Here is a 143,317-nt window from a genome sequence, read left to right on the forward strand (position 1 = left end):
CGAGTGACGGGGGGAAGAGGTGGCGAAGGGCAGGGTGGGGAGAGATGGAAGAAGCCCTGTGCACACTTCTGGTCCTTCAGCGGAAGCAGGCACCAGCCAGGGGAAGGAGACGCTTTACCCTGCAGTGAAATTCCGAGTTTGATTATTGGGTTGGATGTTGTAATTACACAAATGGGACTAACAGAGACCGGAGAGGGTTTGCGCTTAGGGCAGAAGCTATCCAAGACTTCCTTCATGAGGCACTGATGCACCCAGTTTGATGGGCCAGTAGGAGACAAGAATAAATGTCTTCCTTCTTTGCCCTCCCTTCTTCGTGAAGCCTGTCTTATTTAATCACAGGCTCAGCCATAGATCACCTTCTTTGCTATGGAGCAGATCACGCTAGAGAAGAATGCCAAGATCTTGCCAATCCTCTTCCTGTAAGAGTGGCACTGCGTGCTTCCCGTGAGTGGTGTAGCAGGAGTCCAGGGAAGCGCTCTGCTCGTGCAGATTATGGAAAGAAATTTGACATGACCACATTCCCAGAGGGGTACTTATGTGTACATCCCACACAGTCAAAGGATTCAAAGGGATGGAGTAGGGCTTGCAATATCTGAAGGGGGGGAAGTGTCCCGAAGAGCCCTGAGCCTTATTTTCTCACGGTCAATCCGAGCGGAGCCTTACCAGCTAAAAATCTGTGCCATGGAGTCTCCCCGTCCTTGGGAGAGGACAGGCAGTAAGGCTCACTGCTATGAATAGGAGACTGTCACAGCAAGTTTATGGTGTGAGCTGTGGCCAAAGTTCCGACCGTTCTTAGAGATCACAACTTGACCTATGGAGAACGGATTTACCTTGTGCCGGGGTCTCAATCTGGTGAACAGGGTCAATGACCCAACTTGAAAGCATGCTTCTGGTTGAAAAAAAAAGAAACTACAGGGCTTCCCTGGTGGCGCAGTGGTTAAGAGTCCGCCTGCCGATGCAGGGGACACGGGTTTGTGCCCCGGTCCGGGAAGATCCCACATGCTGTGGAGAGGCTGGGCCCGTGAGCCATGGCCGCTGAGCCTGTGCGTCCGGAGCCTGTGCTCCGCAGCGGGAGAGGCCACAGCAGAGAGAGGCCCGTGTACCGCAAAAAAAAAAAAAAAAAAGAAGCTACAAATCAGAGACTTGTTTTCCACTGTGGCTTTTAAGTTCAAAGATGACTCCAGCAGAAGGGGCTCCAGAGATGTTGAGTAATGAGCCCCAAGGTCAAAGGAGGCACGTTTGAGACAGAGCCATCATTTGTAAAGTGCTGCATGTATAATCCACGAACGACCAAAAGTTCATTGGAAGGGTAATTTGTTGAACATAGAGGCAAAATCGCATCCTTTCTGGAAGGTATACACACAGAGAAGCCCTTGGTAAGTTCACCCAGCAAGTCTTGAATGAGAGCCAACAAAGCCTGTCCTTACTGAACGCTGACATTTCTCTAATGAGAAAAGCCGCCCTCCAAACTAGAATGGCCTTGGACGTGATCCCTGCCTGGCAAGGAGGCACCCGTGCCATTGTCCAAACAGAATGCAGTGTGTTCCTACTGATGAGACTGTTAATGTATCATCTTTATTGAGTCACATGAGGGCACAAGTGAAGCCCCTGAGTGATCCGACCCCCCTACCTGGGGACCTAGTAAATCAGTGGTTCCGATCATAGGTTCTTGGTAGAAAAAGTTGGTCATTGATTTGGGGAATCATTGTCTTAACCTGCGTTTTCTCTTGCATGTGACTGTATTGTTGCTGTGACATCTGCCACCAATGCAGCCAGGGAGCTACCAAAGGAGCCACCTCCGTGCTAGCGAAAGCCCTCGCTGACCGCCAGGGCGCGTTGCGCGAGCCGCGAGCCTGTGACATCGCGAGAGCGGGTCACGGGGCTTGAGAGTTGGACCTAAGAACTAGACCCAGCCAGTTGGGGGCTCCCCACCTACTCCGCTGTCCGTGGTATGTGTGTTCTGCTTGGCTTCCCCACTCCCAGAAGCCTCCCCAAGGATACAGCCTTGAGTAGAAATTGACACCATCTGGATGCTAGACAGGACCGAACCCACTGAAGGCCTCTGTATAAAGGTTGACGATTCTGGCAGACACGGGTGGAGAGCTATTCTCCTCGTGGCCGCTCAGGACAAGCCTTGTAAGTTCCTTGCTTATTAAACCTGCCGGCTGCCCACCTGGAGTGGTCTGCCTCACCGTCGGTTTCAGATGACACCTGGGACGATCCCGAGGACGTTGCAAACCAACTTATATTTTTAAACATCAGTCTCATCTATATTTATAAACAAATATAAAAAATGGAATATCCAAGGCAATTGTTCTCAAAGTTCTCTCTTCTTGTTAAAAAGCATCTCGATTATCCAAAACTCTTCCTAGATTGGGTTGCATTCTCTGAGATTTGCAATCAGCAAGTTGCCATGTTGCAGAATAGGACTTTGTAGGTATTCCCTTTCCACACTGTTGACGTTTAACCTGCCTTCTCACTCTTGGTCCTCTTTACCGTATGTTCCCTGATTGTTTTTTCTTACATAAGTGAACATCTTCTATACTTATTTTATAATTCACACACTATTCCTTTTTTGCTTCTTTTCTGTCCCTTCAAGGAACGCTGAAAGGCCCGGAGGGCAAGGATCTTTACCTTGCTATTGCCTAAAACGGTGCTTGGCACATAACAGGCTCGCAAGAAACACTGAATGAAAATTCTATCTCATTTGATATTTTGCTCTTGTTTGTTTAGAATCGGATTGCTGTATTTGCCTCTACTTCTGCTTTCAGCCTCTCAAGTTTCGTGTTTTAGATTTGGCTCTCCTTTGCAATCCACTCCAAACAATATTTATTTTTGATCGGAAATCTTTGATGTATTTATCGTAGTTATAATTTATGATCTATTTGGATGCATTTGTACTATTTTATTTTTTGCTTTCCACTTGTCCAACCTGTTTCATAGTTTTTCTTTCTTCTTTGTGCCTTAAGTTGGATTATTTGGTTCTTCTTTTCACATTCTATTTTGTTTTCTACTCAGTTGGAAATTATATACACTCTTCCTAATTTTCTTAGTGGCCACAGCACATATTCTTTTTTCAAAATTTTTAAATTTTTTATACCATTTTTAAGGGTTACATGCCATTTACAGTAATTACAAAATATTGGCTATATTCCTCATACAACACATATTCTTAACAAAGTCTAAAAGGAATCTATATTTTAACCTTCCTCTTATACAACAAATTACTATAGAACATTTAAACTCCGTTCCCACCTTCCACCCCATCTATGCATTATTGTTGTGTATTTTTTTCCTTTTTAAGCCCTAGAAGTTATTACCATTATCTTCTCTCCCTTTCTTTGTCTTTCCTTCCTTCTTTCTTTCCTTCCTTCCTTCCTTCCTTTCTTCTTTCTTTTCAACCTCTGATTTACTATCTGATTACTTTCCTCTTGCCTCAAGCACACTCTTTACAAATTCTCTTAGTGAGGTTGTGCTGGCGGCAAGAACTCTCAGTCTTTGTTGTCAATGTGGTTTTGAGAAGCAGACTTTAAATTCTCCAGGGCTGGTGAAATATCCTCAGAGTGACAGCTAGCTGCTGTGCTCCACTTGCCCACCTTCACTTAGTTCCGCGTCTGAGAAAGGTTATTTTCTTGCCTGCTCACCTGTGCTTTTAAGAAAATGTGTGTAATATTTTTCAGTATTGTTAGTTGATTTCAGTGGGAGGATTAGTAATCTAGATATCTGAAAGAGAAGTTGATTTTTATGTTCGGTTAGTCTTTTCCTGGTTTTGTTTCCTGTGTGTATGGCTCCCTGTGGGGTTATTTTTGCTGTTTATCGTTGTCTCTTTCAACTGTCTCTCATATCGCAGTTTTTCGTCAAACAGCAGCTCTCCCTGACTGCCTCTTCGTAGTTTGGAATACATCATTAGAAAACCTGGAAGTTCCACGTCTGAGTGAGGGTGCCGACTGCAGGCTTCACCTGAGGTGACCGCAGGACAGGCTGTTATGTAGAGGGAATGCAAAATGCCAGAATGCAGAGGATTTTCTCTGGAGATGCTCTAACCTCTAGGGGAGATTCCTTCAATTACCCACTCGGGAAGAGAGACCTTGAAGTGTGAGGTTCTGAATGAGGGGGAAGTGAGGAGATGACTGGATCATGTGTCTCATACTCACTTCTTCCACGAATGCCCTGCTTTCAGCCCTACAGCCCCATCCCCTTGGAGTGGAAATTTCTGAAGCCCACCTCCCCGAGGTGCTTCCGTCAACATCCGCGGGCACCTCAGGACAGCCTCTCTGGGGCCATGTTAGCCGTGGGTGTTCTGCTCCGATGCGTCCTTCCAGAAATCTGTTGAAACCTCTTGTCTCTGATACTTATACTCCTAATTGTCTATGGCATCCTGGTTTTTATTAGGGTTTGCAGAAAGAGAACGTCTGTGGTCGATAACTGATCTCAGTTCATTATCCAGAAAGCTTGGCATATGGCCAGTTTGCTATCTGGATGCTGAAATCCCTGATCTCCTGTTAAATAGAAGTAAAATGTAATGAGAGAGAATGAGCAACATTTACATATATATATTTACACAGAATTATTTGTGGCCATTTACAACTTGGAAATAGAGAAATTCTAAGACAAATTTCAAGTTGCTATTACTTCCAAATGGGCAATGATAAAAAATTGACTTGTTAAGTTTTCTTTATAAAGTTTAGGCTTTTAAAGTGTAGTGGAATAACTGAGGACATGGAAAGGAGACGTGAACCATAGGCCAGAGCCCCTCTGCAAGGCAAGGGGCTGGCACCCCTCGGCAAACCGAGGGCGGGCGAGTAAGCCAGGACTGCAGGCAGTCCTGGAGACTTTGGGCACTGATGCATGAAATGACCTCAGTATAATCAGAACACAAGGAAACGTCCTTGTGCTGCTTCAGTATAATCAGAATGATGGGAACACACGGAGATGTCCTTGTGCCGCTTCTGAGCTCAAGGACGCGTAGCACGGCATGTCTTCAAGAAAGCCCACTGTTGCTTGTATAAGCGATAGAAGCATATGTTGCTGCTTTGGCATTTCTGGAATGTTAAGAAAACAAGTCTTAAGATGTAAACATAGATAATGCGTAAATAAAAGCTACCACAGCAGGACAGACGGCGCTGTTTTGCCTGAGCGAGAGGCAGCCCTCTGCTGCTGTGCTTCGGCACAGTTCATCTCGAGTGATGAGGTTGCTTTCGGAAACCCTGTCATAAGATAAACTGCAACATTTGGCGCCCGAACAGGCACCTGAAGGTAAGTAATCGCGTGATGGCGGGACCGAAGGGGAAATTGGTCCGCTCAGAGCGAAACCTTCGGCAACAGTAGAGTAACTGAAAGGGGGAATTCCCATTCAGTAGAATTTCAATACATTAAACTCCTGAAACAGTTATTACGGAGTTCAGGAGTGAACGTGAAACCAGAATCTTTTGATGAATTGATGAATTGTTTGCGCTGGTACGTAAATATTGTTACTGGTTTCAACCTACTAGTCATAACCAGTTGAGTTTAAAAGTTTGGAAACAGGTTATGCGAACCTTAAGAAGAGCTCATCAGCATGGAGACCTTATATCTGTCCGTGTTTGGTGTAAATTAATTTCCCTTGCCCTGGAACCATTACAATCTGAAACTGAAAGTAAATATAGGCGCGTCCTCAGCGTCCGAATCCTGCTCGCGATCACTCTGCTGCTTTTCGTACTCTGCCCCGTGAGTCTCCTATAGAGGACCTTCCTCCCCTCCTCCTCCCCTTGTGTCTGAGACAGGAGAGGATTTTTCGGATTCCAGTGATGAAGGGGCTTTTTCTGATGATGATAAAGGTTAGGAGCAAGCTAGCAAACAAAATGAAATGCCACTTTCTCAACAGAATGAGATTTCTGATATACTTTCAAAGTTGGAAAATTTGATGGCTAAATTGGAAGAAAATAAAAACAATGCTACTGAACCCCAACATGTAACTAAAACAGGGAAAGATTATGCTGGGCTTGGATATCCAAATTTAGGATAGGGGCCACTGCTCGAAAATTTGCATTACCATTAGAATGGTTGAAGGATACCCCTATATGGACAGAGCAGTGGCCCTTAACTCAAGAAAAATTACAAGCATTACACCAATTAGTACAAGAACAATTAATAGCAGGACATATTGAAGTATCCACTAGCCCTTGGAATTCACCTGTTTTTATAATCAAGAAAAAATCAGGAAAATGGAGAATGTTGACAGATTTACGAAAAATTAATGAGATTATTCAACCAATGGGGGCATTACAACCTGGAATTCCACCTGCTGCAATGCTCCCTCGCAATTGGGAACTTATGATTATAGATTTGAAAGACTGTTTTTTACTATACCATTACAACCTCAAGATTGTGAAAGATTTGCATTTACTGTACCAGCCTTAAATCAAGAACATGCAGCTCAGAGATTTCAATGGAAAGTTCTCCCTCAGGGGATGTTAAATAGTCCAACTATGTGCCAATTTTTTGTTAATCAGCCTTTGGAGGAATTACTCACATGTATCCTGAGGCACGTAGTCTCCATTATATGGATGACATTCTATTTGCTCATCCCCATCAGCAAACATTACAGCAGATGTTACAACAAGCAGAGTTGAAATTTAAAGAATGGGGTTTACAGATAGCTCCTGAAAAAATTCAAAAATGTGCTCCCCGGCAATTGCTTGGACAAATTGTAACTAATACTCAGATTATTCCTCAGAAAGTACAAATTAGACGAGATTCTCTTGTAACATTAAATGATTTTCAAAAATTACTAGGAGATATTAATTGGTTACATCCTAGCCTAGGAATTCCTACTTATAAGTTACAAAATTTATTTCATACCTTGGAAGGCGATCCAGCATTGAATAGTCACCGTGGTCTTTCTCCCCAGGCGGAACAAGAACTTAAATGGATAGAAAAACATATACATGATGCACAATTGGATCGGATTGAATCTCTGGATCATTTATGACTTATTGTATTTCACACTCCTCATTCCCCTACTGGATTACTACAACAACACAGTAATCTCATAAATTGGATATTTTTAGCTCATAAAGCTCAAAAAACATTACAATCTTATGTACAAAAAATAGCTGATGTTATTATTAAAGGTAGGTTACGATTAAGACAATTATGTGGTCAGGACCCCCATAAACTTATAATCCCTTTTTCAAACAAAAAAATACAAACTCTTTTTCAGCTGGAGGATAACTGGCAAATGGCCTGTGCTCATTATATAGACAAAATACATAATCTTTATCCTTCTGATAAACGTTTACAATTTTTAAAAAAAGACTAATCAGATTTTGACAAAAATAGTTCAATCAGATCCTGTTATAGGACCAACCTTTTTTACTGATGCCAATAAAACAGGAAGAGCAGGATATGCTAACAGTCATGATCAAAAGGTATTATAATCTCCATATGTTTCAGTTCAAAAAGCAGAACTATTTGCTGTAATACTATTGTTACAAGATTATCCAATTGCTCTTCATATAATTACAGACTCACAGTATGTGGAATTTACAGTTAAAAATATTGAGACCGCTTTTATCCCAAATGATGGATCAGAACTGCACTCCTTATTTTTGCAACTACAACAGATACTTAGACTACGTACGGCACCACTTTATATTACTCATACTCGTGCTCATACTCATTTACCCGGCCCATTGGTAGCTGGAAATGATTTTATTGATACTTTAGTGGGTACTGTACAATTAGCTACAGCAGAACATCACAGATATCATACTAATGCCAGAGGATTGAAAAATAAATTTAATCTTACATGGAAACAAGCAAAAATTATTCTCCGTACATGCCCGCAATGTGCTGCCATTAATCAACCTTGTTTGAATATTGGAGTTAACCCTAAAGGCTTATCTGCTAATGCTATCTGACAAATGGATGTAACTCAATATCCTGGTTTTGGAAAGTTAAAATATATTCATCATTCTGTAGATACCTACTCTCATTTCTCATGGGCACCTCCATTATCTCCTGAAAAAGCTGATGCTGTAATAACTCATTTATTAGAAGCTTTTGCTGTTATGGAAATTCCCGACAACATAAAAACCGATAATGCTTCTACATATCTTTCTCAAAAATGTCAAACCTTTTTTGCAACACATAATATACAGCATGTTACAGGCATCCCAGGAAACAGTACGGGACAAGCAGCAGTTTTCAGCTTTATTGAATTTTAATTCGCATAAAATAAAATTCATGCATTTTTTTTCAGTAGATTCAATAATCAGTTAAACAATATTTCTAAGCTTGGTATTGACGTATATATGTGAGCTTATATATGAGCCTGTAATGAGCTTATATATGTGTATACACATTGCAACGAGTATTCATTTTATTTACTTATTATTTAGTTATTTATTTACTTATTTTTACCTTTTGATCCCTTTCACCCACTTCTCCCACTTCCACCTTCAGCCCCCGCCTCTCGCAACCACCATGCTGTTCTCTGTATCTATGAGCCTGGCTTTTAGTTTGTCTAGATTCCACATATAAATGAGTTTGTACACTATTTGTCTTTCTGTCTGATTTATTTCACTTAGCCTAATGCCCTGAGATCTATCCATGCTGTCACAAATGGCATGATTTTCTTCTTTCTTGTGGCTGAATACTATTTGTGTGTGTGTGTATCTCCTTTATTCTTCCAACCATCAGTGGACACGTAGGTTGTCTCCATATCTTAACTATTGTAAATAATGCTGCAATGAACATTGGGGTGCAGATATCTCTACTAGTTAGTGTTTTCATTTTCTTTGGATAAATACCCAGACGTGAGATGGCTGGATCGTATGAAGTTCTATTTTTAATTTTTTTGAGGAACCTCCATTTGGTTTTCCACAGTGGCTGCACCAATTTATATTCCTACCGACATGCATGAGGTTCCCTTTTCTCCACATCCTCACAACACTTGTTATTTCTTGGCTTTTTGATGTAGTCATCCTAACAGGTGTGAGTTCATATCTCATTGTGTTTTCTTTTAATTGGAGTATAGTTAGTGGACACTATTATATAAGTTACAGGTGTACAATATAGTGATTCACAATATGTAAAGGTTATACTCCATTTATAGTTATTATAAAATACTGGCTATAGTCCCTGTTTTGTACAATATATCCTTATATCTCATTTTATACCTACTAGTTTGTACCTTTTAGTCCCCTACCTCTATATTGCCCCTCTCCCCACTGGTAACCACTAGTTTGTTCTCTGTATCTGTGAGTCTGCTTCTTTTTTGTTCTATTCACTAGTTTGTTGTAGTTTTTAGAGTCCACATATAAGTGATATTACACAGTATTTGTCTTTCTCTCTCTGACTTATTTCACTTGCATAATACCCTCCAAGTCCATCCATGTTCTTGCAAATGGCAAATTTTCTTTCTTTTTATGGCTCAGTAGTATTGCGTTGTGTCTATATATATACCACATTTTCTTAATCCATTCATCTGTTGATGGACACTTAGGTAGCGTTCACGTCTCGACAATTGTAGATAATGCTGCCGTGAACATCGGGGTGCATGTATCTTTTCAAATTAGTGCTTTTGTTTTTGTTTTGTTTTTTCAGATATATACCCAGGAGTGGAATTGTGGGGTCACATGGTACTTCTATTTTTAGCGTTGAGGGGCCTCCATACTGTTTTCCACAATGGCTGCACCAAGTTACGTACAGGAGGGGTCCCTTTTCCCCACATCTTCACCAACTTCTGTAATTTGTGTTCTTTTTGATGATAGCCATTCTGACAGGTGTGAGGTGATCTCTCATTGTGGTTTTGATTTGCATTTCCCTGGTGATTAATGATGTTGACTATCTTAATGATGTTGGCTATCTGTTTGTCTGCTTTGGGAAACTGTGTATTCAGGTCTTCTGCCTGTTTTTAAATCAAGTTGTTTGTTTTTGATGTTGAGTTGTATGAGCTGCTTCTATATTTTGAACATTAGCCCCTTATGTGTCATATCATTTGCAAATATTTTCTCCCATTCTCTAGGTTGTGTTTTTGTTTTGTTGATGGTTTCCTTTGCTGTGCAAAAGCTTTGAAGTTTAATTAGGTCCCATTTGCTTACTTTTGCTTTTATACTATGTCCTCTGCTTTAGGAGACAGATGCAAAAAAATATAGCTGCGATTTCTGTCAAGAGGGTTCTGCTTATGTCTTCCTCTAGGGATTATATGATATCCAGTCTTACATTTAGGTCTTTAACACAATTTGAGTTTCTTTTTGGATATGGTGTTGGAAAATGTCCTTATGTCACTCTTTCACATGTAGCTGTTTAATTTTCCCAGCACCACTTATTGAAGAGAACGTCTTTTCCCCATTGTATATTCTTGCCTCCTTTGACCATATGTGCATGGGTTTATTTCTGGGCTCTCTGTTCTGTTTCATTAATCTATGTGTCTGTTTTTGTGCCAATACCATATTGTTTTCATTACTGTAGCTTTTTAAATAGTATAGTTTGAAGTCAGGGAGTGTAATTCCTCCAGAACTGTCTTTCTCAAGATTGTTTTGGCTGGACTTCCCTGGTGGTGCAGTGGTTAAGAATCCGCCTGCCAAGGCAGGGGACATGGGGCGTAGCGCCCGCTTGCTGCAACTAGAGAAAGCCCGCACGCAGCAACAAAGACCCAATGCAGCCAAAAATAAATAAAGAGAAATAAATAAAGGAATTTTAAAAAAAGATTGTTTCCACTTCTCTGGGTCTTTTGTGTTTCCATACACATTTTAAAATTATTTGTTCTAGGGACTTCCCTGGTGGCCCAGTGGTTGGGAATCCGCCTGCCAATGCAGGGGACACGGGTTCGAGCCCTGGTCTGGGAGGATCCCATATGCCATGGAGCAGCTGAGCCCGTGCGCCACGACTGCTGAGCCTGCACTCTAGAGCCCACGAACCACAACTACTGAAGCCTGCACACCTAGAGCCTGTGCTCCGCAGCAGGAGAGGCCACCGCGTTGAGAGGCCCGCACACCGCCACGAAGAGTAGCCCTGGCTCACAGCCACTGGAGAAGGCCCGCATGCAGCAATGAAGACCCAACACAGCCAAAAATAAACAAATAAAAAAAAAAAATTATTTGTTCTAGTTCTGTAAAAAATGCCGTTGACATTTTGATAGGGATTGCATTGAATCTGTAGATTGCCTTGGGTAGTACGGTCATTTTAACAATCTTAATTCTTCCAATCCAAGAACACAGTATTATCTTCCATTCTGTTTGTGTCATCTTTAATTTCTTTCATCAGTGTCTTATAGTTTTCAGAGTACAGGTATTTTATCTCCTTACGTAGGTTTATTCCTAGGTAGTTCATTCTTTTTGATGCAATGGTAAATGGGATTGTGTTCTCAATTTCTCTTTTTGATAGTTCATTGCTAGTGTATAGAAATGCAACAGATTTCTGTGTATTAGTTTTGTATCCTGCAATTTTACTGAATTCATTGATGAGCTCTAATAGTTTTCTGGTGGCGTCTTTAAGATTTTCTATGTATGGTATCATGTCATCTGCAAACAGTGACAGTTTTACTTCTTCCTGTCTGATTTGGATTCCTTTTATTTCTTTTTCTTCTCTGATTCCTGTGGCTAGGACTTCCAAAATTATGTTGAATAAAAGTGGTGAAGGTGGGCATCTTTGTCTTGTTCCTGATCGTAGAGGAAATGCTTTCAGCTTTTCACTGTTGAGTATGATGTTAGCTGTGGGTTTGTCATATATGGCCTTCATTTTGTTGAAGTATGTTTCCTCTATGTCCACTTTCTGGAGACTTTTTATTACGAATGGATGTTGAATTTTATCAAAAGCTTTTTCTGCATCTATTGAGATGATCGTATGATTTGTATTCTTCAGTTTGTTAATGTGGTATAACACACTGATTGATTTGCAGATGTTGAAAAATTCTTGCATCCTGGGATAAATCCCACTTGATCATGGTGTATGATCCTTTTAATGTATTGTTAGATTTGGTTTGCTAATATTTTGTTGAGGATTTTTGCATCTGTTTTCATCAGTGATATTGGCCTGTGGTTTTCTGTTTTGTGATATCTTTGTCTGGTTTTGGTATCAGGGTGATGCTGGCCTCATAGAATGAGTTTGGGGGTGTTCCTCCCTCTGCAGTTTTTTGAAACAGTTGAGAAGGAGAGCTGTTAACTCTTTCATAAACGTTTGGTAGAATTCACTTGTGAAGCTGTCTGGTCCTGGACTTTTGTTTGTTGGGAGTCGTTTAATAACTCCTTCAGTTTCATTACTGGTTATTGGTCTGTTCATATTTTCTGTTTCTTCCTGGTTCAGTCTTTGGAGATTGTACCTTTCTAAGAATTTTTCCATTTCTTCTCTGTTGTTCATTTTATTGGCATATATTGTTGTTCATAGTAGTCTCTTATAATCCTTTGTAACCTTTTATATTTCTGTGGTGTCAGTTGTAACTTCTCCTTTTTCATGTCTGATTTTATTGATTTGGGCCCTCTCCCTATTTTCTTGATGATTCTGGCTAAAGGTTTATCAATTTTTTTTATCTTTTCAAAGAACCATTGTTTAGTTTCATTGATCTACTCTATAGTTTTTTAAGTCTATTTTATTTATTTCTGCTCTAATATTTATGATTTCTTTTCTTCTCCTAACTTTACGTCTTGTTTATTCTTCTTTCTTTAATTCCCTTAGTTGTGAGGTGAACTTGTTTATTTGTGATTTTTCTTGTTTCCTAAGGTGAGCTTGCATCATTATAAACTTCCCTCTTAGAACTGCTTTTGCTGTGTCTCATAGGTTTGGGATTGCCATATTTTCATTTTCATTTGTCTCTAGGTATTCTTTTCATTTCCTCTTTGATTTCTTCAGTGATCTATTGGTTTTTAGTAGACTATCATTTAGCCTCCACGTATTTGAGTTTTTTAGTTTCTTTTCTTGTAGTTGATTTCTAGTCTCATAGCATTGTGGTCAGAAATGATGCTTGATATGATTTCAGTTTTCTTAAATTTACCAGGGCTTGTTTTGTGGCCTAGCATGTGATCTAACCTAGGGAATGTTCCATGTGCACTTGAAAAGAATGTGTATTCTGTGGCTTTTGGATGGAACGCTTTCTATATGTCATTGAGTTCATCTGGTCTAATGTGTCATTTAAGGCCAGTGTTTCCTCATTGATTTTCTGTCTGGATGACTTGTCCATTGATATAAGTGGGGGATTAAAGTCCCCTACTATTATTGTGTTACTATCAATTTCTTCCTTTATGTCATTAATATTTGCTTCATGTATTTAGGTGCTACTGTGTTGGGTCCATGTATATTTACAATAATTTTTCTTCTTCTTGGATCAATCCCTTGATCATTATGTATTGTCCTTCTTTGTCTCTTGTAAGAGTCTTTAAAGTCTATTTAAGCTGATATAAGTATTGCCACTCTGACTTTCTGTTGATTTCCCTTTGTGTGGAATGACTTTTTCCATCCCCTCACTTTCTTTTCTTTTTTTTTAATTGGTGTATAGTTGTTTTACAATGTTGTGTTAGTTTCTACAGTACAGCAAAGTGGAGTTCCCTGTGCTATACAGCAGGTTCTTATTTGTTATCTATTTTATACATATTAGTGTATATATGTCAATCCCAATCTCCCAATTCATGCCCCCCTCTCCCGCTTTCGCCCCTGAGTTTACATACATTTGTTCTCTACATCCGTGTCTCCATCTCTGCCTTGCAAACCAGTTCATCAGTACCATTTTTCTAGATCCCACATATATGCCTTAATATACGAAATTTGTTTTACTCTTTCTGACTTACTTCACTCTGTATGACAGTCTCTAGGTCCATCCACGTCTCTACAAATGACACAATTTCGTTCCTTTTTATGGCTGAATAATATTCCATTGCATATATGTACCACATCTTCTTTATCCATTCGTTTGTCGATGGACATTTGGGTTGCTTCCGTGACCTGGCTATTGTAAATAGTGTTGCAATGTATATTGGGGTGCATGTGTCTTATTGAATTATGGTTTCTCAGGGTATATGCCCAGTAGTGGGATTGCTGGGTCATATGGTAATTCTATTTGTAGTTTTTTAGGGAACCTCCATACTGTTCTCCATAGTGACTGTATCAATTTACATTCCCACCAACAGTGCAAGAGGTTTCCCTTTTCTCCACACTCTCTCCAGCATTTATTGTTTGTACATTTTCTGATGATGCCCATTCTAACTGGTCTGAGGTGATACCTCATTGTGATTTTGATTTGCATTTCTCTGATAATTAGTGATGTTGAGCAGCTTTTCATGTGCCTCTTGGCCACTTGTATGTCTTCTTTGGAGAAAGACATTAAGGTCTTTAGGTCTTTATTTAGGTCTTCTGCCCATTTTTGAATTTGGTTTGTTGATATTGAGCTTCATGAGCCATTTATATATTTTGGAGATTAATCCTTTGCCCATTGTGTCATTTGCAAATATTTTCTCCCATTCTGAGAGTTGTCTTTTTGTCTTGTTTATAGTTTCCTTTGCTGTGCAAAAGCTTTTAAGTTTCATTAGGTCCCCTTTCTTTATTATTGTTTTTATTTCCATTAGTCTAGGAGGTGGCTCAAAAAAGATCTTGCTGTGATTTACGTCAAAGAGTGTTCTTCCTACGTTTTCTTCTAAGAGTTTTATAGTGTCTGGCCTTACATTTAGGTCTTTAATCCATTTTGAGTTTATTTTTGTGTATGGTGTTAGGGAGTGTTCTAATTTCATTGTTTTACATGTAGCTGTCCAGTTTTCCCAGCACCACTTATTGAAGAGACTGTCTTTTCTCCATTGTATATCCTTGCCCCCTTTGTCATAGATTAGTTGAGCACAGGTGTGTGGGTTTATCTCTGGGCTTTCTATCCTGTTCCATTGATCTATATTTCTGTTTTGTGCCAGTACCATGTGGTCTTGTTTCTTGTAGCTTTATAGTCTGAAGTCTGATGTCAGGGAGTCAGATTCCTCCAGCTCCGTTTTTTCTTTTTTTTTCCCCTCAAGATTACTTTGACTCTTCGGGTTCTTTTGTGTTTCCATACAAATTTTAAGATTTTTGGTTCTAGTTCTGTAAAAAATGCCGTTGGTAATTTGATTGGGATTGCATTGAATACATAGATTGCTTTGGGTAGTATAGTCATTTTCACAATATTGATTCTTCCAATCCAAGAACATGGTATATCTCTCCATCTGTGTTGTCTTTCACTTCTTTCATCGGTGTCTTATTGCTCTCTAAGTAGAGGTCTTTTACCTCCTTAAGTAGGTTTACTCCTCAATATTTTATACTTTTTGTTGCAGTGGTGAATGGGATTGTCTCCTTGATTTGTCTTTCTGATCTTTTGTTTTTAGTGTATAGGAATGCAGGAGATTTCTGTGTATTAATTTTGAATCCTCAAACTTTACCAGATTCATTGATGAGCTCTAGTAGTTTTCAGGTGGCACCTTTAGGATATTCTATGTATAGTATCACGTCATCTGCCAACAGTGACAGTTTTACTTCTTTTCCAATTTGTATTCCTTTTCTTTCTTTTTCTTCTCTGATTGTATTGGCTAGGACTTCCAAAACTATGTAGAATAATAGTGGCAAGGGTGGACATCCTTGTCTTGTGCCTGATCTGAGAGGAAATGCTTTCAATTTTTCAACATTGAAAATGATGTTTGCTGTGGGTTTGTTGTATATGGCCTTTATTGTGTTGAGGTAGGTTCCCTCTCTGCCCACTTTCTGGAGAGTTTTTATCATAAATGGATGTTGAATTTTCTCAAAAGCTTTTTCCGCACTTATTGAGTTGATCATATGGTTTTTATTCTTCAGTTTGTCAGTGTGGTGTATCACATTGATTTATTTGTGGATATGGAAAAATCCTTGCATCCTGAGGGATATCCCACTTGATCATGGTGTATAATGCTTTCAATCTATTGTTAGCTTTGGTTTGCTAATATTTTGTTGAGGATTTTTGCCTCTATTTTCATCAGTGATATTGGCCTGTAGTTTTCTGTTTTGTGATATCTTTGTCTGGTTTTGGTATCAGGGCGATGGTGGCCTTGTAGAATGAGTTTGGGGGTGTTCCTCCCTCTGCAATTTTTTGGAAGAGCTTGAGAAGGATAGGTGTTAGCTTTTCTCTAAATGTTTGATAGAGTTCACCTGTGAAGCCATCTGGTCCTGCACTTTTATTTGTTGGAAGATTTTAAATCACAGTTTCAATTTCATTACTTGTGATTGGTCTGTTCATATTTTCTATTTCTTCCTGGTTCAGTCTTGGAAGGTTATAGCTTTCTAAGAATTTGTCCATTTCTTCCAGGTTGTCCATTTTATTGGCATAGAGTTGCTTATAATAATCTCTTATGATGCTTTGTATTTCTGCGGTGTCTGTTGTAACTTCTCCTTTTTCATTTCTAATTTTATTGATTTGAGTCCTCTCCCTCTTTTCTTGATGAATCTGGCTACAGTTTTATAAATTTTGTTTATCTTCTCAAAGACCAGGTTTTAGTTTCATTGATCTTTGCTACTGTTTTCTTTCTTTCTGTTTCATTTATTTCTGCTCTGATCTTTATGGTTTCCTTCCTTCAACTAACGTTGGGTTTTGTTTGTTCTTCTTTCTGTAGTCCCTTTAGGTGTAAGGTTAGATTGTTTATTTGATATTTTTCTTGTTTCTTGAAGTAGGACTGTATTGCTAGAAACTTCCTTCTTAGAACTGCTTTTGCTGAATCCCATAGGTTTTGGATTGTCATGTTTGCATTGTCATTTGTCTCTAGGTATTTTTTCATTTCCTCTTTGTTTTCTTCAGTGATCTCTTGGTTATTTAGTAGCATACTGTTTAGTTTCCATGTGTTTGTGTTTTTTATGTTTCTTTTTTCCCTGTAATTTATTTCTCATTTCATAGTGTTGTGGTCAGAAAGGATGCTTGACACAGTTTCAGTTTTCTTAAATTTACTGAGACTTCATATGTGACCCAAGATGTGATCTATCCTGGAGAATGTTCCATGTGCATTTGAGAAGAAAGTGTAATCTGCTGTTTTCTGATGGAATGTCCTAGAAATGTCAATTAAATCTATCTGGTCTATTTTGTCATTTAAAGCTTGTGTTTCCTTATTAATTTTCTGTTTGGGTGATCTGTCCATTGGTGTAAGTGGGGTGTTAAAGTCCCCCACTATTATTGTGTTACTGTCGATTTTCTCTTTTATAGCTGTTAGCATTTGCCTTATGTATTGAGGTGCTCCTATGTTGGGTGCATATATATTTATAATTGTTATATCTTCTTCTTGGATTGATCCCTTGATCATTGTGTAGTGTCCTTCCTTGTCTCTTGTAACAGTCTTTATTTCAAAGTCTATTTTATCTGATATGAGTATTGCTACTCTAGCTTTCTTTTGATTTCCATTTGCATGGAGTATCTTTTTCCATCCCCTCACTTTCAGTCTGTATGTGTCCCTAGGTCTGAAGTGGGTCTCTTGTAGACAGCATATATAGGGGTCTTGTTTTTGTATCCATTCATCCAGTCTGTGTCTTTTGGTTGGAGCATTTAATCCATTCATATTTAAGGTAATTATCAATATGTATGTTCCTATTACCATTTTCTTAATTGTTTTGGGTTTGTTTTTGTAGGTCCTCTCCTTCTCTTGTGTTTCCCACTTAGAGAAGTTCCTTTAGCATTTGCTATAGAGCTGGTTTGGTGGTGCTGAATTCTCTTAGCTTTTGCTTGTCTGTAAAGCTTCTGATTTCTCCTTCAAATCTGAATGAGATCCTCGCTGGGTAGAGTATTCTTGGTTGTAGGTTCTTCCCTTTCATCACTTTATATATATCATGCCACTCCCTTCTGGCTTGCAGAGTTTCTGCTGACAAATCAGCTGTTAACCTTATGGGAGTTCCCTTGTGTGTTGTCATCTTTCCCTTGTTGCTTTTAATAATTTTTCTTTGTCTTTAATTTTTGTCAGTTTGGTGACTAAGTGTCTCTGAGTGTTTCTCCTTGTGTTCATCCTGCCTGGGACTCTCTGTGCTTCCTGGACTTGGCTAGCTATTTCCTCTCCCATGTTAAGGAACTTTTCAATGATAATCTTCAAATATTTTCTCAGATCCTTTCTCTGTGTCTTCTCCTTCCGGGACCCCTATAATGTGAATGTTGGCATGTTTAATGTTGTCCCAGAGGTCTCTTAGGCCGTCTTCATTTCTTTCCTTTCTTTGTTCTTTATTCTGTTCCGCAGCAGTGATTTCCACCATTCTGTCTTCCAGGTCATTTATCCGTTCTTCTGCCTCAGTTATTCTGCTACTGATTCCTTCTAGTGTACTTTTCATTTCAGTTAATGTATTGTTCATCTCTGTTTGTTTGTTCTTTAATTCTCCTATGTCTTTGTTAAACATTTCTTGCATCTTCTCGATCTTTGCCTCCATTCTTTTTCCGAGGTCCTGGATCATCTTCACTATCATTATTCTGAATTCTTTTTCTGGAAGGTTGCCTATCTCCACTTCATTTAGTTGTTTTCCTGGGGTTTTATCTTGTTCCTTCATCTGGGACATAGTCCTCTGCCTCTTCATCTTGTCTGTATTTCTGTGAATGTGGTTTTTGTTCCACAGGCTGGCGGATTGTAGTTCTTCTTGCTTCTGTTGTCTGCCCTTTGGTGGATGAATCTATCTAAGAGGCTTGTGCAAGCTTCCTGATGGGAGGGACTCCATCCCCTCACTTTCAGTTGGTGTGTGTCCTTATATCTGACATGAGTCTCTTGTAGACAGTATATATATGGGTCTTATTTTTGTATCCATTCAGCCACTCTGTGTCTTTTGATGGGAGCATTGAGTGCATTTACATTTTAGGTAATTATTGATATGTATGTTCTGACTGCCATTTTTTTAATTGTTTGTGTGTTGTTTTTGTAGGTGTTTTTATAAATTTCTTTTTCTTTTGTCTCTTCTCTTGTGATCTGATTATGATCTTTAGTGTTATGTTTGGATTCCTTTTTCTTTTTTCTCTTTTCCTTTTTCCGTGTGTGTGTGTGTGGGGGGGGTGTGTATCTATAATAGATATTTGGTTTGTGGTTACCATGAGGTGTATATATATATATATATATATATATATATATATATATATACACATATATATATATGATTGTTTTAAGTTGCTGATCTCTTAATTTCCAATGCATTTTTAAATCCCTGCTTTTGCACTCTCCTCCTCTCATTACTGTTTTTGACATCATATTTGACATCTAATTGCTTTGTGTGTCCCTTAAGTGCTTACTGTGGATATAAATTATTTTACCGCTCTTCTCTTTTAACCTTCCCACAAGCTTCGTGTGTAGATGATTTCCCACCTTTATGTTTGCCTTTACCAATGAGCATTTTCTGTTTCGTAATTTTCTGGTTTCCAGTGGTGGCTTTTCCTTTTTCTCCTAGAGAAGTTCCTTTAACATGTGTTATAAAGCTGGTTTGGTGGTGCTGAACTCTTTTCCCTTTTCGTGTCTGTAAAGCTTTTGATCTCTCCATTAAATCTGAACCAGAACCTTGCTGTGAGATCCTTTGTAGGTTTTTCTGGCCCCGTTGGCTGCCAGGCCCTGGCTTGTGCTCTGGCTGCTGGCCTGCTGCTGGGTGGGGCTGGCATTCGGTGCAGCTGGCTGTGGGACCTGTGGTGCTCCAGGGCTGGTGCTGGCCCACTGGTGGGTGGGCCCAGGTTTGGGGTGGCTGCCTGAGTGTGCAGGGCTGGTGCCAGTTTCCTGGTGAGTGGCATTGAGTCCTCTCATGGCTGGCTGTTTGGCTTGCGAGGCTCTGGGACTGGTGCCAATTGGCTGGTGGGCAGGTAAGCCCCTGGCAGGAATAGGCTAGAGGGAAGACTCTAAGAATGGAGAAGACTCCATTCTATGACAGGTGTCCTTGTCATAGAGTAAACTCCCCAAAACAGCTGCTGCCAGAGTCTACGTCGCTAGGGGAGTCCTCCTTGCCTCCTGCCTCTCTGGGAGGCTCTCCAGGATCAGCCAGTGAGTCTGCCCCAGGCTCCTTTGAAATTACTGCTTCTATGCTGGGTCTCAGAGCATGGAGATTTTGTCCGTGCCCTTTAAGAATGGGGTCTCTGTTTCCCACAGCCTTCTTGCTCTCCCACGTGCAAGCCCCTCTGGCCGTAAAAGTCAGATATTTTGGGGACTCGTCATTCTGGTGCAGGATCCCCCAGGCTGGGGAGCCTGAAGTGGGGCCCAGACCCCTTGCTCCTTGGGGAGAACCTTTGTAATTGTAATTATCTTCCCATTTATGTGTCACCTACCTAGGTGTGTGGGCCTTGACTATACCTCTTCCTGTCTGTCTTGTGGTTCCTTCTTTATATCTTTAGTTGTGAGAAATCTTTTCTACTAGTTTTTAGGTCATAATTGCTTTCTAAATAGCTGTAATTTTGGTGTGCCCATAGGAAGAGGTGAGCTCAGGGTTTTCCTACTCCACCATCTTGGCCACACTCTGAGTGGCAACTCTCTGGTTTTGACCCAGTGGTTTTTTCTCAAACTTCACAGCATGACCCATATTTCTTCCCTCCCTATAGAGTCTTTGCATGGTCTGATATGGTAGCAACTAGGCAGATGTGACTATTTAACTTTAAATTAATCAAAATGGAATAAAATTAAAAATTCAATCACACTCATCACATTTCATGAGCTCAATAGCCCATGTGGCTCAGGGCTACCAAACGGAGTCACACAAAACAATCTCATCATTGCAGGAAGTTCTGGTGCTGCTAGGTGATAAGGTGGGCAGGTCTCTTGCATGAGCAAGTTTGGACAGCTCCTCCCCTCACTTCCTCTCTCCTCTTGCTTCTTGATAGCTTAGTGTCACCTCCTGGTTTAGCATTGCTTTCAAAGTCAGAGGAGGGAGCAGGACCCAGAATTTTTTTAGGTAAGGGAATAGGGGTGTTTGTGGGGGTGGGAAGAGAGGGAGGGAAATGTGTGATTTGGTGGAGGGGGGACTTCTCTTCTGGATCTATAGCTTAAAACTCCCTGCAAACTTGCTCTCAGAATATATTTCTCATTGGTTCCTGCTTCCCGTCTTTGCTGATTTTAGGCAGTAATCTGTTTTGAAGGCTGAGCTCTACAAATTGATAACTCTTTCAGCAGTCACTGCTCAGAGGATACTTGTATGAAAAAATGATTGTTTTCACCATTGATAGAATTTATAAGTAAAGTTGAAGCTTTCACGGTTTGTGTTGGCTGAGCAGACAGAATTAGCTGTGTGGGGAGCTGGTGGTGAAAAGAGCACTAGGAGATGTAAGAGGCGCAGTCAGCAGCCCCGTGTCACAAAGCCAGCACACGGTCAGGATCCAAGACTCTCTTACCTAGTTAATGATCTGCTCAGAGCTGCCCCTTTGGACCTTCCTCCTCGGAACAGTCCCGCCGTGGACTTCACCCAGAGTTGGGGAAGGGGAACTTTTAGGAGATAGGAGGAGGGAAATGCCAGCCCATGTTACTATCTACAGTTCAGGAGAATCTGGGTGCTTCTTCCTTAGGCAGTAGGAGGAGAATTCAGCCATCCAGTGTCAGTATGGAGAGAAGTTCAGACCTCTGGTTTTACATCAGATTTAGGAGAAAGAGAACAGCATTAAAGAATGCTGAAGAGAAAGTCCACAGACTGAATGGAAACACCATTCTTAATGGTGTTTAAGAAACACCCCAAACCTTTTGTTTTCCTAGTTCTGGTATCTTACTCCTTCTCCTGAAATCAATCACCAACATCAACTATGTGACCAAAGCTGATTTTTTAAAAATTCTGTGATTTCTCCTCCCAGTTTACAAGAAGCTGTTTCCTACTTCCTATTCCTAATCCACTTTCAGAGGAAGTGCCTGTCTTTCTAACAGTGTTTGAAATTTGTATTTGTTGGCTTCCTATCAGACACGCTTTCTTTAACAACTAGCATTTCAGCCTGTCCTACTTAAAATCTGATCTGCTAAGAGTTCTTCAAATGGCTTTCTCCGTTGCCCAACGTTAGTAGGTAGCAATGAAAGAAAACCTTTAAAACGTATTACCGTGTTTCAAGGATGCTAGGTGTTGTTAATAAGGAAAGGATAGGGGACTTCCCTGGCGGCACAGTGGTTAAGCATCTGCCTGCCAATGCAGGGGACACAGGTTCAATCATCGGTCCGGGAAGATCCCACATGCCATGGAGCAACTAAGCCCGTGTGTCACCACTACAAGACCTGAGCTCTAGAGCCCATGAGCCACAACTACTGAGCCCACGTGCCACAACTACCGCAGCACACGTGCCTAGAGCCTGTGCTCCGCAACAAGCGAAGCCCCTGCAGTGAGAAGCCCACGCACTGCAATGAAGAGTAGCCCCCGCTCGCCGCAACTAGAGAAAGCCCCCGCACAGCGATGAAGATCCAATGCAGCCAAAAAATAAATTAATTAAGTTTTTAAAAAATAAGGAAAGGATAATCTTTTTCACAAGCCGGATTAGGCTGGACGTAAAGCTCAATCAGAGAGAAGGCAAGAATCAGGGGGATTTGTTTTAATCAATTCATTTATTTAACAAATACTTATTGAGATCCATGCTTTGTCCAACATTGTGCTTGTCCCTAGGGAATAACGGGGCAGACAAGACACAGACGGTTCACCATCACAAAGCTTACAGTCTACGAGGAGACAGTAAAAAAATCAGACGAACAACTTCCTATTGTGGTACGTATTCTGTAGAAACCCTTGGAGTGTGGCTAGCACAAACTCCACACCAGAGCTAACTTGTTGGTTGGTGATGGGGATGGAGAAGCCCTCTCTGGAGAAATAACAGAACACTGTGGCCTCAGGGCTGAGCAGAAATGAGCTGGGCATTGGATGGGTGTGGGAGTGCTCCAGGGAGGGGGAAATATTCCCCAAAGGTCTAGGAGCTGGAGGGAGCTTAGAGGATTCATGGGACATTGAGGAGACCAGTATGGCTCAAGTCTTTTGAAAGAGAGAGAGAGAGTAATTGATCATGCAGGGCCTTTTGGACCATTCCAAGGGTTTTCAACTATTTGAACAATAAAAAGCAAAAGGAATCCATTAGGGAATTTAAGCAAGGAAAAAAAATCAAATTTCAGTTTTAAAAAGCTGTCTGATTATTGAGTGGAGAAGGGATTGAAGATGCAGTATCAGTTGGGAGCCTATTACCTTTACAGTCAAATGACAGTGGGTTGGATTAACATGGAGATGCGGAGAAATGGAGAGTTTTGCATTTTTGGAAGTAAAATCAATAGGATTTGGTGACAGACCGATGAGCAAGTGAGGAAGGAAGTGTTGTGGATGTGACCCCAAGATTCTGCATGAGCCATTTGGGGGTGCCGTTTACTGAAATGGGGACCAGGCTGGGGATGGAGGTCAAGGGCTCCATTTTGTCTGAGTTCTCTGTGAGATGCCCATAAAGTTGCCAACTGGACAAGTTGAATGGGGATTTGACAGTTTGGAACTCTGAGAAGGGTCTAGGCTGCAGGCTACGTACAAATGGCATTCAAAGCAATAATTCACTGAATAGAGTGGGCGAGGGCACCCAGAACCAGTGCCGAGGAAGGCCCTGAAGCACTTACATTTGTGTAAAGAAAAATGAACAATCTGAAAGTGAGACTGAAAACAGAGAATGGAGAAGTATTGGGAAATAGAGGAAGAGAAATCGAGTAGCAAGCAAGTTTATGAAAAGAAAAAGAAACTGTTGGTTACATGAGGTTGACATTTCCAGTTTCCAGTTACTCTCCATTTACCTGAAATGACATAGTTGTTTTTCTTTATTTCCAGGAATTCAAACTACAATGGCAGCCCTTTACCCCAGCAACTCCAGGACCAGCCATGGTGAGAGGCTGCTCGGGGTTAGACCGGCCAGGCTTGGGGGAGGAGGGCTGGGTCTCTCCTGTCCCGTCAGTCAGCCCCCCTCTGCACAAGAGCAAAACATTTTCAACCACATTTCTTATTTTCCCTTCGTTTACTCTGCTCTCTCATTTCTCTCGACCCTCTACGCCTTCTTCTTGTGATGTAGCTAAACAGCTAAGAGGAAGAGAGTTAGAATATCCTGATTGATCCGGACTTGGTGAGGTTTCTTAGGTGCTACTTCCTACAGCGTGGACACACCAGAACAGTGGGCTGTAGCCTCCCTGATTGTTTCTCTGCCCCTCTCTTCAGCCCAAGAGAGGATTGGGAAGGAGGAACGTGGATGTAATTAATTCCTCATTCAGTTCCTTAAATTCCCTGCTGCTGGTGGCCTCACTATAACCAACAAATTCAACAGACTGATCAATCCATTCCTCACATAACCCTGCCTCTGCTCCCTTATCCATAGACATTGATTATATCGTTTGAGCTTCTGCTGGTTTAGCAAACCACCCCACAATTTAGGAGCCTAAAACATCAACCGTTTAGCTGGCTCTTGGTTTTCTGGGTCAGTTGGGCAGTCTTTGGGTCTGGATCAACTTGGCTAATCTCAGCCAGACTCACTCATGCATGTGTGGTAGGCTGGTGGTTCAGGATGCAACTGGATAATCTTGGGTAGCCTCATGGACATGTCTGGTAGTCAGCAAGCTCTTGGGCAGACCAGGGGGACAGGGATAACAGGCCCTTGTGTCCCTCATCTAGTAGGCTAGTCCAGGGCAGTCGTAAGGTTCCGAAAAGCAGAAAGAGAAGGCAAACTACAGTAAGTCAGCACTTTTGGAGTCTCTGCCTGATCATGTTTTCACGATCTTACCGTCCAAAGCAAGTCACGTGGCCTAGTCAGATTCAAGGGTTGGAGAAACGGACCCAGCCTCTTGATGAGAGTAGCTGCAAATCCACATTCCCAAGAGGCATGAGTACAGAGAGGGAATAATTCATGGCTGTGTCTGCCACCTATCGTAGATCGCCGTCCATTTGCTGTCAACACTGGCCAATTGTTGCAGTGTTGGCACTGGCCCTTGGGGCCTTTTTATCTCGCCAGCCATGATTTTCCTATGTCCTGTCTCTAAGGTCAACCAATGCCCTCAGGATATCCCTAGGTTGGAATCTTCCATTGTGATGCTAACTACATAATAGTCTGAACTCCCATCCACATTTTTCCGTAGGTAATCTTAGCCATCCGTATCCAGTGTTCTCAGCTTTGGGAAATTTACTTCCTTCACCCCAGGATTCTGGTTATCAAATGTGAGAAACTCTGCCTTAGGGATCCAGGGATCAGCAGAAGCTTCACCATAAAGTGTGTGGGAGATGCGGATGAACTACAGATTTTGTGGAAGCCAGAGTGGGAGGTTCTGCGATTTCCCTCTTCTGTTTGATTGATATTTTTAAAAGATTATTCCACTTTACGGAATAGACTGAAAGGGCCAAAGCGGAAGTAGAGAGACCAGTTAGCAGACCACTGAGGCATGGACGGGGATGTAACTTGGGCTAGTATGATGATCTTCAAAATAGAGAGAAGCGAACGGATTTGGAGCCAAGAGAACCTGGTGATGGGTTGGATATGGAAAGAAGCGGAAAGAGAGGAGTCAAGGGTGATGCCTAGATTTTTAGCCTGAGGAACTGGGTGACTGGGGATGATAGCTCTGAAAACGAATTGGAGTTTGTAACAGTGTCTATAAGGGTGTAAGCGGGATAATGTATGGATTGTCTCAAAGCAGAAATAGGTAGTTATAACACAGGATTCCTCACGCAGGAATCAGTCTTAATTCAAGGGCCGGCTGGCAGGGTCTGTCTTCTCGGGAAAACAGCCTCTCAAACGTGATTGCCATTTCTCTTCCCGCCGGTCCTGGGTCTATGCCTAACAAATCGGGCAGACTTTGACTTTATAGACACGTTAAAGAGATATGCAGAGACCTGCTGAATACAAACACGGAAAGAGCTATCAGATGACTTGGTATGTTACTTAAGGTTTCAGTTGCTGTGCTCTGCTGCTCTGATTATTAACTTCGAACTTTCCTAGGAAGTAAAATACGCAAGTCAATTTTGTGTTACTTCCTATGTTATCTTATGAAGAACAGCTACCAGTAGCAGCTCAGAGTTCTCTTCTTAACCATTTTGTTTCCTCCTCTGTGGGCCACTTACCTACACAAGGTCACAGTAAGAAGCTCAGGGGGGATGCTGAAAAGTACCTGGGCAGTCCCCAAAGACTGCAAGAGGAACACGAGCCCAGAGGGCTTTCTAGAGACATCCCTTGAGTGCGGAGGACCCTAGCAGGCAACAGAGAAGGGCACCAGTGGGCAGGAGCCTTGCAGGGGAGACGGTTGAAGTTCCTTCTAACACTACGGCTTTTGTTTCCTGTTGTGCCAGGGCTTGGAAACCAAGACCCCAGAGATTCACAACTGAGACTCGTCTTAGTGGGTAAGACTGGGGCAGGAAAAAGTGCAACAGGAAACAGCATCCTCGGAAAGAAAGTGTTTCCTTCGGGCTTTTCTGCAGTATCCATCACCAGGTCCTGTAAGAAAGGAGACAGCACCTGGAACGGGAGGGAAGTCGTCGTTGTGGATACGCCAGGCATCTTTGACACAGAGGTACAGGATGCTGACACTTGCAAGGAGATTGCTCGCTGCATGGCCCTGACCTCCCCAGGGCCTCATGCTCTCCTCCTCGTCATCCCACTGGGCCGGTACACGCCGGAAGAGCAGAGAGCCACGGAAAAGGTCCTGGAAATGTTTGGAGAGAGAGCTAGGAAACACATGATTCTCTTATTCACCCGGAAAGATGCCTTGGAAGGCACCGATTTCCGTGATTACTTAAAGGAAGCTCCAGAAGTCATTCGAGAGCTGATGGACAAGTTCGGAGACCGCTACTGTGTGTTCAACAACAGGGCGATGGGAGCTGAGCAGGAGGACCAGAGGCAGCAGCTGCTGGTCCTGGTTCAGCGCGTGGTCGCAGAGCGCAAAGGCAGGTGCTTCACGAACAACATGTATCAAAAGGTCGAGGAGGAGATTCAGAAACAAATCCTAGTGATACAAGAAAATTACAGAGCAGAGCTAGCGAGACAGAAAGCGCAGATAAGACAGGAGTACGAAGAGAAAATCAGAATGCTGGAGGATGAACTAGAACAGCAAAAGCAAGAGATGCAAATGAGGAGGCAGTTGGCAGAAAGGGAGGCTTTCTGTGCTGCAAGGCAGCAAAATGCCAGACACGAAGTTGAGAATCAGAGCGGGATACTTGAATTCATCTTAGGCCTGTTTAAGGTGGTTTCTTTTGTTTTCTCTCTGTTTAAGAATTAAACATTAAGATCCAACTTCATGAAAATGTGTCTATACTTCCTGCATATTTTCAGCTGGCCCTGCCCCATGTAAGTCAGAGCATTCTCGTTTTTCTGTCTCTCAGACTCTCAGGACTAAGGAGAGTAAAGCTCACTGCTGGGAATTGGTATATGTCGATTGATTTAACAGGGGAGGGACAAACTCTCAATCTGTGAAACTCCAAAGCACAATGTATTGATGCTCCCTAATTGTGAATTCTTTCTCAGAGACACAGAGAGAAGGAATGCAGGAGACCAAAGAAAATGACCCCAAGCTTTCTCTGTTTATCCCTAGTAAATGTTTCTCCTCTAGATTCTTTCTAGATTGGTAGGTAATCTCCCCCTGTGGTTTCGTCTCACTTATTTTACCCTCAGAATCACAGTGATCGTCTTAACCTTATAGTTTATGAGAAAGATCAATTCTTTGCATTAGTTAAGCTTATAGATGGAGATGTTTATAGAATTCTTTGTAGATGAACGGAAATTTGTTTACTTACAATTTTACAGAAGGACTCAATTGTTCCTTATCGTCTGCCCATTGACGAGCAGAGTTGTCTGGAAGGTAGATCTTTCAGAACTCAACTATGTGAAATGCGAGAAAGAGTGAAAGAGATTCAACAGATAAGAGAACAATGTTTGGTATATTCAGATGTATCTGTAGAAACTCTTTGACCAACACCAACCAATCTGCTGAATAACCAGTTCTCTCCTTTTCTTGGGAAACTAACTGCTGTCCCACCCAGTTGAATTGTTTGCTTATTGTTATTATAATAAAACTTTTCTGTTCTCTCATATTTGTACAAAATGGAATCTTTTTTTGGAAAATACTACCACTATTTCTTCTAACAGCACAGGGATGAATTATAGTCTTTTGTAAAAGTTCAAGATGCTTTTGGACGTAGGCTTGGTCTACCCTCTAGACTTCTCCCTTTCTCCTTTTCCCTGGAAGGTTTCAGCCACATTCTCAACACCTCTGACAGTCAGAGACTACATTGCCCTTGGTCTCATTCATTATGTGTTGATAGAAATTACACGTGACCTACGTTTCTGAGACCTTTGTGGCTTTCCTGATGCAACAATTCTTTTTAATATATGGATAAAAATAGCTAAGTTCCTATCCCTTTTCTACTCTTCTACTGAATACTCTTCACCTAATAATTTCTAGGCTTCCCCAAAGCACTTTTCCATGTTCTACCAACGTGTTCTGGTGGTCATATGTGACCTATGCCAACTCTCCTTGCTCTGTCACCTTAAAATCGTCTTCTCCATGTCCTAACCCATTTTGCTCAAACTAGGGCATATGTCTCTCCATGATTTCCCCCAAACACAAGGAGTTTAGACTGTACACTTAATAAAAATCAGCAAAGGCTCACGCATATGAGAAGCACCGTGCAAAGAAGCACATGACTCCTTTAGAGGTAGTCGCTCTGAGTAGAGAGATTTGGATTCACTCTGCAGAAGGTGGGTGATCTCTGTCTCTACTGTTTTCATCATTGGCGTTGTAGTCAAAATTCTGAGATATGAATTTAATGTGCTATTGTATTACAACCTTCTATTAACAAATATTTAACCAAAGAACCACATACACCTCCCAAGAAAAAGTAAATACAGGCTTAATACGAAGAAAATTCTAACGTCAGTGGTTATTTTCTGTGTAAAGGCATTCAATTATTCTTACCCTTGCCTCCGAGTTAATGCTGTAGATGAGACAAAGAAAAAGGTTTTGCTCTTGACTAGCAGTTAGGAAATCAGAAGCCCGTGTGACATATCCCGAGAGCAGCTTTGCCAATTTGCCTCCCAGGGCAGAAGGCAGACAGATGAATGAAACTGTGCATTGTGACTAATACAATAGAAGAATGAAGCATGTTCTCTTCTCTCACGGCTTTTGGGAGTTCATACCCATTCATCTATTTATTAACATTCACTGGTTGCTTGTACTTGGTGGTAGGTTTTATACGAGACACTGAGAATCTAGAGATAAGTAAAACAAAGTCCCTTTTGAGACTGGCTTCATTCACTTAGCGTAATGATCTTGAGAATCATTCAAGCTGTGTGTACCAAGAACTTGTTCTCCTTTATTGCTGACTACTATTCCATCTTACGGATGTCCCACAGTGTATCACTTCTCCTTTACTTATTCTTATGCCCCTAATTGATTGCTCTTGTCAAATTGCATTTGCTAAAACCTCCATTATAATGTTGATTAGTAGTGGGTGGGTATACTTGCTTTCTTCCTGGATACGCCCTCCGTGTTTCCCAATTAGGTAAGTGAGATAGCTGCTGAGCTACAGTAGTACATGTATTTGTGTGTGTGTGTGCACACGCGTGTGTGTGTGTGTAATCATGTTAAACAAGTATCCCCCAATCACTATTTTCTTGAGGGTTTTTATCATGAATGGCTGTTGAATTTCATTAAAGGCTTTTAAAAAATCATCCATGAGAATTATCATGGTGAATGATATGAACAGATTTCCCAATATTGAACCAATTTTTCATTTCTGTTTTCTATCCCTCTTGGTCAGGATGTATCACATGCTTGATGTGTTGGCACCTGTTTGCTAATATTTTATTTAGTATTTTTGTGTTGATATTCACAAGAGATATGGCTCTATAGTTTTATCTTTTTGTACCATCATTATCAGACTTAGGTATCAATGTTATATTTGTTTTCAAAAAGCAATTCGGAAATTTCTCATCGTTTTCAATGCTCTGCAACAATTTAAAGAGCACTGAAACTATCTGGACTTAGAAGGTTTGGAAGAATTTCCATGCGTAACAGTCTGTCCCTGGTGCTTACTTTGTGGTGTGGTTCCTTAATAGCTTTCTCTAATTCTTCCATGCACACTGGTCTATCTTCTCTCTCTAGGGACTTCCCTTGCAGTCCAGTGGTTGAGATTTCACGTTCCAATGCAAAGGGTGCAGGTTTGATCCCTGGTTGGGGAGCTAAGATCCCACATGCCTTGGGGCCAAAAAACCAAAACATAAAACAGAAGCAATATTGTAACAAATTTAGTAAAGACTTTTAAAATGGTCCACATCAAAAAACCTTTTAAAAATATTTTTAAAAATAAATTTGTCTCTAATGGAGATAAGTTTGGTAATCTGCATTTCCCTAGGAAATTATCCATTTCTTCTAGGTTTTCAAATTTATTTGCAAAAAGGTTCTAAATTTTAAAATTGTCTTCAATTTCAATGGTTGTTCCTCTTGTCATTTTGGAAGTTTTATTTGTGCCCTTTTCTCTTTTTCTCCTGAACAAGTTAATGAGTAGTTTGTTAATTTTAAATTTTTTCAATAAACCAGGATTTTGATTTATTAATTAGGTGTATTTTTTTCTCCACTACATTAATTTTTGTCTTTCATACTTGTACTTTCTTTTGGTTTACCTTATTGTACTTCTTCTAGCTTTTTTGGAAGTGAGAATTTAATTCATTTTCTTCTTTTTTTTAGTTGAAGAAGTTTTTGGCGCAATGCTTTTTACTCCGATCACTTCTTTTTTTTTTTTTTTTTTTTTTTTTTTCTGTACGTGGGCCTCTCACTGCTGTGGCCTCTCCCGTTGTGGAGCACAGCCTCCAGACGCGCAGGCTCAGCGGCCATGGCTCACGGGCCCAGCCACTCCGCGGCATGTGGGATCTTCCCAGACCGGGGCACGAACCCGCGTCCCCTGCATCGGCAGGCGGACTCTCAACCACTGCGCCACCAGGGAAGCCCCTCTGATCACTTCTTTAAATGAAGCCTATAGCTTCTGACATTTAGTATTTTTATTAGTATGATCTGTAAGAAATTCTAAAGCCTCAGTTTGTATTTTTCTTTTCAACAAGAGTTGTTTAATACAAGGTGTTTTCATTTCTCGATGGAAGGACTTTTTTCCAAATGTAATTTCTGGTTTTATCTCATCATGATCAGAAAGTGTTGTTTTTATTATTTCTACTTCATGGAACTCACTGATGTTTGCTAACGTATATTAATATATGATCAATATTTGTGAATGTTCCATGTGCGTTTGAAAAAGTGCGTATTCTCTGATATTACGCAAAAAGAGTGTATTTTCCATAAATCCAAGAGAGCTACTTTGTTCATTATGTTTATTCTTCTATCTCCTTACTTATTTTTTGTCTACTTGATTTGTCTTTTCTGACAAGTTTATATTAAAGTCATATTATTAGGACCTGTTAGTCCATATCTCCTTGCATTTTCTGTACTTTTTGCTTCATATACACAATGGCTATGCTATGTAGTGCGTACATTTTCTTAGGCATTATGTCTCTGATATAGGATTTGTGAGAAAGGATAATGAGATACGGAAATTTTAACTCTATTTTTAATTCCTCTTGAGACAATAGTTGCATTTGCAGAAAAAATGCTTTGAGCGAGCTTGTGGAAATGAGTCCTCTGAGAATATAAGTCAGTTGCTTCTTGTGGAACAATTTGGAATTCACTGGAAACAGCCTACGAGGCAAAACTAAACATATACTACATTTAGGACACAAATAGAAAATGTACCTGTTTAATTTGTCTATAATTTTATACTCTTTCCTAGATCCCATCCATTACTTCTAGGGAAAATATATAACTAAATGTTTACTCTTGTTTAAAAACCAGTCCAATCGGATCTGCTAAAGAGCCGTGTTCAGTCCCCATTTAGGTGACTTAGAGACTCCTTGCAACCATCGTATTTCTTTCCTTCAGTGGGGGATGGGTTTCTTCTGTGACATCGTGATCTGCGGAGAAAGATGGGGTCTCCAAGCCTCAGTCCCTGTCTCCTCTACTTGTTGGGTGACATCCCATGTCTGTCAAGCCTCTGCAGCCCTGCTGGTCCCCAACAAGAAAGTCCACAAGCTGGTGTAAAGTCACCAAGTGAATGAATTTCTCACTCCAGGCAGTGCCCTTTGGGGGTCTCCTGGCTGACTTCACCACAGCTCCTGATGGTCTAAAATCTCTGTGGCTGGTCCGGCAGTGACGCTCATTCAGCCCTGGAATGTAAGCTGGAGGCTATGTCTGGTTGCATGGAAGAGAACTTCACCAAAGCAGCTTAACAAAGGGTTCAATTGTGATACAAGGCGTTTACGGCTGGTAAGTCCAGAGCCCATGTAACTACCCAAAGAACTTGATTTTTTTCTCCACCATTACTTGCAAGTAACTTTTGTCCTCAAAGTGGTAAGACGGCTGCTTCACCTTCAGCCTCATGTCTGAATTGCGGGTGGAAAGAACACAGACACAAGAAGGAGGACAGAATGCCACATCTATTACAGAAGCAAAGGCTACCCAGAAATGTCCACAGAGCTTCTGCTACTACCTCGTGGTCATATGGTTACCCCCAGCTGCAAGAAACACTGTGCAATTCAGTATTTCACACGGGTACGTTGCAGTTATAAGCAAAATTGTAGTTTTGTTAGTGAACAGGAGGGGTAAATGCTAGTAAGCAGATGACTAGCAGCACGTGCCAGAGGCAGCTGGGGCGAGTTTGCTCTACACCTGGCTCTAGAGCGACCTCACTCCCACCCTCGTGGTGAATTCCTTTGCCAATTCCCAACCAGACTTTCCTATAATCCTAAACTCTTGTTCATTCTACATACAAACCAAGAAAGAGAATACAACGTCAGAACTTGAGTCTGGTTCCAAAAGGACAGAGGCTTGTAACATACTAAATATCCTACAGATAAACTTTGGATAAACTACGAAGAATCAAATGCTAGAAAGTACCGGGGAGCAGCCAAACCAGATAGAAACGGAAAGTGTTTCCATCCTTGAGACGAGGACCACATAGGGTGACATCCAGGTTTAAAGGCTTTTCTCAGAGGGTGTTCCCCAGATCCTAGCTCAAGAAGTGACCGGAACTTAACTATCTAATATACCTCTTGTTTCCTGAACTTGGAGACACAAAATTTAGGACACATATCTGATGGCTTGATTCCTCTGCCTTCCTGTTTCCTTTCCCCTATAAGAGGAGCTGTTCTCATCTCTTATCAGCTGGACTTCTACCGTGTAAAATGTTATCGCTTAGTGCCTAAACCTTTTCATGCAAATTGGAAAAGTGATAGAATACAGACCATCCATTCTAGAGAAAACACCCAGCTTGACAAGGTTGTCATCTTTCGACAAAATTCTATTAGTATTTTTAAAAATATTAAAATCTGATTATTCAGGTTTTTTCCTGTATTTTGTGGAGCATTAGCATGCATCAGAGTCGCCCGGAAGACTTGCTAACGTACAAAGTTTCTGAGTCAGTGGACCTGAGAATCTGCATTCCTAACAAGTTCCCTGGCATTGCCGATCTCGCTGCTCCAGGAATATACTTTGAGAGTGATTACACTGGAGCAAATATCCTGTGCTTGAATAAAAAGGGAAAGTCACTTCAATAATTTTCAAGGCATTTCCCCTGCTCCAAATGTTACCAGCTAGAGCCAGGGAGCCAAAGACCCTTCTCCCCTCCAGGATTCTGCAGGAAAACTATACACACAAAGAACTGAATCAAATAAAGCTAAATACCATCTTGTTACCAGAATTCTAGGACTCCCTGGTAAAGATGAAGTGGAGACCAGAGCAGGGATGAAAAACCTAAGTTAGGAGTCTTCCTTCTTTTCCCTGAAATGGAAGAGAGCTAGTTTCACATAATGGGGCCACCTGACAACCAAAGAGTCATAGTCTGAGAAGGTGAAACCCAAAAAGCAAGACTCCTCTGGACCACCAGAAAGAGGACTTTTTTGGTCTGCTTATAGGATGAAACAAGGAACCAAAAGTGTTGGTCATATCTGATCACAGCAGGTCAAAAGGTTGAGAGGGCCGTTTGTTTCCTGTTTCTGAAAAATGAAACTCATAGCAGGAAGTGGTCTAATGGGTCTAATGGCTCTCCTAACATTCTTAACATCCCCAAACAGGTCAATCCCTCTGCCTTTCGTGAGAGGGAGACCGTTTATGAAGTGTCACTCCAGAGTTTCTCCCTCCTGGGTTCTGGAGGGATTAGCACTTCCTCGTTCCAAGCTAGAGGGAAGGCAGTCGACTTGATGTAATAACGCCCACTGCTGCCTGTGGGACCCGCCCCATGAGTTTCAAAATCACTAGGAAAGATACCAAAGCGTACAAGAAGCTCAGTATCCGTGGTTATTGTGGAAACCAGCTAAAGAAGTGAATTTTGAGTCTTCATGAAATTGAGTCAAATAGAGAACAGTAGTACATGACTGAGAAAGTAGAGGGAAGCATAAAGAAGTGAGCTCAGGAAATTCCCAGAAAGAACAAGAAAGATTTGGGGCTGTCCGTGCTGTGGAAATGTAGCTTGAGCCAAGTTTCACCAACTCTTCAAGGGGTAGGGTGAAAAAATATTTAGTGAGGGCCTCATGTATGCCAGCAAGTTGGTACAAAGGAGTGAACAGGAAGAGTTAGCTGCCACTCACTACTGAGGGAGTACATGTTGAAATGAAAATTCAAGATAATATTTTAATACTTTGTCCCAGGCATACCCAGCATCAAATAGGTGTAACTCCTATTCGATGTCGTGGATGAGCTAGGAAAGCTTTCCCTAAGGTCAGATGTAAGGTGAATCCTTCCATCTGAATTATTCAGCTGTGCTGAATGCTGTAAACGTGGCACCATTGATTCTTCCTGGGTCCTCTGCATCTCAGGGAAGGAGCCTGGGCCAACGTTCCTTATCATCCCTTTCCCTACAGGTCCGGGTTACAGTCTGCCAATGAGAAGCACTCCCACAAGATTTGGAACTTGCTGGAGAAGGAGCACATGGTAACCATTGCAAATAGACTACGGGAGACGGCGGTGTGTTTCACAGCTCATAGCTGCTGAAAATCACCCAGGTCAGCACACCACCTCGCTCCCCAGGCCAGGGCAAGCCTTTCATTCCTTGGACTAAAAGTTCATCCAACTTTTAGCATTGACATATATACACTACCAAATGTAAAATAGATAGCTAGTGGGAAGCTGCTGCACAGCACAGGGAGATCAGCTCTGTGCTTTGTGACCACCTAGAGGGGTGGGATACGGAGGGAGGGAGGGAGACGCAAGAGGGCGGGGATATGGGGATATATGTATACATGTAGCTGATTCACTTTGTTGTACAGCAGAAACTAACCCAACATTGTAAAACAGTTATACTCCAATAAAGATGAAAAGAAGAAAAGAAAAAGAAAGATGTGGATGAAAGTCATACACTCGCCAATCTACTCTATCTAAAGGCAACTTAAAAAAGTTTTTTTTTTACCATTTTAGAAGGAAAAACAAAAAGTTCATCCTACTTTTAGTACCTAGATTGGCTTCAGTTTTCCTAATCGAATACTCTGTATAAGTGGAGAGGGATGAAATGTTACTGGAAACAGTCAAGGCAAAATAAAGCAGGATCCAGAAGTGGAGAAGAGCATATGGTCCAGGAATTCTGGGGCGCAGAGTACAAGTGTGAGACTGGAGATGACTGCATGTGCTTCCATCATGAGCAATTTGTGCCAAGTATCTATTAAAATTCTCCTCTGACAGGTTTGAAAGATGTAAAAATATCTATACCCCTAATTTGATTTTTTTTTTTTTTTTTTTTTTTTGCCCTGACTTTACATCTTTTCCTAGACGTGGGACGACTTTAAGACATACTCAAAGTATCATTCGGATCATGTCTTATGTCACACTTCTCATATAGCTCTAAAGAAAGAGACTTGTAATTTTTCAAACCTTAAATCAATTCATCTTTGATATTATTTTAAAAGTCTTGCCTTCTCTGGGCAATTGTTTGGTGCTTTGATGGAAGGTCTTTCGTGTTTTGCATACTTTAGAATTTTTAGTCTTTTCTTTAAAAATTTGCAGTAAAACTTTCCATAGGGCTTCCCTGGTGGCGCAGTGGTTGACACTCCGCCTGCCGATGCAGGGGACACGTGTTCGTGCCCCGGTCCGGGAAGATCCCACATGCCGCGGAGCAGCTGGGCCCGTGAGCCATGGCCGCTGAGCCTGTGCGTCCGGAGCCTGTGCTCCGCAATGGGAGAGGCCACAACAGTGAGAGGCCCGCGTAACGCAAAACAAACAAACAAACAAACAAACAAAACAACTTTCCATAACCAAAGTAATAAGTTGTTTTCACCATCTCTCCAACTAAAAGTGTTTTTCTTTTTCATGCAGTAATCCAAACTGTTTTACACCTGGCCCAAGTTATAAGCTCAGAGCCTATTAAAAGTTGTCTAGAGGTTTTTGTTGGACATTTAATTCTGCCTTCAGTTGTCAAGTCTGTTTTTGATGGTTGAGAGGAAACATTTTATCAAATCGTGTATGTGTTTGCTGAAAAGGTCTCTAACAGCTTTTTTTTTTCTTTTTTGGTTTTGCTACACGGCAGCAAATTGCAGTTGCCACTGTGAATGTTATAACACATCTTCCAGCCTCTTTCTCTCTCCTGTTCCAGTTTTACGACCTGCTTAGTCATCTCCATTCATTCTGCATCAATATCATGCCTTCATTTTAAAGTTTAAATATTGTCCATACTTATTTTTAAATTAAGATTTAACTCAACCCCATTATAAATAAAATAATAAACCGTATTTAAATTTAATGGTCATTATCTACTACAATGTAGACAGGTATCACGATAACTCATGCTGTCTACACAAAGTATTCGAATAAAAGTATTACATCACTGCATTAGGAAGATTGTTCAAAGGGAATCAATCTTCTGACATTGACTAGATCAATGATGTACATATGTTTTCATACTAGAAACAATAAATGTGGCCAAAATTTACATTGCAATACAGCAACAATATGTGATACAACAGTTAGAGTGAAGTGTATTTCTACCCAAACAACAAAGCTGTGTTTCATGGTAAAATAGTTTACAGTGTTTCAGTGTTTAAATTTAAATTAAAACAAATTATCATGAAATAAAAGTTAAAATTCAATTTCTCAGGTACACCAGCTACATTTCAAGTGCTCAATAACCACATATGGCTGGTGGCTACCATATTGGATATTACAATTTCTAGAAAATACTCAAATATTTGGAAATTAAACACATACACCTAAATAATCCATGAGTGAAAAAAGAGATCACAAAGAATATGCAAAATGTTATAAACTGAGTGATAGTGAAAACAGAACACACAAAAATTTGGGAGATGTAGATAAACATGTGTAGAGGGAAATTTTATTGCTTTCTATCCTTATGTTAGAAAAGGAGAATGTTTAATAGTTTACAGGATATTGTCGATAGTATGTTGTAGGGACTCTGGGTATTATTATGGTCTTCTGAATAGTACTGTGTTCGCTCTAGCAGGCACTTAAATTCCTGGCAGATCCCTTTGAACTTGGGAAGGCTTGGCTGTCGACGTCATTAGCGAGGGGCTATTCCAATCTTGCTCTTTTAGGGCAAGTCCCTTAGTCCTGATGTGATTTCACTCCCGTTGGTATTTCAGTGGAATACGTGGTGGACCGGAATCTCAAATTTTGTCTTTGCTGCTGAGGGCAACTGTTGAAATCTCTAACTAGCTCTTTCAGCCTTCCAGAAAAAGTTTCCCCTGGACCCTTCAGAGACTGCCATTCATGGGTCAGCCAAAGACTTGAAGGGAGTTTATATGAAGAATTTCTAATGCTCCCACCCAACCCCCTGTGTGGCTCCTTTTGGGAGTTCTCCATCAATTTCTACCCTCTCTGGCTGCCCCCAAACTCAATCCTCTTACTCTCAGGTCACTGTGAATTTCTGCTTGAGCGATATCCCTGGCTCAGCAAGATGGGGAAGTGCTCTCGGGGGGGAAAAGCCACATAAAAGTGGCAGCTCGGGCTTCCCTGGTGGCGCAGTCACCAGGGAAGAGAGTCCGCCTGCCGATGCAGGGGACGCAGGTTCGTGCCCCGGTCCGGGAAGATCCCACATGCCGCGGAGCGGCTGGGCCCGTGAGCCATGGCCGCTGAGCCTGCGCGTCCGGAGCCTGTGCTCCGCAACGGGAGAGGTCACAACAGTGAGAGGCCCGCGTACCGCAAAAAAAAAAAAAAAAAAAAAAAAAAGTAGCAGTTGCATGGCCCCTTATGTTAACTGTCAAGTTCCTTATAGTGTCTCCCTGTATTTGGTCACTTTTCCGTATCTTCTAACAGTTGTTTAGAAATTCTCATTATTTTGAATTTTCTACATAGTGTATGAATGTCATTACGGGAGGATTGGGAGCTGGAAGCCTTCCCTGGGGTTTTTAGCCGCTGCTTTGACCCACCAAGGAGGAAGCAACCCACGTGCTCACTGGGCACTTCGGATTCTCCAGATCTGTGTTTTTCATGCTTTGCTCCAGTGTAGAGATATTTTTTGAGAATAATGAATTCCAAAGTTCACTATCTTCACAGCCTTGGCCAAGACAACCCTCTCTCCTCCCCCTGCCCCCACCCTCACCCACACCACTTCTTTCCTATTGGTACACAGACCATGGAGTTTCCAGAACATACCGACACATGCCTTCCCCGTTCTCTGATGCTGAGGGAGTGATGGCATGAAGCAACATCTATCCCTCCTTCTGAAAAGTCGTGGGAGGTATTTTCCCTGATTTTTAGCAATAAAGGAGAGAAAACCCCATATTCGATATAATTTTAAACAATTCCTTTAGAATTTTTAATGAATGACATGTTTTGAGTGGCGCGTCATTTAGAGTCACTGGATGGGTGTCATTTGGTCAGGTGCTTGTATTTTCCATTATGAAATCAATCAAGCCAGCAGAGTTCAAACAAAAGTACCTAAATTAAAGAAATGTATCTTCTTCTCCTGAAGGAAATGCAAATGATTTTAGCTTTTACTTCAATAGCTCTGAAGTCATGAGTCTATTCTCTTAGAAACATGATGGCCTTAATTCACTTATCCTGGAGGCATTTACCAATTCTCTCAACTTTTTTTGTTTTAGGTTTTTAATGTAACTGAAAGATTTTCTTTTAATATTGTGTAAATTTAAGGTGTGCAGGGTGTATGGCTGCTGTAACAATATTCATCACACCACATTCTTAGAGTACAATGTTACTGTCTACATTCAGTATACTGTACCTTAGATCTCTATGGCTTATTTCGTGCTTGTTACAAGTTTGGACCCTTAAATACCACCAGTCTTATCCCCTGTGCCCCTACCTCCTGGTAACCACCGTTCTACTCTTTCTTTAAACAGGTTTGACATTTTAGATTCCACATATAAGTGATATATATTACACAGTACTTGTCTTTCTCTAACTTATCTTACTTCCAATCCTCCCAAATTTAATACATAAATGTAAGACAATTCCAACTGGGATCCCAACAAGATTCTTTTATGAAAATTAAACAAAGTGATTTTAACTTTCACACAGAAGAATAAATGCCTGAAAATAACAAAGGAAATACAAAAATGGAGACTGGGGAGGAAATCAGTGTGTCACATTATAATCAAAGCCACTCTAATCAAATCCATGTTTTATTCATGCAGGAGTAGAAAAGTCAGAAGACAAGATCAGAATCGAAAATCCTGACAGAGATCTTAGGGAATATGAAAAATTAACATATGATAAACGTTGCGTTCCAGTTCAGCGGGACGCGGATCACCTGCTTAATAAATGATCTGGCACAAAGGCTATCGTAAGCATACACCAAAATAAGTCTCGTTCTGCCTCGAGACACTTGTCTGAATCTTTTAGCAAAAGAAATGCTTAAGCTTTCTTAGGCGTCCGCTGCGTCTGGAGAAGACGACAGCCGCGTGTTGCAGGGCTCTCCCCATCAGCCCGGCAGGCTGTTCCCTAGGACGTCTTACATCATTCACCTGCTTCTTTGCTTTGCAGCTTCCCTTTCTTCTCTGCCTCCTCCCATTCTGTGCACCAAAATACCTTGCTGGGGACCCACCTACACACCAAGACACACCCCACCCACACTTTCTCCCCATTCTCAAGGGAGAAGGGAAACAGTTGCAGGTGAAGCAGAGGCAGGGCTGAACATCGCCTCTGTTCTCTACAGCCGGACGGCAGGCATCACAAGGGGCAGTAACAGGTGTGTGACCTCCCTAGTCCGAGTCTGCCTCAAGGAAGTGCTCCTCTCTGCCCAAGCCCACTTGGCACCTCCGGGGGCCTCCATGTCCTGCAGCCAGGTCTAGGCTCCATTTCTTGACCAGACCTGGCCCCCTGGATACCCCCACCCCGCTCTGCTCATCATCCCACCAAGAGGTTCCCACGGGGCTCCTTTGCTGCGATTGGGTGGCCTCTTTCAAGAGTGAATAAAAGGGCTGCACCTTCTACCCCTCCCGTTTCTACTTGCTTTCTCCTCCCCAGCCCAGTGCCTGTCCTGCCCCACATGGCACAGGGCCTTAAAAGTCATCATGCCTGCCCCCTTAGCGGGCAAGGACACAGCCCAAGAGATGCAGAGGCACCTGGTCGACATCCCACACTGATTTGCTACATCGACGTTTAAGCGGTGACTCCAGTGGCCAGGATGCTGTGGGAGTTACATGGGCGAATGAGGCACGGGCCTGCCCGCAGGAAGCTGTGGTCCTATCGGTGTTCTATTGCAGACTCGGAATGCCAAGGAGACGTGAGGATGGAGGGGCACAGAGGAGGGAGGGCCCGCGTGTTCTGGAAGGTGTGATGAAGGACCTGCGAACTCAGGAGCCCGCACACTGCTCGCCACCCCAGACCCTGCCCTGGACACTGGGAGGGTCAGTGACCTGTGGGACGGAGAGAGCAAGTGAGGGGTTGGAAGGCAGACTCCGGGGCCGAGGGAGGCTGGCAGGAAGCAGCCGTGGCTGCGTGGAATCCAGCGCGTCTCAGATGGGCGGCCTCCCCAGGAGCTGTGTGTCAGTGCGCCCAGATTCCTTCCGGATGCGACACAGTCCCTGCCACCAGGACTCCTCGCTGCGCCCTTCCTCGGAGCCCTGGCCCTGGGGGACCTGCCCCGCCGGCTCTCGCTGGAGCAAAACGTAGCACGGGGACTGACGGTAAGCCTGGTGGCTGTAATAACGGCCTTCGTGTTCCCACAGGATGGCTTCGATTTGTTCCATGAGCTCCTTCAGCTGGGCGTCCTGCTCCGCCCCCTGCGCCCTGTTGTTGAAGCCACAGTGTCGCCGCTCACACAGGACGTCCAGACTGGCAAGCTCCCGGTTGTCGGTCTCTCGCAGGTACTCCTCCAGGGTGCCGCCGCCCAGGTCTTCCTTCCGCGTGAACACCAGGATGGTGTGGGCCAGGATGCCCGCCCCGAAGAGCTCCTGGAGGCGCCTGACCCCCTCCCGATCCTCCTCGGTGAAGCGGCCCAGCTGCGTCACCAGGAGCACCGCATGGGGCCCCGGCGAGGAGGCGGCAATGGCTCCGCAGGGGCCCTGAGCGGTCCCTCGCGGCGCCGCCCCCGGGGACAGGATGTCGGGGGTGTCGATGACCTCGAGCTCCTTCCCCGCCCACGCTCGGCGCCCCCGCTGGAAGGCCTTGGTCACGGGCCCGGCGCTGACCTTGGACTCGAACACTCTCCGGCCGAGGATGCTGTTTCCTGTTGCGCTTTTCCCGCTTCCGGATTTTCCCACCAGGATAAGCCTCAGCCTCTGCGGGGTCCCTTCATCCTCCCTCAGCCCTGGAAGCATCAAGAGAAGGTGGGAGACCGGGGTTAGAACCCATCCACCCACTCTAGCCTCACCAGGGGCAGAATGTCCGGGGGGCGGGGATCAGGAGCAGGGAAGACCGGCGTCAGCATCTGAGACGTGCCCTAGACTCACATTCTTTCCTTCCCTCTCTCTTTTTGTAACTTTCAGAAAAAAATTATGGTAGAATATACGTAGCATGAAGTTTACCATTTTTAGGTGTAGCATTAAGTACCTTCATATTGTTGTGCGATCATCACCACTATGCAGCCCAAGAATTTTCCATCTTCCCAAACTGAAGCCCTGTCCCCGTTAAGCGCTAACGCCCCATTGCTCCCTCCCGCTAACGCCCGATAGTCCTGTTCTTTCCGTCTCTGTGTGTTTGACTCTTCTACGGACCTCATGTAAGTGGAGTCAGGCAATGTTTGCTCTACTGTGTCTGGCTTATTTCACCTAGCATAATGTTTTCAAGGTCCATCGACGTTGTCGCATGTGTCAGAACTTCCCTCCTTTTTAAGGCTGAATAATATTCCACTGTAGGTGTAGACCACATTGTGTTTATTCATATGTGTATATATATATATATATGGACTTTGGGGTTGTTTCCACCTTTTTGCTATTGTCAATATGCTGCCATGAGCCTTGATGCACATATGTTCAACATCTGTTTCCATTCTTTGGGCTATATTCCCAGAGGTGGAATTGCTGGATGATGTGGTAGAAAAGCTACATTTTATGTTTAGGTTTTGAAACTTCTTCTCAGGGTCACCTTTGTGGGAATCATCCCATCATGACCTGGGACCCTGAGCTTCCTCAAGTACCTCTGATTGGAGACCCTTCTCAGGAAGAGTGGTGAAATTGAAAGCACACAGCCTCTGTGTCGGTCCTCTCCCTGACGTGATCGACCACGTCACATTACCTTTAGTTTTCCCAGCGAGGAGTGTTGTGAGGGTGGGTTCTTTTCAGCCTGAGCCCCAGCTCCACAGCACAGCTGCACACTGGGGTCACATTCTTAAGCTACATCCTTGGAGCTGGGGCTGGACATTCTCACCCAGCAGAACGTTCAGAGCCATCAGCTGAGAGAAGCTTTGTCATGCCAATCTAATACTTAGAAACCCAATGTCCAGATGTTTTAGAAACGACCGGAGCTGGAGGGCAGGAAGGGAATTCCCTTCTCGTGGGCTCCCAGGAGCCAGAGCACATAGAGGAGCGCCCAACCCCAGCCGGCTTCCAAGTCTGTTCCACATTGAAGACATTGATGTGTCTCTGTGACAGAGCCCCGGCCTCCTGAAAGTAGGATTGGCACCGCCTCCTTCCAAATCTCCCAGCAACGCGTTTCTGCTGCCTTTCTCCCTTGGCTGCCTGACCCTCCGACCAGTTTTGACTGGATGATATTGGCTCCCTCCAGCTTCCCTCAGGTGGCTTGAAAGGAATTTGAGTGAATGGGTGGGAGTTTCACAGAAGCAGGGAAGGTGCAGTGTTCATCTCCACCCTCCAATGCGAAGCTGGAGGGAGACAGGGGTCTCCTGTCTGGGCAAGCCTGGAGGCGCCCACGTCATTGGACTTTAAAGCCAGATTTTTAAAGTAATGCTTAACCTCGATTGCTGCAAAAAAAGGGAAATCAGGTGTCAGCACTTGTATTGTAATTTTCCTGTGCAGCTTATTAATATGGCTTTCTCTCAATGGCTCAGGTCACTGAAGTTCATATAGTAAAAAAAAATCAGTCCTGTTGAAATGCATGGTGAATTGCAAATCAATTCTTCTGGCCAGGAAAGTGGATGGATTTCCGGCATTCCTATATCCCTAAGTTCTGTGTCCTCAGGCTAGACGGTGAAGTTGAGCCCATGAAAGTGAAGCCCTGACCCTGATGCAACAGCTTTCGTGGGGAGGGAGCCCCTTGGGAAGGCGGAGCCCGGTCCTGGGGGCACCTGAGTGCATCCTGCTTGTTCACTAGTGCTTTGCAGTCCTCGTGACCCTGAGAGCTCTCACACTCGAGCCAGCGAGATGCCCACACGGAGGCCGGGGGCGAGCACATCCTTCCTGAGACCCAGTGAAGGGGCGGCTGGCGCTGTGCGTCACCCCCTCGGCCCACTGCGCCCATCAGGGGCCTTTCCCTCCTATCTGGCCGTGTTGAAGAGAGCCGGGTGGGCAAATCTCTGACAGGAGGAGCTCCTGCTGCCTCTCCCAGCGCGCCCCCTGCACCTACGGGTCCCCCGGCCATGCCTCTCTAAGTTTATGTCTGCTGGAAAGATGTTTTACCTCCTGACCCGTCTTGTGTAGGATCCTGAGACAGCCCTTCCTCGCGATTCTCCGGGAGAATGAGTTCATAATATTCTTCTTCCTCCTGAAAAAAGAATCATATGTCTCACTGACTTTTCCACCGAGTTTTAAGAGGCACCTGACTTGTGCCTTTCTCTTGCCAAAAGGAAGTTGTTTGCATTGGTTTGGGGGGGAGAGACGGAGTGAGGGGGAGTCTAAGACACCTTCTACATCCTTTAGGGACCCTGTTTCCTCCTTTCTCCCCCCTGCACTGTGGTCTCCATTTTGGGGTGATTCTGTGATGGAGAGAAAGGATCAGGGATGCATCCTGACAGATACTGTCCTGGGAGCAGTGGCCAGCGTGCCTGGGGGACGTGAGCAGGAAGTTGCTGGAGGGGCTGGTGAGGGGCTCTTGGGGCCAGATGATCTGTGGGGAGAGCCCAGCAGCAAGGGCCGCAGAGGCCAAGAGCTGGACGGTGAGGAGGGCGGCAGACTCGGACAGGCTCCCTCTCCACGTCGGGCCCAGTCCCGGTCCTGCTGGGGGCCCAGGGGACTCGGCGCTCCTCCCCAGGCCAGCAGCTAGGTGGTCGCACCGCCTGGGCCTCAATGTCCCTGGAGGTGTGAGTGCTGGGCCACAACTACATGTTCGTGACATCTCTTCCCTGTAGAAGATTCCAGCACATTTTTTGACCTTCTGTAGAGCGATTCCTAGTCCTCTTTGCGAAGGAGGGCCGTGTCACCCACCCAGGAACTCGCGTCATCCTGAGGAGAGAGCAGCGTATCCTGCCTTCAATCCGTTCCACCCTGCAGACCAACACGGTTCCCTGTTTCAGGGGCCCATCATGTTGTAGCTGCTTGGTAGTCTCTGTGGGATGGGGAGGGAACCGTGTGGCCCCATGACTGTTTTTCTGGAATGTGTAGGACACTCAGAGACAATCACAGTCAGATGACATTCTCCAGATGGAGGCTCTGAGTTGAGGGGATGGTAACTCCGGGGGAACGTCCACAGACATAGCTTTCCCGTCGCCACAGCATCCCCGGGGGGCTAAGGCTCTCTGCTCACCTGGCCCACCGCCTCAGTCCTCGCCAGATCCCAGGGGCTGGCCGGGGACCTGCGGGGCTGTGGCTGCAGGACTGGGGGTTCAGTGATGTCAGCTCTAACGTGCCAGCTGAGAGTGGACCCAGCCCAGGAGGTTTGGTGACTTTCCAGGGAGAGTGACCAGGCCAGGTGAACATCTTCACCCAGACCTGTTCAGCCGCATTCTTGTGAGGACACAGGCTTTTACCTCTCAAAGGGGCCCCCTGTCTTTGCAAAGTGGAGATCCCTCAATCTCTTTGTCCTTGGCGCCCTTACATCACTGGTGGAAGCGGAAGCAGCACTTCACCCAGGAAACCTCCTTCCTCCTCTAGACAGAAGGGTGGTGAGAAGAAGATACAGGCCGGGCCGGGACCAGGGCAGGTGGGTGAGGCAGACCCTGCACTCCACCCTCGCGCCCAGACAGCGCGTCTGCCCGGCCCCTGGCCGCCTCAGCCTACACCCTGCCCAACAGGCATCACATGTGTGCCACGTGCCACAGTGTTTGTCTCCAACACGGAGCAGACACGTCACCTTTGTGAGGTTTCTCAGGAAGACAGTGAAACTCACAGAAGCGTCCTGCCCAGGAGTAAGCAGTGAGTTCCAGGCAGAGCACAAAGGGTCCAAGGTTCTCCCGACTCTCAGCCCTGGCTCCTCTCATTGTACCTCGGACATGCGTGCGCGCACACACACACACACACACACACACACACACTACTTACACACATACACTCACAAAAGTACGAACACACACAAACATAGCACACACGCCTACACAACACACATGAACATATATGTTCACAAACACAACACACAAACACATACACAAACACGAACGTAAGACACAAACACCACTCACACACATATACTCACAAACGTATAAACATACCTACCACACACACACAAACATAACACACACAGAAAACACACATATACTCACCTACACACAAAGAGACATATACAAAAACACACTACCCACACCATCCCCACTACACACTCTCAAAGATGACACACACACAAACACAAGTACACATCACACACAGACACAGTCCCCACACACTCGGACTTACCGCCCCGCTGCCCGCTGGGCAGGACGAATGGCCGTGTTCTGTGTCTCCCGGGGTCGGAGGCACTCGTGAATTCTTTGTTTCCCTTTCGAGAGCTGCCACATTGCAGGGTGAATGGAGAAGGTAAAAGAAGGTGTCCCGGGCGTATGAATAGATAGAGGACATAGCTTATAGTTTTTCAGCAAAATGTGATCTGAAAGCTCAGCTCAAAAACTGCCCTTGAAAGTGCAGCCGTGAGCTGTGAGATGAGGGAAGAGGAAGTGGTAGGAACACCCAGGAGGGGCCCTCATGACTCAGAAAGCTCTGCCGGCTGCACTTCCTCTGCAGCCGTGATAACAGCCACAGGAAAAACAACACGCGTATTATGATTTTTATTCTGCACTAGCACAACTAGAACTCAGAGACTTAAAGGAAAGCAGCAGATCTCTCAGAAAATGTTGCGCCGGGGGAATGATTTTTACGGATTTCCTCCCTTTTTTGAGAATTACCCACTTCCTGCAGACATCTTCTGTCCTCCGGGTCATGACAGATATTCATTGTCTCTCTTTCTCCCCCAGGCTCCTCCTTCGGCCACTCCACTGGCTGTCCAGGGTCTCCAGCTTGCTGACCCTACATCTTGGGACTCATCAGCTCCATAATCCCATGGACCAGGAGCCACACGAGCCAATTCTTTATAAGTCTTTCTACATGCGTGTGTGTATATACACACACACACACACGCACGGCATGCATACACGCACACACACACATATGCACACACACGCCCACACACACATTCTGCGTCTGAAAATTCCCAAATCTGTGTCACATCTGAGTCTGGTCCTAGTGTTTGCTTTGTGTGTTTTCTCCTGCCTTGCAGCACGCCCTGTAATGTTGCTGAAAGCCAGACATGATATGTCAGATATTAGGAACTGAGGTGAATAGGCCTATGGTGTGAGGTTTGACGTTGATCTGGCTACGAGCTGTGTTTAATGTTTGTTGTAGCTGCTAGAGGCTTCAGTTTCCTCTAGTGCCCTTGTGTTGTCTCCCCCATTGTCTGTGGCTTTCCCTGAAACCCCTTCTTAGAGCTTGTGCCTTGCTGTTCTCTCAGCTTTAATTCACCGTTTTCATACTGGACTCCTGCTAATGTGGGGTAGGGAGTGAAGGAGAGGAAGCATCACGTTGGGATTGAATCTCACTCTTAAAGTGGGTCTGTGTTTTTTGACAGCGGTCCCCAACCTTTTGGCAACAGGAACCGGTGTCATGGAAGCCAATTTTTGCACGGACAGGGAGGGATGGGGTGATGGTTCATGCAGTAATGCCATTGGATGGGGGAATGGTTCAGGTGGTAATGCCATTGGATGGGGGGATGGTTCAGGCGGTAATGCCATTGGATGGGGGGATGGTTCAGGCGGTAATGCCATTGGATGGGGGGATGGTTCAGGCGGTAATGCCATTGGATGGGGGGATGGTTCCGGCGGTAATGCCATTGGATGGGGGATGGTTCAGGCGGTAATGCCATTGGATGGGGGGATGGTTCAGGCGGTAATGCCATTGGATGGGGGGGATGGTTCAGGCGGTAATGCCATTGGATGGGGGGATGGTTCAGGCGGTAATGCCATTGGATGGGGGGATGGTTCAGGCGGTAATGCCATTGGATGGGGGGGATGGTTCAGGCGGTAATGCCATTGGATGGGGGGATGGTTCAGGCGGTAATGCCATTGGATGGGGGGATGGTTCAGGCGGTAATGCCATTGGATGGGGGGATGGTTCAGGCGGTAATGCCATTGGATGGGGGGATGGTTCCGGCGGTAATGCAAGCGATGGGGAGCCATGGGGAGCAGCAGGTGAAGCTTCGCTCGCTCGCCCACTGCTCACCTCCTGCTGTGCCACCCGGTTCCTAACAGGCTGTGGACCAGGACCGGTCCATCACCCGGGGGTTGAGAACCCCTGCTTTGGGGTGCCAACAACATTCTGTGTCTTTAGCTGAGTGCTTGTTACTTGGATGTGTTCAGTTTGTGACAACTGACAATTTAGTGAGCTGTAAACATATATGAGCTCTTTCCTCTATTAATACTACACTACGGGGACTTTCCTGGTGGTCCAGTGGTAAAGAATCCACTTTCCAATGCGGGGGACGCGGGTTCCATCTCTGGTCGGGGAACTAAGATCCCACATGCTGCAGGACAACTAAGCCGGTGCACCACAACTACTGAGCTCGCGCACCACACGAGAGAGCCTGCATGCCGCAAACTACAGGGCCCATGTGCCCTGGAGCCCGCGCGCTACAACTAGAGGGAGAAAACCCGCACGCCACAACTAGAGAGAAGCCCGCACTGCAACTAGAGAGAAGTCCAAGCAGATTGCGCACTGTAATGAAAAGATCCCGCATGCCACAACAAAGATCCTGAGTGCCGCAACTAAGACCTGATGCAGCAGCACCCCCCCCAAAAAATAAGGAAAATAAATAAATAAATATTTTAAAAATATACTATACTGCACAAAAACTTAAAATTGAAAACAAAAAGGAGAAAGTGACTAATGAACACACACAAGATCATAGATCAGAAAATGCAAGTGTATGCAACACGCCTGGAAGGAACGCTATCGTGAAAATGTCAGTACATCCTTCCTAGGTTTACTGATGCATCTAATTCAATGCCGATTTTTTTAAAGGTCCTTGTAATTTTCTTTTTTTATACTGGTTAGGGAAGTTGGTTCTAAAGTACAGATGAAAATACACCTGTAAGTAAAGCCAGCTTCCAGAAGGACTAAAACAATCTCATACGATGGAGTCACCGGGAAATGCCCCGAGCCCTACGTTCCACAACCTGGGTGCCCCCGATGCTAAGCCAGGACCCCTTCTCCCCAATTCTTCCCCGCTTCCCTCCCAACTCAGAGAGGAAGATTACACTGTGTGCTTCGATGGGAATCACTGGCTGAGTTCACCAGGAGCGGATTCTGAGATGAAAATGTGCAGGCGTGAAATTCATTCAGGAGCGCTCTTGGGATCAAAACCTGTGGGGGAGTGAAGGAAGAAGGACTGGGCAGAAGGAGACACTGGGCTGCGATGAGTCACAGCAGAGGCCTCGGTCAACCTTACCAGGAGCTGGAGCTACGATGGCGGCACAGAGCTGTCCCAAACTGGGGCCTTTATACCTCTACATCGACCAGTCAGGAGATGTGACTGCCCTGGGATGGCGGGACGATCTTGCAGGAGCTGAATCTCTTCAGCGGACAGTAATCCTGAGGGAATGCCTCAAGGTTATGGGGAGTGGGTCAGCGGTGAGTTACCCTCCATCAACACTCCTATCAGCTGGGAGGCTGGGGGCTCCAGTCCTGAAATGGCGGTGGGGGTGGATCTCAGTAGCAGACCAGAGCATATACTAATACTGAGGAGCAAAATTTGGGCTCCTCAGTATTTGGGCTCCTCACCAAAATGTCCACTGCTGTAAACATATATGAGCTCTTTCCTCTATTAATACTACACTACGGGGACTTTCCTGGTGGTCCAGTGGTAAAGAATCCACTTTCCAATGCAGGGGACGCGGATTCCATCTCTGGTCGGGGAACTAAGATCCCACATGCCGCGGGACAACTAAGCCGGTGCACCACAACTACTGAGCTCGTGCACCACACGAGAGAGCCTGCATGCCGCAAACTACAGGGCCCATGTGCCCTGGAGCCCGCGTGCTACAACTAGAGGGAGAAAACCCGCACGCCACAACTAGAGAGAGGGTGTGGAGAAAAGGGAACCCTCCTACCTTGTTCATGGTAATCTAAATTGGTGCAGCCACTATGGAAAACAATATGGAGTTTCCATAAAAAACTAAAAATGGGGTTACCATATGATTCTGCAATCCCACTCCTGGGCATATATCTGGAAAAGATGAAAACTCTAATTTGAAAAGATTCATGCACCCCAATGTTTATAACAGCACGATTTACAATAACCAAGACATGGAAGCAACCTAAATGTTCACCAACAGATGAATGATAAAGACGATGTGGTGTATAGATAGATAGATAGATAGATAGATAGATAGATAGATAGATAGATAGATAGATATACACAGTGGAATATTACTCAACCATAAAAAAGAATGAAATAATGCCATTTGCAGCAGCGTGGATGGACCTAGAGATTATCATATTAAGTGAAGTAAGTCACAGAAAGATGAATATTATGTGATACCAATTACATGTGGAATCTAAAATACAATTGAACTTATTTACAAAATGGATATAGACTCACAGGCAAAGAAAACAGGGTTACCAGAGGGGATGAGGGGAGGCATAAATTAGGAGTTTGGGATTAGCAGGTGCCAACTACTACATAAAAAATAGATAAACAACAAGGACCTACTGTATAGCACAGGGAACTCTATTCAGTATCTTATAACAACCTATAATGGAAGAGAATCTGAAAATCTGATATATACATCAATTTGGTATACACCTGAAACTAACACAACATTGTAAATCAGCTGTAGTTGTGTTTTTAAAAATTGGGGCCATTTCACAGGGTTTTCTGGAGCCAACACTAAAATCCAAAGCAATGACTAAGATTTTGGGAATCTCAGTAGTACAGCAGGTGCATGGAGGTAAAGGTTTCAGCTAGGCAACCCTGAAGCACCAATCAAATTACCAGGCAACACTTTCTTTTTCTGTTTCAATACAAAATATTGTCTTCATCGGCTGCACCCGATCCAAGCTTCTGTGGTCAGAGATTTCAGAAGGAGCAAACACACTTTTCTTTAACTGAAAGCAAATACCAGTTCAGATAGTTTTCTTGGAGAGAACTTGAGATCTCATCAATTTTGCAAGAGAATGTGACTGGCCAAGAAGAGGGCCAATGGAGCTTGTGAGTGGGCTGGGGAGAGAGAGGGGCGAGAGGAAAGAGCAATAGATAGGGGGCCTGAGTGAGAGTGGAAGGGTTGTAGGAGGAGAAGCTCAGAGATTTATTTGTGTGATGTCCATACATATCATATTTAATAGGACAGACCTTTTTTTTTCTATGCTTACAAAAGTTTTAGTTGTTATAAGAATTCTTTATGATATAATGTTAGGTATAAAAATCAGGATATAAAATCATTAATATATTACCATTGAAAAAACAAGGCACACGAAAAAAGGAAAGATGTTCATATTAAATAGCCTCTAATTTGGGAGTAGAACTATATATAATTTTTATTCTCTTCTCAAACTGCTCTCTATTTTACTGAGTTTTCAACAATGTGCCCCGATTTTAATGACAAACATTTATTGCAAAATGTAGACAAAAGGTTAGTGTTTTTATAAAATTTAACACTTAAAAGTTTTTTTCTGGCATGATATATGGAAAATTCTGACTCTGAAGCAAAGGTGCCCAAACTACCCTCCAAGGGCTATATAGAGCCTGCTGCCTGTTTGTAAATAAAGATTCAGTGTAACATTGCTACCTCACCCATCTACTAGTTTACTATGATCTGGGGCTGCTTTTGTGTTCCAACACGAGAGCTGAGTGATTGTGACTGCAAAGTCTAAAATATTTACTGCTGGTAAAAATGTTTACATATTCCCACTTCACATGGTAATATATATATGTATATTGAGGTGCATGAGCTGCTTGTATATTTTGGAGATTAATCCTTTGTCAGTTTCTTTGTTTGCAAATATTTTCTCCCATTCTTAGGGTTGTCTTTTCATCTTATTTATGGTTTACTTTGCTGGGCAAAAGCTTTTAATTAGGGCCCATTTATTTATTTTTGTTTTTATTTTCTTTACTCTAGGAGCTGGGTCAAAAAGGATCTTACTGCGACTTATGTCAAAGAGTGCTCTGCATACGTTTTCTTCTAAGAGTTTTATAGTGTCTGGCCTTACATTTAGGTCTTTAATCCATTTTGAGTTGATTTTTGTGTATGGTGTTAAGAAGTGTTCTAATTTCATTTTTTTACATGTAGCTGTCCAGTTTTCCCAGCACCACTTATTGAAGAGGGTGTCTTTTCTCCAGCATATATTCTTGCCTCCTTTGTCAAAGATAAGGTGACCATAGGTGCATGGGTATATCTCTGGGCTTTCTATCCTGTTTCATTGACCTATATTTCTGTTTCTGTGCCAGTACCATACTGTCTTGATTACTGTAGCTTTGTAGTATTGTCTGAAGTCAGGGAGCCTGATTCCTCCAGCTCCGTTTTTCTTTCTCAAGATTGCTTTGGCTATTCGGGGTCTTTTGTGTTTCCATACAAATTATGAAATTTTTCGTTCTAGTTCTGTGAAAAATGCCATTGGTAGTTTGATAGGGACTTCATTGAATCTGTAGATTGTGTTGCGTAGTATAGTTGTTTTCAGAATGTTGATTCTTCCAATCCAAGAACATGGGATATCTCTCCATCTGTTTGTGTCATCTTTGATTTCTTTCATCAGTGTCTTATAGTTTTCTGCACATGTGTCTTTTGCCTCCTTAGGTAGGTTTATTCTCTTAGGTATTTTATTCTTTTTGTTGCAATGGTCAATGGGATTATTTCCTTGATTTCTCTTTCTGTTCTTTCATTGTTAGCGTATAGGAATCTTTGTTCTACCATCTCCTCTTGGTAGTTTGTTTTCATTTTTGAGTTTGTGTTCTTATGATAGTGTTTCATAGTGTAAAGCACTTGTGGGAATGTTCTCTACTTTGGGTTACATTCTACTGTGATTGGATTCCATTTTATGTGTCATATACATGTGTGCATGTGTACGTGTGTATAGATGCACACACACATTTTGACTAACTTCTTCCTTTTTCATTTTTTCAGTGGCATTTGCCCAGTTGATGCATTGGGTTTTTTGGGGTTTTTTTTTCATCTTGATAACTTTCTCTTTTCTATTATATAGTATTGTGATCTGTTGGCCTCTTGGCCCTATGGTTCTATAGCCATTGCTATAACTACTACATCATGGTTTTAGATTTTTTTAATTTTATTTTTTTATGATAAGAACATTTAAGGTGAAATCTAACCATAAAAAGGTCTAGAGGTGTCTCAAAAGGTTAAACATAAACATACTATATGATCCAGCAATTCTACTTCTGGGCATTGATCCAAAAAGTTGAAATCAGGATCTTGAAGCAATATTAGCACTTGCATGTTTATTGCAGCACTCTTCCCAATAGCCAAGATGTGGAAACAACCTGAATGTCCATCAACAGATGAGTGCCTAAAAAATTGTGGTATCTATATACAGTGGAATATTATTCAGCCTTAGAAAAGAGGAAAGTCATATGCCATATGAGACAATATGGATGAAATGTGAGGACATTATGCTAAGTGGAGTGAGCCAGTCACAGAAAGACAAATACTGTATAATTCCGTGTATATGCAAAATAGTCAAAGTCATAGACTCAGTGAGTGGAATGGTGGTTGCCAGAGGCTGGGGGATGCGTAATGTATTGTACACTTACAATTTTGTTAGGAGGGGCTGACCTTGTCTTAATAGTGCACTTTTTCAGGCTCGCAGACTTTGAGAACAAACTTATGGTTACTGCAGGGAAGGGTGGGGGAAAGGGATATTCAGGGAGTTGGGGATCAACATGTCCACACTGCTATATTTAAAATGGATAACCGACAAGGACCTACCGTATACCACAGGGAACTCTGGTCAATGTTCTGTGGCAGCCTGGATGGGAGGGAAGTTTGGAGGAGAGTGGATACGTGTATATGTATGGCTGAGTCCTTTACTGTGCACCTGAAACTATCACAACACTGTTAATCGGCTATACTCCAATATAAAATAAAAAGTTAAAAAAAATAGTGCACTTTTTAGTCGGTGGCTGTTGTGATAGTTTTACCTGGAAACCTGTCATTTTCCTTTACTAGGTAGTTAGTGTTCCCAAGGCAGACCTTCAGACCTGGAAGGCAATTTAGAGAGTATTCCATTAAATCTACTCTAACTCCCTTTACTCACTGAAAAAGAATCAAATTCCGGAGTACTGGTGACTCTCCAAAAGATTCAAATTCCAGAGAACTGGTGGCTCTCCAAGGCTCGTGGAGGTGGACAAGGAAAGATTAGAACCTTGCCCACTGAACTCTCATCTGGATTCATCCAACACTTCACAAGAAGGAGGCTGTGTCCCTCCAGGTGCAAGGTGTGGGGTGCAGGAGGGGTGCTATAGGGAGACGATTAGCTACTCTGAAGAAAGAATATAACCTGTAAATCCAGCTGAATCTCTAAGTTGCAACGTGTCTCTCAGTCACTCAGTTAAGTTTCTTTCCCGGGTTTTCCTATATTTCAATGCACTTTGTAGCACTACCTTTTTATTGAGTGGCTGCCATGCTCTAGGCAACGTAAGAGATCTTTATAGAGATTTCTATCCTACGAAAGCCTCATGGCAACCCTGCAAGATTGGCTTTATTGTCCCTTTTCATAGCAGAAAGAACTGAACCTCAGGGAGCTGAAGGAATTTTCTAGAAGTGGTGGATCTGGACTCACAGTGTAAGTTGGTTCTTTTCTGAAGCACATGCCTTTTTCACTTTGCAGCCTTTCTTTCACCTGGAGGTCCTCTAGATCTTCCAAGAACCACTGGAGAAACATTTTTAAATGTTTTTTTTTTCCCCTGACTATGACTCCCACCTTTGGCTTCCCAAGGTGGAAGAGAGAGAAAAACGATCTGTGAAATGTGAACCCTCCTCCTTGCCTTCCCTAATGACAGGCTTGCTAACAGTTTACCATTTGGGAAAGAGTGTGGACTATTTTCCCCTGATCCGCCTCTGACCTGATGTAAAGTGTAGAATGATGGGTCCGAGAAGGAACAAGAAGAGGCCGTAGTGTGCAGCGGTTAAGAGTGAGCATGGTAGTCAGACAGCCTTTGACTCAAATTCCTGTTCAGCCCAGTACTTTTTAGCACCATGACCTTGGGCAAGTTTCTCAGTACTTTTGAACCACAGTTTCCTTACCTACAACATTAGAAAAATAATACTACCTTCACCCTAGAATATTTATAAGTAGTAAATATTCCTATGAAACATGCATATCAGAGTGTCTGGAATATAGTATATACTCAGTAGTGGTTGCAAAGGCATACATACATCTTAAACCTTTTGCTATAGAACATTTCAGACATTTACAGAAGAATAGTATAATAAACACCCATATATCTATCACCAAGTTTTGACAAATATCAACTCCTGACCATTCATGTTTCCCGTATATCCCAACCTACTTCCCATCCCAACCCTGGATTATTTTGAAGCAAATACTAGACATTGTATCATTTTACCTGTAAATATTTTAGTATGCATATCTAAAACAGAAAGATGATTTTTTAAAAATATAACCACAGGGCTTCCCTGGTGGCGCAGTGGTTGAGAGTCCGCCTGCCGATGCAGGGGACATGGGTTCGCGCCCCGGTCCGGGAAGATCCCACATGCCGCGGAGCGGCTAGGCCCGTGAGCCATGACCACTGAGCCGGCGCGTCCGGAGCCTGTGCTCCGCAACGGGAGAGGCCACAACAGTGAGAGGCCCACGTACCACAAAAAAAAAACAAAAACAAAAAAAAACAAAAAAACATAACCACAGTATCAAAGATACTATAAATCTTGAATTTTATCAAATATCCTCTCATTAAAGTTTAGATTTCAAGGATTATCTCATAATTTATTTACAGTTTAGTTTGCTTGAATCAGGATGGAAAAAGAAAAAAAAAGGTCCTATAAGATGATCCCAGGTCATTTCATGCCTTTCCTGCCTCAGACTTTGAATCAGTCATTTCTCCAAGAATCCCTGGTTTCTTTGAGTAGAAACTGGTCCTGAAGACTATAATCTGGTTGGTCTAATTAGCCCATTACAGACATTCTTCATTTCTGTTACATCGCTTTTTGTTTGTTTTGTTTTGTTTTGTTTTGTTTTGCTCACGGGCCCAGCCGCTCCGCAGCATGTGGGATCTTCCCGGACCAGGGCACAAACCCGTGTCCCCTGCATCGGCAGGTAGACCCTCAACCACTGCGCCACCAGGGAAGCCCTGTTACATCGCTTTTGATCTCAAGCATTTACTTTTGGTTCTTTCTTAGGATTTCCATGTCTCTGCTTACATGGCTCATCTGTTCTTACATTATAGTCCGTGCATATTCATCTTAGTTGTTTTAAATTCCTGGTTTAATAATACCAAGATTTCTGCGTGGACAAAACAATCTTGCCTGCCATTTCTATAAACATGAATGTTGCCCATCAAGCCATCAGCATTGCAGCCCCTGGACAGTGGGCCCTGAGGGGAATTCAGAACAGAGGAAAGCAGGATACTTGCCCTTAGATAGCTAAGATGAATATCAAAGGAATGGTTTCAGTGAGCCCAGACTCTTGCATCTTCCCGGACATAGAATAGCTACATCACTAACTTGAGATGTCTGGTTTTTGTGTGACTAGCAATAACCTTTTGACGTTTGACTACATATTTGTTTTGTTTTGTTTTCAACAAAAACTCCTATATCTCCAGGCTCCTCCACTACCTCTTTGGAACAGTCCCTCAGAACTATCTGAGAGGCTGTCTCCCCGGCTATAGTCCTCAGTAATTCCTCAAACGAAACAGAATTCTCAACTTTTAGGCTGTGCACCTTTGTTCAGTCGACACCTACCATGTCTGGTTCTGATGCTTGCTCTGTCTCTTCAAATTATGTTTTTTGCTCTTTAGTACACCTTGTAACTTTTCTTGTTAGCTGGACATGAAAAAGAACTGCTGTAAAGAAGCCTTTAGTAATGGGGTGACGGGGTGGGGGAGGAGAAGTATTCTATAGTCCTATGATTATATCTCAGTTCTAGTGAGACTTTGCCTCTGGACTGTGGACCTCACAAGTGTTTTTCAGTTTTTTTCTCCCGACTTAGGTGGGACAGTAGGGTTCCAGTGGTCTGGAGGTGGGTATTTCCCTTTTCTGACATGAAAGGCTTAGCGCTGACTGTAGTTGTAGAGTTTTCTTCCTCCAGGTTAGTGAGGCTCTGATAAAACCCCTGCAGGTTAGGCTCTGGTTAACTGGTTTCCCCTGAGGGCAGGCCTTCTTGAGAAGAACAAGATGCTCTGCTCTATTTCAAAATGGTTCCTTTGCCCCTCCCCCTGCAGGAAGCCACAGGGGATTTTTCCCCCCGATATTTACTGTGAGAACCTGGTGGAGCTCTTAGAAGTGAAACTCACAGAAGTGTGGTGACGCCCCCCATGACTGGGTCCCCCTGGAGTTTTAACTCCAGGCTGACCATCGAGTAATTCGTCAATCACAGTTCGGGGCTTCCTGCCCAGCACTGCTGCCCATGGTGAGTCTGGGCTCTGCAAAGGCAGGACTCCCTGCATTTGCCTGTCTGTTCTCCAGTCTTGGGGGCAGCAGTTTGCCCTGTGTCCTCAAAGGATCTCTTAAGGATTTAAGAAGAGTTGCTTTTTCAGTCTGTTCAACTTTTCACTTATTCTTAGGATGGAGTAGTGACTTCCAAGCTCCTGACATGTAACTGGAATCTGGAAGTCAAATTTATCAATTGGATTCCATATTGCATCTGTATTTTGTTGTTGTCTAAAACTACAAAGAATTGGGGCTTCCCTGGTGGCGCAGTGGTTAAGAATCCGCCTGCCAATGCAGGAGACACAGGTTCGAGCCCTGGTCTGGGAAGATCCCACATGCCGTGGAGCAGCTAAGCCCATGAGCCACAATTACTGAAGCCCGTCCACCCTAGAGCCCGTGCTCCACAACAGGAGAGGCCGCCACGATGAGAGGCCTGCGCACCACAGCGAAGAGTAGCCCCCGCTCGCCGCAACTAGAGAGAGCCCACACGCAGCAACGAAGACCCAACGCAACCAAAAGTAAATAAACAAAATAAAATAAATTAAAAAAAAAAACCTACAAAGAATTAACTTATTTTCCTGGTAATTGTGAAATCGCTGAGTAATGAAAACATAATAAGGAACCAAATATATAAGTCCAGTGACAAAGCTTGAAGTGAAAAGAGAAAATGGTTACAAATTAACCTGTACTTGGAGTCCTAAGGCCTTATTACTCCCTTCTAATGCAATACGTTAAAAATAATTCTAAGTTGCACTCAATATATTGGATACGTAGGTACAACTCTTATCATTTTTGATAATGATTTAATTTGCCTTAGTTAACTATTTCTAGCTGATAAATATGATCATTGAAAAACCTGATTGCTATGAACGTGTTTACAGAGCAGATATGCATCTGGACTTTGAGTTCAATTTAGAAAAGTTTTCCTCACTCTCGGGTTTTGAAAGAATTTTTCTGTTTTCTTCTAATAGTTCATAGTTTACTATTTTAACAACTATCTGATGCATTTGGAATACTTCTTGGGTTGGTATGAGGAATGAATCCAATTTTAACACTTTTTCAATAGATTATTCAGTTATTTCAATACTTCTCATTATAAAGTCCATCTGCTCTCCCCTGATATGGGACGTTGCCTTTGTTATACACTAAATTTCCCTATGCCAATGAGTGTTTCTCTAGATTTTCTGATTTTCCCACTGGTCTTTCTATTCATGCACCAATACTCTAAGGGGCTTTACAATATTGTGTACTATCTGGCCTTCCCTGTTGTTCTTTTTCTAATTCTCATTCCTATAATTACTTCTTCTCTTTGCATGGACTGATTTCTCAAATACCATGAGAAAGTGAGTTGAAGATGGTTTTAGTTTTAGTGAGAAAGTATTTCCCCACTGTAAGTTGCTGGCTTTCAGGATGAGAAGAGAAATAGACAAGAAAGTATGTGTCAATTCATATTTCACAGAATGTTTTTACTGAGAATGGCTATTGGTGAGTTATGTTAATAATTTTCCTCTTAATGAACATCCCCCCGCTCTCTAGTTTTCTAGAGTAAATCCCACTTGGTTATACTGTAACCCTTTTAAGAATGTTTCAGATTCTGCTTTTGCTAATATTTTTTTAGGATTTTGTATTGATATTCATAAATGTGATTCATCTGTAGTTTCTGGTAGAATCTTTGTGAGATTTGCAGCTCAAAGTTACATTCACTTAGAAAGAATTTGAAGGTTTACCTTATTTCCCTATATTCTGGGATAATTTAAGTAAAATTGGGATTCTCTGATCGCTGCAGGCTTAATAGAATTCTGCTGTGAAGCCACCTGGGACTTGATAATGTTTTGCGGGGAGCACCTCGACTGCTTTCTCTGTCCATTCTTCCATGATCACTGGTCTACTTCAACTTTATGTCTCTAACGGAGTCAATATTTATAAGCTCTATTTACCTACAATAGATGTACGTAATTTAAAATTTAAGACATTAGCCAATCTATTTTCTCAGCCGATGCAGGATTGTCGTCTAAAATATCAAGCCAGATAACCATCAACCCACTTGAAACACTTTATGTTACTATGGGCCATAAGGGACCCGTTATTGTTTCTAAATAGTAGAGTATTTTTAGAAGAAGAACATCAAATTTATCTTCCATTCTCTGTGCAGTGTAAGAAAATCAGATTAATTTAGCTCTGTGTGGCATACACAAATTTCAGGACAGTTTTCACATGTCTCACCAAAGTGTTGTTTTCCTTCCGTGCCGAGAGTCCCTGCAGTGGGACTGTTTTGCTGTCTCCTCCATCCACACTTTCTTTCTGTTGGTGTCCAGATTGTTAGTGCTTTTTTTAAAAAAAATATTTATTTATTTGTTTGTTTTATTTTTGGCTGCATCGGGCCTTCATTGTGGCACAAGGGATCTTTGCTGCGGCATGCGGACTTCTCTCTAGTTGTGGAGAGCACATGGGATCAGTAGTTGTGGCACGCAGGCTTAGTTGCCTCTCGGCATGTGGGATCTTAGTTCCCAGACGGGGATCGAGCCTGTGTCCCCTGCATTGGAAGGCGGATTCTTAACAACTGGACAACCAGGGAAGTCCCTGTTAGTGCTTTTTAATGAGCATTCTTGCATAGGATAGGGTGCTAACTGCTTCCACTGGGATTCCACAGATTCGGTATCTTAAACAAACTTGGACCTGTTCTGCAACAAAATGTATATTATTTTGTTAAATGGAAAAAAACAGTTTAAAAACAACCCAGATTTTAACATGGCAAATGCTGCTTTCATCACAGCAACACAAGAGGGCAATGCGATGGGAATTCGAATAGTAAGTAGAAGATATCAGGGAGAGTAGCCTACGTAAAGTACAACTTCACCTGACTTGGAAAAGTTGGAATGATGTATATATACAGGAGAGTAAGAAATAAGGAAGGGCATTTGTTCGTTCCTTTGTGATCCGTAGCTGAGTTGCCTGCAATCCACAGCCTCTGATGCGGACACAGCCTCTGATGCGGACACAGCCTCTGATGTGGACATGGCTGATGCCCAGGACAATGCTCTGAGGATCCTGCTTGTCGGGAAGACGGGAAGTGGGAGAAGTGTGACGGCAAACACCATCTTCGGGGGAAAAAGTGTTCGACTCTAGGATTTCTGCCAAAGCTGTTAGCAAAACTTGTCAGGAAGCATCCGGGAAATGGAAAGGGAGAGACCTTCTCGGTGTTGACACCCCAGGGCTCTTCGACACCAAGGAGAACCTGAGCACCACCTGCATGGAAATCAGCCGCTGTGTCCTCGCCTCCCGCCCCGGGCCTCACGCCAGCGTCTTGGTCGTGCAGCTGGGCCGCTTCACGGAGGAAGAGCAGAAAACCGTGGCGTTGATCAAGGCTCTGTTTGGGGAACCAGCCATGAAGCACATGATCATCTTTTTCACTCGCAAAGAGGAACTGGAGGACCGCGGCCTAAGCGACTTTGTGCGGGGTGCGGACGTAAAGTTACGAAGCATCATTTAGGAGTGTGGAGACCGCTGCTGTACCTTCAGTAACAGGAGTACAGACCGGGCTGAGAAGGAAGCTCAGGTGCGGGAGCTGGTGGAGCTGATAGAGAAGATGGTGCAGAACAACCAGGGGGCTTACTTTTCCGACGCCATATACAAGGACACAGAGGAAAAGCTGAGAAAGTGGGAGGAAGTCTTGAAGAAAATCTACACTGATCAGAAATAGAAATCCAAAAGTGGAAGAGGAGTGTGCTCAGGCATGCAGGAAAAAGAGAGAAAAATTAAATTACTAAAGATGGAATACAAAGAAAAACTAAGAAATATTAGGGAGGAGGCCCAAAACAATACTTTTAGCCATAAACATGATGGAGATATGAATTTGCTTTTAAAGGTATTTCATTTGTTCAGGAAGTAACTATTTTTTCGCAATTTACTATGGTTAGTGGAGCATCTCTCCAGCTCACTCCCAAGCACTCTCCATGCCTGCCCCTCCCCACAAACACCAAGAAATTCAAGAAATTACAAAATTGCTAAGTTTGAGCCCTTGTTCACTGGGCATGGTTTTAAGACTCAAATGGAAGGAATTTGAAGGCCGAAAGGCATCCTGTACTGAGTGTTGACACTACCTGTGAAGCACATTACACGGGCCCCTTGTGAGCATTTCGTAACTGTCAGTAAATTATCCAGTTACCCCAGTGGCATTGTTCTCTGGTTTCCGAGAGACGAGTTGATAAGTGTTCGTTGTTTCAAGCCACTAAGTTTTGGGGTAATTGGTTACACGGCAGTGGATAACTAGTACAAGATGTATGTTTGTTTATGCATATATAGAAAATATGTCTTTACATACTGGCCACTGCACTTGCCGCTGGGGAAAGAATTTCAGATTCTGGGGATCAGGGTGGGAGGAGACTTACTTTTTACTATAGATCCTTTGATCTATTTCAGTATATTGTTCATTCAACAAACGAACAAAGAGACAAATAATAACATTTGTAATATCCTCCAATAAACAATAATTCCAAAGGCCCATTTCAAAAAACAATTGCCCGAGTCTCCTATTTTTCTCCGCTTTCCTTTTCTAGGTGCCAACTTAAAATTCTCCTGCCTATAAATTCAAACAGCTCTGTGTCAGAAATGTTCCAGTTCCCCCTGCAGATCCACTCTCTTCCCTTTTCGGTCCTTCTTTGGCCGGGGACCACCTCACTGGGCTCCATTGTTCTCTGTCTGTCTCTCAGGCCCCACCAGTGGGGCGGCCAGCAGAGGATCTGTGGGAGCTAGAGAACTAGATGCGGGAATTTGTCTCCTGGATCCCTCTCTAGCTGGTCCAATCTGAGCAGATGCCACCTCCAACCCAAGGTCCAGCCACAGGCATCAGGGGCTCTCAGATCTGACCAGTAAAATATACCCGTGTAGGAGTGTTGTCACGCCAAGCCTGTGGTGTATCTGCAGTAAAACTTTTGACTGTTCTCTGGGGTCACAGCTTGACCTGGGAATGAATTTTAGGTTTCAAAAATGCCCCAGTCTGGTGATTAGGGTCAATGGTAAAGCTGTAAGAGGTAGCCATAAAATAAACAGACTAATTCTCTTTTGGCCCCCCTCACTCTAAGGTGCGTGCTACCAGAAGAGTTCCAGATGTATTGTGAGAAGGGGAAAGAGGGTTAGATCGCGTGCCTTAGCTCAAAGGGGGCAGATTTGAGTGTTGGTAATAATCTGACAAAACAACACAAAACCTTGTTAAAATAAAGTAATTGTTGAATATGGATGCATAGTCTCTGGTATGTTTCCTAACACATTGGTCTTGTTTACAGTGGCCTATATTCCTAAAACATTTTAAAGGAATCAAATATTTAAAGGATACAGTTTGGGAAATAGCAAGAAAGTATTTCTTCCCATGGGATTAATAATGTCATTATTTTCTTTCTTTTTTTTAATTTAATTAATTAATTTATTTATGGCTGTGTTGGGTCTTCGTTTCTGTGCAGGGGCTTTCTCTAGTTGTGGCAAGCAGGGTCCACTCTTCATCGCCGTGCACAGGCCTCTCACTATCACTGCCTCTCTTGTTCTCTGTGGAGCACAGGCTCCAGACTCGAAGGCTCAGTAATTGTGGCTCACGGGCCCAGTTGCTCCGTGGCATGTGGGATCTTCCCAGACCAGGGCTCGAACCCGTGTCCCCTGCATTGGCAGGCAGATTCTCAACCACTGCACCACCAGGGAAGCCCACCATTATTTTCTTTGTTACCTGAAATTCTATAGTTTATTTATCTATCTTTTTTTATTATCCCTTCATCTATATTTTCAAATTTATTGGCATAAATTTATTCATGGAATTCTCTTAAAATTTTTAAAATCTCCTTTGAATATATAGTTACAATCTTTTTTTTAATGCTTAGTATTTTTATTGTGTTCACTCTTTTTTTGATTTTGATCCATATTAGCAGAACTTTATTAGTCACTCAAAGAATCAGCTTTAGTTTTTAAATTTTGATATGCTCATTTGTGCTCATTTATATTTCAATAATTTCTGTTCCTTTCTTTATTATCTCCTTTCTTCTGTGTTCTTTGGTTTTACTCTGCTCTCCTTTTTAATTATTTTGCTTTTTATTTTCAAGTATACATATTTAAGATTATGAATTTCCCTCTAAATACTGCTGTAGCTTAGTCCAAAAGTTTTGATTGTTTCATTGTTATTCAGTTCTCAAAATAGTTTCATTCATTAGGGGAATTACAAACTACTCTGCTCTGATTTCTGATAAAACATGAATTCCTTGAATTCAGATGTACCTTTAAAATTTCAGTGAGAAGTTTATAAATTAGGAGAAGACCTAGATGTAGTTCAAGGATATACACAGTGTGGGAAGGGGTGGAGGCCCTGGTTTATTCACACAACACTGACTTGAACTTCACAGCTGTTCTAACTGGGGTGCTTTCCCTTCAGCCCCTCCTGCAGGGCCAGGGCAGGGTGATGTGCAGAAAGGAAGGGAAGGGGGATTCAAGTCTGAGATTCTCAGAGCCGCCAGCAGGGCCCTGCTCCCTGAAGAGCTATCAGCTGCCTTTTCACCTCACCCGCCCGTCCCATGTAATACAGGCCAGCTTCCTGCTGTTCTCCTCCCCTAGCCCTTGAGCTCTGTTCCATGCATCCTGGGTCCTTACATGTATTGCCGCTTTATTTTATCCTGTATTTATGTCCTGTGGGTGAGACTCATCCGCCTCCCTAGACTGAGGTCTTCTCTTACAAACACCACTGCACAGAGCTGAACACACAGAAGGTGCCTGGTGAAGAGCTGTATGAAGGAATGCGATAAAATGGGATGAAATGGAAACGGGAGGGATAGGGTGGCATGGACAGAGCCAGTCCTGTCTCTGAGCAGAGGCATGACTTTACACTGACTACTGCAGGAAGCACCTTGCTCATGAGGACTGTTTTGTGCTGACACCATGGCCTCAGTGTCCCTTATGAGATATAAACTTGCCCACAAAGAGTAGCCACGGGCAAAATATTGTAAGGTGAGAAATGCTGGTCTTGAGCGTGGATCCTGTTCTCTGGGCTGCCCCACTGCACCCACGCCCCATCCCTCCCACCTTACAGTCTAACCAGGACCCCTTGCCCGCCACACAGTCCCCCGGGCCTCCTCCCCTCTGACGGCGCCAGGTCCCCAGGACTTCCTGAACTGAGGTTCGAATAATGTATTAAGGTCCGTTCTTGGCCTCAACATCCAAGTTGCTCTGATCAAAGCCTCAGGACCTCCAGACCAGGCTCCCTCTCTCTTCCAGAGCCATCTCGTTCTAGAAAGGCTACCTCAGGTGCCCTAACAATGGTTTCCACGCCCTCTCTCTTTGGGAACCAGGACACCAAAAGACAGCTTGTGAGCTCTGGGTTTTCAGGGGTAAAGATTGGGAGATGAAGTGTTGGCATCAGGAACAGAAGTGCAGAAAGGAGGATGAAAAGATAAGCCAGATGTTCTAGAGAGTTCTCCCACAGCTGTTCCTGGTCACAAGCCAAGGTATGGGAGTTCTCATCACAAGCCATGGAACACATTCTACAACGTCCCATTCCATGATCAGTAGTATTCTATCTATTTCCTAAAAATTTCTTCTAATTTGGATTGCTTTCTCCAGGCTTTGGAATCCCCAGATTACCATGTTGGAGAAGATGGTGATGAAGGCAAAGAATATCGACAGTTTTATATCAATATCAACTGTCACCATCATCATCTTTACCACTTTTCTAGTTATCCTTCTCCATGAAGCAATTTATATTTTTGAAAATTCTCTTATCTCCACTGTTTTAATCGTTCTTCCAAGATCCCTGTGATGCGGTCCAATTAGATTTTACAATTTCTGTTAAAATATTAGGAACCTGGGGCTTCCCTGGTGGCGCAGTGGTTGAGAGTCCGCCTGCCGATGCAGGGGACACAGGTTCGTGCCCCGGTCCGGGAAGATCCCACATGCCGCGGAGCGGCTGAGCCCGTGAGCCATGGCCGCTGAGCCTGCGCGTCCGGAGCCTTGCTCCGCAACGGGAGAGGCCACGGCAGTGAGAGGCCCGCGTACCACAAAAATATATATATATATATTAGGAACCTGAGGTTCGAATGATGTATTAAGGTCAACAGTTTGTTATGGAGTCGATGTCTAGTCCAGGCTTCTCTTTTACATATGTTCTCCTTCATTCTCCAGAAAACAACGAGTACTCTAAATAATATTTGCAACAAGACATTATAGCCAGGAACCAAAGTGATATTGACAAGCTAGCATCCTGCACTAAAACCAGCTGAATAATTATTTTAAAAATTCTTAAATGATAACTCTTCCAAAAATAAATTTAGAAGAACAGACTGGAGTGTTAAAAATAGGATATTTTCACTGTATATTAACCTGGACATTTTCTGTGAGCTAACACGGAAGACGAACCAATGATGCTAAAAAGCTTTCATCAAAAATAAGCCCCTTTAACCCAGACTTTATTATCAGAAGTCCAGATCCGACAGGAAATAATACTGCCAACGGTTTGACTTGAGCTGCCAACACATAGAAACACGTGGCCAATTCAGGGACTAGGTCTTGGATGGTATTGACAATTTGGAGTATTCAGGGGAGTGTAGCAAAGAATATTTTTAAAGTGTATAAAATAACTATACAGAAAATAATGAAGGAACTGAATAAGAGTTTCCAGAAGAAGATACTTGGCAAGGAGGCGGATCTGAAGAAATTTGCGGGCTGTTGATGCGTAAAGCAGAAAACAGACAAAAGGGCTCATATTTCAGGATTTCTCCACCAAAAGGAGAATCTAAATAAGGTGTTCAAAAATGGAAGAGGGTACCATCAGCAAGAGAAGGTTACAGTTGAACGGAGACCTTGTAAAGTTTGATGATTTTAACCATGTGTAAAACGAGGTTAGGTCTTGCGTAAGAGAGTAATGTAAATGAATGCTAATATGTTTCTCATTTTATAGTTGATAATTCTGATTTCAGTCTAGCAGTAAGTCATCTATAGCATTAAGACAATATATGCAGGATTTGAGAGCCAAACTCTTTGATCTGCCCCCTTCACCCTCAAAAGTAACTCTTCTGCAAATATGCTCCAGTGCTTACATTTTTAACTCTTAGGAATCCCTTGCTTAGGGTTTCATTAATTATGACTCCACAAACCCCTGGTTTAGCACATGTGAAATATCTACTAATACAAGATACATGGTTGTAGGGAACGGAGCACGGGTGTCAGGGGGAGAAAGGAACGGGCCTGAGAGAAATGAGTGCACACGAGAAGGTCAGGTTCGGATCTCTGTTCCAAGTGATAGGAGAGCCGTCTCGCTCACGTGACCCTCAGGAGACCTTATGAAGACATCGCCCCCTCCAGTCAAGCTTGATGTGCAGGCTTGAAGGGTGAGCGGTGAGGTGCTGAATGGGGAAAATTGCACCCCATAGCCCCACCTGGCTACGAAGGATTCTGTTGTCTGGTCTTCTGGTGACATTTACCCATTTTTGCACTGTGTTATCTCATGAGGCTCAAATGAGAAATGGAAAGGACTGTTAACATTTTTAAATGGTTAAACAAGGACAAGAATAAAAACAAACACATACTAAAGGAACAGTTATTGCCCAAAGCGCCAGTAAACAATATCACCCAGAAACGTGGCCGACAGATTCCTTCACTAACTCCTAGCATGGACAACTGACGGTGAACATGTACCAAACTATGGCCACCTGTTCAGGGATCGCTTGTCTCTGAACCAGCCCTGCAGAGTGACAACTGCGTTCCGACCGGCTCTCTGAGGATCGAGTCAGCTTTGATGGGTTTGTGAGCTGGGGACCGTGCTCCTGGGTGAGCGGGGGTGTCAGGCTCACTGGATATGGTCAGAAGTGTTGGGGAGTTCTAATGTCACAGGCCTTAGATCATTGGCCACAACCCTAATTTTAACCATAAACAAATGAGGCTCAGAGGCCTTATGAGTCTTGCCCATAAACCACAGTGGCAGCCTGATGCCCACAGTCTGCCTCTTCTGACCTCAACCCATGTTCTTTTCACTCTACTTGTGTATTAACAGGAGACACAAGTCCTGAGGTGACAATGGGAAAGTCCAACACTGAGGGGGTTCACGGGGAAAACCAGCAACGCCGAGCTGACGGGAAAGTCCTAAAGCCACTCACAGGTATAATGAGTACTGTGGTGACACTCAGAGAGGGAAGGTCTAGTGTATTAGTAGGAAGAGGCAGAGACGATTTTAGGGAAAGGCTAGAAAAAAGCCCTTATATATCTTAATGCAGTAGAACAAGGGCTTTTAGAGTTAATACACTCCCTTTGTTAACCCCAGTATAGTTCTCCAGGTAGGAATTCAAGTTCCTGTCATTGTGTGTGTGTGTCTCACTGCCAGCGGGTCACATTTATAGGAAAGGGGGCCTTGCAACCATCTCTAACCACCCTAGCTTAACAGTCTACCTGCTGCCTGAAATGTCCTCCATCTCTAGGAAAAGGAAATCATGGCCCAGTGTCCAGAATAAATTACCCTTTGAAGCAAATTCCTCCACAGAGGTACTAATCCTTAGAAAGGGTAAGACCTGAGAGCAGAAGAGGCTGGGAACAGACTGGGGGCTGAGCGCCACAGTAGTGGTGTGTGTGTGTGTGTGTGTGTGTGTGTGTGTGTGTGTGTGTGTGTGTATGTGGGGTGTGTGTGTGTGTTTGTGTGTGTGTATGTGGGGGGTGTGTGTGTGTGTGTACTTCGGTTGCAGCACTCTCTAAGGAGCAGCCTGGGCAGTGTCTAGAATGGCCTTTCCAGAAAAGCTAGTGCCTCTGCTCTACTCTTTGTGACCCTCAGACTCATCAGTTCTGGAATCTGTCAAGACTGGAAACCAGGATTGAAGGGAGGTGTGTTCTCCTAAGACTGGGTACTTCAGACTCCCTGATGTAGTGGGGTAAGGAACTGCGGTCAGGAGTGTTAAAAAAGACATTGTGAACCTAAATGTCCATCAACAGATGAATGGATAAAAAAGATGTGGTACCTATATACAATGGAATTCCATGTAGCCATAAAATAAAGAATGAAATAATGCCATTTGCAGCAACATGATGGACCTAGAGATTAGCATACTAAGTGAGGTAAACAAGACAGAGAAAGACAAATATACGATATTATGTATATGTAGAATCTAAAAAAATACAAATAAGCTTATTTACAAAACAGATACAGACTCACAGCCATGGAAAACAAACATGGTTACCAAAGGGGAAAGCGGGGAGGGATAACTTGGGAGTTTGGAATGAACAGATAGACACGACTATATATAAAATAGATAACCAACAAGGACCTACTGTATAGCACAGGAGACTATATTCAGTAGCTTGTAATAACCTATAATGGAAAAGAATCTGAAAAAGAATATATGTGTATGTATAACTGAATCACTTTGCTGTACACCTGAAAACTAAGACAACATTGTAAATCAACTATACTTCAGTTAAAAAAATAAAAAGACATTGTGCGAGAAAGAAGGAGAGGAAGTGAAAGAGACTGATACTGGGTAACACAGGGTTGGGAGGAGTACGGAAAAAAAGAGGGAGGGAGAGGGAAATGGGAGTTCACGTAGATAGAAGGTAACTTCCCTCTTGTCCCAGTTTCACTTCCTTAATTTAATCTCCATGTACCAAATCCAGATTATGCAACTCAGCTTTCTCATGTATCTGTTGCTCAAGAGACCCCCCACTATAGGTCACAGTTCATACTTCTTGGCCTGGAATCGACAGATTTACATCAGGCTTCAAACTTTCTTCGCAGCCCCATCTCCTTCTATTCTGCTACCTTATAAAGGACACAGCCGTAGGCTTGGGGTCCTGAAAGTTCCCTTCCCCGCTCTGGCCCCAAACTCATTCTCTAAGTAACGTTGTTCAAGTTATTCAATTTTCTGAATCTTATTTTTACTTCTTTAGATATGGAGATAATAATCTTTACTTCCCAGTGTGGCTGTGAAGTATTAAATGAGAAGAGGATATGAAACACAGTGTTCAGCCAGAAGTAATCACATGGTAGCGTAGTTCGCGCCACCACGTAGCGCAGTTCACCTGTGCACTTTTCCCCACCCATGCAATGCTTACTTCTACCTTCAAACCATCGTTCATGCCATTTCCTCCCACTTGTCTGTTTGTCTCTCCACGTATCCCGTCCTCCCATCCTTTAGAGAAAACCTCCTCTCTGCCCTCCTACACAGCAACTTGAGATCACTGGGCTCCTCTTTTCCACAGGTATCAGTCCTTGTCTTCTCATCAATATACGAGGACGCCTGCAGAGATGAAGCCACATTGGTTTCTTCTTTTTTCCCTTACATCGTCCTCTGACGCATGACAGGCACATCAGAGACATCTGACTCTACTTACTGGTTATGTACATGGCCACCGACTCTGATCCCCAGAGTCATGGAAACTACCCCCAGCAGCTACTTTGCAGAATTACTGTGTACGAGGCCAGAGCTGCTCAACGTGCGGGCCAGGAAGCAGCAGCAGCAGCGTGAATTGGAAACTCGTTAGAAATGCAAAGTCTTGGGCTCCCTCCCCAACTTACTGAACCAGAAACTCTGGGAGTCCAGCAATCTGCGCTTTTTCAAACCCTCCAAGTGAGTCTGATGCAAGGTAAAATCCGAGAGCCACTGGGCTGAGGCATTTTCTGTAGAAGGTCTTTCCCCTCGGATTAAATCAGCTAACGGGAGACCATAAGCGGGATAGACAAAGCACATCTGAAACGTAAAGGTTTGGGGTGCGAAAGTCAGCATTGGACCCTCTCATCTGAGATGAACCTAAAAGAAAGAAAATGTAGAAGTGCTTTGGGCAATCAGGAAATGTCCTAGATGTCCTATGTAGGGAGAAAGCCAGAAAGTTAAGGTGCCTCAGACATAACCCCCCTACTTCTGTTTATAGTTGGGTAGAGGGCACATGATGGTAACCCCACTTCAACAGTACAGATGATGACAATGCCCTAGGGCAGCAGTCCTCAAAATGAGGTCCTTGGGCTAGTAGCTTTAGTATCACCTGGGAACTCGCTAGAACTCCCACTTTTCAGGCTCCACCCAAATCCTACTAATTCAGAAACTCCAGGGATGTTGCCCTGTGCTTTCCCACGTTCTTCATACGACTCCGATGCCGGCTAAGGCTTGGAAACCACGGTGCTAGGTGCTGGGGCTACCTGCTTTACATATATTTTTCCATTTAATTCTGACAATCCTATCAGTAGTTTAAGTTTTTTCCCATTTGAAGATGAAGGAAATTAGAGTCAGATTTGCCTAAGGACACATAGCTGGTTAATGGCCAAACAGGAATTGAAACGGTCAGATTCCAAAACCCCATTGAGTATACGGAGGATGTCTTTTGGTCATCGGTGGTCACTGATGGGTAACTAAAAATGACGGAGAGGTTTGGGGGGACATGTGGAAGACAGGAAGTTAGAACTAGAGCAAATAGAGCCATCTCTACAATTTCAATGGATAATATTTGTAGTGGAATAACTGAGGACATGGAAAGGGGACGTGACCCATAGGCCAGAGCCCCTCTGCAAGGCAAGGGGCTGGCACCCCTCAGCAAACCGAGGGCGGGCGAGTAAGCCAGGACTGCAGGCAGTCCTGGAGACTTTGGGCACTGATGCATGAAATGACCTCAGTATAATCAGAACACAAGGAAACGTCCTTGTGCTGCTTCAGTATAATCAGAATGATGGGAACACACGGAGATGTCCTTGTGCCGCTTCTGAGCTCAAGGACGCGTAGCACGGCATGTCTTCAAGAAAGCCCACTGTTGCTTGTATAAGCGATAGAAGCCTATGTTGCTGCTTTGGCATTTCTGGAATGTTAAGAAAACAAGTCTTAAGATGTAAACATAGATAATGCGTAAATAAAAGCTACCACAGCAGGACAGACGGCGCTGTTCTGCCTGAGCGAGAGGCAGCCCTCTACTGCTGTGCCTCGGCACAGTTCAGCTCGAGTGATGAGGTTGCTTTCGGAAACCCTGTCATAAGATAAACTGCAACAATATTCAAACCCAGGACCTGGCAGCATGTTAGATCTGAGGTGCCCATCTCTTTTAAAATATCCTACACGTCTGAGAGCAATGGGTCATAGGCTACACTAACCGAACCTTCCAGCCTGTACCTGGTGTTTGAGGACCTGAAGCTTTACCTCTTCACTTGAACTACTTCAAGCCCCTTGGGCATCCTTCTAAGTCTCTCCCTGTGTGCTGTTTTCTCGGCCTAAGCAAAGAGCTTTACTCAGAAGAGAGGAGCGACAGTTCAGGAATGGTGGGCTGCAGCTGAGGCATGGCAGAGGGGATTTCAAATCCATTGGATTTGAATCCATTCGATTTCGAATCCATTCTTCACGTAACTCACAATCGGGGCCGTGGCACTACAACCCCAAGTCAATGTCAGAGTGAGTTTCCATTGTTTTGCAAGAAAACATTCAGGATCCAAACTTGACAAATGCCTGCTTCAATCTCCAGCCTCATTTCTACACAATCTGACTTCCTGCCTCTAGGTTCTAGCCATCCTTGCCTTCCTTAATACCTGAGAGTTCCGTGCTGTCACTTGCCTTGGAATATGCTGCTACTTATTCCTGGAAACACCTCCAATCCCTTTCCTCACTCCCTTTTCAAGTTCAGCTCAAACAATTTTACTTTTTCTCAGAAGTCTTTCCCAGCTACCCCCCTCCCATTAGTTTAGTTTATCCTTTATACATTCCCAGTGGCACCCTGGCATTTTCCTTCATAACATTCACTATGCTATAGTCTTTGTTTAATGTCAGGCTTGCCTAAGAAAGGAAGAGGTGATGGTGAAGGGTAGTGATGGTAAAAATCTTGTTTTCTTAAAAGATAGAACCAGAATTCTTCTGGAGTGCAGGTATCTATTTGAGAAAAACACCATGGTTGATACGTTTGGAAGGAAAATGAGACCCCAAAACCAGATACAGCTAGAACCAGGCCAATCAACGGGAAAAGAATTTCTTTGTTTTAGAAATGCATAAGATCACTCATGAAGAAATGCAAAAATTAACTATTATCAAATAGAAGCCTGCAATGACTTAGATGAGAAAGATTAGTCCCAAATATGCAAAGAAGGTTCAACATCAGGAAATATTTTCATATAATTTAATGCATTATAAAGCTATGGAGCAACATAATCCAGTCATCACCTTAGTGTTGGAAGGTAATTTGGTAAAATTCAGCATCTAATAACTGGTTACTTTTTAAATTTCCATCTCAACCTCAAAGCCCACACCTTATTTAACTGGAAGAATTGAGGTATTGCCACAAAAGTTAGAAACAAGTTAAGGAGGCCTACTATACTGGGATTATTGAACATTCTTCTGAATACTAGCCACAGAAAACAAACAGTGGACAAAATTGGATGGTTATTTTCAAAACTCCAAGAGGAAGAGGTAAAACGATCATTTTCGGCCACATAAAGAACTTCTACAAATCAATGTCAGAACGATTAACAACAGAATTTAAACATGAGTAACAAACATATGAGAAGATAATAAAAGAGACATAGTTCTTTAACATACGAAAAATAACTCGACCACATTCATGTTGAGTAACGCATATAAAAATCACATGAATACAAGTTTTCATTGATCAGATTGGCAGATAAAATCATGAACAAGGATATGGGGAAATTAACAAAATGCTGGTGTAACTAGTTTGGTTAAAATTTTTATTGTGGACAATCCAGTAATATCTATCAAAATTACAAATGCATCTACCAATTGTCTAGAAATTCCATTTCTAAGAATCTATTCAGGTGATCCAATCATCTATTGCTATATAACAAATCACTCCAAAACTCAGTGGCATGGGGCTTCCCTGGTGGCGCAGTGGTTGGGAGTCCGCCTGCCGATGCAGTGGACGTGGGTTCATGCCTCGGTCCGGGAAGATCCTGCATGCCGCGGAGCGGCTGGGCCCATGAGCCATGGCCGCTGAGCCTGCGCGTCCGGAGCCTATGCTCCTCAACGGGAGAGGCCACAGCAGTGAGAGGCCCGCATACTGCAAAAAAACCACAAAACTCAGTGGCAAAAGCAGTTTTATTATGCTCGTGATTTTGTGCCTCAGGAAGTCGGGCAGAGCACAGAAGTTCTCCCCTGCCTCTTCTCCACGCAGACTGGGGCTTCAGTTGGTGGGGACACTGGTCTGGCTCCACACCTCTGTGCCTCCCTGCTGGTCAACTGTGTTCCTTGATTCCTCCCTGTTGCATCTTTTGGGGCTGGAATGTTCCAGATGGCTTCTTCACGCCTTCACCAAGGTGACAGCGCTTTACTCCTGGTGGTTTCGATTCCCGAGTTCACCATAGTAATGTAAAGTCAGAGGAATTTAAAGGGATTATTGTCAGCTTGTCCACTGAGAGAGGAAGCAGATCAAAGAGCGGTCACTGTGGCTACTGAGTGGGGGTGACTGTGTGGGACTGAACTGGTGAAGGAGTGGGTAGAACAGTCCACACCTGAGGTATGTCCATGTCCAATTCCAAGGAGCTGACAACTATCTTTACCTCATGGTACGAGATGTTCCACAAGGAGACGATTGTGAGCCATCATTTGAAACCATAGACAAAGCAATGTGAGGGAAGGAAGCTCGAAATAGACATCCCTTTGGGTTCCCTTGCTTGCAATATACCTCTTTTTGTAATGTAACACTGCTGATAATTGCATCTTTTAGTGGAATGCTCCTGTTGATGTCTTGTTTGATGTAAAATGTCTTTAAAACTTTTTAACTTAAAATTTTAGCCATTAGGGATTTCCCTGGTTGTCCGGTGGGTAGGACTCCGCAGTCTCAATGCAGGGGGCCTGGCTTCAATCCCTGGTTGGGGAACCAGATCCCGCATGCATGCTGCCACTAAGAGTTCGCATGTCGCAGCTAAAAAGCCCGCATGCCGCAACTGAGACCCAGCACAGCCTAAATAAATATTTAAAAAGTTGTTTAGCCATTAATCTTTGCAGTTATTCCATGAGATGACCCTTCTTGCAACTCTGAGCACCCTTTGGAACTAGGTCTTCGGCAGCTAGTCCTTCCCAACGTGAAGCTACCATTTCCTCACACTTTTCAGTAGACAAGTCGCTCGGTCCAGCCTCTCTGAAAAGCTCCAGGTTGGGTCTTTTGTTGTTTGTTTGTTTGTTGGGGTTTGTTCGTTTGTTCACTGAGTTTTTGTTTTGCACCCATCACTTCGGTGAAACTTTGAAAGTCAGGCGTCCGTCAGGCGTCCGTCGTTCCTTCCCTGCTTCACCAGTTCACCCCACACACTTTCACCTGCACTGAACAGCCATTGTGACTTGTTTTTGATTTCCCTCCACCCTCCACAAAACCTCTTTTCTTTTTCTCTTCTTTTTTTTGCGGTACGTGGGCCTCTCACTGCTGTGGCCTCTCCCGTTGCGGAGCACAGGCTCCGGGCGCGCAGGCTCAGCGGCCACGGCTCACGGGCCCAGCCGCTCCGCGGCATGTGGGATCTTCCCGGACCGGGGCACGAACCCGCGTCCCCTGCATCGGCAGGCGGACTCTCAACCACTGCGCCACCAGGGAAGCCCTATTTTGCATTTTTTTAGGAACCTCCATACTGTTCTCCATAGTAGCTATACCGATTTACACTCCTACCACCGCGTGATTTCTCCACATCCTCACAAACACCTCTCTCCTGTCTTTGTGATGATAGCATCCTAACAGGTGTGAGGTGATAGCTCATCGCGGTTTCGATCTGCATTCCCCTGATGATTAGTGATGTTGACACCTTTTCATGGACCTGTTGGCTGTTGTATGTCTTCTCAGAAACAATATCTATTCAGGTCCTTTGCCCATTTTTTAATTGAGTTGTTTGTCAGGATACTTATCCAATAACTTTCTTTTATAAACCAAAAATATTTGGGGTATTCAAAAGAGCAATATTTTAAGCTTTTGTTCTGAAAAAAATGTTTTTATATAGGTACTTTAGTGAATTTTACATGTGATTTAGAAAATCGATGGGCTTTGAATTTGATATTGCATTATATGTGTTTTCATAAAAAACAATAAGAAATAGGTCCCTGTTAGTATTCTGACACAGAATCGTTTGTTTTTAGGAAGAGATTACTGATATTAAGTAGAAGATGCATAGTAAAGGATGTGGAAGAATGCAAAACGGTGATAATAGTTAGTGTGTGACGAAGCAGTGGTGTCCACCCGCGTCCCGGGACTCCACTGCGTTTCCAAACCTCTCCTATAATGAGGTCGGGGCCTATGATTGTTTCTCATCAGTGGTTGGGAGAGAAAGCAAAGTGCACCACTACTAATCTGGGATATTTAAAGGCTATCTAAGTCCCACATTTTCTCTGCCCCTGCTGTGGTGAACGTCATATAAATAAGGGGAAAAAAGCATTTGAGTGATTTCAGCTTTAACCCCTTGGGTCATTCTTCCTGAATGTAGAGACTCAGATTATTATTGTAGACACTGCCTAGATCATTGCTTCCCAGGGGTGCCTCCCTGACATTGCAGAGCTGGACAGGAAGGAAAAGCAGGGAAACCATGAGTGAGTTATTTCCAAATGCACTGATGGACGTGACTGTTACAGTCAGACAGACATGGGCTTCTCCCGGGTTCCCCTTTCTGTACCCTCCCCGCTCTGCACAGTGCCCTGTCCTGTGCCCCTCACACCCACGCTCTTTCTGCCCCCAGCCCAGCGGCACTTGCCTTTAGGACAGTCACTGCTACGGTGTGGATGAGGTGTCATTCCTCCTGGGAGGAGCTGAGGGGTGTTCATTCAGGCAAACCTGTAACTGCGGGGACACAGCCCGGGTGGGAAGGAAACAAATCTGCCAGCATCCCTGGCGCCCCTTTTCTTCCTGTCCAGTTTAAATGATTCAAACATTGTTTTTTTCACTATTGAGAAAAGACAGTCCATGCGACAACAAATTATTCATTAAACTTTGCCATTTTAACTATTTTTAAAAAGAGAATCAGACACAGACATGTGCTGGGGCTCACTTGCAGTGAGGAAACTCAGTGGAGATTCGAGAGAGGAAGAAGCAGACTAGGTTTCCGGTTTTCTGGTTTGTTTGGTTTTTTTTTTTTCTCTTCAAGCTGAACGGGCAAGTCACAGATTTCACTGGGGAGGCTTCTGTTTCTTTCAAAAATAACTCAGGTAAGTCCACACTCAAGAAAGTTCTGCAGTGTTGATTTCTAGTTCCCAGGCTAAAGAAAAAATTTTTTAACAAATTTGCCCTATTTTCAGGGAAACAATTTAGAGTGATGGCATCTGGCTTAAGTGAAGCCAGTTTACAGGACCTGTCAACTTCATGGAATTTAGATTACCCATTACTGGCAAAGAGAGCTTCATTTGCATAGAGCCAATAAAAAGTGCTAACTGGGAAGAATTTGGTCATTAACTCATGCATTTTCTCTGCCTTGTCGCTTGGTACCAGCTGCCAGTTTTAAGAAACGTTTCTCTGAGTAGGAAAAGGAACTAAATGGCAAGGCTTCTACGTGGAAAGAGGAAAATTCAAGTAATTAACGGATCAAATGAAGTGTATTTCTGGTTTAAAGGACAGTGTACTTTTCTGGAGTCGTGTTCTTAATTCATTGAGCCTCTCAGCAAGGACGCAGCGTGGAGGGAGGGGCTGGGCGAGCTGGAGAAAGATCGAAAGAAAGAGCAGTCTGAACCTGGGACCCAAGGCAGACCTAGAAAGGACGCAGAGGGAAAGGAAGGTGTGTGGCCACGGAAAGCAAGAGCGGGCGCAGAGGTCCTTCAGGGAGGAGGGTAAGTGGAGGAGAGGTGGGCATGCAGATAAGAAGAAGTAGGTGGGGCGACAAGCCAAACCCATCTTCTGACTCACTGGGTTGACTCTGAGCAAGTGACTAAACTTCTCTGTAAAATAGAGATAGTACTTCTTTCCACCCACCTCCTCAGCTTTGTGTAGACAAATGAGGCATGGTGAACGTGCTCTAGAAATATAAGGTTCTCTCATGAGTCGTAACTCAAAAATGATAGTTTTTTAATTGGTCTCTGGTCTCTCTGTCCCTCAGGAACTGCCATGGACCGAAAGGAATGCAGTCACTCTGGTAAGAAAGTGACTTCCTCTCTGTGCCTGTTTACCCATACTGTGCTTATGTTGTATAAAAATCATGCTATACTTTGAAGCAAAGCATAAGTGAGCAGCAGTTTCTTCACTAGAGAGGATCATTTCACAATGTTCATTTCAGTATTTTCCTGGTCTAACCATTTCGCTGGTGGTCGGGACCACACCTCTGCCCAGCCACGGTCAGAGGAGCCGTCTCTGGTCCTGGAACAGTCAGGTTACTTTCCCCACCTGAAGACGGAACCCACTGTCTTGGCTACCTGTCTCTCATCTCCAGAAAATTTGCCTTTTACAGGGCCAGAACTGGATGATATAGGCAAATTTTGAATGACAAGGTATGTTTTTAATTCTAACTCATCCTCCAAATATGTTTTTCTAGGAGCCAACATGGCAATGTCCTGCAGACCTAGAGAAATCTAGAGTTTTAAAAATCATTATTTTATTTGATAATAGAGTTAGCTTCTATTTCAGAAATACCATACATTGTGAGAGTATCTTTTCCCAGACTTTTCCTTATCATTAAAAATATTCCATTGGCATGATCAGTGTGGGAATAACGAAGCAAGCTTCTTCTTTTTTTTTTTTCACCTTTGTTTTTTTTAATTGAAATATAGTTGATTTACAGTGCTGTGTTACTTTCAGTTTTACAACAAAATGATTCAGTTATACACACACACACACACACACACACACACACACATACGCATATGAATAGATTTTTAGATTCTTTTCCATTGTAGGTTATTACAAGATATCGAGTATAGTTCCCTGTGCTATACAGTAGGTCCTTGTCGGTTATCCATTTTATATATAGTAGTGTGTATATTTTAATCTCAAACTCCTAATTTATCACTCCGCTGCCTGTTTCCCTTTTGGTAACTGTAAGTCTGTGAGTCTATACCTGTTTTGTAAATGAGTTCATTTGTATCATTTTTTTTAGATTCCACATATAAGCGATATCATACGGTATTTGTCTTTCCCTTCTAAGTAAACTTGCTCTTAGCAGGACCATATACAAAGAGTCAACAAGCTCAACATGCCGGAGGATCAGAGCTGAGAGTCATTCTGGTGGGCAAAACAGGAACCGGCAAAAGTGCTACGGGGAACAGCATCCTCGGGAAGGAAGCATTTGAGTCCAGGCCGAGTGCCCAGTCCTTGACGAAGACTTGCAGTAAAAGTCGGGGAAGCTGGGGAGACAGAGAGATGGTTGTCATTGACACACCAGACATGTTTTCTGGGAAGGGCCCCTCTGAATCCCTGTACAAAGAGGTACAGAAGTGCTACTTACTCTCCGCACCAGGACCTCACGTGCTGCTCCTGGTGACACAGCTGGGCCGATTCACCACGGAGGACCAGCAGGCTGTGCAGAAGGTGAAGGAGATCTTTGGAGAGGATGCCATGAGACACAATTGTCCTCTTCACCCACAAGGAAGACCTCAAGGGAGGCTCCTTGATGGATTACATCCATGGCTCAGATAACAAAGCCCTAAGCGAGCTGGTGGCTGCGTGTGGGGGGCGAGTGTGTGCCTTTAGTAACCGTGCTAAAGGGAGCAATCGGCATGACCAGGTGAAGGAGCTAATGGACTTAACTGAGAGCCTAGTGATGGCGAAGAGGGGTGGCCACTACAGCAATAGGCTGTACAGCCTAGTAACAGGGTCAGAATGTGCAACTGTGCAGTCAGAGGAAAGATTACAGGACTTCAAAGAGAGCTTTGTAAAGTACACGGAAATTCAGAGACGTTCAGCCATGGCCAAAGCCCTAATCCTAATAGTGATGTGTATTCAGGTGTTTGTCAGATTGCAAACTCTGTTATTTCGTGTCTTGCACGGAATGTGCAATTTCTTTTACCACTTACTGTTTACCATGTGCCATTTATTCTGTCGCTTACTGTTAATTATACCCCAAAAATTAATGGTAATTTTTAGAAAGACCATTAGACGGGAATGCAAGACTCCTATATTATAGTTACAATCAGTGGTTCTCTATCCACTGTCATTTAGTGGGTGAATCACACACTGTACCTCCCTGTAGAACACAGTGCCTGACAGCACCAAACGTTTGAGATTCTGTGAAGTGCTTAAATCTTAACATCATTCTATTTGTCAGTAAACCAAATGATTTTAAAAGTTACTGTTTGTATTGAAATATAGCTTTTAAAACTTTTAAACATAAAATTCCTCTCATTTGTAAATCTCTAAAGTCAGTTTTAGGTCCCTAAAAACTCCTTTTCTTCTTTATACTTACTATTTCTACTGAATATAACAAAAATAACAATAAAATTTCTACTGGGTACAGTACAATAACAAGTAAGCTGTAGAATTCCTGAGATCACATGTCTTTAATTCTGTGCTATGGTTTTATCTTCAGAAGATGGTAAGTGAACACGTGGCTCATTTCTGTAACACAACCAATGCGTGCTCAACAATCACACGCGGACACACTCACACATCAATAGTCTGTTGTATGTGCATCAAATTTGCTTAACATTGAAAGAGGCTCAGCTAGACTTTACCCCTGGTGCCCATTCCCAGTTAGCATTGAAACTCACACAGACGCTTACGCTTCAGACAAGATGGTGGACTGAATAGTTTGGAGCACCATCCTGTTAAACGCAACTAGAATTTTTAAAAATAAACACAGGGCTTCCCTGGTGGCGCAGTGGTTGAGAGTCCGCCTGCCGATGCAGGGGACACGGGTTCATGCCCCGGTCCGGGAAGATCCCACATGCCGCGGAGCGGCTGGGCCCGTGAGCCATGGCCGCTGAGCCTGCGCGTCCGGAGCCTGTGCTCCGCAACGGGAGAGGCCACAGCAGTGAGAGGCCTGCGTAGCGCAAAAAAATAAATAAATAAAATAAAATAAACACAATCTTTATGACTGATGAGCTCACTAGAAAATTAGGAAAACTCCAAGCATGAAGCAGACAATACACATAAAAAGGATGTGGAGCTAAAAGGGGAGTTGAGAGCCATGAGGACAGGCAAACCCAGAAGGCAAGGTTGACCTACAGGCAAACGCCTACATCAATCCCAAGATGAAGAAACTCAACCTTGGATTGTTGGTAAAGTTAGAGAGCTGATTCTGAGGTCTCTGATCCCCAGACCCAAACCTATATTAAACCTTCCCTAATATTATAAATTATAATATTATAAATTAAATTTAAAGTATTTTTTAACCAAATGTAAAATATTCTGTTTTTTTATTTCTTCTTATGCTCATTTTTGTATGATGTGCTTTTCAAGGAATTTTTCCATTATACTTAAGTAGTTGAATTTATTTGCAGAAACATAAAATATTTTATCATCCCTTTAATATGTACAAGAGCTAAATTATTGGGTTGGCCAAAAAGTCCGTTTGGGAACCCAATACTTGTTCCTCTTCAAATTCTGATATTGGCAATTTATGATTATTTCTTTTTGTTTGATCAGCCTGGCTAGAAGTTTAATTTTATAAGTTTTACAAAAATCTAACTTTGATTTTCTCCTTTATATTTTCTCTGTTCCATGCCATTGAGCACTTTTAAAAATCTCTTTTGCCCAGAATGTTTTAATTTCAAAGAAGTTCAACTCATCAATTTTTTCTTTCATAAATCATGCTTTTAGTGTTTTATCTAAAAAGTCATGACCAAACCCAAGATCTCCTAGATTTCCTCCAGTGTTATCTTCTAGGAATTTTATAGTTTTACATTTTACATTTATATCCATGATCTCTTTTGAATTGATTCTTGTGAAAGGTATAAGGTCTGTGACTAGATTCTTTTTTTTTTTTGCATGTGGATGTCCAGCATCATTTATTGAAAAGTCTATGCTTTTACAACCTAAGTTTCCATCAACAGTTGAATGGATAAATAAGATGTGGCACGTATATACAATGGAATATTACTCAGCCATAAAAAGAAATGAAATTGAGTTATTTGTAGTGAGGTGGATGGACCTAGAGTCTGTCATACAGAGTGAAGTAAGTCAGAAAGAGAAACACGAATACCATATGTTAACACATATATATGGAATCTAAGAAAAAAAATGGTCATGAAGAACCTAGGGGCAAGACGGGAATAAAGACATAGACCTACTAAAGAATGGACTTGAGGATACAGGGAGGGGGAAGGGTAAGCTGGGACAAAGTGAGAGAGAGTCATGGACATATATACACTACCAAACGTAAAATAGATAGCTAGTGGGAAGAAGCTGCATAGCACAGGGAGATCAGCTCAGTGCTTTGTGACCACCTAGAGGGGTGGGATAGGGAGGGTGGGAGGGAGGGAGACACAAGAGGGAAGAGATATGGGGATATATGTATATGTATAACTGATTCACTTTGTTATAAAGCAGAAACTAACACACCATTGTAAAGCAATTATACTCCAATAAAGATGAAAAAAAAAAGTCTATGCTTTTAGACAGACTCACAGTTATAGAAAATAAACTACTGGATACAGTGGGGAGAGGGAAGGGGGGTACAAAATAGGGGTATGGGATTAAGAGGTACAAACTATTATGAAGCAAATAGATAAGCAACAAGGATATATTGTACAGCAATGGGAATTATAGCCATTATTTTGTGACAACCTTAAATGGACTATAATCTATAAAATACTGAATCACTATGCTGTACACCTGAAACTAATATAATATTGTAAATCAGCTGTACTTCAATTTCAAAAGTAAAAATAAATAAAAAATTTAAAAAGACTATGCTTCCTCCATTAAATTACCTTTGCTTCTTTGTCAAAGATCAGTTACGTTTAAAATAGCTATAGCTGGGCTTCCCTGGTGGCGCAGTGGTTGAGAGTCCGCCTGCCGATGCAGGGGACGCGGGTTCGTGCCCCGGTCCGGGAAGATCCCACATGCCGGGCAGTGGCCGGGCCCGTGAGCCATGGCCGCTGAGCCTGCGCTTCCAGAGCCTGTGCTCCGCAACGGGAGAGGCCACAACAGTGAGAGGCCCACATACCGCGAAAAAAAAAAAGAATTTAAAATAGCTATAGCTATGGTTGGATTTACATCTACCTTTACCATCTTGCTCCTGCTTCTTATTTGCCCCATATTTTCTTTTTTTTTTTTCTTTTAACAAGTTTATTTTCATGGACGTTGCAGAGAACCCTCAGAAGCTCCTTGCTGTTCTTGCTACTCCTCCTTCAAACCTGGGTCTTCTGTCTCTCCCTCCCCTAAGAGCTGCCTTTGTTGAATGGCGGCTGTGACTCAGACACTAGGCTGGGCACATCATTCCTCATTCCTGTATCACTTGTTTATTGATGGTGACAGTGTGCCAGACACCGATAGGCACTTTAGATATGCTTTCTCGTTCATCCCACAGGGCAAGCCCTAAGGGACCAGTTATTATTATCCCGTGTGACTAGTCTGGCCTTCTGCAGGGCTTGGGTTGCTGATAAAGTACTGCTCCTGAGCCCCTAGAAGCCGTGCATTATCTGAGTCCCCTCCCCTCCACATGCCCATCTATTTGTCTTCTCAGCCACACAGTAGGATTTTGTTTTATTGGAGTATAATTGTTTTACAATGCTGTGTTAGTTTCTGCTGTAGAACAAAGTGAATCAGCTACATGTATACATATATCCCCTCCCTCTAGAGCCTCCCTCCCACGCACCCCCCCATCCCACCCCTCTAGGTCAGCACAGAGCGCTGAGCTATACAGCAGCTTCCCACTAGCTGTCTACTTTACACATGGTAGTGTATATATGTCAGTGCCACTCTCTCAGTTCGTTCTGCCCTCCCCTTCCCGCACTATGTCCACAAGTCCATTCTCTACATCTGCATCTCTATTCCTGCCCTACAAATAGGTTCATCTGTACCATTTTTCTAGAGTCCACATATATGCGTTAATATACGATATTTGTTTTTCTCTTTCTGGCTTACCTCACTCTGTGTGACAGACTCTAGGTCCATCCACGTCTCTACAAATGACCCAGTTTTGTTCCTTTTTATGGCTGAGTAATATTCCATTGTAGATCTGTACCACATCTTCTTTATCCATTCATCTGTTGATGGACGTTTAGGTTGCTTCCATGCCCTGGCTATTGTAAATAGTGCTGCAATGAATATTGGGGTGCATGTATCTTTTTGAATTATGGTTTTCTCTGGGTATATGCCTAGTAATGGGATTGCTGGGTCATATGGTAGTTCTATTTTTAGTTTTTTAAGGAACCTCCATACTGTTCTCCAAAGTGGCTGTATCAATTTACATTCCCACCAACAGTGCAAAAGGGTTCCCTTTTCTCCACACCCTCTCCAGCATTTATTGTTTCTAGATTTTTCGATGATGGCCATTCTGACTGCTGTGAGGTGATACCTCATTGTGGTTTTGATTTGCATTTCTTGAATAATTAGTGATGTTGAGCATCTTTTCATGTGTTTGTTGGCCATCTGTATGTCTTCTTTGGAGAAAGAAGTCTACTTAGGTCTTCTGCCCATTTTTTGATTGCATTGTTCTTTTTTTAATATTGAGCTGCATGAGCTGTTTATATATTTTGGAGATTAATCCTTTGTCTGTTGATTCGTTTGCAAATATTTTCTCCCAATCTGAGGGTTGTCTTTTCGTTTTGTTTATGGTTTCCTTTCCTGTGCAAAAGCTTTTAAGTTTAATTAGGTCCCACTTATTTATTTTGTTTTTATTTTCATTACCCTAGGAGGTGGGTCAAAAGGATGTAGCTGTGATTTATGTCAAAGAGTGTTCTGCCTATGTTTTCTTCTAAGAGTTTTATAGTGTCTGGCCTTACATTTAGGTCTTTAAGCCATTTTGAGTTTACTTTTGTGTATGGTGTTAAGAAGTGTTCTAATTTCATTCTTTTACATGTAGCTGTCCAGTTTTCCCAGCATCCGTTATTGAAGAGGCTGTCTTTTCTCCATTGCATATGCTTGCCCCCTTTGTCAAAGATGAGGTGACCGTAGGTAGGTGCGTGGGTTTACCTCTGGGCTTTCTGTCCTGTTCCATTGATCTATATTTCTGTTTTTGTGCCAGTACCATACTGTCTTTATTACTGTACTTTTGTAGTATAGTCTGAAGTCAGGGAGCCTGATTCCTCCAGCTCCGTTTTTCTTTCTCAAAATTGCTTTTGCTATTTGGGGTCTTTTGTGTTTCCATACAAATTGTGAAATTTTTGGTTCTAGTTCTGTGAAAAATGCCAGTGGTAATTTGATAGGGATTGCACTGAATCTGTAGATTGCTTTGTTGCCCCATATTTTCATTGTTCCTCTTTTTTTCATTTTTGTGTGTTGATTTTTTCAAAATTATTCCATTTCCTCTCCTCTTTTGGACTTTTTTTTTTAAAGTGATTGCTCTCAAACTAAAGTATTTATCCTTAACATATTATTCTCTACCTTGACCTAAGAGTGGACCACTTCAAAGAAGATATTAATATAAGAACCTTATGAAAGTGTACTTGCATCTAATCTCTACCCTTCCTTTGTGATATTGTCATTTTTTGCTTCTCCATATGTTAGAAACCCACAATAGGTTATTAATATTTTGCTTTAGTCTATTTCATTTTTAAGAAACTAAGCAATAATCAAAATAGCAGTCTTTTCATATTTCCCACATATTTAATTTTTCCAGAAAACTTTATTCTTTCCTGTTGATCCAAGTTTCTATCTGGTATCTTTCTCCTTCAGCCTGAAGAATTGTGGGACAAATTTTCTTTGGTTTTCAATCTTAAAATGTCTTTTTTCAATCTTCATTTTTGGAGGGTAGTTTTGCTGGGTCGATCTTTCATTTTCCTTCAGCATTTTAAATATTATTGATATTCCAGTGTTTTCTGGCTTGCATTATTTCTGATAGGAAAGCAGCCATTATTCTTATATTGTTCCCCTCTGTGTGATGTGTCTGTTTTTCCTCCCCTAGTTAATTTTAAATTATTCCCTCTCTCTCTTTCTCTTTTTTTGGTTTTTGTTTTTAGTAGTTTGACTCTAAAGTGCCTGGATTTGGGGTTTCTTTGTATTTCCCACATACAGTTAAAATTTTTGGATTTATGGGTTGAAGTTTTTCATCAAAATTAAAAAATTTTGGTCATTATTCCTTCAAATATTTTTTCCTACCAGTTCAGTCTTTTCTTCTTCTTGGATTCAATTACATTAGACTGCTTGATACTATCCCAGTGATCACTAGTGCTGTGTTTGTTTATTTTTTATATTTTCCTTTTATGCTTTAGTCTCAATAAATTCTCATAGGTCCTTTCTTCAATGTTCAATATGTTATGAGGTCCATCCAATAAATGTTTTCTTTTCCAAATATTTTATGTTCTATTTCCAGAATTAATACTTTTGAGTTTATATTTCTCTCATGAAATTCTTCAATTCTTAACCCATTATATTTATTTTTCTATAAATTCTTTAACACTTTTATGATAGCTATTTTAAAGTCCTAAGTTCCAATGAATGAGTCATCTGTGGTTCTGCTTCTAACGTTTAATCTTTTGATTATGAGCCATATTTTCCTGACTCTTCATATGTCACATAAATTTATATTGCAGACAATAAAACTGGTCTAAAGTTTATGTTTCCCCAGCTTTGGATTATTTCATGGATAGTGCAAGTTCATTTATCTGTCTAGTGATTACTCTGATCACATCATTGGCTCCAATGCTTGAGTTGAAATGAGAATGAGCCAACATGAAATCGATTAAGTTCACTTCAGATTCATACTACACATAACCATCTCCTACCTAAGCAACATTTTATCTAATCAACATTTGAACTGAGAAAGGTGTAAGGCTCTAATCTGAAATGGCTTTACCTCACTAGCAGGGCCTAATGGGATAGAAAAATTTCTCATTATTTTCTTGACCCTTCTCCATTGCTGCTTTCTTAGGAAAAAATATTGCGATGAGGACAGGAAAAGAGTTTTCCAGATAGACAATTTAGCATTGCCTTTAGGATCATACAGATTCCAATCTATTTAGATAACCCACATTGTTGTCAAATGATCATCTGACTTCTCCTCCACTCTGCAAAATCTGTCTGTGACAAGCCAATACCTCCAAATGTTTATATCCACACCAAGTACTTACCCCAGGTATAGAAGGCTCCCCAGCTCTCTCCTCATCTATAAACGGCTCTTTCATATCTAGAATTCAGTTCCTCAGTGCTTCCTTGCTTCTACCATCCTTTGACATAGAGAAGTATATTTTCATTCTGTCCAATTTTTGTTGTCAGTGTGGAAGCTGAGGGCTTTTGAATCTTTCTCCAACTTAACCAGAAGCAAAAATCCCCCATTTTAATGGATTCTTTTTCTTTTCATATTTTCTATAGCTTGTCTTTAATAACAACACACTTTTCAGCTAGCATTCCACTTTTCAAACATTTGTACTGTTTTCCTCTTAATGGTTCCAGAACTAAAAGGCCTCTGGTGTTCTATTCTCAGTCCTTTTTTCTTCATATCCTACACATTTTCTCTGAGTGTTTTTTGTCCATTCTTTTGTTTTCTGGCACGCTGGTATTTATTCAAATATACACCCTCCCAGTCCTTTCTCCTGGTCTTTTATTAACTGAAACTCATCCTAAGTTCTTGCACAAGTCTCCGTTTGTGTTAACGTTTACATCTCTCTCACTCGGAACTTTTATTTTCTATCTTGGGCTCCAGTGTCCCATTGTACATAACATTGGAATATGAAACACACAACATTTTAACTTCTGGTTTGGCTTATGAACTTTCCTCTCCTTTTATGTTATGCTGTCAAACTAGGAAGCTTGCCCTGGTGCTTGTCCTATGAAACTGAATCCTGGATGACACCTACTTCACTGGTACTTCTAACAAGTAAACCTTGGTTGCCACAAACTCTCTCTCTCCCACAAAAAAGAAAGTAGGATCTACATGACACTAAAATAGTCCTTCTAAATGCTGGTGCATAGTGGCACCAACGTCTGTCAGATAGTCAGTGTTTCATTGAAGACGTATTTCCCTATAATCTCCTCTCCTGAGATGCTATTTGGGTAGTTCTTATTCCTTTGTAGCCCTGGGGATGCTGAGAGTTGAGCTCTGGCTATGTCAAGAGAACGCAGGGAGACATCAGGCATGAAGAGTGATCCCAGAAGGTTTGAACTTATTATTCTCTTCTGAAGGTCTGTTCAAGAAGGATGTTTTCCTTCTGCATAATTTTTACTGGATTTATAAGGATAGAGAAGAAAACAATGAATATGCAAATCTGAAAGGAGAAGAAAGAAGTGTGGAAATAGGGAGGAGAGGAAGCAGGAGCCCTGGATGGTTCTGAGACCCAGGAGTCTCAGGGCCTCGGCCTTGGATAGGTTTCCACAACCGATGGCAAGTCGGAGAATACCAGGGGACCAAGCCCAGAGACAATGGCAAGTAACCAAAAGCTAATCTAATCAGAATGCAGAGGGAAATGGAGACAGACAGTTACTTTGGGGTAGGAAAGCGATCCCAGAAAGCACTAGTAGGGCCGTGGGAATGTGAGACAGGGAAGGGAAAGGAGCTGACCCAGGTTGTGTTGATGAGCATCTGACCACTGTAGACAATGATAAGGGGGTTTCCACCACAGACAACTGGGTCTCCGTCCTGCCGGGGACCACAGCAGTTGGTCCAGAATATACCTCAGAATTATCTCACTTGGTGGGCAGTGCACAATTTAATAAGCAAGGAAACTGGGGTATTTATCCACTAACTTCTCACTGTCACAGATTGAGGTCTGCTCCTGGGGACCTCAGCTCTCTGATGAGTTCAGGCTGCTCCGTGCACTAGCCAAGCATCTTCCTGTAACCAGGTGAATCCTCAGGCAGAGAGTCACAACTGGTTGAAGGAAGACACCACATGCACGCATGAGAACACTGAACGGCAAGGAGATGTCAAAGAGGCACTGAAAGCATCTTCATGAAATGTACATGTTGGGTGTGAAAGACTTAGCCAAGACTGGTCTATGTGGCTTGGACCGGGGTGAAGCCAGTGAGGAGACATATGCACCTCAGTCGTCAGGAAGTGCTCACTTCCAGGGCCATTCACCTGTAGGGTTGGCACTTGAGAGATCTTGGTAGTGACTGCCTCCTTCAACTTTGTGCCCTGGACACCAAACTTGCCTCACACTAGTCCTGGCACTGCTTATCTAGTGGGAGAATGAGAGACTCCTGGCTTCAATGATGCTGAATGGAAACAATGGGAGTGTCAGTAATTCGAGAGATTCTGTACCTGAAACAAAGAATGGAAAATAGTGGAAGTTGGGTCTCTTTCCTACCTGAAAAAATGGGCTGGAAAGAAAGAGATGAAAAAGCAGGTCCCAGTCAGTAGATTAGGGCTCAGGACAGCCCTCCTTCCCACACATAGGGACAGTCAACTCCAGAAAGTTTGAGTTAGGTTGGTGACCTGATCAGTCCTAGGGCCAGTCCTTTTGTAGCCTGTTCACCACACCATTGGCTCTTTTGCTGACCTCACTCTCATGACCCTCTTGAGAGAAGACAGAACAACTAGAACTGGTGACACCAGCACAGAGGAGCAGACTAAGCCTCCTCGTAAGGCTAATTCAGGAATTGTGTAAAGGTACCCATCCTCAACATACCGGCTAGCTTCAAGTCCTTCAGTAGCTGAGACTTCCTTGCTCAGATAAAACTCTGCTTCTGGATTTTTCTGACAGACTTGACCCCAGAGGAGCCCTGGCCACATGGATGTCCAGTCAATGGACAGCTGTTGAGAAAAGCTATCATGTTCTTTGTTCTGGGGCAGGAGGCTCTCTGGACTTATTTGATATGGGGGGAAAATGCCTACAGGGTAAAAAGTCACTGAAGATTAGATCACTAAACAGTTCTAGAAGGAGAGTCAGGCCTCGGGGTCCTACAACACCCTTCCCTTCCTCAGGTATGACAAGATATTTGGTATCGAGGGGCCCTGCTGGAGACACACACCACATTAGTCACACCAGGAGGGAGGTTTTGTAAGGGAAATGCTTTAAGCCCACAGTGAATGTTCCTGTCTCTTTAAGTCATCACCACCACCTAACCCTCCCTCTGCGCTTTCCAGAGCTCTGAGTCTCAAAGGTCTGAGACTTCCTCTGTGCACACTGGGAGAAAACAGCCTGCAACACTCACAACCAAGGGGAAAGCAGAGATCAGGGCTTTCTCAGATCACCTGTCAGAGTCTGTCACCAGGAAAAGCGAGCCCCGGCAAGGGACAGGAGCTGCAACCAACCAGAAGGAACATGGCTGTGAGGGCATTTACTGTGTGAGCACCTGGGTTCCACCAGGCACCATGTGGGTAAGTGAAAGCTGGAGTCGTTAAGATGGGGCGTCCGGATTTGTAAAGATGTCACAAGTTTCCAGTAGAGGAAGTTCGAAAGAAGGTTTATGAGCATATTCTCCAGTCTGGAGGGCACACATTCCTGTCTGCTTCCACACTCCCTCCATACAGTGAGAGAAGTGTGCGCTGGAACCACACCTAGGAATAAACTACATTTTAAAAGGCATTCAACATTGCCCAAATGGCATTTTCAGCACAGACAGAAGGTATTTCTGTGGCCCAGAAAGCAGTCTAACTTCAGAGCAAGTTACAATGTGGTGAGTCAGGATACCATCAGAATTCACCCCCCAGATTCTCCCTCTCCCCTCTGTCCCACAGGAGGGGACCCTCCAGAAATTTAAGAGGTCCAGAACTAGGTCTTCAACCCCTCTCCGTGCATGACCCCTTACACGTCTGCTCCCTAATTCAGGTCGCTCCCACGCCAGCTGCAGGGACACCTCAATTTCATCATCTGTACAGTGAAGGGGTCTGAATACATAGCTCACTTCCAAACTCTGATTTGTGGACTGATTACATCAGATACATCAGGTTCATAAATCGGAATTTCTGAGCATGGTCCCCCCAGAATGGACATTTTTAAAGAACACTCAAGTAATTCTGAAAAACAGCAAATCTGAGAGGCACTAAACTACATGAACTTTGAGTTTTCAGACGATTCCGAATACAGGATTCTACACGTTTTTTTGTTTGTTTGTTTTTTGTTTTTGCGGTACACAGGCCTCTCACTGTTGCGGCCTTTCCCATTGCGGAGCACAGGCTCCGGACACGCAGGCTCAGCGGCCATGGCTCACGGGCCCAGCCGCTCCGCGACATGTGGGATCTTCCCGGACCGGGGCACGAACCTGTGTCCCCTGCATCGGCAGGTGGACTCTCAACCACTGCGCCACCAGGGAAGCCCAGGATTCTACATGTTTTACGTAGCTCAATAACTAAGAACCATTTGTCGTCCCAGATTGCAGTGGGAGCTCACCTCCTTCTTGAAAATTATTTTAAATGATTTTAACCCCCATTTCAAACGATATGGAAAGTCCAGTCGCCTATTCGAGAGTTCTGTGGATTCCCCATAACCCACTTCCTCATTTCCAGCTTTGACAAGGACATCTTGCTTTAGCTAAATTTTTCTTCTTGGCTCTGAACCTTGTGGACTCTTTCTTCATTTCTGCTCTGGTGTCAATTATGGGAGTTTGTTGATTTCTAGACACAAAATAAACTAATCATATTATGTGATTAGTAAACTTTACAGTAAAGTTTACCTGGGGTAAACTTTACAGAAAGCTTTGGATGGGGTGTAACGGGGGGCGGGGTGACAGGGGTGGGGTGGGTAACGGGGGGTGGGGGCGGCGGCAGGAGAGTTACTGCAGACACACTGAGAGCTTTGGCTTGAGCTCTAGGCAAACCTGCCATGTGAGTCCTTTGGCCAAAGACAGGTTACTCAGCCAACCTCTCCCTTTGTTTTTGCGTCGTTGTTGGTGCCAATAGGGGGAGAACACAGTTACCTGTAGGAACCAGGTGGGCGACATGAAGAGGTAGAATTTGAAACGGACGTTGAAGCACAGACAGGACTCAGGCAGAAATGTGCGGTGGGATGAATGGTCCACAAGGTGGGTTGGAAAAGGCCCTGAAATCTGCTGTTTGTGGAGGGGCTGACTGGGGAGGGGATTAGGTGGGAATGAGGCTGGAGTAGACTGAGGGGAGACTGTGCTGTCGTGTTCAGGCACTCGTGTGATCAGGCAAACTTGACCACAGAACGTTTAATTGTATTAAATAATGTTGGAGTGGGTATTTTACTTCAAAAAGCCTCAGGTTTGAGGCAAGAACATAAAAACCTGGAAGGGACCATCCCAATCTCACCCTATTTAGACATATTAGGATGAGCCAAATCATGTGGTTTTCTGAGAGCAGGAGCTCTCCAGACCAGTTTGGGAAATACGTCTGTTTTCCGATTTCCAAAAACAAAATTCCAAGTTTCTTCTTGTTTGTTTCCCAGGCCAACAACCCTAAGGCAGGTCCTAAGTCAGTGAGCAAACCTTCTTGTTCTCAGGGTTTGACAACCGCCCCACCCCCGGCTGCTGAACCTCCTGGGAAAACTTACTTTCTACCACTTACGTCACTAACATAAAATTACCTGGGAAAATTAATATCTAAAGCTTACTCATCGACATAGAGTATTGTCAAATGCACTCTGCTCCGTGCATTTCAAGGTCCTGAAAGACAAAACAAGCTCGCCAAGTGTTCTCACAGTATCATCCCAGCCCCAGACCAGGCTCTTCCAATGTCTTCCCTAAATTCTGATGCTCGGAGAGGGCAGGAACTATGACATTTTCACTGTGGTGTCACCAGCTCTTTGGATTTTGCCTGACACATTGGAGGTAGTTATACTTATTTGATGAATGAATGATTGAACAAATGGTGTTTGGGACTTTTTCAGTTAATCATGAGAGGACAGAAAACAGCAAGAGATGAAGAAAACGCCTATGGTAAGAACATGCCTCACAACGCGTGTTTGCCCCCAGGTGTGAGCTCCGGGTAGTAAGGGGGATGGGCTATCTCAACACTGAATGGAGGGAAGCCCCAGAGCTTTCTCGATGCTGGGATGAAACAGCAAGAGCCCTGGGGCTGACATTTGACCTAGATCTCTGCCCCTGACCTGCTGTGAGATACTGAGTTCTTTGACGAACCTGCACCTCCGTTCCCAAAGTAAAATGAATAAACCTCCTCTGATCTCCACAGAAGGGGCTGTAGACGGAATCCAACTATATACTAGAGGGAACATGATTCACCAGGTAGAAGGTGTTAGGGAACAAGGATGGAGGGTTAACCAGGTATCTTATTAGGCAGCAGGTCTAAGAGAGAGGAGAGGATGAGGAGGGAAAGAGGGAGGGGAGAAGAGATGGTCTCATCTTATCCTCCCAACAGCCCTATGAGGACGGCGCTACATTAATGATCCCATTTGTGCAGGAGAGGTTTAGCACTTAGATTAAGCATCTTCCCAGGGTTACACTGCTGGCCGGGGGTGGGGCTGTGATTCAGACCGAGGGTGTGGGACACCAGACAGCCCTCGTGGCCAGGCCCACTGGCCCTCCTGCCTATCTTCGGTAAGAGGGTATCTGGGGAAGTAAGGCAGAGGCCACTGAAGTTGTCAAAAACGGTCCAGCTCTGCCCAGTGTGGATGACAGATAATTTACAGCCTTTTATTTGAAGAGGAAAGTAATGTACTGAGAGTCAAGTGATTTTCTAAGGGTAAAACATGGCAAATCAGAACTGGAACTTATTTTTCCTTACTGTCCTATAGGAAGAGTTTCCTTAACCAGATACAGAGTCAAAATACCAAAATTTCTCAAAAACTGTCTAAGTGAATATATATGTATATATATTCATATCAACCACATACATCTCCTCTCACCTTTTCTTTGATCTCTTCAAGCTTAAAAATTCCTTGATCGTGTGCTGATGAAGTTTCTTTCATATTTCCACGCCCTGCTGCCTGCATCTGCTCTCATTTTATCCAAAGAGGTTCATATTTGGCTTACTTACGAGAGTTGTTTTTGGCCATGATGAGTTTTTCAAACAGAAGATTTCAAACAATGCATACCCTCTTACATAGTCTTGTACAATATTCAGTATTGTACAATATCCAATATTCTGGTACAATATTCAATATTCAACTGCCTGGCTGGGCAGATGCCACTACTCTTTCCAGAGAATACCCAATGGATTGAATTCCCTAGAAGAGGAATTCCTGTAAGTCCTTGGGGAAGCCAGAGCTAGGCTATGATTCAAGACTCATTTTTTTTTAAGCTTTTTTTAAATTTATTTTAAAAAATTTTTATTGGAGTGTAGTTGCTTTACAATGTTGTGTTAGTTTCTGGTGTACAGCAAAGTGAATCAGTTATGCGTATACATATATCCCCTCTTTTTGTAGATTTCCTTCCCATTTAGGTCACCACAGAACATTGAGTAGAGTTCCCTGTGTTATGCAGTAGGTTCTTACTAGTTATCTATTTTATACATACTAGTGTATATATGTCAATTCCAATCTCCCATTTCATCCCACCCACCCCCATCCCCCCTTGGTATCCATATGTTTGGTCTCTACACCTGTGTCTCTATTTCTGCTTTGCAAATAAGTTCATCTGTACCATTTGTCTAGATTCCACATATAAGCAATATTATACGATATTTGCTTTTTTCTCTTTCTGACTTACTTCACTCTGTATGACAGTCTCTAGGTCTATCCACATCTCTGCAAATGGCATTATTTTGTTCCTTTTTATGGCTGAGTAATATTACATTGTACATATGTGCCACTTCTTCTTTACCCATATTCCTCTGTCTATGGACATTTAGGTTGCTTCCATGTCCTGGCTATGGTAAATAGTGCTGCAATGAATATTGAGGTGCATGTATTTTATCTTTTTGAATTATGGTTTTCTCCAGGTACATGCCCAGTAGTGGGATTGCTGGGTCATATGGTAGTTCTATTTTTAGTTTTTTGCGGAACCTCCATACTGTTCTCCATAGTAGCTGTATCAATTTATATTCCCACCAACAGTGCAAGATGGTTCCCTTTTCTCCACACCCTCTCCAGCATTTATTGTTTGTAGTTTTTTTTTTTTTGGTACGCGGGCCTCTCACTGTTGTGGCCTCTCCCGTTGCAGAGCACAGCCTCCGGACGTGCAGGTTCAGTGGCCATGGCTCACGGGCCCAGCCACTCCGTGGAATGTGGGATCTTCCCGGACTGGGGCACGAACCCGTGTCCGCTGCATCGGCAGGCAGACTCTCAACAACTGCGCCACCAGGGAAGCCCTGTTTGTAGATTTTTTGATGATGGCCACTCTGACTGGTGTGAGGTGATACCTCATTGTAGTTTTGATTTGCATTTCGCTAATAATTAGTGATGTTGAGCATCTTTTCATGTGTTTGTTGGCCATCTGTATGTCTTCTTCAGAGAAATATCCATTTAGGTCTTCCACCCATTTTTTGATTGGGCTGTTTGTTTTTTTGGTACTGAGCTGCAGGAGCTGTTTGTATATTTTGGAGATTAATCCCTTGTCGGTGGCCTCGTTTGCAAATATTTTCTCCTATTCTGAGAGTTGTCTTTTTGTTTTGTTTATGGGTTCCTTTGCTGGGCAAAAGCTTTGAAGTTTCATTAGGCCCCATTTGTTTATTTTTGTTTCCATTACTCTAGGACGTGGGTCAAAAAATATCTTGCTGCAATTTATGTCAAAGAGTGTTGTGCCTGTGTTTTCCTCTGAGAGTTTTACAGTGTCCAGCCTTACACTTAGGCCTGTGATCCATTTTGAGTATATTTCTGTGTGTGGTGTTAGGGCTTTTTTTTTTTTTTTTCTGCCCCGGGAGCCTTCATCTGATAGTGGCAATGTTTGCCTTTTCTTATACAACTGCATTTGGGCTTGCTTATTCCAGCAATAAAATATTTTGAGATTTTTTCTAAATTTGTCTTTTACCTCTTTTTTTTTTTTTTAAGTAGTTGTCTTCCAAAATGATGTAGTGTTCTGTTTTAATTATTATTTGGGGTCTTCATTATTTTTATACCTTACATTCAATCTCCTTCTCGGCCCATTTCTTATTTATTTTATATTTCCTTTCACTCTTTACACCATTAATTTTAGGCACTCCTTTTTACTTTGGAAATAGTGTTAAATCGTGTATATCCCTTGATTTACTACATCTGAAAACACCTAAGATCTATTCTTCCACATGCTGGCGAAATAGCTCATGGGTACGCTGAAGAGAACTGCTTACCACTCCTCAAACATCACACACACACCCCCAAGAAGAGACACCCAACCCCAAGAAACAAAAGACAAGGGTAGTCACTTTCTGCCTCCCAGCCCTGGGGAGTTTCTGGAAAGGAGGAAGGCTCCATTCTAACCTGTTCCACATCTGGGCTCCAGCTTTTCACGAAGGTAGACAAGTCCTCCTTCCTGAAAAGCCAGTGATTCTTTCCTGTGCCAAAGAAAATAACTAATTTTCTCAGTAGATCTCTTTGTAGGTGCTTTCACAGGGAGACTCAGGTCAGCGTGGTCTGTGTTAGAGTGAGAGGTACTTGGACTCAACAGGAGAGATGAAACGTTGATCTTCCGGGAATGGTGGCCGGAGAGCACGACACGCCCGCGGAGGCAACAGGGGTCTTTAGCAACGGGGGAACTGGGGGGATTGGGGGCCGTGTTCTTCTCTTTCACGCTCCAAACATCACTTCTTTGCACACGTCTTACAGAGGAAATGGGAGTGGGCGAGGGGCTCGCGGGCTCCGACAGGAAGCATCCCATTAGGGGGGAAGCACGCTCCGAACTCGCTGCTTTCCGGTTTCCGCAGCAGCAGTTTCGCCCCATCCGGAGGGGGTGTCCCCAACTGCGGGGACAGGGGGCGCACTCCGTCAGCCCCATTTTCCTTCTTGCCCTGCAGCCGTGCCCTGGAACCTTCGGCCGCGCGCTCGCGCCGACCCGCCGGCACCCAGCCCGCAGCGCCGCGCCTGGTAAGGGGAACCCGGCGGGGGTCCCAGCGTCCTGGGTGGAGGCCCGGGGAGGCGGGGCGCGTCCTGGAGGCCGCGGTTGAGTCAGGGCTACTGATTTCTCGTGGGATCTGACACCGGTTACCATACTTCTGGGCTCTCCCATCAGTGAAACGGGGCGCCGATGGTGAGCGTTATGGGCAACCGCGGATTCCTAGCGGGAGGGAGCGGCTTCGGGAACCTCTCACCCCGCGTTCACAGCCCACAGCTTTCCACAGCGTGGAGGTCTTTTCCGTCTAGTTGCCTACTTCTTAGCTCTTCTGACTTACATAAGCTTCACGGGGTTTCATAAAGCTTCACTAATATTCTCAACCCATTTGACAGATGAGTAAACTGAAACTCACCAGGTGCCCGAACTAGGTGGGGCGGACGTCTCAGTTTTAGCTCTTCACTTCCCCGCACCAGCCCCGCCCCATCCCTGACAAGCACCACGCCCCCTGAGGCCTGGGTACCGAGAGTCTATTCCTAGGGGTCCACAGGACAAGTTCGGGGTCATTATGTTCCCGCCCTCATTGAGCCACGTGCTCCAAACGGAACCTCTCAGTGAACATTGTTCCATTGATCTGAAAACCAGCCCATTCTCCCCCAAATACCCACACTTTTCCTACGACACGATGTCGAACTCGACCGCATGGCAGACAGATTCCAGTGTGTACAGGAACCAACCCTTTGCTAAAGCTCCTGTGAGCGCCGCGTTATGAAATGACAACGCTAAACTCTGACACAAGTGATACCAGGAAACAGCGGGAGGGGGCAGATGGGCGAAGGAGAATATGAATCAGGCAGACAGAAAATATTTTTATCTTTCCTAAAACAGCATGAGAGAGCCTGCTTTCCAATGGTTTGATAAAGTAAGGTGCCGTCAAGATAAAATCAGGTTCGTGTAGTGTACAAATCAGGAGGTACATTATATGCTCATTGGCTTCAACCTCCTACCTAAGCTACATCCTCCTGCTGCTCCTGTCAGATACTCTTATAATCTCTGCCCGCATGCTGCCCGCGACTCTCTCACGATTCCTGATCCCGCCTGGGGGAAGATTAAAAGGGTTTTCCTTGTGGAGAAGAAATCTGCCTCCACTCCCGATTCTCCCTCTTCTGTCTACTATGTGATTGACACGTGTCACGTTCCTTCGAGTTTAGGATGTTTCCCGATCTTTTCCTAGGCTGATTCTGTCCTTTTAATATTCTGTGACTCATTTTAGCATCTCCATCAATATCCTTTCTGACTAGCCTCTGCACACTTTATTATTTGTTAATATCTGTCCAAAATAATCTACTCCTCGGTGGGACGTGTCTCCCCCGGCAGCCTGAGCCACTCAGAAGACGGTTCAGGAGGGCCGTGCGCGCCTCTGCTAATGTCACCTGGACTTTGACTGGCTTTTGTGAGGTCACAGGGCTCCATTTGGGTCACACTGATCATCCAGTCATGGGAAAACACCAGATTGCTTTAAACTGAAATACTTCCATTCCGAGCAACTTCTGGCCCTGCGATTTTACCTTTGAATAATCTTTTTTTTTTTTTTTTGAAAACGTGCACTCAAGATTTTGCAATACAGTTCCCTTTGTTAGTTTTAGGGTAAGCTTCCAGCCTGCCTGCCTCAGTTTATGTCCTGACCATGGATGGCAGCATGGTATGTGGTGTTCCAAGAGGTTCATTGACTGTATAATCTCTTCTCCATCCTGATAAATCTAGGAGAATACACAGGCAAAATGAGCCATGTTTTGGTCTTAGCTCCATGGAAGTTGTGTGATCGTGGGCAGGTCAGTTGAGGCTCAGTTTCCTAATATTTTAATAGAAATTTTAATACCTATCTTGATCACATCATAGGGAATTTAGGAGAACGATTCAAAGAATGGACATGAAAGAAACTTGAAAATTACAAACGGCTGCACAGAGGATTATTACCATGGTAAAGTTATCATCAATATTGTCACCACTGTCGTCATCGTCTTTACCACATCGATATATTGATTCCAATATATAGCAACTGCCGTCTGAAGTAGAAAAGATGTCAGAGGATTTGAGCAGTTTTAGCAAAAGCTGGAGTGTTATTGACCAGAGGCCAGGACAGCGTGTGGGAGAACGTGGTGAGGAAAATGCTCTTCTCTGGGCTTAAGGAAAGGAAAGTGGTGCAGAAGGAGAAGGAAAGGAAGGAAGGAAGTTGCCTTAATAAATTCTGAGCATGTGACAAGGGCTGGTTTCCCTAATGAGGGCCATTTCTAGTCTTCCCTCCTGAGTGAACAGAAGCATGTGAAAGAGGCAGAAATAACAGAATCGACCTGAATAGCAAGTAAACTATGAAAACCGTTTTGAATTCAATGTTAATCAATAAACTGCACCTTTAAACCAATTAAGACATCCTAAGATACGCCCATCAGGGTGACCAAAAAATTAAAAATCTAATATCACCAAGCGTAGGTGAAGATTGGGGGGATTCTCACCCATGGCTGCTGCCAGTATGACTTAGCACAAGCTTCTTGGAGTCACATTTGGCAGTATCTTGTCAGGTGGAAACTACATATCCCAGAGCAATCGTCCACGTGCACAGGAGGCGTGTAGGGGGATTCTTCTGCAGCGTGGTTTGTAGTAGCAAGCACGTATCTTGGCACACCAAGTGTTTGTTAATAAAATTGAGTTGGATAAAATGCTACATAAATAATGTCACTGACATAAAAGATTAAAATGCCAAAAAGTACTATATATTACCTATACATACATGTGTATCTCAGAATATTGGTTGCCTCTGAAGGGAAGAGGGAGAATGAGACGGGTTGGGGGGAGTCAAAAAATAAATAAATGGAACTATATGTGTAATGTTTTAACTTTTTCAGTCAAACCAAACAGCAGCAGTGAAAATGCCAAAATACTTAGATCTGTTCACTGCAAGTAGTGGGCATTTGTTTCATTACTCTGTGTATTTCTCCCCTTAAAATGTTTGCTTCAGAACTGCATAATCTTTAAAACTGAATAAATAAAATACAGTCTCGGAGATCATCTTAATTATAGTGGCACATTGCATGCTTGCCTTTTCTAATGCATGCTCACCTTTTCTAGCACCAAGAAGAACGACACAATATTATGTCTCATCTGAATGAAACATTTATCCCCATAGTTTTGCCAATTTCTGGGTATATCTACTGGAAAAATTTTTAAGTGGTTATTGGGAGACCCACAAGGGAAGACATGTGGTTTAAAACTGAGCAGGAAATGAATTTACCTTGAATTTGTCCTGAATGTTGACTCTGTCCCTCAGTCATGGCACCAGCTTCTCTCCACCAGCTGCTCAGAGGGGTGGGAGGGTGGTGGCCGTGCTCCTCCATCTTCTACCTCGTCCTCTCATGTCCGTCCTCACAGGAGCCCTGGATCCCCAATTCCACACTCCCATTGGAAGGTACATTGTACTTTCCTCCTTGCCACTGGGATATCCATCTGGTACAAAGAGTTTCTGGGGCTGGAAATGGCCAGTACTTCAAACAAGCCAATGTCATTTACAGCAAGGCAATTTTTATTCTCTAGTCTAGCAAGTTTGCTTACTTTGATTCCAATAATAATAGTAATAATAAAACAATAAACAAAATCCTGCTTCTCATTCCACAGAAGAAGACTTTCTTTATTTCATGCCTTTTCAGGTAGAGGGGAGATAATCAACTGACTTGTTTTCAAACATTTCATGCTTTCCTATAGGATGAGGAAAAAGCAGGAGTTCATTGTGTTAATATAACCTAGCATCACCTGGCTTGCTTAAAGTTATATATGGATATTTGAAAGTAAAATATAAGTTAGAAAATTAGCGATGGAAACGGCTCATCTAAGGATAATTATTCTTGGCTGTCTGAATTGGAGGTGTTCTCAGGCCTTACCAAGTCCCATATGGACACCTGCTTTTTATTCCTTTCCTTTTTTATTCCAGAAGAGAATGGAAGGGCTTCAGAGGAGCAGATACGGGACTATGGCTGAAGGTAAGAAAGCCTCCAAATTCTCAAGAGCTCTAGGCATCAGGGAAGAGTCACTGTTTTCTCTCCTCCTCTCCCTCACCTCAAACACAGTGACAGAAAAGAAACCCAGTTATTTTCCACTGCAGAAGAAAAGGCAGCTATCATGTTCTTATCTTCCCCACCATCATCACAGCACACACACCCGAGTGTGAAGCTCTCCCCTGTGCTGTGATGTATGGGAAATGAGGAAATGAAACTTCAAGTCAGAGGTCAGGGGACTTGGAAAGGAACTGTGAAAATGATATCCTTCCCTGCCTGCACTCAACTGAAAAGAGGAAAAGTTCCCCATAAAGATTTAGTAAATGGTGTTTGCTAAAAAAAAAATCCAGGATACTTAAGAAAGGGAAGAACCAACACAGGGTAAGAGGAATAACAATAACAGATTTTAGGAGACTAAAATGAACTTAATTCATCTGAGCTCCTAAGAACTCCAGAAATCCTCGGATTCTCACTCTCTTCATCCCTTGAAGATTTTAGCTCTTGATGCACGGTCACCCTTGACAACACCACTTTTGTTCTAATTTCCTGTCATTGTATCAGCCAAATTGACGATCTTTCCAACGCACGTATTTCTTATACATGATGGTCTTATCATCTCTTCCTCAGCCACCGATCCAGGGTCATCTGTCAGACTGTTGCGGTCTCACACACACCTGCGAACTTCCCTCGGAGAGGAATCAGAACCAAGACAGAACACCAATATCCAGTGCAAATCCAAAGTAGATTAGTGATAGGCGTTTATTACGCACAAAAGCGCAAACTGATCGGGGCCTCACCAAAAGCAGGGTGAGACCCCGAGTCTTGTACGGGTGTGGTTTTTATATCCCAGGGTAACAGGATGTTCGTTCTAATTTTGAACTATTGGGTCGGCCATCCGGAACCCAGCGTCTTCCTGTTCACATTATGCTGGCAAGAAAAGCTCAATTTCACAGCAGCCAAGTCAGGCGGTTAGCAATAAAAGCAGTTACGGTGCAAACAGTTTTAAACCAAAACATTCCATCATTAATTCCAAGTATTACAGTCGAAACTGTATGTTCTGGGACAGCGTGTCCCGTCACAAGACTCCGTCCTTGACTTTAACGACAAGCCTTCTGTAGGCTCACATCCAAACATCCAACTCCCCACCCAAAAAGAGGAAACCCGGGGACATTCAGCTGGTCCTCGGTGGTAGGTCACTGGAGCTCTGACATCTGAGACTTCCTTTACCCCCAAGGTTCAGATGAATGTGATTGGCAGCCTGTGTACCTGGGAATTAATTGGTGGGGGAAAGAGAGGTGATCATAGTTTCTCACTGATGACTTCTCATCCTCCACCTCTTTCTAATCTCACGTTTATTTAGCATGAAACTGGGCTAAGCACCTTCCCTGGAAAAGCTCAGGGACCAGCTTTCTGAAAGCTGTGTTTTCCCTGGTCCTGACGAAGTCCCTGGAGCATCCTTCACAGTGTAGCGGTTCTTACTCCTGGCTATGGGTCCAAGTTCGGGCTCCCAGTGTGGGCTTCCTGCCATTCAAGAGTCGCCTCAAGTTGTCTGCAAACATTTGTATGTATTTAAATATCACTGTTTGGCAGGGAGAGAGGTCCATAGCTTTCATGAGATACCATGAAAGGTCCGTGACCTAAAAATCTTAAGAATCACTAACTTTACCAACAAGGACCTACTGTATAGCACAGGGGACTCTGCTCAATATTCCGAAATAACCTAAATGAGAAAAGAGTTTGAAAAAGAATAGATACACGTATATGTATAGCGTAATCATTTTGCTGCACACCTGAAGCTAAGACAACATTGTTAATAAACTAAACTCCAAGATAAAATAAAATTTTTTTAAATCACTGACTTAGTAAAACACGAAAAACTCTTTTTTTTTTTTTTATAGGCGAGATAGAACATAAGCTGTTTGCAACCTCGTCCTCATTGAGGATCATCCTGGTGGGCAAAACAGGCAGCGGGAAGAGCGCCACCGGGAACAGCGTCCTCTGCCAGCCAGTGTTTGAGTCCAGGCTGGCGGCCCAGTCGGTGACCAGGGAGTGTCAGGGCGCAACGGGCACGTGGGATGGGAGGAGCGTCCTGGTGGTGGACACGCCCCCCATCTTTGAGGCGAGGGCCCAGGACCAAGAGGCGTACGAGGACATCGGGGACTGCTACCTGCTCTCGGCCCCGGGGCCTCACGTGCTGCTGCTGGTGACCCAGCTGGGGCGCTTCACAGAGCAGGACGTGGTGGCCGTGACCAGGGTGAAGGAGGTCTTTGGGGCGAGAGCCCTGAGACACACGGTCATCCTCTTCACCCACAAGGAGGACTTAGCGGACGGATCCTTGCATGACTACGTAGCAAACACAGACAACGTCAGGCTGAGGGCCCTGGTCCGGGAGTGCGGGCACAGGTACTGCGCCTTCAGCAACCAGGCCTCCGGGGACGAGCAGAGGAAGCAGCTGGCCGAGCTGATGGCCGTGGTCGAGGGGCTGGAGAGGGAGCTCCAGGGCGCCTACCTCAGCAACGACCTCTTCTTTGATGCACAGCGGCTCCAGCAGGGCGGGGGCGACCCCCATGGAGAAGGTCACGTGCGCTACCTGGCCAAGGTGCGGTCGCATATTGCAAAGCAAAAGCAAGACCTGAGAGAGGCCCAGAGAAACGGCGCCTTCAAGGCGCTCCTGCGAGTCAAACACTGGATCGTTTCTCACATCAGAATATTTGCTGTTTTTGTTATATGCTTTTTGAGTTTGCTTGCCATTTTAATTAGCTTGTGTAGCACTCGCGAATGCTGAGCATTTTCAGATGATACCTGCCATCAGCTTCCATTTTTTCAGAGTCAGTATCTTTGTCTATGTTGATAAGGAACTTTATTTGCTTTTCGTGTAGTTTCACTTTCAATTTCCCTTCCTTGCACCAGACACACCATCCATTTTCTTCAGTTGCTTTATGTTTTCTATCCACCTGACCCATCCATAGATCAGTCCAGAACAGGCTGTTGTCCAATGTCTGGAAACAGTTCTTTTATGCAGGCATACCTCGGAAACATCGCAGGTTTGGTTCCAGACCACCACAACGAAGTGACTATCAAAAGTATCACACCAAGTTCTTGGTTTCCCCGTGCACATAAAAGTTATGTTTATGCTACACTGTAGTCTATTTAGGGTGCAGTAGCATTTTGTCCAAAAAACAACGTATATACCTGAGTCTAAAATTACTTTACTGCTAACCATCATCTGAGCCTTCAGTGAGTCATAATCTTTTTGCTGGTGGAGGGTCTTCCTCCATGGTGACGGCTGCTGACGTTTGGGGCAGCTGTGACAATTCCTTAAGATAAGACAGCAGTGGAGTTTGCCACATCAATTGACTCTTCCTTTCACAAATGATTTCTCTGTTGCACACAATGCCATCTGATAGCATTTTACCCACCGTAGAACTTCTTTCTACGAATGGGTAGAAAGAAGAATTGGAATCAGTCCTCTCAAACTCTGCTGTTGCTTTATCAATTAAATTTACGTAATATTCTAAATCCTTTGTTGTCACTTCAACAATGTTCACAGCACCTTCACCAGGAGTAGATTCCATCTCAAGAAACCTCTGTCTTTGCTCATCCATAAGAAGCAACTCCTTATCTGTTAAAGTTTTATCATGGGGTTACAGCAATTCAATCACATCTTCAGTCTCCACTTCTAATTCTAGTTCTCTTGCTGTTTCCACCACATCTGCAGTTACTTCTCCACTAAAGTGTTGAGCCCCTCAAAGTCGCCCATGAGGTTTGGAATCAGCTTCTTCCAAACTCTTGTTAATATTGATGTTTTGACATCTTCCCATGAATCATGAATAGTCTTAAGGGCTCCTAGAATGGTGAGTCCTTTCCAGAAGTTTTTCAATTAACTTTGCCCAGATCCATCAAAGGAATCACTATCGATGGCAGCTATAGCTTTACGAAGTGTATTTCCTAAATAATAATACTTGAAAGTCAAAATTACTCCTTGATCCATGGGCTACAGAATGGATGAAATCTCAAACTGCTTAGAACTGCTTTTACGGCATCCCATAGGTTTTGGGTCATTGTGTTGTCGTTGTCATTTGTTTCTATGTATTTCTTTATTTCTTCTTTGATTTCTTCAGTGATCTCTTGCTTATTTAATAGCGCGCTGTTTAGCCTCCATGTATGTATGGCTTTTACAGCTTTTTTCCTGTAATTGATTTCCAGTCTCATAATATTGTGGTCAGAAAAGATGCTTGATATGATTTCAATTTTCTTAAACTTTCCAAGCCTTGATTTGTGACCCAAGATGTGATCTATGCTGGAGAAAGTTCCACGTGCACTTGAGGAGAAAGTGTATTTTGCCACTTTGGGGTGGAATGTTCTATAAATATCAATTAAATCTATCCGGTCTGTTGTGTCATTTAAAGCTTGTGTTTCCTTATTTATTTTCATTTTGGATGATCTGTCCATGGGTGTAAGTGGGGTGTTAAAGTCCCCTGCTATTATTGTGTTACTGTCGATTTCCCCTTTCATGGTTGTTAGCATTTGCCTTGTGTATTGAGGTGTTCCTCTGTTGGGTGCATAAACATTTATAATTGTTATATCTTCTTCTTGGATTGATCCCTTGATCATTATGTAGTGTCCTTCTTTATCTCTTGTAACAGTCTTTATTTTAAAGTCTTTTTTATCTGATACAAATATTGCTACTCCAGCTTTCTTTTGATTTCCATTCGCATGGAATATCTTTTTCCATCCCTTCACTTTCAGTCTGTATGTGTCCTTAGGTCTGAAGTGGGTCTCTTGTAGACAGCATATACATGGGTCTTGTTTTTGTATCCATTCAGCCAGTCTGTGTCTTTTGGTTGGGACATTTTTTTTTTTTTTTTTTTTTTTTTTTTGCGGTACGCGGGCCTCTCACTGTTGTGGCCTCTCCCGTTGCGGAGCACAGGCTCCGGACGCGCAGGCTCAGCGGCCATGGCTCACGGGCCCAGCCGCTCCGCGGCATGTGGGATCTTCCTGGACCGGGGCACGAACCCGTGTCCCCTGCATCGGCAGGCGGACTCTCAACCACTGCGCCACCAGGGAAGCCCTGGTTGGGACATTTAATCCAGTTACATTCAAGGTTATTATCAATATGTTTGTTCCTATTACCATTTTCTTAATTGTTTTGGGTTTGTTTTTGTGGGTCTTTTTCTTCTTTTGTGTTTCCTGCCTAGAGAAGTTCCTTTAGCATTTATTGTAAAGCTGGTTTGGTGGTGCTGAATTCTCTTAGCTTTTGCTTGTCTGAAAAGCTTTTGATTTCTCCATTGAATCTGAATGAGATCCTTGCTGGGTAGAGTAATCTTGGTTGTAGGTTTTTCTCTTTCATCACTTGAAGTATATCCTGCCACTCCCTCTGGCCTGCAGAGTTTCTGCTGAAAAATCAGCTGATAATCTTATGGGGATTCCTTTGTGTGTTTTGTTGTTGTTGTTTTTCCCTTGCTGCTTTTAATATTTTTTCTTTGAATTTAATTTTTGTTAGTTTGATTATTATGTGTTTTGATGTGTTTCTCCTAGGGTTTACCCTGTATGGGACTCTCTGTACCTCCTGGACTTGGATGACTATTTCCTTTCCCATGTTAGGGAAGTTTTCTACTATAATCTCTTCAAATATTTTCTCAGACCCTTCCTTTTTCTCTTCTTCTGGGACCCTTATAATTCAGTCAGAACACACACATTTATCAATTAAGTTCACTGTCCTATATGGGTGCAGTTCGTGGCACCCCTAATCAATTATAACAGTAACCTCAAAGACAACTGATCACAGATCACTGTGATGGAAGGGGGCATGGGGAAGTCATTCTGGCTTATACGTGATTTAACTTGAACTTTATGCGAGCTAGAACAGCCTGTTTTGTGGCGTATTAAATGTACATTGTACATCTGCTTTAACCATTAAAGAAAAGAATGCATTTAAAAATCACAATGGAGGGAATTTCCTGGTGGTCCAGTGGTTAGGGCTCTGCACTTCCACTGCAGGGGGCATGGGTTCAATTCCTGGTCGGACAACTAAGATTCCACAGGCTGCACAGTGCAGCCAACAAATAAATTAACAAAAATAAAAATAAAAATGGAATAACTGTGGTTCAGGTATTCAAAATGGAGCCGGGTGGCCATCGTGGATGTGGTTTCAGACACACTCTTGCATCACTGAGAACTTGAATCTGCTGAAATGTATCAAACTCAAGGATACCACCAGCTGTTCTCAAAATATATCTGCTAGCCACTGCCAGCTGCATCTTTATGGCTTCAAGGTCCCCCTTGTAACTATGAAACCATTTTGGTCCCCAACCAAAACTTGCTTAACAAGCGCCTTTACTTCTTGCCAGCTCCAATTATAATTCTTGACAAACAATTATGTAATTTTACGATTCTTGCCTTTATAAGCCCCCCATTTTGTAGTAGCAGAACACAATTTGGAGCAGAACACAATTCAAATGCTTTTGGATCTGTGTCTCCCAGGCTATAGTTCTCAGTTTGGCTCAGATAAAACTCTTTTCTATTCCTATTGTAGACTGTTTATGGATTGCTCCCATCAACACCATAACAAATACAATAATATTGAAAAAAGTTATAAATATTGTGAGAATTACCAAAATGTGACATAGAATGAGCAAACACTATTGGAAAAGCGGCACTGATAGACCCGCTCCACGCAGAGTGGCCACGAATCTTCAATTTGTAAAAACCACAATATCTGCAAAGCACAATACAAAGAGGTCTGCCTGCATATCTTTCTCTAGTTTTCTGCTTGTTAATGGAAAAAGGTAAATAATAATACGAGTTACTCCATCATAGCCAAAACCAGAAGACTCCTCCCTCATTTCCTCTTTATGCAAAGTATTAATTGAAGACACTAGACATTTGTACTATTGATTTCCCCACATTCTGAATTTTGCTGCTTACATCGTTATGATGTCATTTAACGTGTTCCTCTGCCTCACCATTTTCGTAAACTGGAAGTTAGTTGTGGTTAGTTTGATCAGACAGATCAGAATAAAGTTCAATTTTTTTTACAATGTTACTTAGAGATGATAGTTTATATTTCCATAGGGGGTACTCAGTGTCTGGTTTTCCCTCTTTTTATGTTACCACTCATTGGTGATCATTGTGTAGATCCATTATTTTAATAGGTATTAAAAATGGTGATATCCTGGGCTTCCCTGGTGGCGCAGTGGTTGAAAGTCTGCCTGCCGATGCAGGGGACACGGGTTCGTGCCCCGGTCCGGGAAGATCCCACGTGCCGCGGAGCGGCTGGGCCCGTGAGCCATGGCCGCTGAGCCTGCGCGTCCGGAGCCTGTGCTCCGCAACGGGAGAGGCCACAACAGTGAAAGGCCCACGTACCAAAAAAAAAAAAAAAAAGGTGATATCCTATTTTAAAATTTCTTTTTCATTAAGTAGCTAGAATATTTCTATTAGGATATTCTTTCCTTCTTCATGTATTTAGTAACCTGAAGTATAGTTTATGCAGGAAAGACAAGATAAATGCTTGATAAGCACCAGGATATATTACAAATGAATAAATGATTTAAATGTTAGCAAAAAGGAAAATTTTAAAGTCCTAGAAGGAAACAGAAAAGTGTTCCACTACATGTAATCTGTACATGTGGAAGGTCTTTCTAATGGTGACTCAAAACCCAGAACACACAGATAAATTTATTGATTAATTTGCCTATATAATAGTGATACATATCTACATTACAAAAGTAAAATTTGGGGGACTTCCCTGGTGGCACAGTGGTTAAGAATCCACCTGCCAATGCAGGGGACACAGGTTCAATCCCTGGTCCGTGAAGATCCCACATGCCGTGGAGCAACTAAGCCCGTGCACCACAACTACTGAGCCTGAGCTCTAGGGCCCGCATGTGGCAACTACTGAGCCCACGTGCTGCAACTACTGAAGCCCGCACACCTGGAGCCCGTGCTCTGCAACAAGAGAAGCCACTGCAATGAGAAGCCCGCGCACCACAACGAAGAGTAGTCCCCGCTCGCTGCAACTAGAGAAAGCCCGCGTGCAGCAACGAAGACCCAACACAGCTAAAAAGAAATAAATAAAATTAAAACGTTAAAAAGAACATTTTTTAAAGTAAAATTTGAATGACAAGCTAGAAAATCGTATTTGAAACTCATCTAACAGGCAAATGTCTAGCCTCTCTAACATGCAGAGTTCCTAGGAAATTGAAAAATAAAAAACCAACAACCCATTGTAAAAATGGACAAAACAATATAAAGAGAATCAACAGAAAAACAAATATATTAAACATATGAAAATAGACTTAATGCCACTCACATGGAAAGAAGGGCATATCAAACAATTCTTCGATGTGCTTTCTCTCCTATTTGGTTTTCAAAACTCGAAAGTATGAGACAAACAGGTGCCTTCGTACTTCATTAGTGAAAATACAAAACTGCATAACACGTGTGTAGGGAAATATAGCAAGGAATGCAGTATTATTTCAAATAGCAAAGGTTGGAACAATCCCCAAAGGGCCATCAACTGAGACGTGAAAAAACAGCCCCCTGCATAACTACACAAAAGACTACTATGCAGCCGTATAAAATGAATAAGCAAGCACTCTAGATACTGATATGGGAAGATCTCCATGACATATTGTTACATGAAAAGAACACGATGTGGAGCTGTAAAAATAGTACACCACTTTTTACGTTTAAAAAGGAGAATAAATTAAGAATATATGCTTATATTTGCAGAAAGAAACAGTGTAAGTATACACAAGAAATAAAGTGATTAATTTTAGAGAACTGTGGGAGAATCAGGTGGACAAGGTAGAACCCAAATCTCTTAATATATGCTTTTCCATAATTTTTTATTATGGTAAAAAACACGTAACATGACATACACCCTCTTAACAGAGTTTTCAGGGTATAGTACGATATTGTTAACTATAAGAACAATGTTGTGCAGACCTCTAGAACTTTAGGTATGAGAGCAGGCTGCCCCAATAACCAGAGGTTATTATTATACCTACATATGATTATTCATACGGAATTTGATTCTCAGATTGAACCTCAAGACTTTTACTATCTGTTTTATTTTAACTCACAAATGTAAGAAAAAAACATGGATTTTTCAGAAACTATCACCCATTAAAACCTTAAGTCTAACACAAACATCAGAAGCCCTAGAAATCATTAAAAGATTTTTGTACTGGAAGGAATTAAGTAGTTGGTAGCTGGATTAATTCCTTAGTTCATTCATTTTTTTAAGAAAGGAACATATTATAATGTAAACAGTTGAAATCAGAGCACATTTTTTTTTTTGCGGTATGCGGGCCTCTCACTGTTGTGGCCTCTCCCGTTGCGGAGCACAGGCTCCGGACGCGCAGGCTCAGCGGCCATGGCTCACGGGCCCAGCCGCTCCGCGGCATGTGGGATCTTCCCGGACCGGGGCACGAACCCGTGTCCCCTGCATCGGCCGGCGGACTCTCAACCACTGCGCCACCAGGGAAGCCCCAGAACACATTTTGAGGAAGACAAATGAGACTGAAATATTTTGATAAGTTCTTGCAGTGCCTAGGCCACCAAACATGACCCCTGACAGCCTTAGAAAAACGTTAGCTTGCAATGCCGTTGGCTTTGTGCAAAACCATTTTTTAAAATATTTGAATCTGAATGTTACCTTGATTTTTCTCTTTGCTTTTCTCTTGTAACTAAACATATCTTATTTCCCTAAGGACAGATGGGTGCCTCAGACAGACTTTACCCACGTTCACGTGCTTAGAAAGACAAAATAGTAAGCGTGTTAATAAAATTTGAACTACTATTCACATTCCAGATGTTACTGTTTAGATTCAGAGCGTCAATGAGCCCCTTCTTCCCTCCACAGCTTTGACTCACAGCCATGCATACAAAGAACTGGCACCGCAGCCCTGCAGCTCCTGTCTTCCTAGCAGCACTGCCTGGGCCTCCAGAGGCAAGAGGCTATGGCAGGAGCTGATGACCCTCAGAATGTCTGATCTGACAGAGGAATTTCTACCTTCCCTGAAGCAGACAACTTTTTCAAATGGGTGGGGACCATCCATGGCACAGCTAGCCAGTATATGAAGACCTGAGGTATATGCTCTCCCTGGAGTTTCCCAGGGGCTATGTGTCCACCACAGTGACGGTCCTCAAACCCTGCTGCCACCCCATCGGGGACACACAGGGTAACATCTGTCTGAACATCCTGAAGGACAAGTGGTCCATCCTGTACGATGTCAGGACCATTCTGCTCTCCATGCAGAGTCTGCTAGGAGAACCCGACACCTATAGCCCTTTGAACATATGCTGGCAACCTCTGGAAAAACCCCGCAGCCTTTAAAAAATATCTGCAAGAAACCTACTCAAAGCAGGTCTCCAGCCAAGAACCCTGACCCAGCTGTCTGGCTGCTCTCCTTGTATTGTCTTTTTGATATTTTCCTTAGATGGTCTGTCCTTTCCTTGATTTCTGTATAGGACTATGTATCTGAAACTGTGCTGTTGAGGATAGGTTGGGACCTGGGACGCTTTACCAAAGTGCTTGCACTTGGCCCTGGACAAACAGCGCTGTTGAGGATAGGTTGGGACCTGGGACGCTTTACCAAAGTGCTTGCACTTGGCCCTGGACAAACAGCTACTGCAGCAACAGCGTACAAAGAAACTATAAGGAAGTAAAAATAACTGCACGCATGTGCAGTCGAAGTCGGGGCAATTATGAACAATACGATACACTTCTGAGTAGGGTACTGGCATGATCCCTGCACACAGCATCACCAAGGGGGAGGGCAGACCACCTAAGCCACCCCTCCAGCCCGACCCACTGATCTGCCTCTACCCTCACCACACTTAAGGGACCAGCATGCCTTCCTCGGAGAGTGAGCAAGGGCACCTGTTTCTTGTTCACACTCCCTCCTGCTGTAGCACGAGTCCCAATAAAACTTTGCCTGAGTTTCTCATCTGGCTTCTTATCAGTTTCTATTGATTAAAGTGTCCAAGGACCTGGGTTGGTAACAGTGTCATCTTTGTTTTGTTTCTGTTTTTTTTTGTTTGTTTTTGTTGTTTTGCTTTGTTTTGCTGTCTTTTGAGATGATTTTTTTGAATTTTATTTATTTTTTATACAGCAGGTTCTCATTAGTTATCTATTTTATACATATTAGTGTATATATGTCAATCCCAATCTCCCAATTCATTGTTTCTGCTTTTTAATTTTAAGTCTCTGGTTGAGCCCTTGTGATGAATATATTAAATCAATACATTTTGGATTTGGAAAAAAAAAAAAGACGAGTCAACTGGGCCAACTATCACCTTTTCATCCTAGTGCTGGGGTGAAGAAGTGCAGCAGGAATCAAAGGTCATAATGGCATTTCGCAAACCACCTCCCTGAATGGGAGAGGGCTGGACCAGAGCTGGTCTAACAAACATCCAGACCATGTGAGACTCAGAAGACTAAACCTGAGGAGGAGAGACTAACCTGAGTCTGCCAGAAACAGATCTTCTCTGGTCAACTTAGAGCATGGAAACAGGGAGCACCAAGCAGACTGCACATGGGCACAGGGGGACCCAGGAACACAAGAGAGGGGATGTGGAGCCTGCTTCCTGATCTGAGGCAAAGAAACTGTTGCAGAAACTCAGCCTCTGTTCACCCGTGCCGAATAGAAACGCGGAGACAGGGTTTTGGGTGACGTAGAAAAGAGTAGCTTTTATTGCTTTGCCAGGCAAAGGGGACCACAGTGGGCTAATGCCCTCAAGACTGTGTGACCCACCCTGGAGGGGGTAGTGAGGAGTTATAGTGTTCAAGGAGCAGGTGTGATCGGCTCATGGACAATTCTCGGATTGGTTGGCATCAAGGTGAAGTTTCAAGCATCGTCAACCTTCTGGTTCCAACCAGTCTGGGGTCCATATGCTTGTGGTCAGAAGTTTTCATCTGGTGGGTCAGCTTCCTGTACAAACAACTTAGGAATGTGTCTCAGGACTTTATCTATGTCTTTCAGGGAACTGGGAGTTCCGTGATTCTGCAATGTGGCAGCATTATAGTCTAAATTGTTACCAGTTCCCCAGCCCAACAGCTATTGTCTCTACGTCTTGACATTTCCCAATCATTCACTCTTGAGTCAGCATTTTGCTTCAAAAGACAAGGACTTTTGTACACGGTTTCAAAACACTAGTCCAATGTCTGGTTCAGTGGATGTCAGGCTTTCCCCCAAGTTCTTCCCCCTAAATTACTCCTCATTCTATGACAAAGAGTGAATACTCTTCCCAGGGAGTGGAATTTAAATACGTATTTCTCTCCTTTGGAAACTGAGGTGCAAGCAATTCTCTCTGAAAAGACTAGGGGGTTCTTGGAAAGCTGTTCTTTGAACAGTCCCTCTCAGAACCCAGCTGCCATGCTATGAGAAGCTCACACTGTATGAAAGACCACACACATGTGGGCCCTAGGGTAACATCCCAGGCATCACTGACCAGCCATGTGAGTGATGCCTCTTGTACATTGCAGCTCCATTGAGATCCCAGATAACTGCAACTCCAGCCAACGTCACATGGAGCAGAACCAGCTCCTGTCAATCCACAGATCCTTGAAAGATAATAAAACGTTGGAAATGTTATAAATAAATTATGACTATATTAGATTATATATTACATATAAATTTAGTTGCCAAAAAAGATCAATGCTTTTGTATTATCCCCAGGACCTCAACCGTACAATCGGATGTATGTTCCCGAAAATAAGGGTACACCTTATTTTATTCGAGTAAATCTGCACCTGACTTTGGTGGATATCATGAAACTTTAGCCACAAAAGTGTCTACAGCCAATAAAAATTCAGAGCTGTAGAATGTAAAACTACTGCTGTGCTGCTAATAGCTAGCACAGATGTTGACAAAACAACAGTTTCCAACTGTGGATAACAAACATCCTTCTACACTGCAACAAATGAAGCAAGTGCAGTAAAGCAACTACAAAAACATGACGCCATTTATGATGAGTTTGACCTTCTAGCCAAACTCTTGTCAAAGCAAAAATGTGCTTGTTGCCACTTGCTATGTGATTGTAAATCTCACTTTGGAACCGGTTTTGTAATGCAGTCTAGTGAAAGCTTTCATACAGCCATTAGTACTAGATGGGTTTGGAAATCAAGGAGACAAAGGGAGGTGCAAGGTGTAAAGAAAGATATTTTCAAACCAGTGGCCTGTACTTTACAGACTCTGCAGATGAGGAGGGGCACAATGTAACTGCGTTCTACCAGCTTTGTTTTGCATAGGCACAACCTGTAATCAAATGCAGAAATACAGCCGCTTTCTTAGCAAACATTTTCTTAGTATTTCCAGTGGAATCAGTAATTCACAAAGCAGTTCTAAGTGAAGTACCCAGTGAAGAGCTTGGAATGACTTTTAGAAATTCAGCTCTAAGAAACAAACAAGTACTCTTCTCAAGCTGCATGAGAAACCACCCCAGAAAATGAAACCACAAAGGCAAAATAACGAGCCATTATCATAAACAGCCCCTACAAAATAAAGAAGAATGAGACCGAAAGCTGCAAAACAGGAAGCACATCGCAAAATATCTTCTCTCAGTCAACATCGTGAGACCCTGAGATCGAGGGGGAAAAAGCAGGAACCTGGAGAAGAAACTGAAAGTGTTACCGACCAGGGTTCTTGACCTTCCTCAGTCAATAGAAATTGACCAGAGGCCGGAAGAGAAATTCAGGCAAGGCTTTATCGGGGCCCCTGCTGCAGCAGGGGGGAGGGGGGGAACAGACAGCAGGTTCCCTTGCTTGCTCGCTCCCCGAAGGGGGGCAAGCTTGTTTCTTACGTGGGGTGAGGGTAGGAATGTGTCTGGGGGTCGGGCCAGAGGGGTGGCTTAGATGTTTTGCGCACCCCTCTGGTGGCGTTGAGTGCAGGGGGCATGCACAGTGGCCTGCTTTTGCTCCCAACACCCTGTTTTTGCTCCAGGCTCTTCAAAAGTGGCAGTTGTGGGTTTTTTGGTGTTTTGTTCTTTTTTTGGTCTCTTTGTATCCTTTGGGTCCAGAATTTGCCCCAACTGGGCATGCACGCAGTTATTTTTAGTCCTATATAGTTTCTTTGTATTTTGTAGCTTGAGGAGAGGTGTGTCCAGGTGCAATGTTTGCAGCATTGTAGCAAAGGGTCTCAGGTCCCAGCAGAAGGTCTCAGGTCCCAGCCTGTCTCAAAAGCAATCAAACAACTTGAAACAACAGGCAGCAAACAGAAAAAAACAAAAAAAAAAACAGTTGGAGAAAATTCAAAAAGAGACAGACCTTCTCCAGGAGCTAGAAGATTTAGAATTGAGTCTTTTAAATATTCATAGAAAACAAGTTGGATACCAGAAATAAGTACAAATATATCTTCTTGTTAAACCTCATGGAGTACCTCAAATATTCTTTGGCCCACATTTGATGTTCATCTTAGTTTATTTAGTATTCTGAATACACGGGAAATGTTTCAATGTTTGTTCAATTGATTTTTCCAACCTTTCAATATAATGTGGGAAGGATGAGGAGTAAGGTTTTTTTTTTTTTTTGCTGTACGCGGGCCTCTCACCGTTGTGGCCTCTCCCCTTGCGGAGCACAGGCCCGGGACGCACAGGCTCAGCGGCCATGGCTCACGGGCCCAGCCGCTCCGCGGCATGTGGGATCTACCCGGACCGGGGCACGGACCCGTGTCCCCTGCATCGGCAGGCGGACTCTCAACCACTGCGCCACCAGGGAAGCCCATGGGTTTTTTTTCTATATTGAGTTGTATGATTTCTTTATGTATTTTGAGTAATAACCCCTTATCAAGCACATCATTTACAAATATCTTCTTCCATTAAGTAAGTTGTCTTTTTGTTTTGTCGATGGTTTCCTTAGCTGTGCAAAAGTTTTTAAGTTTAATTAGGCCCCGTTCGTTTATTTTTGCTTTGTTTCCCTTGCCTGAGGAGACAGATCCAAAAAAATATTACTAAGACTATGTCAGAGTGTCCTGCCTATGTTTTCTTCTACAATGTTTATGGTTTCCTGTACTACATTTAGACACTTCATCCATTTTCAGTTTGTTTTGGTATACAGTTTGAGAAAATGTTCTAATTTCATTCTTTTACATGTAACTGTCCAGTTTTCCCAATGCCACTTATTGAAGAGACTGCTTTTTCCCCATTGGATATTCTTGCCTCTTTTGTTGTGGATTAATTGACCATATGTGCGTAGGTTTATTTTTTGGCCCTCTCATCTGTTCCATTGATCTATGTGTCTGTTTTTGTGCCAGTACCATACTGTTTTGGTTACTGCGGCTTTGCAGTATAGTCTGAAGTCAGGAAACGTGATACCTCCAGCTTTGTTCTTTTTTCTCAGGATCTTATATTGTAGGGTAGCTCTGCAAGTAATAAATTCTTTCCACTTCTCTTTATCTGGGGATGTTTTAAATTTCTTCTTAATTTTTGAAGAACAGTTTTGCTAGATAAAGAATGTGGGGTTGATAGTCTTTTCTTTCAGCATTTTGAATATACCATCCTATGGACCACTGGCTTCTATGGTTTCTGATGAGAAATCAGATGTTAATCTTGTTGAGGATCCCTTGTATGTTATGAGTCACTTCTCTCTTGCTGTTTTTAAGATTCTTTGTCTTTGTCTTTTGTAGTTTGATTATAATGGGTGTGGGTCTCTTTGAATTTATCCTACTTAAAGTTCATTGAGTTTCTTAGATGTGTACATTAATGGTTTTCATCAAATTTTGGAAGTTCACAGCCATTATTTCTTCAAATATTCTTCCTGCCTCTTTCTTCTCTCCTCTGGCAATGTACATCACATTGCTCAGCCCACACATTCCCCACCTCATGCAGGTCCAGTGTCACCTGCTCAATCATGGGTAGCACTCTGGGATTTGTTCCTGTCTTCAAGCTGAAGGGAAGCTCTGGGAAGAGGCACAGAATGTCTTCTAGACTTCATTCTTCCCAGGTACCTGGCTCTAACACTGGTTACATCTGTTTGTCCTTGCTGTAATGACATGCTCAGAGTAGAAGATTCCTGAACTGGCAGAGGCCTAGTGAAGTGACTGTCACCCAGTTTAAAGGTCTTCAGGCATCAAAGATGCAAAAACTTCACCAGAGTCAAGGGATTTAAACATTTTCATTTCCTCTCCATGGAAGCATGCGCTTCCCCAAGTCAGAAAAATAGAAATCAGAAGGAGGAGGTGAATTCATAATATAATTCATCTTTATTATTTCACTCAACTGAATATATTTATACACACTTACCAGAATTTGTCATATTAAGGGTTATGCAGAGTACAAAAGTATTAATGGTGACAGTCCATGCTCTTATAAATGGGTTAATCTTGAGGTAACCTGATACTTTGAAATTTTTAAAAAGCAGATGATGACATAGATCATGTCCTCAAAGCATGTGTAAAGCGGTTAATATTGAAAACATCTGACCTTACATCTAACTGGGAGAAGACTCCATAGTTCTCATATGTCACCCACACCAGGCAGCTCTCAATATAACCTGCTTAGCCGTGAGTAGGACACCACCATCTTGGAACCGTAAGAAGCAACCTTAAGTATGGAGGCTGCATGCCGATGGGTGGGGGCAGAAAGGCAGAAGGAAGCTGGAACGTTGATGCCACACTGGTCTCAGACTGCCTACTCCTGGACTTCTTAATGTAAGACACTATAAACCCCTAATGTGTTTAAGCCATTATTATTTGACCTCTTGGAGTTTTTTGGGATTTTTTGGTTTTTTTTTTTAGCGGTACGCGGGCCTCTCACTGTTGCGGCCTCTCCCGTTGCGGAGCACAGGCTCCAGACATGCAGGCCCAGCGGCCATGGCTCACGGGCCCAGCCGCCCTGCGGCATGTGGGATCCTCCCGGGCTGGGGCACGAACCCGTGTCCCCTGCATCGGCAGGCAGACTCCCAACCACTGCACCACCAGGGAAGCCCCTCTTTGAGTTTTAACCTAATTCCTAAGCCTCAGGGACAAGGAGGGTGGGGGAGAGAGGGAAAAAGAAAGGGAAAGAGAGAAAGAAGTATAAAGGAGTTCTCAATAACTTTTTCTAGAGGAAATCTAGAATTTTACTTAGAATTTTAAATTTTTGCAAGATCGTCTAATCTTGGCAATTTTACCATGCTTCTAATTTTTGTTCTAGTCTATTTCACTGTGAATGATTGGCAATAAAATCTTTTGATACTTCACAGACTCCTGTTCATTTCCTCAGGGACAGCAAAGGAAGGTAGACTAGGTCCCACTTTCCATTCCAGCTTGGACTGGGGAAAGAAGTAAGGAGTAGCCATCATGTGAAGAAAGGAAGGCCCTGAGTGCTCCCGCAGTGGGGATGGAGAGCTCAGGGCACCTGGCAAGCAGTGCTGGGCATCAGAGAGGCCCACAGGAGTCCAGCTTCTCCATTCTGCCACACCCAGGAGTTGACTGGACATTGTCTTACCTTCATGTATCTGAATCCTCTGGTTCTTGTGTGACTCTCTGTATTCTGACCCCAGGCTGGCCTTGGCCTCAGTCCCAGTGTCTGTCCTGACTCTGATCTGTCTACACAGATGAAGTGATTCTTGTGACTTGATTCTGATCCTTAATATCAGCCTAATTAATCTCTGAAGCCCTTGCTCAGATTTCCCCACCTTATTTTTTCTTTCTCCTTTATTATCCCCTACTACCAGCCCCAGCCTGATAATTTATTTACCTACAAAGAGCTGAAGCACCACAGTGTGATATGCATTCACCTCTCAAGCCCTCAAAGTCATGGACGCTCTTCCCATCCCACCAGTCCTACCATGCCCCCCCCCCCCCCCCCGCCATGCTTGTAGCCTGAGGGTATCTCTAACTTAAAGAGACCTCAGGCATTTCAGCTTGCTATAGCAACTTACCTTTTAAATTAGTTAGTAATGTGGGGCTTCCTACACTAACTTACCCTTTAAGTTATTTAGTAAGTTTATAGTAACGTACTTTTTAAATTATTCAGTAATTTTAGGGGCTGAAAATTTTTCATTGTTTTGCCTACATTCCCCCATGGATGGCGATATTCATGCTCTCCACGGCACTTTATCAGGTTAGTAACCTCTGACAAAAGCTCTCTTGCCTGCTCTTCCCTGGCTTGGCCAGTTTCTCTGTTATTAAAAGCACAATATCTCCCCTTACATTTTTCAATTATGTCCCTAAGATAGCTGTTATTTGTGTTTTTGACATAATCTTCAAGCTTCCCAGTATCTAAGTCTTCCTTCCGGGTAAACAGCACAATCGTGTATTTCATAACTTCCTCTCCAAAGATGGTCTTTAATTCCGCCACTGCCTTTTTGTCCTCTCGCGTGATCCGTCCTAGCTGTAATACCAGGACCAGAACCGTACTCCCTTCTTTATAGTAGGACAAACAGCGTTTGACCTCCTCATCGACCTGGGATGGATCCCCTTCAGCTCCAGACACCAGGCAGGGCAGGGGAGTGTCCACAACCACAACATCCTGCCCATCCCACACCCTCCAGCCGCTCTGGCATGTCTTGGTGACCAGCTGTGCTCCCAGCTGAGATAGGAACTCCGGCCTCCCGAGGATGGTGTTCCCACTGGCACTCTTCCCAGTTCCGCTCCTCCCCACGAGGATAATGCGCAGGTACTCTGCAGAAGAGAAAGCAGGAAAGATTCGTGACCATGGGCTGATCTGGCTACAACTTTCATCTCAAGACTACTGCCGTTAATTACAGCAGAGGACGCTCAGAAAGTTCCACCCCCAAGCACTGGCACAGCCTGTCACAATTACACAGTCTGGGGCTTCCCTGGTGGCGCAGTGGTTGAGAGTCCGCCTGCCGATGCAGGGGACGCGGGTTCGTGCCCCGGTCCGGGAGGATCCCACGTGCCACGGAGCGGCTGGGCCCGTGAGCCATGGCCGCTGAGCCTGCGCGTCCGGAGCCTGTGCTCCGCAACGGGAGAGGCCACAACGGTGAGAGGCCCGCGTACCGCAAAAAAAAAAAAAAAAAAAAAAAAAAAAAAAAAAAAAAAAAAAATTCCCCTATAAATGAGATGATAGATGCAGAAAGATCTTGCAATTTGTATTACTGGGGTTTTCCTCATGACTTTGCACTTGTACTGTGATCTCTCTCTTCCGTTCAGGTCTCACAGTTCTCGATTGTGAGTTTTTACCAAGTTACTGATACCTGCCTCAAAACGAAGAGAGAGGAAAGCCCATCCCACGTTCTTCCTTCTGGGAGAAATTACTCAATTGCTTATCCTGAACCCACAATCTCATAGTTAAACATACAGGATTTAAAAATAGATTAAGTCCCTCTTCCATGCCCTCGGACAGTGTGGTTCTCACCCCCTCTGCAATCTGGTCTAAACTCCCCATCCCACATCCAGAGGTGTGAGCCCTCATCTCCATCAAGACCACGCCCCTTTGTCCTCTCACAAGTAGACGCTCAGTTCTGCCTCCTTGCTTCCAGTTGCTAGTGTACTCTCTGGAGCGCTGTACTCAGCCATGCAAACTCTACCCATTCTCCAAAGCCTGTTTCAAATCGTGCTTCCTCCACACAGCCCCTCCCGACTTTCCCACATGTCTGTGCTTTTAGGAGGCTGCCCAGCACCCGGCTCCCCATTAAGAATGTGAAAGGGCACAACAAACAGATACGCCCCTTTTGGTCTGATGTTCTTCCCAGGTGAGGATCTTTGAAGCAGAAGAGAACGGGATGAGTAGAATGGGAAGAATCTCAGCTCAGGTCAATAGAATTTGTAGCACTGAGTGGACTACAAGGGGGCTTCTGCTTAAGCAGTAGGTAAGGCAGTGTGGCTGGACTAATAAAGCCCACCTAGTGCCATGTGGGGCATGACCATCATGAGGATTCAGGCTCCCTGTCCTTGTCCGGTCAAAACAGCCCCCCTTCTCCAACAGAGGGAAGAGTAAAGGACCAAGAGAGTAAACAAAGAGGTCAAGAAAGGCGGAGGGCAGGGAGGAAAGGAAGAGGCGGGGGGTGGGGGAAGGGGAGGAAGAAGGGAAGGGTAAAACCAAGGAACCAGGACTGTCTCAGCACCACCACTGAGCGCTAAGCCCCGGGCAACAGATACGCTGTGGGGAAGACAAGAGACCGGAAAAGGCCAACTCCTTCCCTCAAGATGCTCGCCACCCAGTTGAAGAGATGGGAGAAAAGTCAGGAGAAGATTATAGACCAGGTCAGGACAGTGCACGCACAGGTACATACATTTAGTAAAATTTGAGACAGAAAGGAGAAAGAGTCGGCTAACAGAAGAGACCTGTCCTTTGGACCTCCGCGATGCCCTTCAGAAAACAAAGTTCCTGCACATTTATATCTATTTTTAAGTATGCAGAAAAGGTTTTCTAGACAGCGTTTACCTTTCCCCCTGAAGGTGCACGGCTTGCCCCCATGCTGCTGCACCACGCTCACAATGTTTTGCAGGAGCTCGTCCACCTGGCACTGTTCCTGTTCTCCCGTTGCGCTATAGTTGAAGATGCTGCGCCGGTTTTTACATTCCTCGATGAGCTCGTAGAGACTTTTAGCTCTGATTTTTAAGAACGTATCTAGATCCTGATTCCCTAGATCTTCCTTCCTGGTGAGGAGAACAATCATGTACTGAGTGACTTTATCTCCAAAAATTCTGCGGATGGTACTCAGCACCATGAGATCTCTCTCATTGAAAGAGCCCAGTGGGGTCACCAGCAGGAAGGCATGGGGACCTGGGAAGGTGTTGTTCAAAAGGTCTTGTTCAACATCCTTTGCACATGAGAGGTCTGGAGTGTCAATGATCAAAACTTTCCTCCCTCTCCAGGTTCTGCTCTCGGACTTACACCTCTGGGTTACTGGCTTTTCGCTGTATTGGGTCTCAAAGACCCGCCTCCCCAGAAGGCTGTTTCCGGCTGTGCTTTTTCCCACACCACGCTTCCCCACGAGCAGGACCTTCAGTGCTGACAGCTCGTGGTTCGGCTCACATCCTGTAGCCCGGTGATGCTCCGCCCCTGGCCCTGGGACAAAAGGACAGATTCAGAGTCTCTTCTTACACTTGAATACAGAGATGTGGATGGGTTTTAGGATTTCTCATACATCTCTTTTGAGATTTTAGAAATCTCTTGTCAGATTTTATAGAGAATGGCAGTGGTCCTCTGAACCAGTAGAACTCTAGACCCAGTCAGAAGCTACCCATCAAAGTGAAGGCCATGAAAAGGGCCATGAACAACTTAAGAGAGGCGCAAAGGCGCAAAGAGAGGCGCAAAGGGCTGCAGATTTCCCAGGAACATGAAAATGTTGGACTTGGCCTTCACTGGTCATGAGCGTCAGGCTCTCTCTTATTTTGCTGCAGAAGTTAACTACTGGGGTGTGAAGCTCATGGGCTAAGGCAGAACTGGGGAGAATGAGTTTAAAATGCATCGTAGTGGGGGGCTTCCCCGGTGGTCCAGTGGTTGGGACTCTGTGCTTCCGCTGCAGGGGGGCACGGGTTCGATCCCTGGTCAGGGAACCGGGAGTCCCACATGCCGTGAAGGGCGGCCAATCCAAATAAAAAAATAATAATTCAATTTTTTAAAACTTAAATAAAAAAATGCATCTCAGGGGTATGTTCATAAAATAGAATACAACTCGGCAAGTTAACAAAAAAGTGATGTACTGACATGCAGCCTGGATGGATCGCCAAAACATGCTAAGTGAAAGGACCCAGACACAAAACCACATGCTACAATGATGTCATTATCTGAGGTTGAAGAACACACAAAATTAATCCATGTTGATAGCAGCCTGGAGAGCGGTTCCCTTTGGAGAGGGACAGTAAGAACTTCTAAGGTGATGGAAATGCCCCCTATCTTTATCTAGATGACGTCACATATGTGTAGATACGTAAACAACCCTTGAGTACGTAAGATTTGTGCATCTCACTCAATGTAAATTATACCTCAGTAAATTACTGTAATAACCTGCAGCACAAAACTGTCTCTCCACATGTACACTGTCCCCACCACTTCTCCCATGATCCCAAGTCAATACCAGACCCACTGGGCACATGGCAGAGCCCACAGTTACGAGGATAGTCACCGAGTCTGTATCACCCAGGGCGCTATCAGAGCGGATGATACTCAGCGTCTGAGCCCCAAGTCTGGGAAGGGGAAAGAACACAGCATTTAAAGAAAGCAGCTGAAATGCTAGTGACACCATGTCCGTGTTATGCTGCCTTGGGACGGTTTCTACTTCCCCCCAAATCACTTCACACAAGCCCACATCCTATAAAAAGTCTTCGCCAACACCCTCATTCTGAGATGCTCCTTGGTCCCCATGATGTGCTATAGTCCCTCACTGCCACAAGTCATTCCACCCAGTTTTGTTCAGTAACAGGAATATTCCTGGGGGTCTTGGCTGACGGGCATCCACAGAATTTTAACTCCCTGCTGCTGTCTAAGTTCACGTGTTTCTGGCTAAATTTACTCAACTGTAAACCGAAAATAACACCATCTTTATAGGATTGTTATTAAGGGCTATATTGTGAGGTTATGGGGATTATATATTATATGCTACTAGGATTGAATAATTTATATTCTATATATATATATATATCCCAGCATATAATGTCAGTTGCAATAATTATCATTAAAATTTTAATTATTATTTTGGGAAGTCCTACAAGGACAGAGATCTCATCTACCTTATTCACTACGAAATATTCAGTTCTTGCACAGAGCTGGCCCAGAAATAACCCGAAAGTCCAACAACAAAGAGATGGGTGAATCTGTCACGTATGCGCATACCATGGACCACATTACGTCCACCGAACAGAACAAGGTAGATCTACGTGTATTGACGTGTGCAGTGTGCACGAGGAACCATTAACGGCAGTCGTCACACAGATACTGAGCTCCATCACTGAACTCTGCAGGTGTTATTCTGTTTAGTGTTATCCATGAAGAAGTGATTTCTGCCTCCCGGTAGGAGTCCAAAATTGGGTAGTGCTGGGTCCCAGGCTGGGGAGAAGAGGCTGAGTCAGGAAAGAAGCTGCAAGAGACAAACCCAGCTCTGTAACATTTCAGGGAAGGCCGGGGACACCCGCACGGGTGCCGCACCTACTCACAAGTGTTAGCAGTTCCCTGGGAGACAGACTGTGGGCACCGACCTGAGCCAGGGCTCCAGGGTGCATTTTTGTTCTGACTTATCTAGATAATTTTTCCACTTCATTTTGATGTATGATGCATTCAAACGAATACAGATATGAGCTTAACATTTTTTTAAGAATTATCTTACCATGTGGACGGTCCTCCCTCTGAGACGTAGCTTCATTCACACAATCCTAGAAAGAAAATAAAGAGGAATATGATGCACACAGACCTAAAATCTCAGCTCTTCACAAAGTAAAGGAACGGAGACACGAGTATATAATTCAGAGTAATTCGATGATTAGGATGTGGTCAAATGAACGTCATGGTCATGGTCATGGTCATGGTCGCTGCTGGCACGTGTAGTCCTGTCCATGATGAAGCTGACCTTGAGACCCCGCTGCTGCTGCAACGGATTTCCCAGGAGTAAGAAGGTGGGTTTTGTTCTCAGAGGAGGAGCCCCACAAATGCCATCTAACCCAGGCATTGTTCCTGAAGCGCTTTCTAACTTTACTTCTCCGCAGCCGCCAATAGTAACAGTAATTCTTTCCAGTGTCTCCCAGAGTTCCTGCTATTCCTGGAGAAAATCCAGACGCTTAAGAAAAGCTTCTGGACTCCCTGGAAGAAGAAACTAGTCAAGTGATGGACGTGCGGTGCATTTGAGGGACAGGGGAAGGGAGGAGATTGGAAATCAAGCTCCCCATGTATCTCCAATGTCTTCTTCCCTTACTGCACCCCCAGTATAGAGATGAAGCTTCTTCAAACGTGAGATCCAGTAAAATTTGGAACGTTCCCCATCCACATGGGCAACTGGAGACAATGAAGGATGAAGAGCTAAACACATAATTAACATCCCCTTCACCTGCCTGGGGAAGCCTCACTCCCAACATTTAAATTGGCATGAAATCAGAAGTTTTAAAATCAACTAAAATATCAATCTGGCTATCGTGTGTGACATGGATGGGGGTGGGGAGGGTAAGGCACAAGAATAAGTGAGGGGGAAATTGTTATGCAAATATGTGTAAAATAGTACCGGCAAGAAAAGAGGTTGCCCTGGACCAGATGGTGGTAGTGGAGACAGAGAGAAGCAGGCGGATTCCAGGTGCCTTAATCACACAAGACGATGATCTCCTGGAAGTCAGATGCAAGCTGGCCGTGGTATCAAAACTGACATCTGGGCTTAGGTTTGAACAGCATGATGGGCAGGACAGCCATTGACAGAGCTGAGAGGAAAATTGAAGTCTCAGAGATTCAAGAGGGAAAAACAAAAGTCTGGACGTGTTAACCCTGAGATTCTTTAAGAGAGCGATGTCAGATAGCAATTGGATGGACAAAGGAGTCAGAACTCAAGAGGAAAGACCTGGACTGGAGTTACTAATTTGGAAACTGTTCGCAACAGATGAAGCTCAAAGCTGTAAAAATGTGGAATCACCTGAGGACACAAGTATAGAGAAGGGAGGAAGGGCGAGAACAAGCCCTGAAGATGCCAGCTGTCGGGTCATTAGAGGAGGACTCAGCACTCTCTGGAGTAGCAAGTGAGGACGAAGAAACAAGAAGGGGATAGTTTTACTGAAGCCAAGGGAAGAGAGGGTCTAATGAGTCATTTGTGTGTCCGATACTATGAGGGGTAAAGTCAGATAAGCTCTTAAATATATCCATTAATTTGCCAATAAAGTATAATACTCAAAGTAGCCTCATCTTTCCAGTTTACAGATAAATATCCCTTTAAACAGAGCCTCTGCAACATTTCATTTATTTGTGCTTTTATCCCGCTAGCTCTAACAACAGAGACCCTTGGAGACCTTCACAAGAATCCTCACCTGGAATCCACTGTCTTCATTTCTGAAGTTCACCCAGTATGGTCCTTGGTTCTCATCCACCAAACACTGGACCTTGCAGAGGAGGTCCTTCACCTGGGCGTCCCGCTCATTCTCACTTGCCTTGTTGTTGAAAGCGCAGTATCGGCCGCCACAGTTTTGAACCAAGTCCCTAACAGACTCGTCACTTTCAATGTAATCTTCCAGCAAGCCATCCATCAAATCATCCTTCCAAGTAAAGACTATAATGACGTGCTTCCTGGCTTTAGCTCCAAACACCTTCTGGATGCCCTTGATTGTTTCTCTGTCCTCCTCCTTATAATGGCCGATGGGAATTACCAGAAGCAAGGCGTCGAGGCTGGGAGCTGAGAGCTCCAGGCAGCGTTCAATGTAGCCTCCCTTGTCATTGGCACAAGCTATTGAGGAGAAAAGGTCAGGGGTGTCGATGACCACAACCTCCCTCCCCTGCGTGGCCCCACTCTCTCTCTGGCACGTTTTAGTCACCATCTGCTCACTGAACCTGGACTTGAACACAGCTTTGCCCAGAATGGTGTTTCCTGTGGCACTTTTCCCTGCGCCATGTTTCCCTAAAAGAAGAAGCCTCAGTTCCGACATGGAGCAGTCTGGCTCTGGCTCTCTCTCCTGACACAGGTTTCCACTGGTTCTGTTGGGACAAAAAGCAACACAACAACGTTCAACTCACAAACAGAGTGGATAGAGGAACAACAAGAAAGTACCTTCTGGGCTTCCCTTGTGGCACAGTGGTTGAGAGTCCGCCTGCTGATGCAGGGGACACGGGTTCGTGCCCCGGTCCGGGAAGATCCCACGTGCCGCGGAGCGGCTGGGCCCGTGAGCCATGGCCGCTGAGACTGCACGTCCGGAGCCTGTGCTCCACAACGGGAAAGGCCACAGCAGTGAGAGGCCCAAGTACCGCAAAAAAAAAAAAAAAAAAAGAATTACCATATGACACAGCAATCCCACTACTGGGCATATACACAGAGAAGACCATAATTCAAAAAGACATGCACCCCAATGTTCATTGAAGCACTATTTTCAATAGCCAGGTCATGGATGCAACCTAAATGCCCATCGACAGACGAATGGATAAACAAGATGTGGTACATATATACAATGGAATATTACTCAGCCATAAAAAGAATGAAATTGGGTCATTTGTAGAGATGTGGATGGACCTAGAGACTGTCATCCAGAGTGAAGTAAGTCAGAAAGAGAAAAACAAATATCGTATATTAACGCATATATGTGGAATCTAGAAAAATGGTACAGATGAACCGGTTTGCAGGGCAGAAATAGAGACACAGATGTAGAGAACGAATGTATGGACACAAAGCGGGGAAGGGTGTGGTGGTGGGATGAATTGGGAGATTGGGATTGACATATATACACTAATACGTATAAAATAGGTAACTAATAAGAACCTGCTGTATAAAAAAATAAAATAAAATTCAAGAATTTTTTTAAAACTTCAAAAAATGAAAGAAAGAAAGCTTTCTCCAGAACTCTTGTGAGACTCTAAGGCAGCCTCCACCTTCTTCCCAGGATAGAGCCCAAGGGGGACGAGGCTTCAGGCACCCAAGCAAAGCTTCCAGTGATGTAGGGATTCGTCCCACGTCAGGGGCAGTTCAGGTGCACAGAAAAAGGTGGTCAGAGAAGCTTCCGGAGCCCGGCCTGGAGAGAACTCAGTCCCAGCCCGGCAGGAGGAAGGAAGAGAGTTCATGGGTGAAAGCCCAGGAGGCTTAAATTTAGATAAAATCAGAAAGAGTGTTTTTGGCAAACACTGACCACTTTCAATGATCAGTTAATGGAATCCTGATGGTGCAAGGGTTGGGAAATATCGCGAGAGTGAATGTGGAAAATCAGTGTCCAAACGGCCAGCTTCCCTGCCCGCTTCTGCTCAAGGAGGCAGGCAGCTCCTGCTGACTTCCCCGGGGTGAGGGGGGGGAGTTTGCTTTGTGTCACAGTCGTGAAGTCAGGGGATGCCGGAGGAGCGGACCTACCCCCCTTTTTCTTCCAGGCCTTCATCTCAGCCCTGGGTGGGGCGAGCAACCCCCTCCCAGACCCGCCTCTTCCTAGGAAGGCTGCGCACAGACACGACTCCCCGGGGAGGGGGGTGACCTCTGTGTTCCCCCCCCAGGCTGGGGAGACCTGCGAAGGGGCGGGAAGAACACCCCAGAGCCCCTGAAATCAAGCCTTCCAGGTGGCTGTCTCCCCTCCCTGCGTCGGCCGCCTTTCCCATCCTCATGTTCACGTGTCCAGCACAGAAACCGCCACCACGCACACACGTACCTCGGTCCTGTCCCCTGAGCTGTCACAGTCTCAGAACCTCCAGGTTCCGCGTGCCTCCGTCTCTGCAGCGCTCGGCTGGGTGAAGCGGCTACTCTATGCCCTCAGAGGATGGAGCAGCGGCGCGGGGAGAGGAAAGCAGGGTCTGGACCAGCTTCGCAGGGTCAGGATCTTCCTGACACAGTGTTTCTGAGGAGGAAGAGGTTTTTAGAAATACGTGTCCAATGCAGTCGGAGGGGAAGTTCAGAAGTGATGCCGGATCACAGGGCGAGAACGTCTGGGTCACGGCCGTCTGAGCCAGGAAGGGACCGCGCCCATCTACCCGGCGCGGTCAAAGGCTGGTGGGAGGTGGAGGGCGGAGGCTCCGCTGGGGCTGAGGGGACCCGGGCTGAGCCCCAGCCGAGCTTCGGACGTGTCCCTCGAGAAGGATCGCTGTGCCGACACAGGCGGCCGTGCGGAAAACAATCGGGGGCCTTTCAAGGCTTTGCGAGAGCTGGGGGTGGGGGGAGGGCCCGGAGCCCGGAGCAGGTGTTTCTGCCCCAGCAGGTCCCAGCCTTCACCGCTCAGCCCTGCCCTTTCCGGAGATTGGGGTGAAAACCGAAAGACATAGTTTACCTTCTCCCACCAACTCCTCGCCCTCCGTCTGCCCTGCAGCAGCCCGTACAGCTTCCTGTAACAGCTCCTCTCCTGCCTTCCAGAGGGCTCTCCCCGAACGCCCCCTCCGGATAAACTCGGGGCCTCGGACAAACGCTGCTTCCCAGGAGAAAGTGTTCTTTCCCGGAGCTAGACAAACATTTGAAATGCTAGAACGTTGATGCTTTCCAAGAGTTCATAAAACGAAACCCTATTGTGAGCCGTAAGCGTTCAAAGATTCCTTCTAGAGAAGGAAGTGAAACACAGAAAAAGACCTTATTTTATTTTATTGTGCTAAAAAATAAAACAACCACACATGTAACATTGACCATCTTAGCCATCTTTAAAGGTACAGCTCAGCAGCTTCAGGTGCCTTCTCGACATCGTGCCGAGAGAGTTCCAGAACTATTCCATCCCACAGCCTGGAGCTCTGGCCCCATTAGATGCCAATACTGCTCCCCCCTCCCCAGCCCCTGGTAACCACCGTCTACTTTCTGTGTCTATGATTTAGATACTTCCTGTGACTGGAATCAGACAGTATTTGTCCTACGTGACTGGCTTTTTTCACTTAGCTTAATGTCCTCCGTGTGAGAGGACTTTCAATCACGGTGCAGAGGCCCTTGAGCTCACACTGTCACTCCAGGCTGGGTCTGTGAATGGTCTGACGTGGGGCTGAGTCTTCCAGAGACCCCATGGAAGGAGGAGCAGTGGGGGCTGGACTGGGCTTTGAGGGGCTGCCGTGTCTCCTGGGGTCCCCCTCCCCTCTGGTCTTCAAGTTCAGTCTGCTGCCACCGCTACCAAGGGCTGGGGTGACACGGCTACACCTTGGAGGGGAAACCAAAAGAGGTCTCCCATGCCCCCACCCTCTTAGTAAGGAGGACCAGGTCCAGGAAGAATATCCACCCTCCCTGGGGCACTAGATCAATTCACATAAGATCAACACATCAAAACCATCAGACAGGGGCTTCCCGGGTGGCGCAGTGGTTGAGAATCTGCCTGCCGATTCAGGGAACACGGGTTCGAGCCCTGGTCCAGGAAGATCCTACGTGCCGTGGAGCAACTAGGCCCGTGAGCCACAACTACTGAGCCTGCACGTCTGGAGCCTGTGCTCCGCAACAAGAGAGGCCGCGATAGTGAGAGGCCCGCGCACCGCGATGAAGAGTGGCCCCCGCTTGCCACAACTAGAGAAAGCCCTCGCACAGAAACGAAGACCCAACACAGCCAAAAAAAATTAATTACTATTAATTAATTTAAAAAAACAGCCATCAGACAGAAGCCACATGGCCAGTCAGTCATCCCAGCTGTGTCACTCCCAGCAGTGGAGGTCAGGTGAAGCCAGGGTCACAGGCCTGGCGGGATACCATATCCCCAAAACAGAGAACACAGTAAACTGAGATCAAGAAAAGCTCCGTCTTTCTTAGATGAAATATGAAACTTTGGGCAGCACTCTGAATAAAACCAAAGCCTCAGGTAACTCCTCGATGAGCCAGCAGGTGAGGATTCGCTGCGTCAACGATTTTGCAAAATGACCCTCAGCACATCAGCTTCCGGAGAACGGACTTCTGTGGGGCCCGGATCTGGGGAAGGATGGGGCTTTCCTGCCCCCTAGTGGCTGTGTGGGTAATGACAAGGGCAGCAAAAGCCCTCCCCAGGTGGCTCTTGCAAGGACTCTGCAGGTAAGACACCCCTCTTTCCCCTTCCCCTCCGAGACTCTCAAAGGGGGCGGGAGGGAGAGGGACTGGATTTCCAGAAAGTACATATGTAACATGTGTACTTCCTCCTGGAAGGCACAAGTTATGCGAACAAGGAGGAAGCTACCAGGACCCAGCACTGTATCAGACACAGAGGTTCAGAGACTCTCAAGACACATCCCTGGCTCAAGGAGCTCAATCAAATGATGGGAAAAGAGACTAAAGCTGTGGATATGAAAAGTGTACATGCGCTGCCATGGAAGCGTGTTCAGGAGGCCATGGGAGCAAAGAGGAAGGCTGTCAACTCCGCAAGATGGAGAAACAACCAAGTGGGAAGCAAACTTCTCAACAAACCCATAAACCAGCCCTTTACTGTGCCAGGGACTTTAATGGAGGAGATTAGCAGGCACAGTAGAGGCAGAAGCTACACAGGGGAGCTTAAGCCTTCCCCGCAGTCTTGAAGGGCAGGTAGAAATTTCCCTGGGAAGGACACTCAGGCAGAGGGAGAGTGGCAAATGCCACAGGCAGTCAGAGTGATGAGAGCAGCTTGGGCACGTGGAGGAAATGGAGTCAGGCTGCAGGACCACCGAGAGGCTACTGCAATCGTCCAAGCTAGAAACAAGGACATGAACGAAAATAGTGACAGTGAAAATGGACGTGGAAAAAGGAACAGATTTATGATAGATTTAGGAGCTAGAAACAGCACAAGAATAAAAAAGAGTCATTCAGGGTTGCTTTTACAAGTGTTCCAAGTTGTCACATCAAAGGGAGTGCTACTCACAACATAGACATTCCTTATTTCGAAAAAAAAATTTTTATAGGTTGTTTTATTTCCAAGATAGGACATGTGTGCTTACTACAATTTTGACAGATGGCAGTAAAAGTGTCTTATAACTAAATTTGTACATGTTGACAGTTTCCAGATGTAATTAAAATGTCTTATTCAAACAGACTCCTTGTTTGTTACAATATTTATTATTAAGAAATAATATGCAGCCCTGAACCAAGATGGCGGAGTAGAAGGACGTGCTCTCACTCTCTCTTGCGAGAACACCAGAATCACAACTAGCTGCTGGACAATCATCGACAGGAGGACACTGGAACTCACCAAAAAAGATACCCCACATCCAAAGACAAAGCAGAAGCCACAATGAGACGGCAGGAGGGGCACAATCACAGTAAAATCAAATCCCATAACTGCTGGGTGGGTGACTCACAGACTGGAGAACACTTATACCACAGAAGTCCACCCACTGGAGTGAAGGTTCTGAGCCCCACGTCAGGCTTCCCAACCTGGGGGTCCAGCAACGGGAGGAGGAATTCCTAGAGAATCAGACTTTGAAGGCTAGCAGGATTTGATTGCAGGACTTCAACAGGACTGGGGGAAACAGACTCCACTCTTGGAGGGCACACACAAAGTAGTGCGCACCTCGGGACCCAGGGGAAGGAGCAGTGACCCCAGGGGAGACTGAACCAGACCTACCTGCTAGTGTTGGAGGGTCTCCTGCAGAGGCGGGGGGTGGCTGTGGCTCACCATGGGGACAAGGCCACTGGCAGCAGAAGTCCCGGGAAGTAGTCCTTGGCGTGAGCCCTCCCAGAGTCCGCCATTAGCCCCACCAAAGAGCCCAGATAGGCTCCAGTGTTGGGTTGCCTTGGGCCAAACAACCAACAGGGAGGAAACCCAGCCCCACCCATCAGCAGTCAAGCATATTAAAGTTTTACTGAGCTCTGCCCACCAGAGCAACAGCCAGCCCAACCCACCACCAGTCCCTCCCATCAGGAAACTTGCACAAGCCTCTTAGATAGCCTCATCCACCAGAGGGCAGACAGCAGAAGCAAGAAGAACTACAATCCTGCAGCCTGTGGAACGAAAAACACATTCACAGAAAGACAGACAAGATGAAAAGGCAGAGGGCTACGTACCAGATGAAGGAACAAGATAGAACCCCAGAAAAACAACTAAATGAAGTGGAGATAGGCAACCTTCCAGAAAAAGAATTCAGAATAATGATAGTGAAGATGATCCAGGACCTCGGAAAAAGAATGGAGGCAAAGATCGAGAAGATGCAAGAAATGTTTAACAAAGACCTAGAAGGATTAAAGAACAAACAAACAGGGATGAACAATACAATAACTGAAATGAAAACTACACTAGAAGGAATCAATAGCAGAATAACTGAGGCAGAAGAATGGATAAATGACCTGGAAGACAGAATGGTGGAATTCACTGCTGCGGAACAGAATAGAGAAAAAAGAATGAAAAGAAATGAAGACAGCCTAGGAGACTTCTGGGACAACATTAAACGCAACAACATTCGCATTATAGGGGTTCCAAAAGGAGAAGAGAGAGAGAAAGGACCAGAGAAAATATTTCAAGAGATTATAGTTGAAAACTTCCCTAACATGGGAAAGGAAATAGCCACCCAAGTCCAGGAAGCGCAGAGAGTCCCATACATGATAAACCCAAGGAGTAACACGCTGAGACACATAGTCACCAAACTGACAAAAATTAAAGACAAAGAGAAATTATTGAAAGCCTCAAGGGAAAGATGACAAACAACATACAAGGGAACTCCATAAGGTTAACAGCTGATTTCTCAGCAGAAACTCTACAAGCCAGAACAGAGTGGCATGATATACTTAAAGTGATGAAAGGGAAGAACCTACAACCAAGATTACTCTACCCGGCAAGGATCTCATTCAGATTCGGTGGAGGAATCAAAAGCTTTACAGACAAGCAAAAGCTAAGAGAATTCAGCACCACAAAACCAGCTCTACAACAAATGCTAAAGGAACTTCTCTAAGCGGGAAACACAAGAGGAGAAAAGGACCTAAAAAAATAAACCCAAAACGATTAAGAAAATGGTCATAGGAACATACATATCGATAATTACCTCAAACGTGAATGGATTAAATGCTCCAACCAAAAGACACAGGCTTGCTGAATGGATACAAAAACAAGACCCATATATATGTTGTCTACAAGAGACCCACTTCAGATCTAGGGACACATACAGACTGAAAGTGAGGGGATGGAAAACGATATTCCATGCAAATGGAAATCAAAAGAAAGCTGGGGGATTCCCTGGTGGCGCAGTGGTTGAGAGTCCACCTGCTGATGCAGGGGACACGGGTTTGTGCCCCGGTCAGGGAAGGTCCCACATGCCGCGGAGCGGCTGGGCCCGTGAGCCATGGCCGCTGAGCCTGCACGTCCGGAGCCTGTGCTCCGCAACGGGAGAGGCCACAACAGTGAGAGGCCCGCGTACCGCAAAAAAAAAAAAAAAAAAAGAAAAAAAAAGAAAGCTGGAGTAGCAATACTCATATCAGATTAAATAGACTTTAAAATAAAGAATGTTACAAGAGACAAGGAAGGGCACTACATAATGATCAAGGGATCAATCCAAGAAGAAGATATAACAATTATAAATATATATGCACCCGGGCTTCCCTGGTGGCACAGTGGTTGAGAGTCCGCCTGCCGATGCAGGGGACATGGGTTCACGCCCCGGTCCGGGAAGATCCCACATGCCGCGGAGCGGCTGGGCCCATGAGCCATGGCCGCTGAGCTTGCGTGTCCGGAGCCTGTGCTCCGCAATGGGAGAGGCCACAACAGTGAGAGGCCCGCGTACCGCAAAAAAAAAAAAAAGACACATGCATCCCAATGTTCATTGCAGGACTATTTACAATAGCCAAGTCATGGAAGCAACCTAAATGCCCATTGACAGACGAATGGATAAAGAAGATGTGGTACATATATACAATGGAATATTACTCAGCCATTAAATTGGGTCATTTGTAGAGAGGTGGATGGATCTAGAGACTGTCATACAGAGGGAAGTAAGTCAGAAAGAGAAAAAGAAATATCATATATTAATGCATACATGTGGAACCTAGAAAAATGGTACAGATGAACCAGTTTGCAGGGCAGAAATTGAGACACAGATGTAGAGAACAAGCGTATGGACACCATGGGGGGAAGCGGCGGGGGGGGGGGTGTGGTATGATGAATTGGGCGATTGGAATTGACATGTATACACTGACGTGTATAAAATTGATGACTAATAAGAACCTGCTGTATAAAGGAAGAAATAAAGAAAAGAAATAATATGCCTATTTATTTATTTATTTTTGGCTGCCTTGGGTCTTCGTTGCTGCGTGTGGGCTTTCTCTAGTTGCAGAGAGCAGGGGCTACTGTTCATTGTGGTGCGCGGGCTTGTTGCAAAGCATGGCCTCTAGGTGGGCGGGCTTCAGTAGTTGTGGCTCGTGAGCTCTAGAGCACAGGCTCAGTAGTTGTGGCGCACGGGCTTAGTTGCTCTGCGGCATGTGGGATCTTCCCAGACCAGGGCTTAGCTGTGGGATGTCAGGGGTCACGGCACTTTCTAGTGGCCTTTGTGCAGCTGCGGCTGTGAGAGACTGGGGTTTTTCAGGAAGACAAGCGCCTCAGCTTGGGGACACTGAGTCTGAGGCACTAGAGGCAGGGCAGGCAGAGAAAGCCAAAAGGTCATGACTGATTCCTGTTTCCCATGTTATTCACGCCAACCCTCCCACTGAAAACAACTAAAACAAAACAGGATAAAGATGAGTATGTGTGTATAACTCAATCACTTTGCTATACAGCAGAAATTAACACAACATTGTAAATCAACTCTGCCTGAATAAAATAAACTAAAACAACAACAATAGCAACAGCTGCAGCAGACAAAGGCGACCAGGCCAGGAAGACTGTTCAAGGCTCTGATAACAAGGGAGAGAGGCCAGAACTAAGACGGAACCCACCGCTGAAACACCAGGAAGGATGTTCAAGGCTGGGGTGAGCTGCTGGAAAAGTACTGGAGGACGTCAGAGGAGCTGTCAGTGTAACAAGGCCATGTGTGCTCACTGGAGCCCATCAAAGTCAGGCTTGACCCTCCCGGGGAGAAGGGAGATGGGGCGCTATCTCCCTTGGTGGTTACATTTCAAAGGGATGGACCGCTCCCACATCCTTGAGAAAGATAGATCTGGGTTGTAAAACTGGCAGGAGGCTTTTAAAAAGAGTTACATCTCAAAGGGGCAGAGAAAGAGTTTGCAATTACAAGTTTTCTGAAGTAAATGCTTCAAGGAAAGGGAGGTCAAGAGTCAGGAAGAGGGCCGTCTAAGGCTGTCAGGCGGAGGAGAACATGAACGTGCTGGGTGAAACGTGGCGCCGATCCATCAACACCACGCCTGCGCCTGCACCGCTGAGGGCGCCGAGGGGAGACACACAAACCTACTGGCGGAAGTGACTTTACACTAGGATCACCACCCTCAACAGGCTCTAACGGGGCATCATCCCTGTGTGTTGTAGTCCATTCACCTCCCCCGCCCCCCAGCCCCATAAGTCTCCTACCTTCTCCTCTCCCATCTTTAAAAAAGAATATTCTCTCACCCCGCTTCCCCCTCCAGCTGCCATCTAACTTCTCTCCCCGTTCCGGCACATGATGCTGACGTAGGTGTCTAGACTCAGCGTCGCCTTGGGAAGAGACGTCTCTCGGGGCTGTAGTCCCCTCGCTGGGTGGGAGGCTGGATGGTGAATGCCAAGGGCTGCTGCTCCATCCGCAGGTGCTATCATCACTTCTGGTAGGACTTTTCTACCACCTTGGTATTATTAGAAGGACATCTGTGTCTGCCACCCAGGCTGCTGGCTGGTGGGGAGGCAAGAGCAGGATTTTTAATGAGCAGAGGAAGGCGACATGGGTGCACCAGGAACAAGTGGGGCCAAAACACAAGTGAGAAGCCAGGGACTTCCCTGGTGGGGCAGTGGTTAAGAATCCGCCTGCCCATGCAGGGGACACGGGTTCGAGTCCTGGTCCGGGAAGATCCCACATGCCGCGGAGCAACTGAGCCCGTGCACCACAACTACTGAGCCTGCGCTCTAGAGCACGCAAGCCACAACTACTGAGCCCGCGTGCCACAACTACTGAGCCTGCACTCTAGAGCCCGTGCTCCACAAGAGAAGCCACCGCAATGAGAAGCCCGCGCACCTCAATGACTGCTCACCGCCCGTGCGCAGCAACAAAGACCCAACGCAGCCAAAAATAAATAAATTAATTAAAAACAAAAAAAGAAACAGGTAAAAAGCCAGGAGCCAGAAGGGACCTCAGAGGCCGATTACTTCTTGCATCTTAAACCCAGGTGCTCCTGCTTCATTGGCTGAGGGCCAGCGCCTGGGCTCAGACAGACCACAGCCCAGCCATGGCCCACCTTCCAGAGCATTTTATTTATTTTTTAAATATTTATTTATTTGGCTGCGTCGGGTCTTAGTTGTGGCACACGGGATCTTCTTTGAGGCACGTGGGATCTTTCATTGCAGCGCATGAGCTTCTCTCTAGTTGCAGCATGCAGGCTGGAGAGTGAGTGGGGTTCAGTAGTTGCAGCACACGGGATCTTCTTTGTGCCACACGGGATGTTTCATCGCAACACACGGTCTTCTCTCTAGTTGCGGCATGCAGTCTCTAGAGCATGTGCACTCAATAGTTGTGGAGGGCGGGCTCTCTAGTTGTGACACGGGCTCTAGAGCATGCAGCCTTAGTTGCTCCGTGGCATGTGGGATCTTAGTTCCCTGAACAGGGATCAAACCCGCGCCCCCTGCATTGGAAGGTGGATTCTTAACAACTGGACTGCCAGGGAAGTCCTCCAGAGCATTTTAGATAAGCATGTATAGATAATGAAGAACAATTCAACACTCCTAAGAACTTTTTTTTTTAAATTTATTTTATTTACTTATTTTTGGCTGCATTGGGTCTTCGTTGTTGCGAGCGGGCTTCCTCTAGTTGTGGAGATCAGGGGCTACTCTTCGTTGTGGTGCACGGGCTTCTCATTGCAGTGGCTTGTCCTATTGCGGAGCACGGGCTCTAGGCACGCGGGCTTCAGTAGTTGTGGCGCATGGGCTTAGTTGCTCCACGGTATGTGGGATCTTCCCGGACCAGGGCTCAAACCCATGTCCCCTGCATTGGCAGGCGGATTCTTAACCACTGTGCCACCAGGGAAGCCCTCCAAAAGCCTAGCTTGCAGCCGGTGGCCTTGGGGTCCCCACAAGCCTCTCTCTTTGGTGCCCAGGACTGAGTCAGCACCTTCTGAGAAGCAGAGAATGAGGTTAGCCTCATAATATACTTGAGAGTCGTTAAGAGATTAGATGATAAACGTTATCACTACACACACAAAAAGGTGAGGGGCAGAGGTGTTAACTAACCTCATTGTAGTAAACATTTTGCGATATATACAGTTATGAAATCATCTCATCATACACCTTAAACTTACATATATAATATGTCAAGAATATCTCAATAAAGCTAGAAAAAATTTAAAAGTCACCCTTCTATTTAATAAAAAATAAAGTTCACCACAAGGTGTGACACCCAGGTCCCCTGACTTCTCGTCACAATGTTTTCTGTCTTTCACTACATGCGTTCCAGAAGCCTAATGAATTATAAGAGAAGCCGGGCATCAGGCAGCCAATCTTCCTGCAGCTTCTCCAGGGCCCCACAGAGCACCTGGAATTACTTGTTCATCGGAAGATGTTGGCAACTATCCTAAAAATAACCCACCAAGTAATCACAATCTACATCAGTGAAAACAGGAAGCAGGTTTTATTATCTTGCTTTTAGAAAGGGAGCGCTTGCCTGGGGAGGTAGAGAAAATCCCGCAGGGTCCCAGCTGGCAACAGTGGAGCAGGTGTCTGGCCACTTCCTGCAGCTCTGGGCTTTCTCCAGAAGTGACCCCTTGGTCGCCAACTTGAGGGCATCACCCTCCTTGCAGTTGGAGGACCTGTGGATCCAAAACACTCCTCAGGCTCAGCGCCTCTCTGCCGTCTCCCACCAAGGGGATCCTGGCTTTGGGCCCTAGCACCTTCCCCGCAACCTCCAATCCCACCCTGTCTGGAGCAGCCTTCCAGGCACACTTGGTCTGACTTTGCCCTTCTCTCCTCCAACTGCCCAGGGCCCAGAAACCCACTGGGCTGGGCCTGTTGCAAGAGTCTAGCTTGGGTGGACCCTCCTTTGGGTTGGTTCAGGCGTTTCCCCTGGGAGCCCAGCACTAGGCTCTCTCCACACCCACCTCCTGCATCCTCTCTCCATCTCCACACCCACCTCCTGCATCCTCTCTCCATCTCCAGGACTACATTCTTTGCATCCTCTCTCGGTCTCCTCCACACCAGCCCTGTACGTGGTCTTACTTTTGTGCAATGAACTTACAGGACTTCCCTCAAACATCTTGTACATTGCCTTCAACCAAGATATACCTGTTACAGGTGAGGCCTCAGACCCAAACAGACTGGGGTCTTTCCAGCCCAATTGGACCCCCTCAGCTCCCCTGTTTCTGGATGTCACGGTGCCCACCACAGCTCACGGCCTTCCTCGGATCTCATCTGGCCCCAGGACGATTCCAGCCAGAAAGGAGGGATCCGGGCCTCACCAGGTGGGACTGCAGTATCTGGAAGGGGAAGATGAGGTGCGGGGGGCATTTCAGACTCAGCATCCCACCCAGTGGGAGGGGCTAACAGCTGGAAGGTGGCACCAGTAGAAGGGTTTCAGGCACTAAGTCCAACCCAAGGAAAAGTTGCCTCCATTCTGTTCACTGTGGAAGCGAAGAAACGTCTGGAGTCCCAACTTCCATTTCTAAAATCCCTCAAATTAGAGAAACAGAAATTCCTCATTTTATTCTTCCAGCCTCGAGTGAAAGTTCTGGAGGGTTTATTGGGGCCCTTTTAGAAGTCCTGGAAACCTCAACCCACTGACAATTCCATTTGCATACCCCTACCCAGGTTCAGAACACTGGGGCCAGCCATGCCCCTCCGGGCCCGAGGGTCCCCCTGACTTTCCCCATCATGCAACCCCTCCACCTGCTGGGTGGGAAGCAGGTGGCCAGGAGGGGGTGGTGCCTGTGCTCAGCTGGGACGGAGGATTGAGGGGTGCAGCCTGGAAACGGACATCGAAGGAAGTGCTTTGGAAAGAGGGGGACGCATCATACTGAGTGAAGTGAGCCAGGCAGAGAAAGACAACTATCATATGATAGCAGTTACATGTGGAATCTAAAAGGATGCAAATGAACTTATTTACAAAATAGAAATAGACCCACAGACATAGTAAACCAACTTATGGTTACCAAAGGGGAAAGGTGGGGAGGGATATTTTGGGAGGATGGGATTAACATATACACACTACTATATATTAAATAGATACCCAGTGAGGACCTACTGTCTAGCACAGGGAACTATACTTAATATTTTGTAATAACCTATAAGGGAAAAGAATCTGAAAAAGAATAGATATATGTGTGTATATATATATATATGTGTGTGTGTGTGTGTGTGTGTGTGAATCACTGTGCTGTACACCTGAAACTAACATGGCATTGTAAATCAACTGTATTTCAATTTTTTTTAAGTTAGCAATAAACAACAAAAAAGGAAAGAAAGAGGGGGACGCTCACCAACAGGCACTTGTCTTACTTCAGGCAACCTTTGGAGTGCAGAGAACCAGACAATTCCTGTTAGGAGCCAGTTTCCCCAAGATCACAGCTAGAAGTGGCAGAGCTGGGATTCTAACCCAGTTTTAACACCAAGACCCATGCTCTTCCTACCACAGCCATTTCTGTCTAGTGGCCACTGAAAAGTCAGCTGAAGCCTCTTCAATCCAAATACCTGCTTCTACCAGTCCCATGGCATCACCCCCCGCCCCACCTTGTCCAGAAAGAAGACCCAGAGCGTGGAGCCCAGAACCTGTCTCTACTGGAAGTTGACATTAACGCTGCATTTCTTGATGTGATCCCTAGTCATTTCTAGTGTTCCTCAGAATTTTTCTAAATTAGGGCAAATATGGAAGTTACTTCCAAAAATTCACTCACAGTATTGTTACAGCTGGGCATCAGTCTCTGAAGTACTGGCAGGGGCTCAGTGTCCCCCACCTGCTCTCTTACTGTTCCAGAGGCACCGCGCTGCCCCCTCCCCCGCGGGATCAGAGCAGGAACATAGTCACTCTAAAGAACTGGGATTCTCTCAAAAATTATTTATGTCATTTTTCCTTTTAAAAACATTTAGTTCAAAAACAACAAAAAAGGGCCTCCCTGGTGGCGCAGTGGTTGAGAGTCCGCCTGCCGATGCGGGGGACACGGGTTCGTGCCCCGGTCCGGGAAGATCCCACATGCCGTGGAGCGGCTGGGCCCGTGAGCCATGGCCGCTGAGCCTGCGCACCCGGAGCGTATGCTCCGCAGCGGGAGAGGCCACGGCAGTGAGAGGCCCGTGTACCACACACACACAAAAAGAAAAACAACAACAAAGACCCTCAAAGCATTCCAACGTAGAATTAACATTCTAGAGGTCAAAAGTCGGTTCATACTCAACTATCTGATGCACAGCAAAGAGGTCTTTGCTGCAATTTTATTTCCTCAGTAGCATTTGGAAAACTTTTCAGATTTTCCAGTTAATCTATCCATAAGTCAATCCGACCACAAAATGATTTGGCTCAGTTATCTAATGAGATCATCTTTCCCCATCTTGAAAGGACTAGTAGAATGACATTACCCCCTATGTAAATTAAGCAGGGCACCTTCTTAGCCCCTCCCCCTTCTCAGCCATTCTGATCTCTTGGACAAAAGGAAAGGGCTCAAAACCAAAATTGCCAGTCAGCCTCAAACACCTCCTCTGCCCCAAAACATCCACAACACTCCCGTTTCTTCGGGAGTATTAAGAAGGGATCTTTCAAAAAGCCAGAAGGATTAGGCAAAAACATACCTCAACTGGTTATTAAGGAAGTTTTCCAACACACGACAATGGTAGACAGAGGCTCTAATGAGCCCGGTCCCCTCTCGCCCAGCTTCAAATCATCAACACACAGTCAACACTGTTTCATCTCTAACTGCACCTTCTCACGCCCATGCCCCAGACGATTCTGAAACAAATCCCAGAGAGCATTTCATTCCCTATGTATCTCTGACAGCTAAAGATCCTTTTATTATGTAAGCACAATAACCTAATTGTAACTGAGGAAAATTAACAATTCTGTATTATCGAGTATCCAATAAGTGTTCAAATTTCCTCAGTAACATCTACATTTTATCAATATTTTTTATTGAAGTATAGTTGATTTACAATGTTGTGTTAATTTCTACTGTACAGCAACGTGATTCGGTTATACATATACACATTCTTTTTTCATATACTCTTTTCCATTATGATTTATCACAGGATATTAAATTTCGTTCCCTGTGCTCTACAGTAGGACCTTGTTGTTTATCCATTCTATATATAAAAGCTTATATCTGCTAACCCCGACCTCCCACTCCATCCCTCCCCCAAGCCCCCTCCCCCTTGGCAACCACCAGTCTGTTCTCTATGTCTGTGATTCTGTTTCTGTTTCATAGATAGGTTCATTTGTATCACATTTTAGATTCCGCATGTAAGGGTAATATCTACATTTTAAAGATTTGCTTACAGATGAAAACAGCCCACAACTTTTCAGCTAGTGGTTGTTTTTCCCGCTCTTATTACGTGCTTCCTTCTCTCACATCCTGTGGTCGACTCAGCCAGCTGATGGAGTTGGCGTATCAACCCCTTTGGGGTCTACTCCCTTTTTAAAAGTCCCTCTAACACTTTCATGAGCAAACTTTCATTGCCGGCTTTTTGGCTCATTCTGTTTGGAAAGTTACTCTATGTTTTCTCCTTCTCCCTTCTGGAAACTCAGAAAAGAAACACGTGTTGAATTTCACTACCTCCAATTTTCTCCCCTGTATTAGCCATCAACCTTCACTTCAGGGGACAGTTAACTTTACAACTCTGCTTTTATTTATTTATTTTTTTACTCACTTCCATAGGGCACTCTGCAAAGCCTCATGGTTCCATTTATTCATTCAGAAAGTATTTACTGACCGCCTACATGGTCCCTGACTTGTGCATTATAATAAAAACGTGGCCAGGCTGGCCTTAAGAGAACAAAAGTCCAATTCACTCAGCATCAGTTCTCCAAATGTGCGCTAGAGGGCGCCACTCTCCCATTGACATCTGTTAGAAAAGTCTGGCGTGACTAACTCACTACGCAGCTTATGTAAGCTCTCTATACCTCACCACATAGTCAACCAAATAAAGAATCTCACACAACTTTCCCCTTAAAAACGAAATAAGTTCCATTTATTGGATGCACAGACAAAAAGAGAGAGAAATTACATAATTCCCCCAAATAGGTCCATTTTTCCATTAGACATCATAGACAGAAAGCCTAGGGCTTACAGGTTTTGCAAAACTATAAAAATGTTGCAGACTATTTTTTCATTGCAAAATACCAAAAGAAAACTTAAAAGTTAAAATCAATAAATATCTACAGAGAGCAACATATCAACTTTGCTGTTACATGTAGTCTCAAAAGTATTTCATTACATTTGAAACTATTCATAAGTTTAATTTGCTATATTATAAAATTTCCTGAATATGTCCCAGTAATAGCCAAAAACCCCGTGTCAGTTAACACAACAAATATTTATATAGCACCTGACGTGTGCCAGGCATTGTACTGTCCTTGGTGCTTATATATGAAGGGGGAGATAATGAACAAGCAAACAAATAAATAAACAAGGTCATGTTTGTGATAAATGCAAGAGAGGAAATAGAGCTGGTTGATGTGAAAAAGAATAGATGGGGAGTTATTGACCTAGAGTGTTTAGAAAAGGCCTCCATGAGATGACAGCTCCACTCATACCTCAGTGGCAAGAGAGCCCTGGGAATATCTGGGAGCAGAATATTCCAGAATATTCCAGGAAGAGGGAACAAAGGCAAAGGCCTAGTGGGAGGGAGACGCAAAAGGGAGGAGATATGTGGATATATGTATATGTATAGCTGATTCACTTTGTTATAAAGCAGAAACTAACACACCATTGTAAAGCAATTATACTCCAATAAAGATGTTAAAAAGGCCTACCCATGAAAGTGTGATAAAGAAGAGTAGGAAGAGACCACAACAAACAAGTGCTGCAGAGGGTGTGGAGAGAAGGGAACCCTCCAGCACTGCGGGTGGGGAGGTAAACTGGTGCAGCCACTATGGAAAACAGTATGGAGGACCCTCAAAAAATAAAAATAGGGTTACCATATGACCCAGTAATCCCAGTCCTGAGTATATATCTGAAGGAAATGAAAACATTAATTCAAAAAGATACATGCACCCCAATGTTCATAGCAGCATGATTTACAATGGCCAAGATATGGAAGCAACCTAAATGTCCATCAACAGATGAATGGATAAAGAAGAAGTGATGTATATATACAATGGAATACTACTCAGCCATATAAAAGACTCAAGTTTTGCCATTTGCAGCAACATGGATGGACCTGGAGAGTATTATGCTCAGTGAAATAAGTCAGACAGAGAAAGAAATATACTGTATATTATCACTTATACAAGGAATTTAAAAAATAAAACACGTGAATGACATAACAAAACAGACTCACAGATATAGAGAAATAGTAGCTACAAGTGGGAAGAGGGAAGTGGGGAGAGGCAAGATGGGGTAGGGGGACAAGAGGTACAAACTACAAGAGGTATAAAATAAATAAGTTACAAGGATACATCGTACACCACAGGGAATATAGCCGATATTTTATTATAACAACTTAAAGTATAATTTATAAAAATTTGAATCCTTATGTTGTACATCTGAAACCAATATGATGTTGTAAATCAACTATACTTAAAAAAATGTTTTTTAATTAAAAAAAAAA

At 44.0% G+C, this 143,317-nt stretch overlaps 6 protein-coding genes and 1 pseudogene across 10 annotated transcripts; 5 read left to right on the forward strand and 2 right to left on the reverse strand.

Moving 5' to 3' along the window:
- Nucleotides 1–5,135: 5,135 nt before the first annotated feature.
- On the forward strand, nucleotides 5,136–27,919 carry GIMAP4 (GTPase, IMAP family member 4). Of its 2 annotated transcripts, none has more exons than XM_082661949.1 (4): nucleotides 5,136–5,256; nucleotides 22,507–22,605; nucleotides 23,692–23,745; nucleotides 26,185–27,919. In XM_082661949.1, the coding sequence occupies exons 3-4, from the start codon at nucleotides 23,706–23,708 to the stop codon at nucleotides 27,108–27,110; spliced, it is 966 nt and encodes a 321-aa protein (XP_082518075.1). In that variant the 5' UTR covers nucleotides 5,136–5,256; nucleotides 22,507–22,605; nucleotides 23,692–23,705; the 3' UTR covers nucleotides 27,111–27,919. The 2 variants fall into 2 exon arrangements, with proteins under 2 accessions (XP_082518075.1, XP_082518076.1); XM_082661950.1 differs by lacking the exon at nucleotides 5,136–5,256 and adding an exon at nucleotides 20,781–20,829.
- A 10,799-nt stretch (nucleotides 27,920–38,718) lies between these two features.
- GIMAP6 (GTPase, IMAP family member 6) lies at nucleotides 38,719–46,295 on the reverse strand. 2 transcript variants are annotated; one of them, XM_082661945.1, is made up of 3 exons: nucleotides 46,055–46,295; nucleotides 43,910–43,991; nucleotides 38,719–41,643 (listed from the first exon to the last, which is right to left on the reverse strand). In XM_082661945.1, the coding sequence occupies exons 1-3, from the start codon at nucleotides 46,214–46,216 to the stop codon at nucleotides 40,850–40,852; spliced, it is 1,038 nt and encodes a 345-aa protein (XP_082518071.1). In that variant the 5' UTR covers nucleotides 46,217–46,295; the 3' UTR covers nucleotides 38,719–40,849. The 2 variants fall into 2 exon arrangements, with proteins under 2 accessions (XP_082518071.1, XP_082518070.1); XM_082661944.1 differs by having other exon boundaries at nucleotides 43,910–43,994.
- Nucleotides 46,296–60,315: 14,020 nt separating this feature from the next.
- On the forward strand, nucleotides 60,316–61,000 carry LOC309827765 (GTPase IMAP family member 7-like; the record flags this gene model as incomplete). The annotated part of the gene is given in 3 exon segments (XM_082662573.1): nucleotides 60,316–60,402; nucleotides 60,404–60,787; nucleotides 60,791–61,000. Coding segments are annotated over 3 exon segments (681 nt in total).
- Nucleotides 61,001–76,350: 15,350 nt separating this feature from the next.
- Nucleotides 76,351–79,507, forward strand: GIMAP2 (GTPase, IMAP family member 2). Its single transcript, XM_082661948.1, is given in 4 exon segments — nucleotides 76,351–76,400; nucleotides 77,282–77,317; nucleotides 78,341–78,737; nucleotides 78,739–79,507. Coding segments are annotated over 3 exon segments (987 nt in total). The 5' UTR covers nucleotides 76,351–76,400; nucleotides 77,282–77,289; the 3' UTR covers nucleotides 79,301–79,507.
- Nucleotides 79,508–95,946: 16,439 nt separating this feature from the next.
- Nucleotides 95,947–104,959, forward strand: LOC309827569 (GTPase IMAP family member 5-like). 2 transcript variants are annotated; one of them, XM_082662308.1, is made up of 3 exons: nucleotides 95,947–96,074; nucleotides 100,022–100,070; nucleotides 101,984–104,959. In XM_082662308.1, the coding sequence occupies exons 2-3, from the start codon at nucleotides 100,028–100,030 to the stop codon at nucleotides 102,868–102,870; spliced, it is 930 nt and encodes a 309-aa protein (XP_082518434.1). In that variant the 5' UTR covers nucleotides 95,947–96,074; nucleotides 100,022–100,027; the 3' UTR covers nucleotides 102,871–104,959. The 2 variants fall into 2 exon arrangements, with proteins under 2 accessions (XP_082518434.1, XP_082518433.1); XM_082662307.1 differs by lacking the exon at nucleotides 95,947–96,074 and adding an exon at nucleotides 98,014–98,020.
- A 5,104-nt stretch (nucleotides 104,960–110,063) lies between these two features.
- On the forward strand, nucleotides 110,064–110,479 carry LOC309827637 (ubiquitin-conjugating enzyme E2 C-like; annotated as a pseudogene). Its single transcript has one exon. The product of its transcript is annotated as a ubiquitin-conjugating enzyme E2 C-like (transcript).
- A 5,800-nt stretch (nucleotides 110,480–116,279) lies between these two features.
- GIMAP8 (GTPase, IMAP family member 8) lies at nucleotides 116,280–127,948 on the reverse strand. Its single transcript, XM_082661469.1, has 6 exons — nucleotides 127,892–127,948; nucleotides 127,280–127,465; nucleotides 124,976–125,636; nucleotides 123,304–123,349; nucleotides 120,420–121,046; nucleotides 116,280–118,693 (listed from the first exon to the last, which is right to left on the reverse strand). The coding sequence occupies exons 3-6, from the start codon at nucleotides 125,585–125,587 to the stop codon at nucleotides 118,017–118,019; spliced, it is 1,962 nt and encodes a 653-aa protein (XP_082517595.1). The 5' UTR covers nucleotides 125,588–125,636; nucleotides 127,280–127,465; nucleotides 127,892–127,948; the 3' UTR covers nucleotides 116,280–118,016.
- Between the last annotated feature and the right edge of the window lie 15,369 nt (nucleotides 127,949–143,317).

This window comes from Grampus griseus (genome assembly GCF_964374135.1).
Source record: "Grampus griseus genome assembly, chromosome: 9".
NCBI classification, from domain to species: domain Eukaryota; kingdom Metazoa; phylum Chordata; class Mammalia; order Artiodactyla; family Delphinidae; genus Grampus; species Grampus griseus.

Excerpts from the sequence above, each read along its gene's own strand:
- GIMAP4 (XM_082661949.1), top strand. The coding sequence starts at position 23,706 with ATGGCAGCCCTTTACCCCAGCAACTCCAGGACCAGCCATG. Across the intron at positions 23,746-26,184 it reads CAACTCCAGGACCAGCCATG|GGCTTGGAAACCAAGACCCC; the intron begins GTGAGAGGCTGC and ends CTGTTGTGCCAG.
- GIMAP6 (XM_082661944.1), bottom strand. The coding sequence starts at position 46,216 with ATGTCCTCTATCTATTCATACGCCCGGGACACCTTCTTTTACCTTCTC. Across the intron at positions 43,995-46,054 it reads GCCCAGCGGGCAGCGGGGCG|GAGGAAGAAGAATATTATGA; the intron begins GTAAGTCCGAGT and ends TTCTTTTTTCAG. Across the intron at positions 41,644-43,909 it reads TACACAAGACGGGTCAGGAG|GGCTGAGGGAGGATGAAGGG; the intron begins GTAAAACATCTT and ends TGATGCTTCCAG.
- LOC309827569 (XM_082662307.1), top strand. Across the intron at positions 100,071-101,983 it reads ATACGGGACTATGGCTGAAG|GCGAGATAGAACATAAGCTG; the intron begins GTAAGAAAGCCT and ends TTTTTTTTATAG.
- GIMAP8 (XM_082661469.1), bottom strand. The coding sequence starts at position 125,587 with ATGTCGGAACTGAGGCTTCTTCTTTTAGGGAAACATGGCGCAGGGAAA. Across the intron at positions 121,047-123,303 it reads GAGGGAGGACCGTCCACATG|GGCCAGGGGCGGAGCATCAC; the intron begins GTAAGATAATTC and ends CTTTTGTCCCAG. Across the intron at positions 118,694-120,419 it reads GTGCACCTTCAGGGGGAAAG|AGTACCTGCGCATTATCCTC; the intron begins GTAAACGCTGTC and ends TCTCTTCTGCAG.